This window comes from Vipera ursinii (assembly GCF_947247035.1).
Source record: "Vipera ursinii genome assembly, chromosome: 1".
NCBI lineage: Eukaryota > Metazoa > Chordata > Lepidosauria > Squamata > Viperidae > Vipera > Vipera ursinii.
The window spans coordinates 246229865-246374043 of NC_139512.1; the positions used below are offsets into that span (position 1 = coordinate 246229865).

Below are 144179 nucleotides of genomic sequence, written 5' to 3' on the forward strand. Positions count from 1 at the left end.
TTTAATAATGGGGCTTGCAGAAATAAAGATATGCATGGGGACATGTTATTAAAATGTTACTAAACATGGAGCATAAAACAGATAAAAATCTGTCAGATTATAAATCTAACCTCTTCCCAGAACTCACCTGAAGTTATTGCTGAGAATCAAGGTATTATGTAGTTAAGTTAGAAAGGAAATGATTATTTCTTATCAGACTTTTTATGATGGGACTTGTTGAATTTATTTTCTACTTGCTTCAGTATGTGAAATGGTTAATATATATAATCCAAAATTTATTTGGACACCACTAATATTTCATTCTTATTTCTTAAATATCTAATGATGATCATATGTACTTTGAAAAAGTTAAGATTAAAAAGTTAATTGTTAAAAAGAACAATAAGCAAACTTTGGTAAGGTAAGGTAAGGTAAGGAAAGGTAAGATAAGATAAACTTTATTGTCATTTTTTACTGTGGGCATAATGGCACACATCAAAAATGAAACTTAGTTGCCCACTCTCAATGTGGAGTACATATATGATACACACCTAACCATACTATATGCACATATGTATAGACCCACACCCCTACATATATATAACAAATAAATATTAAATATTGTCCATCTTGAATATATAACGGAAGGAGGAAGCTTGAGAATTCACAAGCTTAATGCTGTATGGAATGAAACTGTGGCTGAATCTGGATGCTCTGTTATGAATACCACGAAGCCTTCTCCCAGAAGCTAACAAGGAAAACAGGTTGTGAAGAGGATGTGTGGTGTCCCAGATAATCTTATGGACCCTGCTCAAGCAACGCTTCTGTGCTATGTCCTGGATGGAGAAGAGGGAACTGCCAATGATCTTTTCGGCCATTCTCACCACTCTCTGCACCGCCTTCCTGTCTGAAGCAGTGATGCTTCCAAACCAGACTGTGATGCTGTATGACAGAATGCTCTCGATCATCCCTCTGTAGAAAGTGGTCAGGACAGGGGAAGGAAGATGTGCTTTTCTCATGTGACACAGAAAATGCAGGCGCTGCTGTGCTCACTTCACCAGTTTCTCACTGTTGAGCGACCAAGCCAGCCTACTCGTTAGCTGCACACCCAGGAATTTGATGCTGATGACCATCTCCACAGGTGAATCATTTATGCACAGAGAAGTGTGGCTGTGCCTGCCTTTTCTGAAATCGACAATGATCTCTTTGGTTTTTTCTGGTATTTAAAACTAGGCTGTTTTCCTTACACCAGTTCACCAACCCCTCAACCTCCTTGCGGTAAGCTTCCACCTTGTCATCATGAATTAGGCCCACTACTGTTGTATCATCTGTGAACTTTACAATATGGTTGGTGGCAAACCTAACACAACAGTCATGGGTCAACAAGGTAAACAGCAGCAGACTTAGGATGCAGCCATGAGGAGAACCTTTGCTCAAGAAAATGGTATTACAGGCATTTGTTCCAGCTCGCACATATTGGGGCCTGTTGGTGAGAAAATTAAGAATCCAGTTGCATAAAGGAGTGTTTAAGCCCAGTTTGTCTACTAGATGCTGGGGAATGATTGTGTTAAATGACGAACTGAAGTTGACAAACAACAAACGCACATGTGTATTTCTTTCCTCTAAGTGCTTCAAGCTCAGATGGAGAACGGAAGAAATAGCATCCTCTGTAGAGTGATTTGGTCGGTAGGCAAACTGAAGCGGGTCAAATGTTGGTGGGAGGCTGGATACGGTAATGTCTTTTATCAGCTTCTCAAAGTATTCTGAATCCAAGCCATTGTACATTAATTAATCTCTTGATAAGACCTCTATGGTCTAGATAAGCAGATTTCCTTAACATTAACAACTCTCTTCAGATAGTTGGAAGGAGCGAAGGTCAGGAGCCATCCGGAGCTCAACCGGTAAATGGTTCCAATGGTCTGGCGTGCCCACAGAGAACGCCCTCCCCCTGGGGGCCACCAGTCGACACTCTTTGACCGACGGCACCCTGAGGAGGCCCTCTCTGTGGGAGCGCACTGGACGAAGGGAAGTTGATGCCGGCAGCAGGTGCTTTCGTAGGTAGTCCGGACCCATGCCATTTAGGGCTTTATAGGTCATTACCAGCACCAGGAAATGTGGCAGGGTAGCTTTCAAATCCACTTGGTTAAAGTCTCCCACTGGAATAAATGCTACCTCTGGGTGAGTAGTTTGTAAGTCACTGATGGTATGACAGAGAGCCTTCAGGGCCTCTTCCCTGTTTGCATCAGGGGGGATATACACAGCTGTGATAATGGTAACAGAGAATTATCTAGGCAGATAGAAGGGTCTGCATTTGATGGTCAGAAGCTCCACATCTGGGGAGCACAGACTTGAATCTACCTTGGCATTATTACACCATCTGTCATTTATATAAAGACAGATGCCCCCTCCCCAGGATTTGCCACTAAGAGTAAAACTCCGGTCCAGCCAAAATGTTGAAAATCCCATCAACAGCACTATCTGGGACAGAGGGCTTTAGTTTCTGTTGCAATGATGACACAGCAATTTCTCACCTCCCAGTTTGTTGTTAAATCCAGCCTCAAGTTATCCATTTTTGGTTCCAAGGAGCGAGCATTTGCAAAAAAAAAAAAAATAGATGGAAGAGACAGTTTGTAAGATCTAGCTTTTAGTCTATATGTTAGGCCTCCACGTTTGCCATGCTTCCTCTTATGGTCACACCTCCTCCTTTTTTATTTCCGAAGCAATGGAAATGGAGGGAAACTTCCCAGCTGCAATGGCTGCTCTTCCACTCTGCCCCTGCAGCCCGAAACACTGCCCTCGCTGCTCAAAACACTGAGCACAATGCTGTTTCCGCCTCCAGCAATTTCCTTTCTTCCTCCTGCTCCTCCAGGCATTGCAGCTAATCTCTCAACCTCCGTGTCAGCCTCCATCGTTGATTTACTCCTCCGAAGCAATCCAAGGCCATGCAGACTCTCCTGAACAGTTTTCTCCCCCTTTCCTTTCACGCTGAATTTCTTCATCTCCAATATGGACTGACGTTCGTATGAAAGTTTAGCAGCCCAACTCTGCTTAGTTGTCCCTATTACCGAAAAGTGGTTCAGTCTGGATCGTTCATTTCCCTCCCTAACCCCCACACCTTTGAGAGCTGAAGCAGCCGCAGCCAAGCAAGGCACCTCCATATTTATGCCAGTTTCTAAGTTCTAAGTTCTAAGCCTTATAGCCATACTTAAGCTTTAACATTTAAATCCAATCTAATCTAGACAAAAATATGCATAGCTTACTAAGGGCTCAGCTTCATAAAAAAGATTGAGATGGATTTTATATTCTCAAAGTTAGGCTTGTGTGTGTGTGTGTCCACATTCTCTTTTACTTATGTTTATATACAGTGCTTTTTTGTTAAAAAAAAAGTGCCGTAACTCACATACGTCATACAAGTGCCTTTCCTAGCCTACAAGGTTTACCTTTGTAGTTGGGAAAAAACCCCTTCAATTTTTAGTGTATTTAAAAGACTAGGATTTTGTTCAAGGTAAGTTAATACTATTAATGCTACCATGCAGTGTGTGGCTTTAAATTACAAGAAGGCATTTTATTAATCTTTTGGGACATTTGCCACTGCCATACCCAGTTAGTTTAATGAGTGGAAATGTCAGCTTTCTATGTGGAATGAAATTGGCCCAATAAAACAAAATTTGGTTGCTTGTAAAAGATTGAATTATTTTTAAGACGTTGTCAAACAAGGTGGAAAAATTTACATTTGGAGTTTAATATGGATATTGACTTGAAACAAATTAAAGTTGAAACTTTGTCAATGAACAGATTACTTTTAATTTACCTTTAAGTTAAACCCAATTTAATAAATAGATCTGATTAAACTTCACACCATAGGTTTACCTTTACATCTGACCAATACATAATTAATATATATTATTAATAATAATAAAAAAGGGACACAGTGGCTCAGTGGGTTAGGACGCTGAGCTTGTCGATCAGAAGGTCGGCAGTTTGGCGGGTCGAATCCCGAGTGCCGCGTAACAGAGTGAGCGCCTGTTACTTGTCCCAGCTTCTGCCAACCTAGCAGTTCGAAAGCACGTAAAAATGCAAGTAGAAAAATAGGGACCACTACGGTGGGAAGGTAACAGCGTTCCGTGCGCCTTTGGCATCTAGTCATGCCGGCCACATGACCACGGAGACGTCCTCAGACAAGCACTGGCTCTTCGTCTTTGAAACGGACATGAGCACCGGCCCCTAGAGTTGGAAACGACTAGCACACATGTGCGGGGGAACCTTTACCTTTACCTAATAGTAATAAAACCTCCAAATCACAAGACGTTGGCTTTATTCTTATTCTTCCCCTCTGCAGTTTAAATATGAAGTATAAAAGACTAAAAAGAGATTTTCGTAGACATCCCAGCCTTTGAAGTACCCAAGGAACTGAAAGGCCAAAGTGTCACTGTTGGGCAAGCTTCCACGCCAGCTGCCTTTCTTTCTTCTCACTTTGCCTCTTTTTAACCTCACACCCCACCTTCTGTAAGGGAAGCAAAAGGCTTGCTCACCCTCTCGTGAAAGATGGCCTCCATGTTTATGTGTCTCCCACCACCACCATCAGCTTCCACACATGGCCCGACTCAGCCAATCAAGCCATGCTCTGGCTGTGGTGCTCCGGTGCCTCATGGCTCCTCCTAGAGGCAGTCAGTGCCGGAGGAGACCCCGCTCACACCTTACCACCAGCAGGGCATTTTCAAAAGCAAACAAGGATAGGAAGGGCAACATTAGGAAAAGAATACAACTCTGGAAAATCCGTCAAAAAAAGGTGCTGGAACTCTGTTCTGTTGCATTCTGTGACAAAAAAAGCACTGTTTATATATCTTTCAACAAGGTGTTAACTATAAAACTCTTTTTTTCAAGTGTGCTTATAAAGGTAAACACAGTAATAAAAAAACTCTTTGTGACTAATTCTCACATTTATGATTTTCACAAGTTTGTAAAGCAAAGGAAAGCTGAAGTAAGATCATAAGCACATGGTTTCACACAACAACTGTTTCACTTAACAGCCAAGTTTCTGGTCACAATTTTAGTCACTAAACAAGGAATACCTCTAATAATAGCTGGTATAATTATCTTTCACAATCATTGTGTGATATGTCTTTAAAGCAATTTATTGGCCTAATACTGAATGTTGCTAAATTCTCTTATGCAAGAGAATGGAATAAAATTCAAGCGTGAAATAGATAGGCAATAGTTTAAAAGTGAGAATTTTGTAAAAATTTATTGTCTTTTGCAGTGACATCTATATGAACTTCTTGGTGCTGCAAGATGTACAGTCTTTGAAGATACAGTTCATGTCTTTGTTGAGCTGCAAAACACTCAGATGTATAGCTGAGTCAGCCTTCACCTCTTTTTCTTCATTACCATTAAAAGGGATTCAAGGACAAAAGAGTTTATTAGCTGATAAGCAGTGGTTATATCCAAGTCCACGTTGGCAGGATAGTCAAACAATCTTGAATTGAATTACACTGTCCTAGTGGATGGGAAAAGTGAAAATCTCAATTTTAGCTCTAAGCAGCAATTGTGTTGAGCAATCTCACTACCATAGTTAACTCTTTTTAAGTAGCTTCCAGGAAATGACACATTTTACAAATAATGAAATCACTGCAAAAATAATGTAGACTAGGTACTTCTGCATCAACTTCTTTTAACACTTTCCAGCATGAAGCAAAAAAATTCTGGATGGCAAGTAAGACCATATAATATTAAGAGCCACACCAATGCTTGCAGATTTCACACATTTTAATGCTGAACTATACAGGTGTGGAGAGTTGGATGAAATACAAGTTCAAAAAATGTTAGCTATATATAGTTGTATTGCTATAACACAATAACAAACTGCACCAGAATGTTTGCAAATCAATCCATTTTTTCTGATTTTGCCTAATAGCAGCTGGCATTTTTTTCTTTTTTGGGGAATATGTTTGTAAAAACTCTACTTTCTAATAGCATTAGCATGTTGTCTTGGTAATACTAATTAGACTAGCTTGCTATCCTTATAAAAATAACAAGGATCCTATAAAATTAATGAAAAACTCACTGTTTCAAGTTGATTCAATGTGTGAAAGTGAATGCACTTGTTGTTGTTGTTGTTGTTAGCTGCGAAGTCGTGTCCGACCCATCGCGACCCTATGGACAATGTTCCTCCAGGCCTTCCTGTCCTCTACCATCTTCTGGAGTCCATTTAAGCTCACGCCTACTGCTTCAGTGACTCCATCCAGCCACCTCATTCTCTGTCGTCCCCTTCTTCTATTGCCCTCGATCTTTCCCAGCATTAGGCTTTTCTCCAGTGAGTCTTTCCTTCTCATTAGGTGGCCAAAGTATTTGAGTTTTAGCTTCAGGATCTGGCCTTCTAAAGAGCAGTCGGGATTGATCTCCTCTAGGACTGACCGGTTTGATCGCTTTGCAGTCCAAGGGACTCGCAGGAGTCTTCTCCAGCACCATAGTTCAAAGGCCTCAATTCTTTTGCGCTCAGCCTTTCTTATGGTCCAACTTTCACTGCCATACATTGCAACTGGGAAGACCATAGCCTTGACTATACGCACTTTTGTTGACAGGGTGATGTCTCTGCTTTTTAGTGTGCTGTCTAGATTTGCCATGGCTTTCCTCCCCAGGAGCAAGCGTCTTTTAATTTCTTGGCTACAGTCCCCATCTGCAGTGATCTTGGAGCCCAGGAAAATAAAATCTGTCACTACCTCCATTTCTTCCCCATCTATTTACCAGGAATTGAGAGGGCCGGATGCCATGATCTTGGTTTTCTTAATGTTAAGTTTCAACCCAAGTTTTGCACTCTCCTTCTTCACCCGCAACAAGAGGCTCTTTAGTTCTTCTTCACTTTCTGCCATTAGAGTGGTATCATCTGCGTATCTTAGGTTGTTGATATTTCTTCCGGCAATCTTAATTCCAACTTTTGATTCATCTAGCCCTGCCTTTCTCATGATGTGCTCTGCATATAAGTTAAATAGGCAGGGCGACAGTATACAGCCTTGCCGGACACCTTTCCCAATTTTGAACCAATCAGTGGTTCCATGTCCAGTTCTCACTGTTGCTTCTTGACCCGCATATAAGTTTCTCAAGAGACAAATAAGATGGTCTGGTACTCCCATCTCTTTAAGAACTTGCCACAGTTTGTTATGATCCACACAATCAAAGGCTTTAGCATAGTCAATGAAGCAGAAGTAGATGTTTTTCTGGAATTCCCTAGCTTTCTCCATGATCCAGCGTATGTTGGCAATTTGATCTCTAGTTCCTCTGCCTCTTCGAAATCCTGCCTGTACGTCTGGTAGTTCTCGATCCACATACTGCTGAAGTCTAGCTTGTAGGATTTTAAGCATGACTTTACTAGCATGAGAAATGAGTGCAATGGTGCGATAGTTTGAACATTCTTTGGCACTGCCTTTCTTTGGAATTGGAATGTAAACTGATCTTTTCCAATCCTGTGGCCACTGTTGAGTTTTCCAAATTTGCTGGCAAATTGAGTGTAGCACTTTTACTGCATTGTCTTTTAAGATTTTGAATAGCTCAGCTGGAATACTGTCACCTCCACTAGCTTTGTTGTTGCTCAGCTTTTCTAAGGCCCACTTCACTTCACATTCTAGGATGTCTGGCTCGAGGTCAGTGACCACCTCATTGTGATTATCTGGGACGTTAAGCTCATTCTTGTATAGTTCTTCTGTGTAATTTTGCCACCTCTTCTTAATCTCTTCTGCCTCTGTTAGGTCCCTGCCATTTTGGTCCCTTATCATGCCCATTTTTGCATTAAACGTTCCCTTCATCTCTCCAATTTTCTTGAAAAGATCTCTGGTCCTCCCTATTCTATTGTTTTCTTCTATTTCTTTGCACTGTTCATTTAAGAAGGCATTCTTATCTCTTCTAGCTATTCTCTGGAATTCTGCATTCAATTGGGCATATCTATGTTTTTCTCCCTTGCCTTTCGCTTCCCTCCTTTCCTCAGCTATTTGCAAAGCTTCCTCAGACAGCCATTTTGCTTTCTTGCATTTCTTTTTCTTTGGGATGGTTTTGGTTGCTACCTGTTGTACAATGTCGCGAACCTCTGTCCATAGTTCTTCAGGCACTCTGTCTATCAGATCTAATTCCTTAAATCTATTTGTCACCTCTACTGTATATTCAACAGGGATATGATTCAATTCATACCTGAGTGGCCTAGTGCTTTTCCCTACTGTCTTCAGTTTAAGCCTAAACTTTGCAAGGAGAAGCTCATGGTCTGAGCCACAGTCAGCTCCTGGTCTTGTTTTTACTGACTGTATAGAGCTTCTCCATCTTTGGCTGCAGAGCATATAGTCAATCTGATTTCTGTGTTGACCATCTGGTGATGTCCATGTGTAGAGCCGTCTCTTGGGTTGTTGGAAAAGAGTGTTTGCTATGACCATCGTATTCTCTTGACAGAATTCTATCAGCCTGTGCCCTGCTTCATTTTGCACTTGTTAGCGAAGTAATTAAAAGCATTCTTATTCATTTACTGTTTTCTTAAGAACATGAAAAGAAGAACAGCAGTCACAATTCCCAAAATTATGCCAAATGAAGAAATCAGTCTAGTTAGCCAGTGGAGGACTAAGCATTTCCTAACCATTTAATTGGAGAAACTCAGGAACTGGTTCTTGATTCAGTCCATAATTTTATCAAGTTTGATTCTTTCTTACACATTTTTTTTCAGCACAAGTGGGTGAGGTAATTTCAATCTTCATATTGATCCACCTTGAAGAAGCACCTGGATGGATTTCTGAAGATCAGAATATTCCATGGATAAGTCATTAAAACGAACAATTACTTCTTATCCAATGTTGCACTATGGGACCATGTTCCATAGTGCAACATGGAACACTGCATGTTCCAGTAAATGGAGAGAAATAATAACATTAATTTCTTTTTCATAAAAAAAATTAACAAGGGTTAGAAGTAATCCAAGAAAATAGAGTACTTAAAATAGCAGTAAAGTAGTTTTGGTGTCCCATATCAATGTCTAAATTCTAAGCATTTTCTCTAATACACACACACACATACACCTATATTCTATTTTACGAATGCTTTTATATATATAACACTGTATTTTATCCTTAGAAAAGATGCATGAATAAGTTAGGACATTGCCTTAGTTGATATTTATAAAAAAAACATTCATGGTGCTTTTGGTATCACACAAAAATACTTTTTTCTTACTGTTTGCATTACCATCCTTTCTCCCCCCCCCCGATATATATTTTTACAATCTCTCCCGACTCTCCCTTTCTTTCTTTGAATATTAAAATGCAGTATAATTAATGCAACCAAAAGACAAAGAAAAGAGAAAAAAATCTTCACCCAATCTATACTTAGCTTCATAGCCATGAAATATTAGGCACCACTCCTTCAAAAAAGTACTTTATAATATGTAGGAAACTATGAAACACTGCTATTCAAATTGTTAAAGCACCCACAACTTTTTCACTGCTCAAGGAAGTATTTTGTACATTCCCAAAGGTGCTTTTTCATGAGGCAACTGGACTTTCTTTTTTCTCCTTGAAGACATTTCACTTCTCATCCAAGAAGCTTCTTCAGCTCTGACTGGATGGTGGGGAATGGAAGGATTTATACTCCTTGCAGACAGCTGGCCATTTGCATTCCTTTAGACAGTCGTTGATGCCACCTGGAGGCTTATCTGTGTCATCAGAGTCACCTAAGTAGTGCAAATGGGTGTGGAGCCTTCTTGGAACTGTTGAAAGGACTGGGTTGTAGACTGGAGATAGATGATGGCACAACATAGAAGAACAAACCCATCAGGACAAGATTCGGCAGTCCATCTGCATTTAAAAGACAAAAGCCATTCTTTTGAAGACAGCAAAGTCCACATTTTGGACAGAGAGGACTGCTGGTTTGAAAAAGGGGTCAAAGAGGCCATCTATGTCAAAATTGAACAGCCTTCTCTCAACAGAGGGGGAGGGATACAACATCATCTATCTTCAGTCTACAACGCAGTTCTTTCAGCAGTTCAAGAAGGCTCCACACCATTTGCACTCCCTCAGGTGTCCGTGACAACACAGATAAGCCTCCAGGTGGCATCAACGACTCGGTAAAAGAATGCAAATGACCAGCTGTCTGCAAGGAGTACAAATCCTTCCATTCCCCACCATCCAGTCAGAGCTGAAGAAGCTTCTTGGATGAGAAGGGAAATGTCTTCAAAAAGAAAAAAAAGTCTATGTGCCTCATGAAAAAGTACCTTTGGGACAACCATGACCTGGATGACTGAGAATCTCCACAGGTATTTCGTAGATTGGCTGTCTCAACATATACAATCTATCTCTCTCTCTCTCTCTCTCTCTCTCTCTCTCTCTGTATATATATATATATATATATATATATATATATATATATATATATATATATATATATATATCATACACATATATGTATATCATACACACACATATATACACATATATACATACACACACACACATACACACGTCTATATGCCACTTTTTCACAATGTATTTTTCCCAATAATGCAAAGTGGCTGTGTGCAGAGACCACAGTTGTTAAATGAATTCTGCAGCTGTTACTTCAGGCCACTTTCAGCTGGCTTTCTACAACCAAAGTCAATCAGCAGGAAATTTCAAGTCTCAGCCCCTCAAGCAAGTAAATGGCTGCAGCTGGGTTGGGGAGGAAACAAAGGGGTGGACGGGGGATGTGGAAGTGCACAGGAGTGTGTATCATGCAGGACAGGAAGGTATTATGGATATGTGCAGGGTGTGTAAGAAGTGCAGTGCAGGTTGCCAGGTGTGTGAATGGTACCATGCACATTAGGGAAGGTGTGTGTGAGATGCTATGCAGATCAGGAGGATGTGCAAAAGGTACTGCACAAGTCAGGGAGGGGTCATGGGGACGCATGAGTAGCCAGCATGACACGAGTGCATAGATGGGAGAGACTTACACCCAGTGACTTGCAATCTTCCTTGCTGACTTCCCCCTTGGTTTTCTGGGGAAGCCAGCACAGAAGGTTGCAAATGGCAATCATGTGATTACAGGATGCTGCTATAACCCCAAACTATAAGCTGCTATAAGCCCGGTTTGGAGAAGGAGGAGTTGGAACTGGGAATGTCCGAAAGGGATGACATGTCTCCCTTGGCAGGTTTGGAGAAGCCAGGGGCTGAGGACAATGCTGTTCTGGGCCCCTCAGGCATTGGGGGAGGTGGTCAACCAGACGAAGAGCTGCCTGCCTGCACAGACACAGGGAAGGTTCGGTTGCTGACAGGCAGTGGTGCAGAGCTCCTCTGATGAGGAACTGCTGCCTCCTCCACTCGATCCAAGGTCACGGGGAATGGAGCGTAGGCAACTGGAAATACAAAAACCACCCAGCTCTAAGCAGCATGGTCACGTTACATCAGACTTTATGATTGCATTGATAATGATGGGAATTCCAATCCCAATTGCCATCATTAAGTGAGAACCTGATAGAACTGTATTCCATGTGGCATGAAACCTTCTGAATCACTTAGTAGTTCCCAAACTTAGGAAATGATAACATCCACTGCACAGTGGAAAACAAATGATTGCTTTTTTAAAAAATGATAATAGTAGCAGAGATTATTGTTGAGTGCACTGGAGACTGTTGTGGAGGAGAGCAAAAATAAATTGTTTTTCCCAGTCCAGATTTCTATTACTGTTACTAGTATCTCAATCAGGATTTTTGGGCAGATATATTATTCTGTCTCAATTATCACACCTCAATTTCTACCACACTCCTCCAGCCCACCCGGCCTTTTTCTCCTGGGGTTCTCCATTCTTCAACCTTTCAGAAAGTGCTTTTGGAAGCCAGGATCATATTAGCTAATGTACATATGATGTACACCTATAGTTCTACTTATCTACGAACATACCTGGTCAGTGCTCAATTTACTGAATTTTGCATGCAGACTTTAAAACAAATTTGAAATTTGAAATTCTAATGTCATCTCACTTTCATATAACTTAGGTTTTCAGACCACGTTGTCTACCATGTGTTTTTTAAAAAAACCACCTGAGGGCATATAAAATGCACCTCAAGTGGTTAAGTAGTAGATTTAACCAGCTTAAATACAAACACCAAGAGAAAATAATGAAGGGATAAAACCAGAAATAATTACCAAATGTCATTTAAGACCATTGTTACAGTCTAACAGTTTTGAATAATACAAACGTGCAAATGCGTTAGTAGAACAAGTTGCCTGATTAGCTGGCAAAATGACCATCCTCTGAGCTTTCTAAGAAATAATTATTTAGGATTTAGGCACTTGTCAGTCATGTTTCAGTTGTAGTATCTTCTGACTTAGAACAACATTTAATCCAAGGATCCCTTCAGCCAGAATCGATGCCTAGAATCCTGATGATTGCAAAGGAAGTTGTGCTCTTACAAAAACATGCTTCATTTTGTTGAATCAGTCAAATATGAAATTTACAATCAGGAATAGTGTCATAATGATACTGGAATATGTAGTCCCAAGGCTCGAAGGTGTCCAATTTGCTACAGAAGCAGAGAACAAGAAGTAATGCAAGTGCTTATGACAATGTCTGGATTAAAGCAAACAGGGTGTCCAGCAGATGATGGGGCAGGAGGCAAACAAAAATGTGTACCGGGAGAAAACAACTAAAAATTTCCTAGTCTACATTTATCTGTGCACTTTTGTCCATTTTTTACATTTTTTTCTAATTTCCATTTTGTATGTTATTTTCATTAATACATTTATTTTAAAATTATTTTTAGTTCAGTCTACCTCCAATTTATTTTTGCCACAATAATTTGTCAGGAATTGCTTTTTAAGACTTCTTAAACTCACATGTATGTTGATGTTTCCGTTCTAAACATCAGGTTTGCCTTGTTTCAGGAATCTAACAGAGAGCCCTGTTATCTTGGCAGCATCAAAATTTCCTTCTCTCACATCAGCAGCTAGTCATCCTGTTTGCTTTAACTCAACCATGCCATAAGCACTAGCGTTACTTGTCCTTGTTCTGTTTTCCCCCCAGTAGTTTGCTGGACCCCCTTCCAGCCTTGGGAGTTCATCTCCCATTATAATTTTGACACAATCCTGGTTGTAAATGGTGATTTAGTTTTATTGGTCATTGAGCGGACCACCATTTCCTTTTCCAACTGATCTACTTAAAGAGTGTTCCCTTGGTTATTAATCCACCTGTGATAAATTTACACTCCAGGTGATATAGGTGATACCACCAAATGGGATGTTAAAGTCCTAACACCATTAAAAGTAGTGATTGATGAAGTTATATATTTAACATGCACTCTCCTCTAGTATATCCATGTTATTCCCTTTTTAAAGAATCACAAACTCAAAGGTGTAAATCTGAGATTAGAAATAACTGAAGCTCCAGTAAGTATTTTCCTTCTTCCAAATTATCCAGCCGTCTTCCCAATGATGAGTTTGAGTCCTTATTGCATCATATAGTGTCACATTTAGTTTGGTACAGTATATAATTGATTTTTTTAAAAATTGTTGTTGTTAGTTGCGAAGTCGTGTCCGACCCATCGCGACCCCATGGACAACGTTCCTCCAGGCCTTCCTGTCCTCTACCATCTTCTGGAGTCCATTTAAGCTCACGCCTACTGCTTCAGTGACTCCATCCAGTCACCTCATTCTCTGTCGTCCCCTTCTTCTATTGCCCTCAATCTTTCCCAGCATTAGGCTCTTCTCCAGTGAGTGCTTCCTTCTCATTAGTTGGCCAAAGTATTTGAGTTTTAGCTTCAGGATCTGGCCTTCTAAAGAGCAGTCAGGGTTGATCTCCTCTAGGACTGACCGGTTTGATCGCCTTGCAGTCCAAGGGACTCGCAGGAGTCTTCTCCAGCACCATAGTTCAAAGGCCTCAATTCTTTGGCGCTCAGCCTTTCTTATGGTCCAGCTTTCACTGCCATACATTGCAACTGGGAAGACCATAGCCTTGACTATACGCACTTTTGTTGACAGGGTGATATCTCTGCTTTTTAGCGTGCTGTCTAGATTTGCCATGGCTTTCCTCCCTTCTATTTAAAAAATAGAAGGAGGAAAAAAGAAATCTTATGATGTCTAAGATTCAAATAGTCCAGTTTTATTTTAGTAATTGGCCAGGGAAATGCTCCTGGAAACCTTTCAACTGGAACATGAATAGAATAGAATAGAATAGAATAGAATAGAATAGAATAGAATAGAATAGAATAGAATAGAATAGAATAGAATAGAATAGAAATCTGGAAGGGACCTTGGAGGTCTTCTAGTCCAGCCCTCCCCCCCACCCACCCCGGCTCAAGCAAGAGAACCTATACCATCTCAGACAAGTAACTGTCCAGTCTCTTCTTAAAAACCTCCAGTGATGGAGTGCCCACAATTTCTGGAGTTAAGCTGTTCCACTGGTTAATTGTCCTCACTGTCAGGAAGTTTCTTCTTAATTCCAGGTTGCTTCTCTCTTTCATCAGTTTCCAACCACAGTTTCTTGTCCTTCCCGCTGGTGTTTTGGAGAATAGTTTGACCACCTCTTCTCTTGGCATGCCCTCAAATACTGGAATACTGCTATCATGTACTGGTAACTTTTTCCATTTTTAGATCAAAGCAGTCTTCTGTTAGTAATAGGCTTTTTCTTATTCAGAAGCACCACCTGTTTATTTTGCCCACTTCACATTTAGCGATTTCTAGCAGGAGTGAGAGGCTGTGATCATCTGTATTGCAGCTAAAATTACAAGCAGCATTGCAACTTCTTAAATACTCCCAAATTATATTTTAACATAAATTTTTCTAACTTCCACTCTATCAGAGGTATAATCCTCACTTGTATGTACTTAAACACACATTTGAACAGTAAAAAGTTAGATTAGCTACAAATGAAATATGAAATGGTGGCAATTCAATTGCAGTTTAATATAGTCCAAATAAGACCTAAACCATTGACCTTATGAAGACAAGGAACCCGTGACTCAAAATATAAGTTCCTTTCAAGGAATGTTCTGGGGAACATAAGCCAGTATTCGCTGATATTCCTAGTTGTTTCTCCTCCTCGTCTAATTTGCATTACAAGTAAAAGCTTGTAGGCAGGACAAGAAGCCTTGGGAAGATTGTATTAATTATGTTTATTAATGATAATAAATCTCATCATATGCCATCTGCAGGCTTATCAAACTCTGCAATCCTGCAGTGATGCAAGCAAAAACTTCTACCCAGTTGTAGAAGTTTTGCAAGAGACTATGGGAATTGGAAAGAAGGAAGGTGTCATAAGTTGGCTAACTCCTCACAAATCCTGAAACCTTTCCCAATTCTTCCTCGGATCCTTCCCTCTTACCACGGATCTGCCTCATCGCACGACTTCCTAGCTCAGCCCGCGCATCCGTTTACGGCATCTACCCATCTTCGCAAAGGTTTATTTCCAAAAGCGATGAGGCAGGCGCCGAATCGCAATTGTACATTTCTAAAAATGTGCCTTTTCTCACCCTTCCCAGGCCTGCTCGCAAAGGCATTTCATTTGTTGGGAACAAAGGTAAATGCGGCTTTCTGGGAGGGAGAGCGAGCAAGCAAGCAAACAAAAAGGGGACCATCCGTTGCAGCAATGGAAAAAAAAACCCAAAACACAACACCCCATCTTGCAACGGAATCGTGAGGGCAGCCTTGGCTTTCGCTTGATTGTGCACAAACCCGGCTTCTCTGCGCTTAGGCGAGCAAGGAAGCGTACCAGGCTAGCTATTCCTTTCAACGCCGGGCAGCACTGCGGGCGCGAAGGAATGGGAAAAGATAAGAAGCCGGGGATTTCAGCTCGGCCCTTCTTCTGAGGAAAAACCTGCCAACTGAATGATTTGCCGCGGAGCCTCAAAGGAGAAAAGCGGGAGCGAAGTCACGGGGGATAGAAATGCTCCAAGGGGGCCTCCGCCTCCGTTACCAACAGGGTCCGGGCGGGAGAGAGAGAGAGGGAGAGAGAGAGAGAGAGAGAGAGAGAGAGAGAGGGAGAGGGAGGGGGAGGGAGAGGGAGGGAGAGAGAGAGAGGGGGAGAGGGAGAGAGAGAGAGAGAGAGAGAGAGAGGGAGGGAGGGGGAGGGGGAGGGAGAGGGAGGGAGAGAGAGAGAGAGAGGGGGAGAGGGAGAGGGAGGGGGAGAGAGAGAGAGGGGGGGAGGGGGAGGGAGAGGGAGAGAGGGAGGGAGGGAGAGAGAGAGAGAGAGAGAGAGAGAGAGAGAGAGAGAGAGAGACTGCTGAGGCTCCTCAAGCTCCTCTGGGCAAGAGCCACAAGGCGAGGATGCGAGCCTTGCTGCAGCAGGAGAGGAGAAAGACGGTGAGCAGCGCCAGGACTCCCCCCCTCCTTCGCCGCGCGACCCCGCGCGCCTCCGCTCCGTCACCACCGCCGGCAGCTCAGCCGGCCACGCTTTTCTCTCTCTCTCTCTCTCTCTCTCTCTCTCTCTCTCCCCCAACCCACCCCCAACCCACACTCTCCTCGGTGCCGCTCGTCGGCCGCGCGCCTGCGCGAGCGGCGCCCCCCCTCCCCAACAGCTTAGTCTTTTCTCTCGACCTGCTGTCTGTCTGTCTGTCTGTCTTGTCTGTTTTCCTTCGGTTTCGCAGAGCCTCCCGCATCAGCGCCGGGCATGGGCAGCGAGAGCGCGCGCAGGAGCAGTCCGGGCTCCGCCGCTCCCCCGTGCACCCGCTCTTGCTCCTGCTGTACATCTTGCCCTGTCGCCCCCAGGGCGGCGCCTCGGCTGCGCTCCCGCCTTTTCCCACCAAGGACGGGTGAGTGAATGAATGGCTCCTCCTTTGGAGCACCTGCTCGCTCTCTCTCTCTCTTCTCCCGGCGGTGGGCTGGATCGGCGGACCGTTCGCGCGCTCCTCTTGGTATTCGAAGGAATTGGTGCCTGTGGCGGCTGTGGTGGGAAACGGGGCTTTTGTGTGTGTGTGGGAGGGGGAGAGAAGAGAACAGCGTCCGCCGTCCCTCCTACCGCAGCGAGAGGCGCCTTGCTTTTTGCTTCGCGCCTGGGTGGCTTCCTCGTCCTTTCCCTGAGAGGACTGGCGAGGACTTCTCGAAGGAAGGAGTAGGGGGGAAGGGGTGGGGGGTGGAGAGAGAAGGAAAGGAGTAAGGTTTTTTTTTTCCCTCCCAGAAATGGAGATTAAAAGCAGCAGCTCGAACCTGGAAGACCCAGCTCTCCGGAAATCTCCAGAGCGCTGCCCTTCTTCGAACCGTCTTTTCTTTTGCACGTGTCCCGTCTGACCTCCTCTCCACGCGAGTTCCCTCGCGTGTTGGTCACCGGGGAAGGGGAGGGGGGGGGAAGGCGATCCCCGGACCCTGTAACCCTCCTCCTTCAGAGCTTCTATCAGTCCCCATCCGGGGGAGTCCTTTCTGAAGCGTCCCCACAAACGGGTATTCCGTTCCGTGGTTTTTAGGACATTAAAAAAAAAAAAGTTCTGAAAGGCTGTTTTTATTTTATAAGGAGCCGTGGAACAGAGGCTGGAGGCTCTCCCCCACCCCCCACCCCAACACACACACACACACACACACACACACCCCGTTACTCCTGCCTGAGCAGCCTTCTCCTCTTTCCCTCCTGCTTCTCGCCGTACAAAGAAGTCTTTAAAAAGAGATCCCTGCTTGCCCGCTAGCTGGCTGGGGTTGTGCCAGTCCTCCTCCGGCGAGCGCTGGACCTTTTTTCTCTGGACCGAGCAAAGAATTTGAGCTACACAGAAGGAGAGGGCAGACGGCCCGCCTGGTTCCCCAGGGTTTTTGTAATGAGGCGTTGGCATAGGTAAGTGTCCCCCCCCCCCTCAGCTCTCCGGAGACAACCCGCAGCAAGGTAACCCAAATGAACTTTGTTGGGAAAAATCGCCTTTCTCGCTTGACGCCTTCTACTCTTTCTTTGTGTTCTTCACTGGGTTACCAAGCATGCTTTCCGATTCCCTTTATTCCTCCGTGAGCTGTGTAGTAGTCTCAGAGTATTTTTGCTATTTCAGTAGTTCTCCTGGAAGGTTGTTATGACAGCGGTCCTCCCCCTCCCCACACACACACACACACACACACACACACTACTTCTTATCCTCGCTGCCTAGATTAGGGATAAAAGACGTGGAGCGCCGATTGCCAAAGTGCTTATGCTCTTGCGATTTTTAAAATTATATGTGCCGTGTATAAGGGATATACACATCTGGATCCTATTTTTTCTTCTACCGCTCTTTGCAGCTTTTGCAATGTATCGTTTAAGGTTCTTCCGTGGAGTTTTTGTACTGAATGTCATATTGAATTTGGAAGTATGTGAAGAAGATCTTTAATTCTGTCAATGATATTGCTCTTTTGAAGATTTTGGATGTGTGTGTGTGTGTGTATGCATGCATGAGTGTGTGTATAGATCGATAGATATAGATATATATGACAGTTTAAAAGATTTTTACTGTGGAGAGTTTCACAAGATTAAGTGATGTGTTCTTTTGGATGCTAGGAGCTGCCTCTAGGATTGTAGATATTAATTTTAGAGTAGGTGCAGCAGGTTTGGGACATCTACTGGATTGTAGGAATCCAGGTAACATAATTCAGGGTTAGTAGTAGTTTTAGATGCTTAGATTCACATGTTCTATAGAGATAAATGAACCATGAATGACATTACTATTGATACTTGTGTATCGTGATACTCCCTGTTGCAACAAGATACATTCAGAACTGTTGCTCTGGTTTCTTATATTTCTCCTACCCCTGCTTTATTTTAAGGGACAAAATGTGAAATATGTATAAATACATGTTTTCTTGTGGGTTAGAAAACACAAGAATCTTTGTTTTAAAAAAGGCATTTTTCTTTTATGCAGCAACATACTTCAATAGCAGATTTTAAATAAGTGTACAAACACTGGATTTTACTTCCTTTTCAGATCTGTTGCACCTTTTGAGTTCTTAACACTTGCATTTTAATAAGTTTACTTAATTTTAGGCAAGATTTGTTCCATACAGGTTAATAAATATCTACAATGAGAAAAATGGAGCCAAAAATCAACTCATGGCAATAGAGAGAGTGAAAAAATGTATCCAATGATCTTTAACTTAGGTGAATTAACACGATATGTGAACTGGAATGTTGATAAGATAATAAATGAAGTTAATTCAAATATTTGTAACTGGCTTTGCCATAATTGGGAAGTAATTACAGATTTTGTTCCCTTTGGTGAACAATTATCAGAAAAAGACACTATGAAACAGAAGCTAATCTTGTATTATCAAAAACAGGATATTGCTTAGGGGGGGGAAACACATCATGTTGATGTCACTTGTACATCATCAGCCTTTCAGTCAATGTAGAAGTCTTCAGTGTGAGGCAGTCAGCTACCTGATGTCTTATAACCACATTTCTCTGCACATATACTCAAAAAAGAATTTTTTAGATCCATTGGATTAAAACTAGGATGAAAATAGAGAAAGTATTTGAATATTATCTCCCCACTTGAGAAGGTGAGTCATGTTGTCAAAGTAATCCCTCTTAAAGGATGGACGAGCCAACCTGTTAAGATGTACCTAAATAAGCCTAGGGACACTACCATAATGAAACAACATTGGATGTAGAATATAAGCAGTACCCCATTTTATGTATATATTAAATTTGCATAGCAACAAAATATGAAGTCAGACTGATGTGGCTAGAGCAGGTAAGTATCCTGCTTTGAGAATGGGGTGACATACAAGTTTAATAAATTATATATAGATACTGGTATTTTAATATTGAATGTGTCCTCACTAATAAAAGGGGAAAGATAAATTTTAGCATGGATGGAAATCAGTCCTAGAATGTATATATAACAGATTCTTCAGTCTTAAAATTATTTGATGAGCATGGGGATATTCCATGTATACTTTAAGGATGCATTTTCCTTTAGATTGTTTAATTTACATAAAAACTTGGCAATATATATATATAACTGACTTAGAAGCAATCATGTGAAGTAAGATAACGTGGGAAATCATGCGTGCCCAAGGTCAATTAGGAAGATTCATGACTGAGTGGATATCTGAATTGAAGTATTACAGATGTCTCATATGGTTTATGTATTAAAATTGCAAATATGATGAAAAAGCATATATAATGATGAATCAAGCATATAACCATTAATCTTAATGCTAGGTAATGCTATCCATCAATCATGAAAATATAATCTGAAAGGAGAAACATTTTATATGATACTACAAGATGGGAATGGAAGTCATTTAAAAACATTAGAATGTGTCCATTTCCAAATGTTGATTTTTTAAAAATGTCTGGAGTTTAATAAAACCCTAAACTGCACAATAGGCACTTCTGTGGTTAGATAAAAATGTAGTAGAGTAGAGTTGAGCAATCTACAGGTCATACCTAGCCCCAAGCACCTGAGTTGTGTCCATTAACATCATGGGATAGTTCTGCCAAAATATCTTCAGGAGAGCTCTATGTGTTATTTTTTTTTCCTTTCTTTCTCAAGATAAAAGTAGAAATAGGAGCAGAATGTTTTATCTTTTTCAGTGACTTGCTAGCTGGTCAGCCTTTGATTCAAAGAAAGTTTCAAAAGTAGATACTTTATAGGATATGACAAAAATTAAAATATAATGGGGAAAAATGAGAAAAATCAGATTACATATAAAATAGACCAAGGCAACAATTTGAAAACTATGGTGGATAAGAGAATCACGCCAATCCTTTTCTACCCATATTATCCAAATGTATGGACTATAGATCCTGGTGTTCACGTCCCATCTGTTTTTCTGAGAAGTAACTTTAAAGCATTTCAAGGGTTATTTGCAAACTTTATTCCATTCATAAAATTAGAATGATAGCAGTTTGAACTATGTATTTTAAAAAAGCTATGTGATCTTCCACATTTGATTCACTTCTTTTGTTTCTGGCTTTTGCTTGGTCTGTACTCAAGAAGATTTCTTTAAAAAAATTTTTTTTAAATGGAGCTCTTTAAATATATTGCATTAAATATATCCTTTAAAATATATTCATCTATTTATTTAAAATCTTTTAAACTCTAAATGTATTTACATCACAGTTTTAATAAAAAAACAAAGGTTAAACTCCTAATCTCAGAAGTGAATCAAATTCTTTATCAAAACTGTTGGACTTGGATTGGATATTATAAATCTGCATGATGTATGCTCAGTAGACTGTTAAACTTTCTGGGGGGGAACTTCAGGACGTTTATATTGAAATCAAGGGTGAAAACAAGCAGTCTTCTGCTATGAGTATTTGGACCAGCTTATTTCTAGGCATATCTCAAATATCAAAATTTCCCTATTTTAAATAGTTTGCTACACACTTTAGTGTAAAGATACATTTATGGATATTAATAAAGAGCCAAAATATCTGGCAGCCTTATGGAATGAGCGTTAAATTTAATTTGTAGCCTTAAAACGTAAGCGTTTTAAAACCAGCTTTTCTTGATGGGAGCATGGCTGATTCTACAGTACTGCTCAGCTATCCTATGTCACATTATATTGTTATCCTGTACCTTCCCAATAGCAGAATAACAGATTAGTGACAACACTCCCAAATACACAATGCCTAAGAACAGGATTGTTCTGATCTGCTCATAATGAATGAATGCTTGGGGAAGCACATGGAAATTGCCAGTTATGGCTAAGGGTCTGCTACATAATGGCAATCTTCTTCAGTAAATCTGTACTGCAGGTATAAGCAGTCTATACTGTTTGTTTACCTTCAGCCAATATAGATGGTGTAAAGGATTGGGAAATCAGTCCAAAATCTTCATGAAATTCCATCACATATATCCAATTCAGGCTTCATCCAGGAAGAACTGTCTACACATAGCAGTAGTAATCCTCAACTTACAGTCACAATTGGGACCAAAATAATCATTGTTAAGTGGTACAGTCATAAAGTGAGGCATCACATGACCTCACTCAATTTTACAACCTTTTTGTCATGGTTGTTAAGTGAATCACCCAAAGTTGTCAAACAAGACATCCAGTGACTGCTGCTTGCAACCTTCTGCTGGTTTCCCATTGACTTTGCTTCTTAGAAGCTGGCTGGGAAGTCACAATTGTGGGCACTTCATCGCTGGAGGCTTTTAAGAAGAGACTAGACAGTCACTTGTCTGAGATGGTATAGGTTCTCCTGCTCAAGCAGGGGGCTGGATTAGAAGACCTCCAAGGTCCCTTCCAGCTCCTATTCCATTCTATTCTATTCTATTCTATTCTATTCTATTCTATTCTATTCTATTCTATTCTATTCTATTCTATTCTATTCTATTCTATTCTATTCTATTCTATTCTATTCTATTCCATTCCATTCCATTCCATTCCATTCCATTCCATTCCATTCCATTCCATTCTATTAACAAATTACAATCACATGATTGCTGAATTTTACAACTGTTGTAAGTGTGAGCCCGTTGCCAAGTGCCTGATCACAATCACAAGGCTGCAGGGTTGCTGCAAGCATCGTAAGTGCAAGTACCAGTTGTCAGTCACTTTTTTGAATACTGTCATAACTTCAATTGGTCACTAAACACATGGTTCTAACTTGAGGACTACTTGTATTGAAAAAAGGCTTATATGATAGTTGTGACTGATAAACAGAAGGTACAAAGGGTTTTGCAGTCAAGACTAAAAATTTCCCCAGAGCCCAAATACTGAGAGCAGCAGGCTGCATACCAAAACAAAACAACCAGGCCTTCATAAAATTAGCACACCAGCTAAAGTTTCACAGTCCCTGTGATTAGGATACATCGACAGCCTAGATAGAATCCATTGACAAATGGGATTGAGTGGTGGAATTCAAGAGGTGAGGACACAGCCAACAAAGAAGTGAAAAATTAGAAGACAATATTTAAGTGAGATAATTTTATAGAGACAATATTCCCCTCCCTCTGTGCTGGAAAGTGTATTAAATTCCGTAATTACTGTTTTGTATCATGTGCTTTTTTTAATATTTGCTATGAGTTTTATAACATAGCAGTGAACCTAATAGGGCTGTGAATGCCTTACTTTTTTCATGTTAGAAACATACCAGAAGCTTGGATGTTATGGCCTCCTTTTACTAAATGCTATGTATATTTCCCATATGAAAGAAGAACACATTGTTTTAGTCAGTTGAGTTGACTTGGAGAGGAGGTTTTATTTGTTACAGTGGAAATTGTTGAATATAATTTTTCTTTGGATGCTTAAAGCACATTGATGGCAAAAGTGTAAGAATAATAGCGTAATAATGGTTAAGTATTTTGAAAAGACAAGCAGAATATTAATAAGACATTTATTGCTTTACTGTCTGTTGTTTAAGCAAAACATCTGTTATTTGGACAAAGTATTTCCTGTTTCCAATGTGCCCTGTTATCAGAAAGGCTATCTGTAAAACTCACTTTCCAAGTTTCTTGTCATGATGTATACATGTTTGTATAATACTTACTGGGTTAATGTGTGTTTGTTGTAATTTTCTTGGATTCTACAATATTGATGGGTTGCTGCAATTATTAGCTGGGTTATTCTGAATCTTTTTCTTAAATTTAGCTAGAAAGCAGTTTCATTCTAGTGATGGCAAGAAATTCTAAATAATAGCAATGGGGATTATTTAATTTAGAATAAGGTATCGTTGATATAAGACGATCATTGAGAACAGGATCAAAGTATTGAACTTCCACTTCTTTGTCATAAACCCCGGCCCATCTAAATTTGTTTTTGATTTAATTTTGGTTACATGTTATTACTGAATTACATCATTATTTTATATAGGTGCCCATCTTGCTCTGGGTGGCAAATACAATTAAAATCATCAGTTTAAAAATAAAATGAAAATAAATTAGAAAACTTGTTGGTAAAGTTTTCAGAATTTAATTCATAATGTCAGCTATAATGTTATACCATATTCTATAAATCTATGATTCTAAATATAATTTTTATCTATTGGCATAATCACTTCCTATTCTTTCTATTAAATGTAATTCATAGATTAGTTTATCTTCCTAGTGTTTTCCCACAAGGGCTGGGTCTGCTTTTTCAGATCAATCAAATGTTGATCCACTGATTGCAACAAGAACTGACGCAAAGTCTGACGTTGTAGGCTGAGAGAATATGACTGGCCCAAGGTTATCCAGCTGGCTTTCATGCCTAAGGTGGCATTAAAAACTCACAGTCTCCTAGTTTCTAATTTTGTTATTAAACTTTTAATTCTTAAATATTATTTAAAACATTTAATTAAGAAACTCATCATAAACCAGTTTTGTAAATTGATAACTTTAAAATCAGTGATGATGCTCTTTAGCGTTAAAACATTTACAGTTAGTTGTATTTTAGTGAGTCAATGAGAATAGTATTTTTGCTCTTGCAACAATCTTTGCACCATTTTTTTTAAAAAAAATTCAGTCTTACTGTTGCATACTCTTACTAAGTTCAAGGTATTTTTAGTTGTTTGTTTTGCTTCTAGATTTCTTTGTGTTTTTCAAATTGATTTTGTACTTTCGCAGAACATAAGGCCATAAAGATTCACTTTCTCAATGAATAGTCAGAAGGTGAATATGGTAGCTCAAAATCTTCTCTCCACTTACATTAACAAACCTGTTTCATTAAGATTCTGTATGCGTTATAAAACATAAGATGATGTGAGATCAACTATAAGGACTGTATCCAATAATAATAGCTTTGCTCTTCCCTTTACTGATCTGTCCAGGCCTTTCTACTTACTTTTTTTTAATTTCCATTAAATCATGACTGATTCTCGGAGACTGCCTGGACAAGTCCCTGCAGTTTCTTGGCAAAGTTTTTCAGCCATTGCCTCCTAATTAGGGCTGAGAGAAAGGGAGGGAGAGAGAGAGAGAGACTGGCTCAAGGGCACCCAACTGGCTTTATGTCTGTGAGTCTAGAACCTAGGGCTCTCCCAGTTTCTAGCCTGACATCTTAACCACTACATTACAGCAAACTGACTCTCTACTTGCTTACTTGGTACCATAGACCATAACCGACTTATCAACAGGCAACTTTTCAGGGAGAAGATATGGTATTGGTGTTCTCTCCGTTGCATGGCTTCTGATAGAATAAGCAACTATAAGATTCATGAATCTTTCCATATATGTTTATTAACCCCATGTTTCAGTTTCTTTATTTTATTTCTTCTGGTATTAATGAAAACCAGACATTTATCTTGGTGCCAGACCAACCAACCTCACATCCAAATGGAGGAATATCCCAGATTATCATTCACTGCTATATGAGGACAAGTAGCCCTTTACTGTCACTTGTTAGCAAGGATTTATAGCAGCTGGAAAATGGAACTGCTGGTAGCATTTAACTTCTGATGAAAGAATGTCTTGCCTTGTTGAGTGGCTTGGGAATTCATAGCCCACAACAACTAGGAAGATGTCTCAAACATCCAACATGCATAGCAGAATTCACACTAGATTTTCTCTTGTGTTTAACAGCAAGGGATCATACTTGAATGAGGAATCTATTAATTTATTTGTTTGAATTCTATCTCACTTTTTTTTCTTGTCTTTTCTTCCAGGTCTTGTAAATAGTCCTTCCTACCCTGTGAGATAGTTTGGGCTGAGAGGGCATGCCTGGTCCAAAGTTACTGAGAAAGCTTCCATTGCTGAGGGGGAATTTAGCAGGTCATTTCTAGTCCAAAACCTTCTTCATATCCTGGTTTTCATTTGACCTGTTTTAGAATAGATTCAGATTAGTGTGGTCTTGCCTAGGAGTCCTTATTTTAGTTAGTGTTCTTTCCAAGGCCCTGAAAATCATGTGGAGTAAGGACATGAGTCACCCCAGCTACCAATAGAGTGTAATCAGTTCCAAATGCTGATACATTTCCCAATGTGATACAATGTTCTGGCAATGCCATTCTCTTTAATGTTTTGGAAAATTGAAGGCAGTGCTGTTTCCAATATGTTTTTCCATATTTGTGTGTATTTTATTGCAGAATTTATAGAGTCCACAAAGATACTTGGCGGTTTTCATATATCCATGAAACATAAATATACCAAAAATATCTCCAATTAATGCAATAATGGTATTCTTTCTTAGGGACCACTTCTAGCAACATTATAGGACAAATGATGTGTGGAATGATTCTCTTTTGAATATTCTCCCAAGTTTTAGCAGAGAGTTTGACATCTGGGTCTCTGGGGGGCAGAGGCTATTTCAGAGGGAAGAAAGACTCAAAGAAAAGTATTATTTGCTAGTTCTCCTCTTCATGTCTCACACGAGGAGATCCTGTGTATCCTTATTCCAGAGGGATGCATTAATTTTATCGAAGCAGTTCCAGAAGTGCCCAACCTTGGTGCCCAATCATGTAGGGCTGTACAACTCTACATGTAACCAGGAACTGAATTGTATCAAAGGGCAACCAATATAGTGCCTGCAATACTGGTACCACAGTGATTCTGACAATTCTCACCTGCCAATAAAGAGGTGGCTGCATTTTGTGATAATTACAGCTTCTACATAGTCTCCAGAATGACCCCTATTTAGAGCACCTTTTTATTAGTGCCATTTATACATGATATGGACGGGGCAACTGTCTCCAAGGCATCTTGTTTCAGAGAGAGCTGCATCATAAAAAAGCAAATGGTTCTGTACAAACAACACCTCTTTGTTGCTAGGACTCAACTTCATCCTCGTTTGTTTGTTTTTTCCCATGCAGTCCCTCATTTCTGGAGATACCACATCAAGCTCTTGAGATAAATATATATTAGTAAGTAAAACATAAAGGTTTCCCTGGCCAGTCATATCTGACTCTAGGGCGCAGTGCTTATCTTTGTTTCTTAGCCAAGGGAGCCAGCATTGTCTCAAGACATTTTCCATGGTCATGTAGCTAGCATGGCTATACGCCAAAGGTGCATGGAATGCTGTTAACTTCCCACTGAGATAAATCTACTCAGATTTGCATGCTTCATACTGCTAGATGGGCAGGAGCTGGGGCAGGAATGGGAGCTCACCCCGTTGCATAGCACTCAGGTCTCAAACCCCGGCTGTCAGCTTTCCAGCTGACAAATTCAGTACATTTAACTTCTGAGCCATCGCGCCTCATATATAAGTATTATCAGCATATTGAATATCATGTAACGTGCTGTTTCTTGCAGTAGTTTCAGGAAAATGTTGAAAATCAGGGATAAGGTAAACCCAATGGTAGGGGCTTTCTTCGCTTTTCACCCCACAGATCATCAACTCTCCCATGGCTTGCACCGTGACCGGGCAGCTCAAGTCTCTCCTGCTGCCTCTTTCCACCAACCAACTTCACGATAAGTTGGAAGGTCTGACTGAACTTTTTTTAGTCCTACAAACTCTGTTTCCCTGCAGCAGGAGGGAAACATGTCAGAGCTGGAAAGCAGGTTAATGAAGAAATGCTTTTGGGAAGAGAGAGGAGCTGGGCAGTGGTGCGCCAAACTCTACAGCAGTGCTGTGAGAAGTGGCAGGGAACAGGGCTGCCATTTCCAGAATGGACAAGGAAGATGCTGGGAGATGCAGGACAGCAAGCAAGTGCTCTTCTCTGCTCTGCATTGCTGCACAGAGCCGCTCCCCTACCTGTTTTCCGTTTTCCCCAGTGGCGGCAATGGAGGGCTGGCGGAGGGAGGTTGCAGGGAAGGCTTGGTGAAGTAGGAGGTGGCGGCTACTGCCTGGCAGATGTTCTGTTGGGTGAAGCATGAAGAAAGCCCCTCCAGTAGCACACAGCATCAGGCCTATACTGCCCATCCTTTGTAATATGTTACTCTGGCTCATGGCAGCGTCTGTTAGCGGGCATCCACTCACCTGCTGCCCGCCACATCCCTCACCTTGTTGTGTCACTGCCGCATCACCAGCTGTCCCATTAAAGTGAGTGGGACTGTTGGTGAGTCAACAGAGGGTCAGAGGAGGAGGCACTGCAGAACGGAGATGACAGTTGCTTTTTAAAAATTGTGATTTAAATCGAGTTGATTTAAATCAAGTCTTTTTACTAGACTTTTAAATCAAGTCTTTTTACTAGTGATTTAAATCAACTCGATTTAAATCAAATCCACCCTGCCACAAATCATAAAACAGAGTGACTAGTTAGCATGGAACGTAGAGCAGACATGTCAAACTCGTGACATCACGTGACGTCACGCAACGTATCAGGACTTTTTTACCATTGCTAGCAATGCGGTGGGCATGGCTTCCGTGTGATGCATCCGGCCTGCGAGCCGGCAGTTTGACACCCCTGTTGTAGAGAGAGTGGCTCCTATCTCTACTCAGTGAGAGAACACCACCTGCAGAGTGAAAAATGATTGAAGCTGAGGCACTGTTGTTTAAGCTTAGTTCGAATATACTTCCCAGCTTCCAGTTTATGAGTAAATGAGAACTCTTGTGAAGCAAGGCAGAATGGATGGAGAGTGACAGTCTGACCTAAGCTTCCCATTAATAAAAGCTGAAGCTAGGCACTAGTACTTTCAAGACAGAGGCACCAACTTGAAATAAGTAGGAATTTCCTAGTTGAAAAAGTGGTTAAGGAGTGGAACAGCCTGTCTCCTGGAGCTCTTATCATTGGAACTTTCCAAGAAAAGTTTGGCTAGCCATTTCTCTGCATTTGTCTGAGGATTCCTTCCCTAGACAGGAAGGCTGGACTAGAAGATTTGAAAGATTCCTTCTGACTGTATGATTCTACCTTAGGCCAGGGCTTTTCGACCAGTGGTACGGGTACCAAATGTGGTACATTGGCACATGGCAGGTGGTACGCGACCATCCTACAAAAGTGATAGCAGGGGAAGGGAATGAGCTGAACCTGTGGCAGCACCACACAAGCCTGAGCGAGAGATGGCTAGAGCTGCAGGGCTGCCAAGGCTCAGCGGAAGTGCCAGGATCAGTGCCAGGCTCCAGCTGGAGCTCGGCGCTGATCCTGGCACTTCTGAGCCCAGAAGAAGCACCGATCAGCTGGAATGTTGCAGCATCTCCAGGGCCTTGTGATTTACATTCAGATGGTTGGCAACTGATTCATATTTATGATGGTCACAGTGTCCCAGGGTCATGTGAAGTGACCAAAACCTGCTGCAAACCACCCAGCAGATGGGGGGAATAAAAACCAAACACCCCCCACACCCCTGCTGCCAATCCTCAAGAGAAATGCTCACAACAATGAAAACCTTGGACAGGAGGAAGAGCACTGCCGGGCAGGCAGGCAGGTGTCTTGCTCGGCTGTGGCTTGATGGGGCACTTTTTTCAGTGCCATTGTAACTTTGAACAGTCACTAAGCAAACTGTTGTAAGTCGAGGACTACCTGTACTTCATCACTTTTTTCCTTTTTTTTTTTTGGTCATCAAGTTTTTGACACCTTGCTAGGCGACTGATGGTACTCAGATGTTGCCATATCCTAAAAGTGGTACAATGGGTGAAAAGGTTGAAAAGCCCTGCTTTAGGCAACCACAACATCTAATTATAGGTAGCATTTACTCTGCTGCAACATTTTTCTTTTAACTGTTAAGAAGAAAGACATGGGAAGATCCGCTTTCCAGGACACCTGCGCCATTGTGGTGATGGAGAAATTGAAACCACCAGGCATGTCCTTTTCAACTGCTCATTTACAGAGGCATTCATAGTATAACTTATATGTTACTTTCCAGGCTTACAGACCACCCAACTAATGGTATATCTCTTGGATTTTTTTTCTTTCATAACATACAGTGTTGCTAAATTCTGTATGACATTATGCAAAATCTGATAGAAATCGAGTGATAACAAGTGTTAATCAGGCTTACACATACTGCATTTGTAATCTGCTCTTATATTCTTTAGTTTCAGAGTTTTCACTGTTACAGCTGTACCTTTTAGCTTTCAGAATGGCCTTGAATACTATTTTATAATACCTTTATTACTGTAATTTTACTGTAGTACTTAATTATAAATTTAATTAAGTGCTATTTTAAATTAATCTTATAATATTAAATAACTTTTGAGTTTTATAATAATTTCATAGTTTTTATGTTCTCTGCATAATTTTCTTAATTTCATTTAGTCATAATTCTGTTTCATAATTTCATAGCTAAGAACAGATACATGTGCTGCTCTTAAATTATAGCTAGTAATTTTACATATAATTTGCACAGTAATCTCTATATTTTTACCATATGCTGGGCAAAGTCCAAAATAAAGTTCATTATATTGAATATATGTCAACTTGAATAACAGAGAAAGTGGATAAGGTCTTTGAAGTTTAATACCTAACACTGATTTGGATTCTATAAATCTTATAGCTCTGGAGAGTCTTACAAATTCTCTCAAATATTGATTACTTCATTGAAAGTTTCTCTGCTGCCTTTAAAATCGGAGGTGGGGAAGTGTAGGAAAAAGAGGGGCAGAACCTGGATTGGAGTCAAAAGAGGAATCAGCCTAGACTCTTTAAGTAGTCAAAAAGCCTTGGTGGAGCAGTGGGCTAATGCCTCCTTAAGTAACACCTGCTGCCTGCAATTAGTGCAGGTTCGCATCCCACCAGGCTCAAGGTTGACTCAGCCTTCCATCCTTCCGAGGTAGGTAAAATGAGGACCCAGATTGTTGGGGGCAATTAAGCTGACTTTGTAATAATGCCGCTTGGGGGTGTGTGTGAGAGCCCTAATAAGCAGGCATATACATAGAATGAAGGCTACTGCTAAGCTTGTAAGCCGCCCTGAGTCTTCGGAGAAGGGCGGGATATAAATGGAATTAAAATAAAAAAAATGGAATCAGTCTGATTCCGCCCACCCTAATCTAATGCCAGAATACTGATAACCATTAGTTGAATATCCTGTGCACGGGCATGAGCAATAAGTTTCATTGGAGGATTCTTATTGTTTTGACCAGTTAATGCTCTAGGATGTCAGTGTTCTGAAAAGCTTAGCAGTATCTCAAATCCATTTGGTCCTACATGACAGTATTTGAATCTATTTTGATCTAGCTGTTTGCCTAGATCAGACCATATAGAAACTTATAAAACAAAACCGCTGTGATAGAGTGATTTTGCAAGCTTTTGAATAAGTGCTGCAGAACAATACCAATAGTTATTTCCCTTCCATTCATGGTTTTCTGGATGCAGACCTATCTCTTGAATTACAAGCAAGGTCTGTAGGGTGTTAACAAATTTACCAGTGTATCTGCTAAACAATTCTTTTGCTTGGCAGAAAAAGTTCAACATTTAGTCATTGCAAAATTTTGCCTTTTCAGGTCCTATAAGCAGAGAACAAAAGATGGCAAATGTGTGTATTTTTATAACATAAGAAAGTGTTGACTAAAATAGTAATACAGTGCTTTGTTTTAAATTAACAATAAAAGTGATTTAAATATTAATTTAAGTTTTCCATCCTTTCCATTCAATACTTTACATATAGCCTATATTTTGTTATTAAATGATGCTTATTTTGATTTATAATTAAGTAGAACGTTAGTAATATTTATTCTTAAAACTGGGTTTTTCATCTCTGTTATCCTGTACAGATTAGTATATTTTTTAAAGTAAGAATTACTTTTAAATATTCCCAGCCAGATTCTTTTTCCTCCAATATCGGTCACTTCTCAGGTATTTATGTATGGGTGGGAAAGGAGAAAGAAATTGAAGAAAGAAGAGGAAATACATGTATGGATATGAAATAGAACAAATTTTGTCTGGCTTTTCTTTCTATTATCAGCTTTATTTTCCATTCATATTTTTTTGTTGTTAGTGGGCATCAGTTAGGGATCCTAATTTCATGATGTATTTTTCCTATTTAAAAAAATAAAAATGAATCCAATTCACAACTCCCACTTTTGTTGGTAAATCTAAAAGTTAAGCATCTACCTTTCATGATCATAAACCACCCAAAATATCCTATATAGAGCACCTGGCCAGATTTCAATTCTAACAAGATTCCAGGCACCACTTGCTCTACACACAGAAGTATCTTGTCTACACATAGTATTTAAGCTTTTTACCCAAGCATTTTCATCTGATATAGCATATACCATAAAAGACATGAATAGTTAATATTTAAACAACAGCATGACACATACAAAAAAAGGGAAAGAGCGGCTATCTTGAGTACCTTGACATCTACCCTGTGGATAACAAATTCATTGCATATTACATAACAATGTAATAGAAATGAAGTTTATTTACTGCTGTCACGGTTATCAATCAGCATTGTATAAAGTTTTGAAAAAGGGTTACAGAGATTAGATTAATGTGCATAAACATTTTCTAGATAACTGAGGTAAGTAGAATAGATCAAAGTAATGTACTATGAGCAGAATGCTATTTTACTAAAAAAAAAATTAAGTCCAGAAACTTACACTTGATAAATTGTAAAACTAATTTGCGAGTAAAAAATCAAATATTAGAAAAAAATTAAATCTTTAATAAAGTTAAAATACAAAACTAGCAGGTTTAATGAACTATTAAGTGTGTATACACATGCTTAATTGGTATCAGTGACCAATGTGACAAAACAACATAAAACAGAATAAAACAATTATATGTTATAAAATCCTAAAAATTCAAACAATACTTTCTGAAAGGACTGCTTATTTTGGTCCTTATTTGAAATTTTAAAAACTGCTGGGGCACTTAGGGTAAACTGTCTTAATTTTTGCTGGAACAAACTTGCATATCTCTAGCAAAACTTCCACTTTACTAAATATATAATTAAATTTTTATCCCATCTTTATTACTTTATAAGTAAATCAAGGTGATGAACATACTTAATACTCCTTTCCCCTCCTATTTTCCCCATACAGCAACCCTATGAGGTGACTTGGGCTGAGAGAGAATCCAAGGTCACTGAACTGGCTTTTATGCCTAAGGCATGAATATCAAAGGTTGTTTCAAAGATGATGGAATATTTAGATCAGATTGTGGTTTAGGGTAGAGGTGATTACTATGAATGTGTCATATAGTTTTATTTTTTTAAAATAGATATTTTCTTAGTTTTTAACGATAACAATCTCCAGTGCCTGGTGTTCAGCTTGTTGTCTTGGTATTATATTTTTACAAGAAAAAAAGGACAGTAATAATAATTAACAGTCAATAATGATTAAATTTCATAATTCCATAATTAATATATTAATTGATAATATATTTCTTTGATCTTCCCTTCTCCCATTTGTATTTTCCTTCTTCAACCCTAGCCAAAATATAATTCTTAATATTTTCAATATATAAATGATTAGGTAAAGGCATTTTTTATATTTATACAAATATATATATATATATATATATATATATATATATATATATATATATATATGACATTTTTTTCAGCTTATATTATTCTCATAACCACCATCTCAATAGTTCAGCATACATCCTATTTTTATAATTTTTGTTCGCTTACATTCCCTTATATTCAATCCAATTCTTATCAATCGTAATTTCTTCATATTACGGTAGTCATCTCACTGTCTAAATTTTCCCATTTAGATACATCATCCCAATATTTTATGTCATGCATTATAAAAATGTTGTTGTTAGCTGCAAAGTCGTGTCTGACCCATCACGACCCCATGAACAATGTTCCTCCAGGCCTTCCTTCCTCTACCATCAGGGATTTTCAACCAGTGGTACAGGTACCACCTGTGGTAATTGGCACCTGGCAGGTGATACGTGACCATCCTAGAAAAGTGGTAGCGGGGGAGGGTAATGAGCTGAACCTGTGGCAGCACCGCACAAGCCTGAGCGAGAGATGGCTAGAGCTGCAGGGCTGTCAGGGCTCAGCGGAAGCGCCAGGATCAGTGCTTCTTCGGGGCTGCCAAGGCTCAGCGGAAGTGCCAGAATCAGTGCCAGGCTCCAGCTGGAGCTCGGCACTGATCCTGGCGCTTCTGAGCCCAGAAGAAGCACCGATCAGCTGGAATGTTGCAGCATCTCCAGGGCCTTGTGATTTACATTCAGATGGTTGGCAACTGATTCATATTTATGATGGTCACAGTGTCCCAAGCTCATGTGAAGTGACCAAACCCTGCTGCAAACCACCCAGCAGATAGGGGGAATAAAAACCAAACACACACCCCCACCTCCGCTCCCAATCCTCAAGAGAAATGTTCACAACAGTGAAAACCTTGGACAGGAGGAAGACCACTGCCGAGCGGGCAGGCAGGCAGGTTTCTTGCTCGGGTGTGGCTTGGGGGGGCACTTTTTTCAGTACCATTGTAACTTCGAACGGTCACTAAGCGAACTATTGTAAGTCGAGGACTACCTGTACTTTATCACTTTTTTCCCTCAATCTTTCCCAACATTAGGCTCTTCTCCAGTGAGTCCTTCCTTCTCATTAGGTGGCCAAAGTATTTGAGTTTTAGCTTCAGGATCTGGCCTTCTAAAGAGCAGTCAGGGTTGATCTCCTCTAGGACTGACCGGTTTGAACGCTTTGCAGTCCAAGGGACTCGCAGGACTCTTCTCCAGCACCAGAGTTCAAAGGCCTCAATTCTTTGGCGCTCAGCCTTTCTTATGGTCCAACTTTCACAGCCATACATTGCAACTGGGAAGACCATAGCCTTGACTATACGCACTTTTGTTGACAGGGTGATGTCTCTGCTTTTTAGTGTGCTGTCTAGATTTGCCATGGCTTTCGTCCCCAGGAGAAAACATCTTTTAATTTCTTGGCTACAGTCCCCATCTGCAGTGATCTTGGAGTCCAGGAAAATAAAATCTGTCACTACCTCCATTTCTTGCCCATCTGTTTGCCAGGAATTGAGAGGGCCAGATGCCATGATCTTAGTTTTCTTAACATTAAGTTTCAACCCAACTTTTGCACTCTCCTTCTTTACCTGCAACAAGAGGCTCTTTAGTTCTTCTTCACTTTCTGCCATTAGAGTAGTATCATCTGCATATCTTAGGTTGTTAATATTTCTCCTGGCAATCTTAATTCCAACTTTTGATTCATCTAGCCCTGCCTTTCTCATGATGTGCTCTGCATATAAGTTAAATAGGCAGGGCGACAGTATACAGCCTTGCGAAACTCCTTTCCCAATTTTGAACCAATCAGTGGTTCCGTGTCCAGTTCTCACTGCTGCTTCTTGACCCACCTATAGGTTTCTCAAGAGACAAATAAGATGGTCTGGTACTCCCATCTCAGTTCACAATCAAAGGCTTCAGCATAGTCAATGAAGCAGAAGTAGATGTTTTTCTGGAACTCCCTAGCTGTCTCCATGATCCAGCATATGTTGGCAATTTGATCTCTAGTTTGATCTCTAGTTCCTCTGCCTCTTTGAAATCCTGCCTGTACCTCTGGTAGTTCTTGATCCACATACTGCTGGAATCTAGCTTGTAGGATTTTAAGCATAACTTTACTAACATGTGAAATTAATGCAATGGTGCAATAGGTTGAACATTCTTTGGCACTGCCTTTCATGGTCTTGTTTTTACTGACTGTATAGAGCTTCTCCATCTTTGGCTGCAGAGCACATAGTCAATCTGATTTCTGTGTTGACCGTCTGGTGATGTCCATGTGTAGAGCCGTCTCTTGGGTTATTGGAAAAGAGTGTTTGCTATCACCATCGTATTCTCTTGACAAAATTCTATCAGCCTGTATCCTGCTTCATTTTGTACTCCAAGGCCAAACTAGCCTGTTATTCTGGTTATCTTTTGGCTTCCTACTTTAGCATTCCAATCCCCCATGATGATAAGGACATCATTTTTTGGTGTTAGCTCTATAAGGTGCTGTAGGGCTTCATAGAACCGGTCAATTTCATCCTCTTCAGCACTGGTGGTTGGGGCATAGACTTGGACTACTGTGATATTGAATGGTTTGCCTTGGATTCGAACTGAGATCATTCTGTCATTTGGGGGATTTTATCCCAGAATTGCTTTTCCCTCTCTTATTGACTGTGAAGGCTACTCCATTTCTTCTGAGGGATTCTTGCCCACAGTAGTATACCTGATGGTCATCTGAATTAAATTCACCCATTCCTGTCTATTTTAGTTCACTGATTCCTAAGATCTCGTTGTTCAGTATTGTCATCTCTTGTTTGACCATGTCCAACTTGCCTTGATTCATGAATCTTACATTCCAGGTTCCTATGGAGAAAAAGTCTTTACAGCATCGGACTTTCCTTTCACCACCAGATACATCCACAGCTGAGCGTCCTTTCGGCTTTGGCCCAGTCGCTTCATTCTTTCTGGTGCTACTAGTACTGGCCCTCTGCTCTTCCCCAGTAGCATATTGGACACCTTCTGACCTGAGGGGCTCTTCTTCCAGCGTCATATCGTTTTGCCTTTTGGTACTTTCCATAGGGATTTCATGGCAAAGATACTGGAGTGGGCTGCCATTTCCTTCTCCAGTAGATCATATTTTGTCAGAACTCTCCGCTATGACCTGTCCATCTTGGGTGGCCCTGCTCAGCATAGCTCATAGCTTCATTGAATTATGCAAGCCCGTTCACCACGACAAGGCAGTAATCCATGAAGGGGATTATAAAAATACTATACTTTTTATCTGTCTTATAATATCTAAATATAACATCCTTTTTAATCAGTTTATATTTTACTTATATATTAATAAAAGTTATATCAGCCTACTATTTTCGTAAGATAAACTCTTTCTTTCCCGCAAACTTTAATAGTTCTCCTAATAATTCCATTTCTTGTTGTATCAGAGCCTTGTAGATTTTTTCCTGTTTGTGTCAAATTGGAATTCTTTTCCTTTGTTATTTCATCAATTTGATCATACTCTTCTAGTTTGTAATCTACTGTCTAATTTGGTTGTTCCTTTGTTGTTATTTCCTGAGTATTTTTAATTGTAGATTTAGATTGGAAATATGCTTATTTAAATCCTCAAAGTTGTTTCAAATTTTGTTGTGATTTAAGTCTATTGTCATTTGTATTTGTCCTAACATTGCATATATTTCCTCCGGGAAAGTATTTATCTTGCCTTGAAGTATTGCTTCTGGAGGCTCTTGATTCTTCAGGAGAAAATATTGAATGTGGCATCCTGTCATTTTTTGATATGTTTGTGATATTCATGTTGTCTCCCCCCTTCAAATAATCTTTCATCAATGTTTTAAGTCAAAAGTCAATTTATCAGTCAGTCAAAATTACAGATTCAGTATATTAAGCCACTTTAAATCCTTCCTGCAAATTCTCCTCTAAAAGATTAGCCAAAAAGCCAAAGTTTTTCTTTTCCATAAACAGTTCTTAGGTTTAAACAACAGTTCAGATGTTTGTTTTTTCTTTCAAACACGTTTTAATCTTATAGCTGGCTCTTCCTTTGTTCCCAGCTGTCCTCAAGGTAGGAATAACTTTTTCTTTGTTTCTGGGCATTCTGCCAATTTCTGGGTCCTTATTCTGGGTTCTATTCTCTGATTCTCCACTAGATGTCAACAGTTACTTTTTTTCAGTTTTTCTTTCAATCAAAAAGTTATTTTTGTTATATATTTTTATAATTCCATCAGAAATTTTTAGGGTATAATCTTGACAATTTTTTTAATTCCTAGACTTGTCCAGACTGAAATGTTTTAAATCAAATTTTAGTATATGTCTTTTCACCTTTTATGTTAATTCACCGCTTCCTTCTGTAAGGGAATAGGGATACAGTCCCCTCCCTTTTGGAGGTTTTCTTGCTTTGGGGATCTTTTCAAGGATTTAAACAGTAGATAGAAGAAAGAAGATCAGTATTATCACCAATTCCAAACACACTGTTCACTGATGTTTAAGTTCGTGCTCTGGGACTTCGGCTGCAAGCAGTTTGGGCTAGATGCTGATCTCATGCTAGTTTTTCTCCTGTCAGGTTTGGAAGGCTTTCCCCGGATCAAACGAAGTGATTGCTGTCGCTTCATGATCGACAGGGCACCCCTCCTTCACAGTCACCTCTCTGGGCCAACTTCGGACCCATCTAGGGTCCCACAGGCAAGAAGAAACTAGCTCTGGGGAGCGGAAGTCCGCTCTCACACTGCCATGCGCTGCGGGTGCAAAAACCGGATATAGTTTTCTTTATATCTAGTTGTATTTTTGTATTAGTTTTATATTTTGATATAGTCAAATAACTAAAGTTTCTATTCTAATAATATGTTCCTGCAAAAAGCAATGCCAACTGTATGAAATGTTGCAAATCTTCTAGAGATCTTAATGTCTAGTTTCTCAATATAAAGTAAGATCATTCTCAGAATAGGTGAAACATCTATTACAAATAGGGTGCAGGCTTTTATAGAAATGATATCAAAGAATACTTTCTAGAATCACAGATTTCTGCAAATCACAAAAGGAAGTTCAAGCTGCAAAAAGGTATCATTATATCTTTTCTCCTGCATTGTGGAAGGGAAGATTTTAAAGTGGGCCAAAGTGAAAGATCTACAATGTGTAATATTAAATAGGTAATTTACTGGCATGGTGGGTTTTTGTACATAGTGGCTGCCCAGTTTCTTTGATCTATCAGAAGAATTATAACAACAGCGCCTGCCTAATTGAAGCTTTAGTACTTGATTGTCCCACAATCAGAAGAAGTTGACATCTGCAAATTTAAACTTTTTTTTTAAAGTAGCATACATTAAACTGAATCTTCAGGTACAAAAAAAGGCTTTTCTTGCTAGAAGATGAGCTTCCTAAGCTCTAAGTTTTTAAACTTGTGTACATGCTTAGTTCAAACAGCATGAACTTTGGGTGTTTAGCACAATGAGGAAAGCAATACAAATAAGGGAGGGCATTTTTAAATTCAGTTTTAGGCCTGTTGCATTTCTTTCCAAATCTCTTTAAAGAAAGTTTAAAGTTGCAAGAGATTCTTTGACATTTTATAGCATTCCTTGCCTGGAGTTTAGTAGTAGTTGGAAGCATAACCTCTTACCATTATCATATTAAGTGGTAATAAATTACCTTGGTTTAGGTTAAAATAGCATTCTGTGAATTGATTGGACTGAAAGATTTTGTCTCATGGAGGTGTTAGAAAATAAGTCATAAGTTACAGATAGGGGTTTTTAATACTCAGTGTGATTGATAATCAAAGAAACAGCTTCCAATATGCATTTTATTACCATCCATGTTTTCTTGTTTATAGAACAGTTACCGAACCCTCTTCAGCATTTCTGTATGTGCTGCCTTTCCTGCACCTATTGTTTCTCCTGATAAGTTCATACCTTCTCTTTCTGATATGATTAATTAATTTTGAATTTCTACTTATAACAGGAAATAACAGGCAACAGGGAGAAAGCAGAACTGCTTAACCCATACTTTGCATCAATCTTCACACAAAAAGAAACTATAGCCCAACATACCAAAAAACCACTGCAAAAGACAAACTAGAAACAAAAATTAAAATAAGCAAGAAAATGGTAAGAGAATATCTATCCAACCTTGACAAGTATAAATCACCAGGACCCGACAGAATTTGAAGGAGCTGGCAGATGTTATCTCAGAACCATTACACCAACATCTTTCATAAATCCTGGAGCACCGGGGAAGTACCTGAGGATTGGAAAAGGGCTGATGTGGTTCCCATCTTCAAGAAAGGGGGGGAAAACTGACCCAGGAAACTACAGACCAATCAGTTTAACATCAATACTTGGGAAGATCCTAGAAAAGATAAAAAACAAATCTGCAAACAATTAGAATCAAACAAATTTATAGCTAGTAGCCAGCATGCCACACCAATCTTATTTCATTCTTCGATAAAGTGACTAAACTAGTAGACCAGCGAAATGCTGTGGATGTAGTATACTTAGGTTTCAGTAAGGCATTTGGTAAAGTAACCATAACCTACTCCTTGGTAAGCTAAAAAAAGGTGGAATAAACAACATCAACACCAGATGGATTTGTAGTTGGCTGGCAAACCATACTCAGTGAGTAGTTCTCAATGGCACCACATCCACCTGAAGACCTGGCTCTTTGAGCTTTCCGGCCAGGACTGAGAATTTTTAATTTTTAACTTATTGTAATTGGGTTTTTTAATCAGAGTTATAGGGGTTTTAGATTTTTAATCAAGGATAATTTAATCTATTTTAATTGTTATTAACTTTTTGTATTGTAATGTTGTTTTAATTGCCTTGTGAACCGCCCTGGGTCCTACGGGAGAAGGGCGGTATATAAGTTCAATAAATAATAATAATAATAATAATAATAATAATAATAATAATAATAATAATAATAATAATAATAATAATCCACATGGGGAGAATTAAGCAGCAGGGTACCACAAGGTTCCTTCTAAGGCCCAGTATTCTTCACTATCTTCATAAATAACTTAGATGAGGGAATTGAAGGGGACCTTATCAAATTTGCAGATGACACCAAACTGACAGGAGTACCCAACATCCCAGAAGACAAACTCAGGATCCAAAAAGATCTTGACAAACCTAGACAATGAGCCCTATCCAACAAAATGAGTTTGTGTGGAGAAAAGCAAAGTTTTATATTTAGGCAGAAAAAATCAAAGGTACAAGTACAGATTGGGCGAGACATGGCTCAAAAACAGTAACTGTGATAGGGACCTTTGAGTCCTAGTGGACGATCACTTGATTATGAGCCAGCAGTGTGCAGCAGCAACCAAAAAAGCTAACACAATCCTGGGTTGTATAAACAGAGGAATAGAATCAAGATCACACAAAGTATTAGTACTGCTTTATAAAACCCTAGTAAGACCACACCTGGAATACTGAAACCAATTTTGGTCACCACAAAAAAGATGTTGAGAGTTTGGAAAAAATTCAGAGAAGTGCAACTAAGATGATCCAAGGCCTGGAGACTAAAACATACAAAGAATGGCTACAGGACTTTGGTTTGGCTAGTCCAGGGGTCGGCAACCTAAAAAAGAAAAAGAGCCACTGGGAACCGGTTCCATCACAAATTAAAAAAAGAGGGAGCCGCGTGCGTGTGTCCATGCACGCGCATGCGCAAAAAGGTTTTTTGCGCATGCGCGGACGCACGCGGCTGCCATTTTTTAAAAAATGAGATGGAACCGGTTCCCGGTTGCCTGATGGCGACGGCCCGTCTGCAAAGCTGCCGCTTTCGGCAGCTTTGCAGACGGGCCGTGGCAGCTTCCGCAAAGAGCGGCGCCCCTGCCCATTCCGAGAGGTGCGCGCGCACCTCTCCGAACGACCGGAGGTGCGCGCGTACCTCCGCGCGAATGGGCAGCGGTGCCGCTCTTTCAGGAAGCCCGCCGCGGCCCGTCTGTGAAGCTGCCGAAAGCGGCAGCTTAGCAGACGGGCCGCGGCAGCTTCCGCAAAGAGCGGCGCCCCTGCCCATTCCGAGAGGTGCGTGCGCACCTCCGGTCGTTCGGAGAGGTGCGCGCGCACCTCTCGGAATGGGCAGGGGCGCCGCTCTTTGCGGAAGCTGCCGCGGCCCGTCTGCTAAGCTGCCGCTTTCGGCAGCTTCACAGACGGGCCGCGGCGGGCTTCCTGAAAGAGCGGCACCGCTGCCCATTCCGAGAGGTGCGTGCGCACCTCCGGTCGTTCGGAGAGGTGCGCGCGCACCTCTCGGAATGGGCAGGGGCGCCGCTCTTTGCGGAAGCTGCCACGGCCCGTCTGCTAAGCTGCCGCTTTCGGCAGCTTCACAGACGGGCCGCGGCGGGCTTCCTGAAAGAGCGGCACCGCTGCCCATTCGCGCGGAGGTACGTGCGCACCTCCGGTCGTTCGGAGAGGTGCGCGCGCACCTCTCGGAATGGGCAGGGGCGCCGCTCTTTGCGGAAGCTGCCGTGGCCCGTCTGCTAAGCTGCCGCTTTCGGCAGCTTCACAGACGGGCCGCGGCGGGCTTCCTGAAAGAGTGGCACCGCTGCCCATTCGCGCGGAGGTACGCGCGCACCTCCGGTCGTTCGGAGAGGTGCGCGCGCACCTCTCGGAATGGGCAGGGGCGCCGCTCTTTGCGGAAGCTGCCACGGCCCTTCTGCTAAGCTGCCGCTTTCGGCAGCTTCACAGACGGGCCGCGGCGGGCTTCCTGAAAGAGCGGCACCGCTGCCCATTCGCGCAGAGGTACGCGCGCACCTCTCCAAAGGTTTGGGGAGGTGCGCGCGCACCTCCGCCCATTCGGGGAGGTGCGCGTGCACCTCTCCAAACGGGCGGTGCCACTCTCCATTTGGAGAGGTGCGCGCGCACCACTGCCCGTTGGAAGAGGTGCGCGCGCACCGGGCGGCTGGGAGCCGCAAGAGACGGCTCAAAGAGCCGCATGCGGCTCCGGAGCCGCAGGTTGCCGACCTGTGGGCTAGTCTAAAGAAAAGAAGAAATAGGGGAGATATGTTAGTAGTATTCCAGTATTTGAGGGGCTGTTACAAAGAAGAGGGGGTCACATTATTCACCAAAGTACCAGAGGGCAGGACAAGAAACAATGGTTGGAAACTGATCAAAGAGAGAAGCAACCTGGAATTAAGGTAAAACTTCCTGACAGTGAGGACGGTTAACCAGTTGAACAGCTTGCCTCCAGAAATCGTGGGTGCTCCATCATTGGAGATTTTTAAGAAGAGACTAGACAGTCACTTGTCTGAGATGGCTTGAGCAGGGGGCTGGACTAAAAGACTTCCAAGATCCCTTCCAGCTCTATTCTATTCTATTCTTATATTGTTACATTGGAATTTCCAGTGAATGTTCTAGTATATTTTTATTTTCTCCATATCTGTAGTGGTGAGTGATACTATAATTTGTTATTGTTTGTACCATCAAAAGCAGTGAGTCGTAACTCTAGTACATCAGTCAAGTAAGAAAATTGCCAGAAATAAATGTAGGATTATTTTAAAATATTTTACCTTATGGCTTCTATTATTTTGGTTTTTTTCTTTACTGAGATAAATTTAGTAAATAAGGACTGAAGAAAACAGGAATTGAAGAATTAGAGTGATAAATATAATTTGCAGCACTTTCACTTGTCTTTTGCTAATCCTCTGCTAACACAGTTTAATGCTAATTACATTGAAAACAAGACACTTAAATAAATTTGGACTTGAAAGTCTTTGAAAGAATTAGTTAACACTCAGTCTGAGATTATACACGATATAATTCATGTAATCAGTGAGATAGGCAAGGTCATCTAGTTGCAAGTAACCAGCTGCATTTATGAGGCCATGTAGTTCAGATTTGTTGTAAAGCTTTCTTTAATTTTAGTCTTCAGATGGGTATAGAACAGATATTCAAATTAGAGATGTGAACTGCTTGGAAAATACACTGGCAAAGGGTGAAATTGGAATTAAAACCATACCTTTGAAAAGAGTAGCAAAAATACTCCAATAAAATATTTTCATTAATAGAATAATTAATACATGTCATATGTCAAGGTACTCGTGTATATTTTTACCTTTTACCTCCTCCACCATATTTTCTTTTAATTTCTAATAAGAAGACCGTTAGCCTAGAGAATCAGACCATTAGAAATAGCTTTAAAACATGTTAACATATAATTATTGCTTACTGTATACTGTTACGTTAAATAAATATACACACACTAAATCAAGCCATACAGTGCATTTCTTCAAAATAGCACAGTGAACTTAGCTCAGTAAATGGCACTATAAAAACAAACATTCAATATATACAGTATTAACATATTCTTCAATTAATTATGCATCAAAATATCATCTGGCATAGTTTTATGTAAAGCACTAAAATGTATTTTTTAAAAGGATATATAATTAGTGAAAAGTAGGGGCAATGAAAAACCAGCATGTCTGCTTGTTTCCTTTACTAACAAGTCCACCAAATATACTAAATTAGCTACCCTGTTTTCCCAAAAATAAGACCCAACCGGAAAATAAGCCTAACATGATTTTTCAGGATGCTCATAATATAAACCCCACCTCAAAAATAAGCCCCGGTTAAGATTGTCAGCCAGATGGACGCATTTAGTACTGTATTTCTCTGAATATAAGCCCTAACCAGAAAATAAAGTCTAATGTATCTTTTGGAGCAAAAATTAATATAAGACCCAGCCTTATGTGGGGGAAACACAGTAGGGTTTAATGAAATTATGCATAATTGGGCTGCAAAACTGCAGGTAACCATGAAACAGCAGCTCCTCCCACCAAAAAAAAGGTTTTCTGTTGTTTCTTTGATGCCAACTAGTGCTCATGCACATTTTCCCAGCATAGATATAATAGCCCTTTCAGTGATACATGTCTTAAAATAATTTTCAACTATTATAGAAAAATGAGGCAATCTATAAAAATACAAGTTGGTAGGAGTTACTGGCTGGGAAAGACTTTCGTGAGGTGTCTTGTCAGAGAACATGTAAAAAATGTTAACCATTTAATTAAATTAAGCTTTGTAGTGAAATCATTCCACAGAATGATCCAAACCTACAGAAAAGATTCTCTCCATTGCAATGATCTGGACTTACCTTAAAATTAGTAAACGTCCTAGTTGCTAAACATTGGGATGTTTTTGAACTAATTTGTCACAGTTTTAGCATAATAATAATATATTGAACCTGCTCTCTCTCTCTCTCTCTCTCTCTCTCTCTCTCTCTCTCTCTCTCTCTCTCTCTCTCTCTCTCTCTCCCTCCCTCCCTCCCTCTCTCTCTCTCTCAACGTGGTGGCTCAGTGGGTTAGGACACTGACCTTGTCAATCAGATGGTCGGCAGTTTGGCAGGTCGAATCCCGAGTGCCGCATAACAGAGTGAGCACCTGTTACTTGTCCCAGCTTCTGCCAACCTAGCAGTTCGAAAGCATGTAAAAATGCAAGTAGAAAAATAGGGACCACTACGTTGGGAAGGTAACAGTGTTTCTTGCGCCTTTGGCGTCTAGTCATGCCGGCCACATGACCACGGAGACATCCTCGGACAAGCGCTGGCTCTTCGGCTTTGAAACAGACATGAGCACCAGCCCCTAGAGTTGGAAATGACTAGCACACATGTGTGGGGGAACCTATATAGGCTTTCCTAAGCCTATTGCAGGGCTAGGCAATCTTGGCTCTTTTTTATCACTCATGGACTTCAACTCCCAGAAATCCTGAGCCAGCCATGCTGAGGGGAAAGGGAGAGGTTTCCAAGCTGAGCCAGGCTGGCTCAGGAATTCTGGGAGTTGAAGTCCATGAGTCACAAAAGAGCCTGCACTAGAGGAGGACATTAAAATTATTTACAGGATTACTTCTTTAGGAACTAAACTTTTAGAATCTAAAACAGCTAATTTAGAAAAGCCAACAGGAAAGAACCTCACATTTTTCATCTGCTTCTGTCTTTTGGAAGGTAAAATTAGATAACAAAATAATCTATTTCTTATCTTAACATCTCTGCAATGAAATCAAAGGTAACAGGAAAGAAATGTGAAACATATTTCTCAATGTAATATGTCTAATTTAGCTGATTCTAGAAAAAAATAGTATCTTTTGTACACTCTTGAAAACTATTTTGAATCTAAACAATTCTTAAGAATGAAATATTCTTAATTTGGACTTTACTTTTACTGTTTGGACTGTTGCGTGTTTTGAAAAATAGATTATTTAGAATCTAGTTATGTTGCACTTCAGTCTTTAAATAATTAACCTAGTATATACATAACAATATATGATGTTTTCCCTGGTGAGCTTAACATCAATAACAACATTTATTTAAAAGGCTAAAATAATTTCTGGGGGTATTATCTGTATAGTAAAATTTTGGACAAGCAGTGATCATGTTACATATGTGCATAAGCGTAGTGAGTAGCATATGCCTTTTTAAAAATATCAAACATGCAAAGAAACAAAAATAAGTCCAAAATATCTGTATTACATCCAGAAATGCCAACTTTGCAACCAATATTTCTCATCCATAACTATGGCATCCTAAGGATACCTGCATACATGCAAATGTTTCTCTGGGATCAGTAACGCAACAGGGATTGCTTTTTCGTTCCAGTAACATATACCTAAAACCAGTTTATTTCATTTGGCAATTGTACTAAAAAAATCTCATTCATTTAATTTGAAATCAAGGGAGAAATTGATTTAAATTATTTTATTAAAACAAATTAATGGCAATTCTTTTATAAAAAGTTGCCTCAAACAAAATGAGTTTGACATGCCTGCTCTAGTTGAATGCTCCAAAATAAATTCTAGACCAGGCCTGTACATGCAGCCTACCAAGCAGCCTTGGACAGAGCACAGACTTTTTTTTAAAGTAATAAAATCACCACCACTGCCCTGAAAGTCATGTTGCCTAGTGCCTCCATGGCTTACCATGACCACAAGCTCCAACACTGTAGATGCTCCTCTAGTCACCAAATCATTGATTTGCCCACCAGCATTCCTTTGCAGACCACAAAGATTTTTAATTTATCAGTGTGGGCCTTTCCTTTCTACAAGATAAGAAGAAGAAGAAGAAGAAGAAGAAGAAGAAGAAGAAGAAGAAGAAGAAGAAGAAGAAGAAGAAGAAGAAGAAGAAGAAGAAGAAGAAGAAGAAGAAGAAGAAGAAGAAGAAGAAGAAGAAGAAGTTGGAAGGGACCTTGGAGGTCATCTAGTCCAACCCCCTGCTCAGGCAGGAAACCCTATACCATTTCAGGCAAATGGCTGGCCAGTCTCTTCTTAAAAACTTCCAGTGTTGGAGCATTCACCGCTTCTGGAGGCAGGTTGTTCCACTGGTTAGTTGTTCTAACTGTCAGGAAATTTCTCCTTAGTTCTAGGTTGCTTCTCTCCTTGACTAGTTTCCATCCGTTGCTTCTTGTCCTGCTTTCAGGTGCTTTGGAGAATAGGTTGACTCACTCTTCTTTGTGGCAGCCCCTGAGGTATTGGAACACTGCTATCATGTCACTCCTCACCCTTCTCTTCATTAAACTACACATACCCAATTCCAGCAACCGTTCCCTATATGTTTTAGCCTCCAGTCCCCCAATCATCTTTGTTCCTCTTCTCTGTACTCTTTCTAGAGTCTCAACATCTTTTTTACATCGTGGTGACCAAAACTGGATGCAATATTCCAGGTGTGGCCTTACCAAGGCATTGTAAAGTGGTATTAGTACTTCATTTGATCTTGATTCAATCCCTCTGTTTATGCAGCCTAGCACTGTGTTGGCTTTTTTGGCAGCTGCAGCACACTGCTGGCTCATATTTTATTTTATTTATTTTATTTTTATTTTAATTCCATTTATATCCTGCCCTTCTCTGAAGACTCAGGGCGGCTTACAAGCTTAGCAGTTTAAGTGATTGTCCACTAGGACTCCAAGATCCCTCTCACAGTTACTACTATTGAGCAAGGTACCACCTATACTATACCTGTGCATTTGATTTTTCTTGCCTAAATGTAGAACCTTACTTTTTTCACAATTGAATTTCATTTTGTTAGATAGTGCCTAATGTTCAAGTCTGTCCAGATCCTCCTGTATCTTAAGCCTATCTTCTGGAGTATTGGCTATTCCTGCCAGCTTGGTGTTGTCTGCAAATTTGATGAATTCCCCATCTATCCCCTCATCCAAATCGTTGATGAAGATGTTGAAGAGCTGCACAGACCTCTTCTAGATTTTCCTCTTGCCTTTCCGAGTTAACTCCTTGGTGTGTCATTGAGCAAGAATTGACTTTGTAGGGAAGCATATTATCATTTGTTGTATATTTAACATATGTTCTACCTTTATTTACCAATTATATAATATTTGTATGCAATCCACATGGCGAGGTTTGGGGAAACTTACAATAGAAAAAATATATTTTTAAAATCAGAAGATTAAAACATCGCCTGGCCTGCACCGCCTCCACTGCCCGCATTGCGCAGCCCCGCCATATAGCGTGGGCTCTGCTGCTCCCACAGCACCAGCCGCGCCGGCCCTGGCCCCAGGGAGGGGAGCCCGTCGCCAACACCCTTCGCACCTGTGACTGCAGCAGCACCCCACCCCCACCCCCCCAACTCCTGCGCCCGCCAAGATGAGACTTCCAGCACCTTTTTTAAGAAAAAAAGGACTGTATACACACATACATACACACACATACACGTGTGTGTCCCGAGTTAACACTCATTCAAAATCACGTGATGAGCACCGCCTAGTGCTTATGAACAAGTCCTGAAATTACAAATATTGCAGCACCACAGCAGTTGTTCACCCTTACGAGCAAGCACAGTGGTTCTGCAACATTCACCCTGGTGCCCAAAAGGTTGGGACCATTAGCATTCTGCACTAACTGCAGTTTCACAGGTAGGTTCAGCAACCAATATCAGACCATATTTTAGTAATCCAATTCTGAAACTACTAATGTATGATCACTGAGGGCAAGCTTTTCTTTCTAGGAATATGTAGCGCTTTTTAAGATGCTAACTGTCATTGAAGTAATCTGGGGCTTTCATAGACCCAAAAGTACCGTGAAGTGCAATCTGTTCTTTCAAGGGTAAATGCTTTCCAATCCAGGAAGGGTCATTCTCCTTCATTCCAAAGACCAATAAAAACTCGTGCCAAGTTAATTGCCTTTATATAGTCCATCACAGTGTTTAAGAATTGATTCAGAATGTGCTTTGACTCTGCTATCAGATTTCACAGAGAAATAGTACCAAGTGGATTTAATTTAATGTTTTGCTATCAAGTGACATTTCTGTATGGACAGTGGCTAATGTAACAAAAGTTATACACAAAGGCATGGCTTATAATGTGCTATAATATGAATAAGCAATTGGAATTGGGTTGAACATTAAAATTGTTATAATGTTGGAGGTCTTTTTGTTTTCTGTTTGTTTTGCTTTGAATTATACAATTGGTTGCTGCCTAAACTAAGCTCTGCTTACTTATTGCAAGATATGGTAGTATATGTAAATTCTAAAATAAACTTACAAGGCTTTAAAGAAGAAATGGTTGGACATGACAGATTGACTGAAATTAGTTTTATCCAAACCTCAATGGATTGTGTCATTATTTCTTTTTTTCCTTAGAAAGAGCTTGAAATTAAAATCCAAAAACCAGATAAAAATGTATCTGATATATCTTGTGGTCGTGAGTAGGACTGTCTCTCTTTTGACATTATACGCTAATTTGATATTAATTTGAGCTTTTGATATTATACCACTTCGGTATGAATTCCTGCCCTTCTCTGATATGAGGAGATATGGTGTGAACATATTCATGGATAGAACCATGAATTCTGTGAATGCATAAGAATAAGAAGCAAAGCAAAAAAATCTTGGATTAGTTTATTTTCCATATTCTTTTCCTACAAACAGTCACAGTCTGATGGAGAGCTTTTCAGATTTTGAAAATAATGCAAATGGAAAAACAAAAGACAATTTGATATTAGAGCATTACCTATTCCCTTTTTGTATCAACAAGAAGCAGTGTTGTAAAATACATAATTACATGTAAACTCCAATGCTGGAGTAATCATTCCTCTCTGATTTAGCACCAATCCCCTTATGGCCCTTCATAGCCAGCAAAAAAGCATCTCCAGATTGGGACGTTGCAGCCAAAATAGGGCAGGTTTGATATTGTTGTGCAGATTCTCACAGCTTGCATTTTACCAGCTGAAGTAATGTGAAATTTAGACTCTGTAGTCGATTGCTTTTTTCTTTTTTCTTATGTTTTTTTATAAATTTAATACATTGTGTTGTTCTATACATTGATGTTGGTATAATATGCTTTAAATTATTAAGTTTCTATTATTTAAATAGAATATTGACAATAGAATTTTGCCTATTTGATAGTCAATTCTTTCATAACGAACTTTTCAATATATTTATTCATTGCAGCTTCATCAAAATTAGTCTTGGAAAATAATGTTGTTTTTTAAAAAAGCTGCCAATCCTATTTCCAGTTTTAAATGTAACAATTTCTTTAATACTGTTTTTGTGTTTCTTCTGAATTGTTTGCATGTTCAAATGTACTAAGATGTTTCTGTTCAATAAATTTTATTTCCTTCAGTAGTTCTACTATTTCTAATAAATGTCTTTACTGTTTAGTTTTTTGCAATTCTTTCATTAGTTGTTGTTTGAATTGGTTTTATTTTTCCAGTTCTCTTATTTTAGCATCTAATTATTATTTTTGTTATATTCTCTTTTTTGTTTTGAGGCTAATTTGTTTAAAAGGTCTCTTGTTTCCCTTTTTGGTTGAAAATAATTGTAGTCCCTTTTACTTTTTTTGTAAGACTGTCATAATAACCCATCTGAAAGGTAGTTTTCCACCCAGACTTCATATGATTAAATGTGGATAATGATCTACAGTATGTATATTGTTGGGATAATTTGTATGTCTTTGAAATATGGTGTTATGGTCTTAGATGCTCATTATATATCTATTCTAGAGTATGACTGATGTCTTGATAAAAAAAGTGAAGCCTCTCTTTGTTGGATTTTGTAATCTTCAGGTATATTGTTAACAGTCCTTACCACCCCCTGGCTCCAACCGGAAACATGTAGTACAGTTCACAGGTGGCTGGCTTTAATAAAGGAACGTTCTGGCATGCGTTCAATCACAAGAACAGCAAACAAAGTGAGCGCTGGGAGCAATGCCTCCCAGCCCTTTACATATGCTTTTCCCAACTGGCCCCACCCCCAACCACCTAACCAGTATCTGAGGCATGCGCTGATAAGAGCAATTAGGTAGCACGTGCTGCAGGCTTTCAGCTTCTGGCTCCCTGTTGCTTCCTTGTGCCAATCAGCTGCTCTGCGGGACGCGGTGCAGGCTTTCAGCTTCCTGGTGCTCCCCTGCACTGAACAGCTGTTAGGCAGAATGGCCATTGTTGATGGGCCAGGTAAAAGGAGAGGGAACAGCTATTGACGCTGGTTTTGTCAGTGGCCGCCTCGTTCCCACTTCCTTGTTCCCCACTCCCCTCCCATTAGTGTCAAGCCCACAGGGGCTTCACAGGTGGCCCCCTCTACCAGGGCTCCACCTAGAAGACAAAGAGAAACTTGTGATTAATCATGGGTTGTGGTGGAATATGCAGCTGACCCCCTCCTGGTTTACGGGGGCAATGTTTGTGAAAAAGCCGCAGCAACCTGGGGACTGGGGTGTCTGCTTCCCCCACCCAGGAAGCCCCCATAACAGGGTACCCCTTCCACCATACCAGGTACTGCAACTGACCCCATCAGATACGGGAGCCTGACACCCCTGGATCTCATAATGGTCCCCTGTGACAGGGCCTGGTATCCATTTCATGGACCCAGAAGAGGGGCTGCAATGGAAAACCAGGTGTACCATTCCCTAAAGCTGGGGTAGTTGTAGCCACAGAGCGACTGGGTTAATAACCTGCATAATCCGAAATGGGCCTATGAATTTTGGCCCTAGCTTTTTGCAGGGTATTTTCAGGTGCAGATACTTAGTTGACAAGTACACATGTCCCCCACCTGAAAAGGCTTTGGGGGCACTTTTCTTATGTCCCTGTGCTTTTGAGGCCTCCTCTGCCTTTAGTAAAGCTTTCTTCATGGTCTCCCAACCCCCCCCCCCAATTTGGGTTATCCAATCCTGAGGTAGATGGGGAAGGGTCCCCCTGTGGACACTTGGGAATCAGGACAAACCTCCTCCCAAGTACCACCTGGAATGGGACGAATCTGGTGCTACAGTTTACAGGTGGCTGGCTTTAATAAAGGAACATTCTGGCATGCGTTCAATCACAAGAACAGCAAACAAAGTGAGCGCTGGGAGCAATTGCCTCCCAGTGCTTTGCATATGCTTTTCCCAACTGGCCCCACCCTCCACCCACCTAACCAGCATCCAGGGCACGTGCTGATAAGATCAATTAGGACGTGCTACAAGCTTTCAGCTTCCAGCTCCCTGTTGCTTCCCTGCACCGATCAGCTGCTCTGTGGGATGAACTGCAGGCTTTCAGCTTCCTGGTGCTCCCCTGCACTGAACAGCTGTTAGGCAGAACGTCCATGGAGGTTCCTTGTTGATGCACCAGGTAACAGGAAAGGGAAGGGCTGTTGCCTCCTCGTTCCCATCACCTTTCTGTTAGTGTCGAGCCCACAGGGGCTTGACATATATGTTAAGTCCCATTCCTTCATGTATAAAAACAACACCTATTTCCTTCTAATACTGATGATGTTACCTAGTTTGATAATGAAATGTCCACAAGAAAACCGCACCAAGGAACCTCATCTTCAAATATTAAAATACATTTTGCAGTCCATCTTTTTTTGATTTATCTAATTTCAAATCTTTAACTCCAATACCTCCCCAAACAAGTATTTCCCCTTCTTCAAATTTTATTAGTTTTTGGGTAAAAATCTGGTACAGAATTGTTCTTGATTTTTATTTGAAGCATAGGTAGAAGCCAAAGATATTGTTTTATCTTCTTCTATTTTCAAAATTTATATGCTACCCAAATACTTGTGATGCATTGCTTTTTTATCCCTATTTTATTGTGTTTGGAAAGCAAACAGAATGAAGAGTTTGGAGAATGGGGGGCAACAAGAAAAGGAACTTAGTCCAAACACAGCATTTGAGAGAGAAATCAGTGGGGCACTGAACAAGAGAAGAAGGCAAACCAAGAAATCAACTCTACATGAAGGCTAAAATTATTTTTATTAATATTGGCTATAGTACTAGAATCTTGCAAGTCTGTGTTTTGCTCCTCCTTCCCCCTCCTTACACTCAAGTGAATTAGGGAGGGTCTGCTGGAGTTTTTTTGCACATGACTCCTTGTTTTCTCTCTTGTTGCTTTAGTAACAGATCTGGTATATTTATGACAAGATTAGCTTCCTTACTCTATACATTTTCTTATGTACCCAAGACATGCTTCTGGTAACAGCTGGAATGGATCATTTGATCTCTTGGAAAAATGTTATGGTGAAACAATATGGATTTTATATGTTGTTGTTAGTTGCGACCGACCCATCGCGACCTCACAGACAATGTTCCTCCAGGCCTTCCTGTCTTCTACCATCTTCTGGAGTCCATTTAAGCTCATGCCTACTGTTTTAGTGACTCCATCCAGCCACCTCATTCTCTGTCGTCCCTTTCTTCTATTGCCCTCAATCTTGCCCAGCATTAGGCTCTTCTCCAGTGAGTCCTTCCTTCTCATTAGGTGGCCAAAGTATTTGAGTTTCAACTTCAGGGTCTGGTCTTATAAAGAGCAGTCAGGGTTGATCTCCTCTAGGACTGACTGGTTTGATTGCCTTGCAGTCCAAGGGACTCGCAGGAGTCTTCTCCAGCACCATAGTTCAAAGGCTTCGATTCTTTGGCGCTCAGCCTTTCTTATGTTCCAATTTTCACAGCCATACATTGCAACTACGAAAACCATGGCCTTGACTATAAGCACTTTTCTTGGCAGGGTAATGTCTCTACATTTTAGTGTGCTATCTAGATTTGCCATGGCTTTCCTCCCCAGGAGCAAGCATCTTTTAATTTCTTGGCTGCAGTCCCCATCTGCGGTGATCTTGGAGCCCAGGAAAATAAAATCTGTCACTACTTCCATTTCTTCTCCATCTATTTGCCAGGAATTGAGAGGGTCAGATGCCATGATCTTGGTTTTCTTAACGTTGAGTTTCAAGCCCACTTTTGCACTCTACTTCTTCACTTCCATCAAGAGGCTCTTTAGTTCCTCTTCACTTTCTGCCATTAGAGTGGTATCATCTGCATATCTTAGGTTGTTGATATTTCTCCCGGCAATCTTAATTCCAACTTTTGATTCATCAAGCCCTGCCTTTCTCATGATGTGCTCTGCATATAAGTTAAATAGGCAGGGTGACAGTACATAGCCTTGCCGGACTCGTTTTCCAATTTTGAACCAATCAGTGGTTCCGTGTGCAGTTCTCACTGTTGTTTCTTGACCCACGTATAGATTTCTCAAGAGACAAATAAGATGGTCTGGTACTCGCATCTCTTTAAGAACTTGCCACAATTTGTTGTGATCCACACAATCAAAGGCACAGTCAGTGAAGCAGAAGTAGATGTTTTTCTGGAACTCCTTAGCTTTCTCCATGATCCTGCGTATGTTGGCAATTTGATCTCTAGTTCCTCTGCCTCTTTGAAATTCTGCCTGTACTTCTGGTAGTTCTCGATCCACATACTGCTGGAATCTAGCTTGTAAGATTTTAAGCATAACTTTACTAGCATGTGGAATGAATGCATTGGTGCAATAGTTTGAACATTCTTTAGCATTGCCTTTCTTTGGAATTGGAATGTAAACTGACCTTTTTCAATCCTGTGGCCCCTGTTGAGTTTTCCAAATTTGCTGGCAAATTGAGTGTAGCACTTTTACTGCATCATCTTTTAAGATTTTGAATAGCTCAGGTGGAATAGCTCAGCTGTTACCTCCATTAACTTTGTTGTTGCTCAGATTTCCTAAGGCCCATTTCACTTCACATTCTAGGATGTCTGTCTCGAGGTCAGTGACCACCAAATCGTGGTTATCTGGGACATTAAGCTCGTTCTTGTATAGTTGTGTGTAGTTTTGCCACCTCTTTTTAATCTCTTCTGCCTTTGTTAGGTCCCTGCCATTTTGGTCCTTTATCATGCCCATTTTTGCATGAAACATTCCCTTCATCTCTCCAATTTTCTTGAAGAGATCTCTGGTCCTCCCTATTCTATTGTTTTCTTCTATTTCTTTGCACTGTTCATTTAAGAAGGCATTCTTATCTCTTCTAGCTAATCTCTGGAATTCTGCATTCAATTGGGCGTATCTTTCTTTTTCTCCCTTGCCTTTCGCTTCTCTCCTTTCCTCAGCTATTTGCAAAGCTTCCTCAGACAGCCATTTTGCTTTCTTGCATTTCTTTTTCTTTAGGATGGTTTTCGTTGCTACCTCTTGTACAAAGTTGTGAACCTCCATCCATAATTCTTCAGGCACTCAGTCTATCAGATCTAATTCCTTAAATCTATTTGTCACTTCTACTGTGTATTCATCAGGGATATGATTTAGTTCATATTTGAGTGGCCTAGTGCTTTTCCCTATTTTGTTCAATTTAAGCCTAAATTTTGCAGTGAGAAGCTCATGGTCTGAGCCACAATCAGCTCCTGGTCTTGTTTTTAGTGATTGTATAGAGCTTCTCCATCTTTGGCTGCAGAGCACATAGTCAATCTGATTTCTGTGTTGACTGTCTGGTGATGTCCATGTGTAGCGCCATCTCTTGGGTTGCTGAAAAAGAGTGTTTGCTATGACCATCATATTCTCTTGAAATAATTCTATCAGCCTGTACCCTGCTTCATTTTGTACTCCAAGGCCAAACTTGCCTGTTATTTGGGTTCTCTTTTGGCTTTCTACTTTAGTATTCCAATCCCCCATGATGATAAGGACATCATTTTTTGGTGTTAGTTCTATAAGGTGCTGTAGAACAGGTCAATTTCATCCTCTTTTGCACCAGTGGTTGGGGCATAGACTTAGACTACTGTGATATTGAATGGTTTGCCTTGGATTCGAACTGAGATCATTCTGTCATTTGGGGGATTTTATCCCAGTATTGCTTTTCCTTCTCTTATTGACTATGAAGACTACTCCATTTCTTCTGAGGGATTCTTGCCCGCAATAGTATACCTGATGGTCATCTGAATTAAATTCACCCATTCCTGTCCATTTTAGTTTGCTGATTCCTAAGATGTCGATGTTCAGTCTTGTCATCTCTTGTTTGACCAAGACCAGTTTGCCTTGATTCATGTATCTTACATTCCAGGTTCCCATGGAGAAAAAATCTTTATAGCATCAGACTTTCCTTTCACCACCAGATGCGTCCACAGCTGAGTGTCCTTTTGGCTTTGGCCCAGTCATTTCATTCTTTCTAGCGCTGCTAGTACTAGCCCTCTGCTCTTCCCCAGTAGCATATTGGATGCCTTCCGACCTGAGGGGCTCATCTTCCAGCGTCATACCTTTTTGCCTTTTGGCAAAAAAGGGGTTTTGGGGTTTTCATGGCAAAGATACTGGAGTGGGTTGCCATTTCTTTCTCCAGTGGATCACATTTTGTCAGAACTCTCTGCCATGACCTGTCCATCTTGGGTAGCCCTGCACAGCACAGCTCATAGCTTCACTGAGTTATGCAAGCCCCTTCACCGCAACAAAGCAGTAAACCATAAAGGCGTGGATTTTATATTAAGTAGGAAGATTCTAGAATGTGAGTTGATATTGGGGAAGACTGGAAAAAAAGACCAGTATCATGAATCCAAGAGGAATATCAGGGTTGTTAGGACATTCTGACATGTTACCTCCTGTGGCTGTCAGCTGCCAGGACTTATACTGTATGTATAACGTAGCGTTCCTGGCCTTCTATGTCATACACTAAATAAATAAATAACTTCATCTGAAGTAGCAACCTTGCCATAGATCCTTTATTTTATATCTAGTTTGTCTATGTCTGTTTTGAAGAAGGAAGCATTTGATAAGACAGAAAAATGTGGGTTAGACAGCATCACCACCAGATGGATTCATATCTGGCTGACCAGCTGTACTCAGTGTGTGGTCCTCAATGGAACTGCATTGACATGGAGGGAAGTGTGTAGTGGTGTGCCCCAGGGCTCTGTTCTAGGCCGAGTGCTCTTCAACATCTTCAACGATTTGGACGAGGGGATAGATGGGGAACTCATCAAATTTGCAGACAACATCAAGCTGGCAGGTATAGCCAACACTCCAGAAGACAGGCTTAAGATAAAGGAGGATCTGGACAGATATGAACACTGGGCACTATCTAACAAAATGAAATTCAATACTGAAAAAACTAAGGTTCTACACTTAGGCAAGAAAAACCAAATGCACAGGTATAGTATAGGTGTTACCTAGCTCAATAGTAGTAACTGTGAGAGGGATCCTGGAGTCCTAGTGGACAATCACTTAAATATAAACCAGCAATGTGCTGCAGCTGCCAAAAAAGCCAACACAGTGCTAGGCTGCATTAACAGGGATAGAAGCAAGATCATGTGATGTATTAATACCACTTTACAATGGGACGTGGTGGCTCAGTGGATTAGGACACTGAGCTTGTCGATCAGAAGGTCGGCAGTTTGTCGGGTCAAATCCCGAGTGCCACGTAACAGAGTGAGCGCCTGTTACTCGTCCCAGCTTCTGCCAACCTAGCAGTTCGAAAGCACGTAAAAAATGCAAGTAGAAAAACAGGGACCACTACGGTGGGAAGGTAACAGCGTTCCGTGCGCCTTTGGCGTCTAGTCATGCCGGCCACATGACCACGGAGACGTCCTCGGACAAGCGCTGGCTCTTCGGCTTTGAAACGGAGATGAGCACCGGCCCCTAGAGTTGGAAACGACTAGCACGCATGTGCGGGGGAACCTTTACCTTTACCACTTTACAATGCCTTGGTATGGCCACACCTGGAATACTGCATCCAGTTTTGGTCACCACGATGTAAAAAAGATATTGAGACTCTAGAAAGAGTACAGAGAAGAGCAAAAAAGGGGACTGGAGGCTAAAACATGTAAGGAACGGTTGCTGGAATTGGGTATGTGTAGTTTAATGAAGACAATGGTGAGGGGTGACATGATAGCAGTCTTCCAATATCTCAGGGGCTGCCACAAAGATGAGGGAGTCAAGCTATTCTCCAAAGCGCCTGAAGGCAGGACAAGAAGCAACAGATGGAAACTAGTCAAGGAGAGAAGCAACCTGGAACTAAGGAGAAACTTCCTGACTGTTAGAACAATTAACCAGTGGAACAACTTGCCTCCAGAAGCGGTGAATGTTCCAACACTGGAAGTTTTTAAGAAGAGACTGGACAGCCATTTGTCTGAAATGGTATAGGGTTTACTGCCTGAGCAGGGGGTTGGACTAGATGACCTCCAATGTCCCTTCCAACTTTGTTATTGTTGTTGTTATTTTTTTTAAACTTTATTAAATTTATTATTTAAAACATTGGACACGGTACAAACGGACTGACATACCTTCTTGTCTACAATATTCATATATATATGTACACATAAAATACACATAAGATACAAATCAATTAAATATAATACAATACTTAGAATAATCAACCAATCTATAAGTTCTAATAGAGACCTTCCTTTTGTTCCCGCCAAAGATAAAATTTATTCCAAATTTTGTAGTAGCCTGATTGGTCTTTATTTTTAATTTCCAAAGTTAATTTACCCATTTCTGCGCATTCCCAAATTTTCCTTATTAACTCGTTTTCCACTGGGATTTCACGCCTTTTCCAATTTTGGGCAAATGACATTCTTGCTGCTGTAATAATGTGAATCATCAGATACAATTCATCTTTAGGGTATTTCTCTTTTGTTATGCCCAATAGGAAAAATTCTGGACTGAACTCAACTTCTTGTCTTAATATTTCTTTTAGCCATGCCCAAATCATTTGCCAAAATCTTTGTGACTTGCTACAGGACCACCACGTATGAAAGTATGTACCTAGTTCTCCGGAGCACTTCCAACATTTGGGAGATACTGTCTTATACATTTTGGCTAAACGTGCTGGAGGAAGATGCCATCGATAGAACATTTTGAATAGGGTTTTCTTTGTAAGATGAAGCCAATGTTATTTTTTTATTTCTGTCCCAGAGCGTTTGCCATGTATCAAGGTCAATGCCATGTCCCAAATTTTTAGCCCAAGTCAACATAGGGTTGTTATTACTATATAAAAATATCAGTGATTAATAAGCCTCAAGTATTCCAATTTTAAAAATAATAATGACCAAATATCTTTATATAAAGTTTTCACAGAAAAGCAGTAATACTAGTTGCTTTGCATTTCACACAGAAATTGAAAGAGCAAGTCAGAATTATTTTCCATGTAATGTATTATATATCTGTATATGAACTACAAATTCAGTAATATGTTCCAGAATTTACAGATAAATGAAACACTACAGAGCAGAACTGTGATTAGAGCAAATTATAAACCCAACCCACAGGACTTACATACAGTTTTATTAAACCATGCAAGCCTTGTGAATATGGTACTATAGCAAAAGAAGTAATATTAAAGTGAATTATTTCATAACTAAGTTTTGCTCTAAATATACAGCAATTTTTGGGGGCAATAAACAAATCTTTAATTCAAATTATAAGGTGAAGTAAGAAATTTATGCAATTGAAAGCTTGATTTTTATTACCGGTATTTAAAAAAATGGGCTTGATTCTTAGCATATGAAAGCAGTGACAGTTATTATTGTTGAGATGGATTAATTTGACCATATTTAATGTATGCCTCAACTGTAGTGATTTAGAGTGGGTTTTTTTCTTGATACACTTTTGAAGTGTATTGCAATTGTAAACTTCTTATAAGCCCCAATTATCTGAACTGAAAAAGATTTTGGTATATGACTGGTTGCTAATATTAGGAATCTTAGGGGAAAATAAAGCTTGTAAATAAATTACAGATTCAGAACTAGTAATTTATTGAATAGAATGCCCAAGCTTGTACTTCTGCTTCTTTTAATTTGACTGACCAGCAACTTAATAGCTGATCTGGTAGAGTTGGGTCATTGGTGAAACATACTAAAATGTTATGCATTGAAATCTTACAAATTAAATTTTCATGATAATCTTGATAGTGGTATCTGATTTACAACAGCAAAAGATTTACATCAAATCCCCCAACAATCCAAGCAATGTTATTTAAAAATAGAACTGCGACCTTGATTAGATTTTTAATATGGACAATTGGAAGCATTTAAACTAAAGGTTGAATAATTTTCATGAAATATTTTGATTTATCTTCCACATTAAGATTCTAATTATTCTCTGAACAAAAGTGTTTACCATTGTAGTTTAAATGTTCTGATGCAGTTTTTTAAAAGGGTTTTCTCATGTAGTTTACATAATTTTGACTCAACATTAATCTCCAATTTAGGAAAGAGAAGATATTTCATGAAAGTAATGCAGAACTGATTATTTCTCTGTAAAAAGACAGTGAATAAAATCATTTATTTTATGACTGTACAGAACATACCAGATGTTACTTGATGTGAACTAGGAATTAAATATTAATATGCTTGTCTGATACAAAACACATAAATATAGACCAAATTAAGACTTGCTCAAAACATTTATGTCCATTCAGAACCAAAATACACCTTTCTTTATTTTATATACACAGGATCTGATTTTGTTCAGAAATATTAGCCATCTGGAATTAGCCATCTGGACATTTTTATTGTTTTTCAATGCCTTAAAAGAGTCAGTAACAATGAAAAGAGTAATCATTTGTGATTTCACTCTTTAAAATTAGAAGGCTGTTTATTTGTATTCAGGTAATTTCATTAGCTTGTTCTACTAGTCAATAGATAAAAGTCTTCAAGTTTCCAGGAACAACAGTATTTGCTTGTGAATAGATACCATAGACAAGATCTCTTTTGTCTGGAGATTCACTCAGTTAAAAAAAAGGGCAGAACACAACAGCTTAACTTTTAGTAAAGATGACTGATTTCCTTTTGTTAAAAATAAAGGATCAGTCATGGGAACTATGAAACAAGACAACCAGCAGTGAGGTGGACAGACTCAGTTACAGTGCTGATGAGTGCACCGTTAGGAGACCTGAAAGAACAAGTTAGGAATTAATCAGAGTAGAGTAAATCTACCTATGTGATCGCTAGGAGTTGAAAACCACTTGATGGCACATAATCAGAACAGGTGGAGCTATTAGTGTGCTATTGGTGTTCTATGGTTTGCAGGAGTTAAAGGAAAAAATTACAAATATAGTCCTCAACTTAAGACCAGTTGCTTAGCAAAAATGTTCAAAGTTATGATGGACTCCCCAAAAGGTGCTTATGGCCCAGATTTGAAGTTAACACCACCAGCATTTCCGCAGTCACGTGATTACATTTTGGACTCTTGGCAACTGACCTGCATTTATAGACATTTGCAGCATCTGTCCATGTGACTACGATTTATGATATATATATTTTTCCTGAAAACTAGCATTTACTTCTGGTTTCCAGCTATAAAAATGTCCATTGTGGACAACAGGTTCATGTAATGATCATAGCATTTGGTTAACAACTGGATTCACTTCACAAGCATGGTGATTTACTTCACCACCACCACAAAAATGGTGGTCAGTCATGTGATGACTTGATTAATCATTGGCATGACATGACCATAATTCCAGGCTCAATTATGGTTGTAGGTTGAGAACTATGTATATTTTGGATGATGTCCCTCTTTGGAGTTCTTGGTGCTCTCTAAGCTTGGTTGTTTGCTTGCAAATGTTCATTACCCAACTAATTAATATCATCGGTATGGATGAGTGTGGGGTTCCCTACTTATATACAGTAACTTGCCCTGCCAGTGTTAATGGGACTGTGGTTTTCTCCTTAGTAGATTTGGTTGAAAGCAAGCAGCAAACAATATATTAATCAATCTACTAAGGAGAAAACTATATCCTCACCAATATATAAACGCACCAGTATATAAACTTACTCCCACTGATAACAAGGAGCAAACAGTACTGTAATCAACCTACTAAGGATAAAATCATGCCCCCCTCCAACCCGGTCAAGACAAGCTATTGTATATAAAGTTACTTCAAGTGATGATGTTACCTAATGGAGTAATGAAAAGTCTGTAAGCAAACAGCCAAGCTCAGACAACACCCAAGGACTTCACTATTCAAGTTACAGCACTGAAAAAAGAATGGCATCACAACTACTGATCTTTCAGGTAAAGTGTGCTTATCTAAATTAGGATAAAGTGGAGTCATTCTTGGATCCAGCATAGAGATGGAAAGCTACATTACATTGGTGATAAAGGGGAAGTCTTTTATTTGTTCAAGTTGATTGATTGGATATATTCATTTCAAGAGGAGAAAGATCTGGTGTCAGTGATATATGCACATGGAAACTCAAAATTAGATTACCGCAAAACATTATTTGTGATATAGCCCTTAAAGACAATCTAAAAAATAAAATGGGCCCAGAACATATCAAAAGAGGTAGTGAGTGCAATTTCTAGGATGTAAATTTGACTTTACTATCCTGCTTCTGCTCAGGATATTGAGATTTATCTAAATGCAAATTCCTGTAAAATAATATATTGAGGAAAAATATAATGTGTAGTAGTATTAATTTCTAATATTCCTATGTTTGTGGGAGTTGGGTACATTAGCTTTCTGATAATACTGCTATAGCCCAACAATTGGTGTCACAGTGAAAATGTTAAAGACAAATGTTTTATAATGCAGATCTGAGAGAAAATAATTTTGTAGAGGCAAGAGCAAATTCAAAATTGTGCCATTTTACAAATGCAGCCCCAACTTGCCCAATGTTGATCATCTGATGTGGAATTGCATGTCTTATATTAATTCTTCACAGATATAACCCAACTAAGCTGGTATTTTCTTGGCATCATTGTTTGATCTATAGATATATTGAGGATAGACAAGATAATTGAATTACAATAGTAGTGAATATCTGTAGCTGGGTGTAGGATGAGGTTGAAGGTTCCTTTTCTGAACTTGTGGGTTGGTTTCTGAACATTTCATTACCAGGCTAGGTAACATCTTCAGCAGAGTTTAGGGGATGTCAGTGTCAAGAGTTTTTCTGTTTATAAGGGCTTCAGGTATGATGTATCAAGTGATGGTCTGTGATGGGTCTTATGATGGGCCAGGTGTGAGTCATCAATGAGGCTTGTGATGGATCTTGTGATGGGAAGGCTGCCTTGGGTCAGGGCCATTGGGAGGTGAACTGCTGGTAGGGGGAGGGGCTTGGGTTGGTTGGTTGAGGGTCGGTGCTGTCTCTGATTGGCTGTGCGGTTGATTTGGATCCTAAGGGGTTCATAGGCTGGTTGTAGGTCAATGTGTCTGTTGATGGAATTGCATGCGGAGTGCCAGGCTTCGATGAACTCACGAGCATGGCAAGTGGTGGCGTGGCCAGTGATTTTTTTAATAATATTTTATTGATTTTCCCATTTTACAATTGGATATTTTAAAAAGCAACATGATGACTGGGTTAATCAATAGTTCAATAGTGTACATAAATCTTTAGTATGAATTTCATGTTACAACATCAAATATTTCTTCTCTTTTTCCATTAATATCTGTTATCTCATATTGGGCTAAATAAAAACATCTTTGTTACAGTTATTAATAATTTTAGCTTATAGATATCTTAACTGCGTTTGCACTTAATCCTTGTATACAATCAATGTCCTGTCATTGCTTTTTTTCAGGCTTTAATTTTCCATCAATATTCAAAGTAACACTATTATTTATGATTTCCAAGTATTTTACGTTTAGGTGACCAAATGTTTCCCTTATCTCAACTTTCCCTTTTTTCCTTTACATACCAAAGTCTAATATTCTGGTTACACATCTTATTATTTATTTATTTATTATTTAAACTTATATACCGCCCTTCTCCCATAGGACCCAGGGCGGTTCACAAGGCAATTAAAACAATATGACAATACAAAAGTTAATAAATTAAAATAAATTAAATTATCCTTAATTAAAATCTAAAACCCTTAACTCTAATTAAAAACCCAATTGCAATAGGTTAAAAATTAAAAGTTCTCAGTCCTGGCCGGAAAGCTCAAAGAGCCAGGTCTTCAGGTCCCGGCAGAACGAACAAAAATCTTATCTATTTGATTATAATATTGCTCTGTTTTCTGAAAGTTATCTATTTTCCACCACATTCAACCATCTAATTGATAATACAGTGTCCACACTGATAAATCAAAACCATTATAGGTGTTGTCTGGGTAAACCAATAATTCAGTAATATACATAAATTTTTAGTTTAAGTCTAATATTAGAACATCAAATACTTCCTCTCTCTATCCAGTAATATCTGTTATCTCATATAGGGCAAACACAGTTCTTATTTTCAGCTAAATAGAAACATCTTTGTTAATTTATCAATAATTTTTAGCCTACACGTATCTTAATTGCATTTGTACTTAATATCCTTGTGTGAACAATGTCCTGTTGTTGCTTTTTTTCCCCTCCAAACTTTAATTTCACATCAGTATTCAAGAAAACACTATTATTTATGATTTTCAAGTACCGGTATCTTATGTTTAGGTGACCAAAAGCTTCCCTTATTTCAACTTCTCCCTTTTTCGCTTTTCATACTAAAGTCTAATATTCTAGTTACACATCTTATCTATTTAATTATAATGTTACTCTATTTTCTAAAATTTATCTATTTTCCACCCTATCCAACCATCTAATTGGTAACATAATATCCCCTCTAATAAGTCAAAGCCATTATTTTCTTCAGCCTTTGGCTTTCTTCCTTTGCCAGCTAACCTTCCATGTCAGTGCCTTTGAATCATCAAATAGTTCTCTCTCTCTCTCTCTCTCTCTCTCTCTCTCTCTCTCTCTCTCTCTCTCTCTCTCTCTCTCTCTCTCTCTCTATATATATATATATATATATATATATATATATATATATATATATATATATATATATATATATATATATATATATATATATATATATTATTTGGAATAAGAAAGACGATTTGGTTGAAGTTTTTTTGGAAGAACAAGCCCATTGGTATTCATTAAACTGCCTCCCTGTTACTCCAATTTCCCACAATTTTCCAAATAGCTTTATCTTCCATTCAATCTATTCTTCCTTTTCCTCCAATATATTATGATTTCTTGATTTGTGGAAAGTCTCTTCCATTTTCAGTGTTGTCACTCCATGTTCTGATTTTTCAGTTGGCTGGTTCTGTTGGTCAATTGGGTCCTCTGTCTTAGCATCTAGTTGTTCCAATTTTCCTTTTGTTTTCTGCGTTGTTAAATCTTTGTTTGTAATCAAGATCTGGGTTTGTATATTTAAGCTAGAACATTGTTCCTTTGTGTTGCTTCTTATTTTATCACAAGCTGAAAGAATAGTTTTGTGTACACATTTCAACATGGAAAGGATTTTTCCTGATCTTCATCCATATTTTCTTGATAATATGTTAAGTTGAAGACTTTAGAATCAAACATTAAAAATATTTTTTGTCTTTTGTAGTTAGGTATGGGACATCTATTTCACTTTTTATAGGTGGTCTTTATAATAGAAATTGTTTATCAAGTAAGAGTTTATAATCCAAGGTGTTCCATCATCTCGTGTGATAATATATGCTTCTTATGCAGGAAAATAGGAAAGTAGTTCCCCAAGCATAGCTCTGAGAGTCAGTAAAAGTTTACATTCATAGTTCAAGCAGGCCAGCTTCCTAAACAATACATCATCATAAGCCACCCAGAAATCCCTTCTTTGCAGCTGGGTTTTTCAAAGGTGATAGCTGTCAAGGTCAAACAAATTTTATCTGAGGTCTGGGTTTCAAGCCAGATTTCTTTTAGTCAATAACAAATTGTAAAACCATAATTTGCCACAAGATGTCACCAACGACATTTTATAGCTTTTTAAGTCCAAAAGTTATATGGTGGTAAAACAAGTCTCCAACAAGAAAAAGAACACTTTTAGTTCCCAAGTTTCAAAAGAATATATATTCAATTAGATTAAAATTAATCTTATGGTTGCTCTGTTTCCCCTGGCTAGTTAGTTGCTGCTTTTCTTAGAGGGTGGGGTAAAAATTCCCTTCCCTCTCTCCTCACGGGGGGAAATGCTTTGGGCAGCTTTTTCAGGAAACAAAACTTAGAATCTCAAAGATAGGATCAGGTCTTACCCAGTTTCATCGGTGTTGGTTGAAAGTTGTTTGGTGGTGCTTTTTGCTTCAGCTGTCAGCAGCTTAGGACCAGCCATATTAATATGGCCAATCATTCCCCCGCTATTTTGGAGGGCTTCCCCAGATCAAATGGAAGGGTCACTGCCCTCCTGCGATCAAATGGTGATCCCCTCCTTGCTCATTGTCTCTACGAGGTGATTTTTGACACTTTCCAGGGTCCCCCAGCAGAGCGAATTCAGACACGAGAGACGGAGCCCCATCTTCCTGCGTCCACAGTGCCGTGACATCAAGCCGGAAGTCCTTAACCAATGATTTTTGTGTCACTCCAATCAAACTGGTGTTGTTTGGTGTCAGTGTGGGTAGAGATTAAGGTTTTGGGATTTTGGCATTTGATTGCCAGCAAGTGTTCGTGGATCCTGATTTTTAGTTGACATGATGTTTGTCCCACATAGAATGGGTTGCAGTGGTTAGTTGATTTTGTAGAATACATTGTTTCTTTCATCCTTCTGTATCTTGTCTTTGATTCTGGCAGAATGTGTCTGTGGTTTTGTGGGCTTTTGCTGTTCCTAGGGGTTGGAGACCTAGTTGTCATTTCCAACACCCCTTTTGTGTATGGTAGGATTAGTTTTTGTGTGGTGATTGGTTGTGTGGTGTGGTGTGGTTTGGGTGCTATGTGTCAGAATATGAAGTTTTTTTGATAGCTGTTAAGAAGAAAGACATCAAGTAGCCATTTCTCTTCCATTTTTCTTAGTGTTGCGGTGCTGCAGTGTGTCTTGGCCCTTCTGAAAAGGGTCTGGGACACAGCTTATTTTGTGTGCAGTGGAATGGTTGCTTGGGAAACTGATGATTTTGTCTGTGTATGTGGGTTTGCGGTAGACGTGGGTTTCCAGTTCTCCATAAACTTTTGGATTGCTAACAAAGAATTAAAGGGAGACTGATATAGCCATTTCAAACTTATTTGTTCTCATCAGTCAGTTATTATGCAAAATAATGATTGTCGCAGTTGCGACTACAGCCTGTGCATGGCCTGAGTTTGGACTGATACAGGCAAGAAAAGATTTGGCCCGTATTTTGGCTGGCAAGGTGTTCAAAACACTCAAGACATATCTCCCCTGCCTCTTCCCTCCCCGATGCAGCTGACAAAGTGAGAAAGTGCCTGTAGCCTAGAGCTTAAAACAACTGCCTAATGTGCAATCAGCCCAGGTTCGAATCTCAGAAGGGTGTGGCTGACTGATGAGAACAAATAAGTTTGAAATGGTTATATCAGTCTCCCTTTAATTCTTTGTTAGCAATCCACAAAATTATGCAAAATAATGATTGTCGCAGTCGTGACTACCACCCGTGGACAGCCTGAGTTTGGGCTGATACAGGATATATATATTTATTTATTTTTTTATTTTAATTCCATTTATATCCCGCTCTTCTCCGAAGACTCAGGGCGGCTTACAAGCTTAGCAGTAGCCTTCATTCTATGTATATGCCTGCTTATTAGGGCTTTCACACACTCTCCAAGCGGCATTATTACAAAGTCAGCTTAATTGCCCCCAACAATCTGGGTCCTCATTTTACCTACCTCGGAAGGATGGAAGGCTGAGTCAACCTTGAGCCTGGTGGGATGCGAACCTGCACTAATTGCAGGCAGCTGGTGTTACTTAAGGAGGCATTAGCCCACTGCTCCACCAAGGCTCTAATCCTAATTATGCTAAAATGCGAATCCTGGGTATACTCATATTTGAAAAGAAAAGAAAACAAATCGAACACCAGGATAAAATATAAACAAAACTGTTTAATACACTAATCTACTTAGCTTTCTCACTGGAGAAGAGCCTAATGCTGGCAAAGATCGAGGGCAATAGAAGAAGGGGATGACAGAGAATGAGGTGGCTGGATGGAGTCACTGAAGTAGTAGGCGTGAGCTTAAATGGACTCCAGAAGATGGTAGAGGACAGGAAGGCCTGGAGGAATGTTGTCCATAGGGTCGCGATGGGTCGGACACGACTTCGCAGCTAACAACAACTTAGCTTTCATTGGCTAACTGCTGACGTCATCAAAGTAAAAGCCAGAGTTCAGGGAGGTTGCTTATAAAGCTGGTTGTTTTTGTGCCCTGTTCATTGACCGGGTCACTGGTCTACCCGCCCCAATTGACTGTATAGTTTCTAGCTGTCCCACATCAATCCGCGTGTTTGTAAGCTCGGGAGTCATTTCCTCACTCATAGTCACTCTCCTTGTCTGCCTGGTTCGTGTCCACATACCCATAGGTTGGCCCCCTAGCGATTCTTGTTTTGTGACCTCTCCCCCTCTTTTTTGCTAGATCCGGGTGCCCGTCCTTAGGTTTGGTAAAGGATGTGCTGGGGATTCCTCCCTTATGGGGGCTGCAGTTCTTTCTCGTATAGCCACACCGTTCCGATCCTGCAAGGATGGGACTTGTTGCGCCCATTGTAAGTTATAAAAACTGTAACGGCATGGATGCTAGCTCCATTTAACATCCACGTTGCCCACAAACCAGACCAAATCCTGTGTGCCAAGATAATGAATCCCAAAGAGCCACTCCCTAATGAGGAAAGATCTTCAGTGGTGTATAAAATCAAGTGCAAGAACTGTAACTGTAACTACGTTTGGGAAACAACCAAAAGGCTCAAAACCAGGATCCATGACCGTGACCTGGCGATTAGATGGCAAGAACAATGCTCACAAGTATGGGCACATATGGCCAGCCATGATCATACGTTTTATCTTGCAGGGGCACAGACCTTCACCTGAGATGCCACCAAGGTCGGCTGGCTACTTAAGGAGGCTTGGTTGTCAGACAGATATTCGATTAACCATCACATAGACTTATTGCCTGCTTATCAGGTACTAAGTGTAGTGTATGCAGGTTTTGCATACACTTGAGGGTCAGTGAATTAAGGAGGTGGGGACAGCGTTCAGCGGGAGATCAGGATTTAAAGGGATTGGCTGACCAGCCAGCAGGATGCTTGGATTATAACCATTGGCCAGGCAGTTACCTGACCAGGTATAAGTGAGGGCTCAAATCCTTTGTTTCCCAGTTCGGCCATGTTCCTCAATAAACAACTTAGCTCCTGAACCTGTGTCGTCTCTGATTCTGGGTCCAACACAACAACTGGCAACGAGGATGGGATTTTGTTCTGAAGGGTGGTAGGAATCCCTGCTTACTGGAAAATCACCACCTGCATCGGAACAGAATGGAAGGAACGCTCGAGATGTCCCAGGACGGTCAGGCTCAAATGGCTCAGGTGGATCCAGCTCCCATGGTCCAGGTCAGTCAAGCCCCCATGGCACCGCTCAGTGTATCCCCCACTTTTAATAGCGCTCACCCCAAAGAGTGGGAGGCATTCGTGGGGCAGCTAGAATTTTACTTCATCGCCAATAATATTACAGGCGGCCACCCTGCTCAGTACATGTGGGAAGGACATTTATCAATCAGCCGTGGGCCTGTGCGCGCCCACAGCCATCAGGGTGGTGAAGTATGATGACCTTATGGACAAATTAAACCAGTATTTTAACCCACACATGTCGGAAGTGGCATGGACGTTTGAATTCGAAAAAAGGAACCAGCGGCCGGGGGAGTCATGATCTGCATTCATGGCGGCAGGCAGGCAGGCAGCTCGCCTTTGCAACTTCAACGATTTAGAGAGGAGATGGCGGGACCGAATCGTTTGCAGGCTCAGAGATTGAAAATTGAGACAAAAGCTGCTGGCCAGACCAGGTCTAACCCTCAAGACAGTACAAGAAGAGATATTGGCCTGGGAGCTAGCTGAGAAGCCAGAGACATCGGACGCCAGCCGCAGCAGCCAGGGAAGCACCATTCATCAGACGCAGGGGGCAGGAGGAACAAGTGAGGATCTAGCGGCCGAAGTAGACGCGGTTCATCTAAGACCCCCCCATCCATCCGGATGGCGCAGAAGACCAAAAAGACACAGTAAACAGGGAAATAGTTCCCAACTCAGAGGGGTTGGACCTGCTCCGACCTCATCAGCAGATGGATCGGAGTGAGGGAATGTCAACACCTGGGCCAGTCAAAGGAGGCCACTTAACCCAGGGGAGACCTCACCCGAAAAACCATTGTCCATTTCACCAGCACCGGGGGAGCATAACCAAAAAAAATCATAAACTCTAAGGACAACGTCAAGCCTGTGGGGGGGATTTCCCTAGGCGGTCTGGCCGAGCCCACAGGCCTCCTGCCTACCTCTCAGATTATGTATGTATTTGAGGGGGGGTAGGGGGTTGTGGGTAAACTGTGTCAGTGTGGAGTCGGGAAAGAAGCAAATGGGAACAAGGGTGTTCCCTGCCATGGGGGAAGGGGTGTAGTGTATGCGGGTTTTGCATACACGTGAGGGTCAGTGAATTAAGGAGGTGGGGAGCTGGACAGCTCCAAGCAGGAACAGCGTTCGGCGGGAAACCAGAACAAGGGGACAGCGTTCAGCGGGAGAGCAGGATTTAAAGGGATTGGCTGACCAGCCAGCAGGATGCTTGGATTATACCCATTGGCCAGGCAGTTACCTGACCAGGTATAAGTGAGGGCTCAAATCCTTTGTTTCCCAGTTCAGCCATGTTCCTCAATAAACAACTTAGCTCCTGAACCTGTGTCGTCTCTGATTCTGGGTCCAACACAACACTAAGGGGGTGGGAAGAACAGCGTTATAACTTATTATGGGTGCAACGAGTCCCATCCTTGCAGGATCTGAACGGTGTGGCTATACGAGAAAGAACTGCAGCCCTCACAAGGGAGGAATCCCCAGCACGTCCTTTACCAAACCTAAGAACGGGCGCCCAGACCCAGCAAAAAGGGGAGGGGGGTGTCACAAAACAAGAGCTTCAATAATATGCTTGAAGGATATGCGTGTACCAAAGTAAAAGTAGCAGTCTCCAAAATCTCTTAGTTTTTTTCAAGCTATATCAAAGATTTCAGGCAAAGTGATGTTTCCATATTAAAATTAATATTATTCAGGGTGAATGGCTTCTATAACCAGTAGCTACCTTGTTACATGTTCCATTAATGTTCTTTATTCCTCATTGTAGCTGAGCTTGATGCAGAATTGAAAGCTCAGGCATTGTTTTTAAAGGAAAAAAATGGTCAAGCTATTGAAAAATTACCAATGACACACTTTCCTTTGAATAACATGTTACCTCCCCATACACACCAAAGAAAGGATCACATGTTGGAATATTTAATTACCATGCAGAAACCACAGTGGGATCTGAAATTTTCTTTGAATCTACAACATTCATGTTTTTAATATCTCTTTTGCACATATCCAATATGAAACGGGGAAAGAAGTGGAGAAAAAATTGAATTAAGTAGTTATATTTCCCATTTAAGTCAAAATCCAGTAGCAGCTAAGGATAAAACTATATCTTTGGAAATTTATTTGAAGTTTCTTGGAGGTTGAACTGACCCGTGTCTCCTGCTCTTCTTTAGATTGGTAACCATTACAATAATTAATTGATGCTCATTATTCCTTTCTGTGCCAGGAAACATTTTAAATGTTGAATCTAATAATGAAAACAACAGTTAGCATGAAGTTTCAGCATGAAATTTTAAAAGCTCATGAATATGGACAACTTCTAGGAAATGTTAACTTCAGTGATAAATCATTATTTAATGTGATGGAAATCTATAGGTGATATTGTAATTTCCTGTTCTAAATTGTCAAATTTCAAATTATAAAGTGATTAATTTTTCTTTAGCGCGTGTGTATATTTTACTTTGAAAATTTACTGGTAGAATTTTGTAGCATTATTTTACTGATCTGCAAACTGTTAATAATAAAATTGAATCTTCCATTATTTTGCAGAAATACAGTACAGCTAATTTTTAAAAGGTCTTCATATTATCAGTAATTCCTTTCAGATGTCATTTGTTAAAAGGCAAAGTTATGGCAGCAATTAGAAAACTGCACAGCTCCTTGGAGCTTGACCATAAGAAATTATATATTTATCTCATAAAGTATGTACCATAATTAATTTCAGTTGAAAAAATGCAGTTTATGTTTATTTTATAATAGACGAGACTGCTACAGAGAGGAACTACCTGTTAAATATCATGTTATGTAATTTCCCCGCATGAGTGTGGCTAACCAGTTGACTGGAATTCTGAAATCTTGGAATTTGTTTTTACCTCCTGCCCCCTGACCCACAATTGCCCCTGAAGAGATCTCCTTGTCACTATCTGTTATCACTCTCATCCATCTTCTTCCTAACAATTCCAAGAAAATGACTTTTCTAAGAGTGCTAGACACATTTACGATTTGCGAAACACCAAAGAACTAGATTGAGAATAGGGTTTCATGGAAGTCTACATCTGAAATGAAGTTGATTTTGAGTGGTCTTGGTTTACTACAGAAACCTGCAATGTATGGCAGATGTGGTCCACCATATTCACTGAAGACAGTATCACACAATGGCTAGCTTTTTTACATGTGGGGTCCATTATTCCTTGACAGCTAGTACCAGAAAGAATAACTTGATTTGGAACATGGGCTGTTTCACCAGGCAGAAATGGCTTTTGCATTGCTTGATGGGTAGAAGATTTGGTTCAGAGATAAAATAATAGGTCTGTAGAAAATTTCATCTATTGTGAGAACTGAGGAAAAATCTTGGTTCAGAGAAGAGCAACAAAGATGATTAGAGGTCTGGAGGCTAAAACATATGAGGAACAGTTGCTGGAATTGGGTATGTGTAGTTTAATGAAGAGAAGGAGGAGGGGGGACATGATAGCAGTGTTCCAATATCTCAGGGCCTGCCACAAAGAAGAGGGAGTCAAGCTATTCTCCAAAGCACCTGAAGTCAGGACAAGAAGCAATGGATGGAAACTAATCAAGGAGAGAAGCAACCTAGAATTAAGGAGAAACTTCCTGACAGTTAGGACAATTAATCAGTGGAACATCCTGCCTCCAGAAGTGATGAATGCTCCAACAGTGGAAGTTTTTAAGAAGAGACTGGAGAGCCATTTGTCTGAAATGGTATAGGTTTTCCTACCTGAGCAGGGGTTGGACTAGATGACCTCCAAGGTCCCTTCCAACTTCTTCTTCTTCTTCTTCTTCTTCTTCTTCTTCTTCTTCTTCTTCTTCTTCTTCTTCTTCTTCTTCTTCTTCTTCTTCTTCTTCTTCTTCAATGTCATTATTATTATTATTATTATTATTATTATTATTATTATTATTATTATTATTATTATTATTATTATTATTATCTGTTGGCAAGGCCATAGATTAACATTGTGGACCCCTTTGCTTTCATAACCTCTCCTTGTTTACTGACCACAATTTGTTCCCTAAATTATTAGCCAAACGGTTGCTAAGTCCAATGGTAGAGAAGTGAACCACATGACAGAGAGGGTAAAAAGCCCTATGTAAAGGTTTTTGCCATCTCACTGCTGCTGTGGCATGTCTTTTCTGACCCTCTTGCTCCTCTCACTTCTCCAGCCTACGTAGTATTTTTCTGAATCCTAAAAAGATTAAAATAGATGGCAAACCTGCAGTAAACATGGTATTTTGAATTATACATGTGCACCCTGACTTTATTTAAACAACATCTCAAGATTGGCTGTTCCTCTAGACCAGGAGTGTCGACTGGCGGCGCGTGGACTGGATGTGTCATACACAGGCCACACCCACCCCGGCTTCACAAAGGCAAAAAAAGTTTCAATACATTACATGACAAGATCGAGTTTGACACCTGTGCTCTAGACCTTGGGTTAGAGCAGTGTTTTTCAACCTTTTTTGGGCAAAGGCACACTTGTTTCATGAAAAAAATCACGAGGCACTCCACCGTTTTCCACACCGTTGGACCTCCCCACGGTCGCTACACGAATGGTCGTAAGTCGAGGATGGCCTGTGTTCTCAAGGGGTTGGACTAGATGACCTCCAAGGTCCCTTCCAACTTCTTCTTCTTCTTCTTCTTCTTCTTCTTCTTCTTCTTCTTCTTCTTCTTCTTCTTCTTCTTCTTCTTCTTATTATTATTATTATTATTATTAGCCTCTTTATTTTATTTTATTTTATTTTGGGGCTTTTGTTTGTTTGTTTTTGCTGTGAAGGAAAAGGAAAGCTTGCATTTCTTTTTAATTTATCTTTCTGTATTTTCTTTTTTCCCTTCTTTTCTTTCTTCCTTCCTTCCCTCTCTTCCCTCCCTCTCTTTTCTTTCTTTATCTTCCTTCCTTCCTTTCTCTCTCCCACTTTCTTTCCCTCCCTCTCTCAATTTCTTGCTTTCTACTTGTTGTGGAAATTGGAAGCTACTTGCATTTCTTTTTAATTTTTCTTTCTGCATTTTTCTCCTTCATTTATTTTTTCTTTCTTTCTTTCTTTCTTTCTTTCTTTCTTTCTTTCTTTCTTTCTTTCTTTCTTTCTTTTTCTTTCTTTCTTTCTTTTTCTTTCTTTCTTTCTTTCTTTTTCTTTCTTTCTTTCTTTCTTTCTTTCTTTTTCTCTCTTTCTTTTCTCTTTCTTTCTTTCTATCTTCCTTCCTTTCTTTCCTGCCTTTCTCTCTCCCACTTTCTTTCCCTCCCTCTCTCAATTTCTTGCTTTCTACTTGTTGTGGAAACTGGAAGCTACTTGCATTTCTTTTTAATTTTTCTTCCTGATTTTTTCCTTCCTTCCTTCCTCCCTTCCTCTCTCTCTCTCTTTCTTTTCTATTCTCCTTTTTTTCTTTCTCCCTCCCTTTTCCCCTTCCCCCTTTCTCCTTTTTTCCCTTCCTTTTTTCTTTCTTTCTCACCTTTACCATCAAAAGCACTTCACTCCAGAGGGGGGGGGGGAAACCCCAAAGGTTTTTAATTGCTTTGGTCCAAAGGACATTTTATTATGCAACATATCAAAAGGACAGGTTAAAAAAAAATCAGCCATGTAATTTTTCAGACGCAAGCGAAGCCTCCAAGAGCGAAGTGGTCAGATCCCTCTATTTTGGGCTGGGGCGAGGGGTCGCGGCGAGCAACCAAGCAGCCGACCAGGCGGGAGTCTCGCATCCTCAGCCGCGCGGGGAGTAAGGAGTAAGCAGCGCGTGCTGGGGAAGAAGAGCTTTTTCGAACATTGCAGGCAACCAACCACGCGACAGCTCAGGCGAGCCGGGCTGGCCGCCCGTCCGTCCTCTTCTGATAAGCGAGCCGGTCGCCTCTCCCCAGCTTCTCTCTCTTCAGCAAGAGACCCTCCGAAGCCAGAGAAGGGGGCGGAGCTATGCTGCCGTGGAGCCCTGGTGCCTAGAGAGGTCGAGCCCACTTCTTTTCCCGGGCTTTTGCTTCCAGCGAAGTAGGGCCGTCAGCTTAGCCAAGGCTCCCCGCCAGAGAGTCTTGCAGCGCCGCTCCGCCCGTGGCTGTTCCTCCTCCTCCTCCTCCTCCTCCTCCTCCTCCTCTCACCGCTGTCTCCTAGGTCACTGTTTTTTCAATTCTTCCCACGGCACACCAGGCAACATCTCGCGGCACACTAGTGTGCCGCGGAACAGTGGTTGAAAAACACTGGGTTAGAGTAACAGACCCCTGTGTGGAATATTACTAGTCGGGGTTATTTCAGAAGTGGTTTGCCATTGCCTTCTTCCTAGGATTGAGAAAAGGTAATTGGCTTAAAATCTCTCCGTTGGCTTCTAGTTGGCGTAAGGCAGAACTAGATCACAGCTTTGCCCAATTCTAGTCCTGTGTCTTTAACCGACAGAACAAGGACAAATTACTTTTTGACTCAGTTACAGATTTGAACTGCATATTATTGAGCACTGCTGTATTTGAAGTGAGCATTTGATTTGATTTGATGCTGCCCAATTCCAAATGACTCGGGGTGGCTCGAAATATACCAAACAATATAAGGACAAAGAAAAAGAAAAAAAATCAAGATGGCAAGTTTTGGTGTGTGTTTTTGTGTGTGTGTGTGTTTGTAATAGCTTGGAGTAACTCACTTTTCTCATTATAGTATCTCAACTGAAAGGTTTCTGAATACATTTCTTGTATCACTCTTAAGTTCTGAACTGGATATTAATAGTTTATTTGAGTGATTAGACCAATGAGTTCTAAAAGATATTATTTAACCATATTGTAGTCACCTAATGGCATGTTACTTACTGCCTCCAGCCATGTGTGCTGCAATTTCATACCGGCAATTCATTCCTGGCATGGGAAAAATGTGAGAGAGTATACAATTTCTCTCCTCTTTCTTTTCTTTTCTTCTCCTTTTCTTTTCTTTTCCTTCTCTTTTCTTTTCTTTCTTTCTTCATATTCTTTAATAAGATATTGTACAATCCATATTCATACCATATTATATTATGAATCAGAAGTGCAGTCATGTAATTATCGGATGGGTTTTAAAATACTGGCATGTAATATACAGATAGTCCTCAATTTACAACCATAATTGAGCCCAGAATTATGGTCATAGGTTATGGCAGCTGTTAAATGCCATGTCATGACCTTTCTGCAGCAGTCATTAAACACAGTTGTAAAGAGAACACTGCAGTCATTAAGCAAATCCATTGTTTGCAATAGGTGTTTTTTTGCCAGAAACCAAAGGTAAATGCTAGTTTCTGGCAAAAACTTTCATAAATCATGGTCTCATGATGCTGTAAATGCAGGCTGGTTGTCAAGTACTTAAAATGCAATCATATGACCATGGAGTGGGAGACCACAGGAACTTCAAATTCGATTCATAAGTAGCCCTGGGTAGGTTCATCATAACTTTGAGCAGTTGCTAAGCCATAAGTCAATTAATTTATCCAGTTCCCCTTACATAATTTCCAAAATAACTCATCTTAATATATTCTATGATGCAGAAACTAGTAGTGGCATATCAATTGTTTTTTCAGTGTGTGATCTTGCATGAGAAAACAATAATGCCTACCAGGCTTTACTAGGATACAATATGAATTGAGAATGCATTATAAAAGATAAAAGCTTTTTAAGCCATGCTGGAATTCCATGGTAGACTGACCTGAAAAGATGTTTCTGAAGCATGTTCTGCTTTAGAAAACTGCACAACACACAAAATAAATTCAGTAGTATTGCATCAGTTGCTGGGTTTCCAAATTTTTTATGTAAATTGTGTCATTCACAGTAATCTAACGCTATTAATAGTAGCAAAAGCTATTTTAGCATAGAAATGCGTATGTAATTTCTGGAACAGAATTACTAATTGACTTGGCCAGCATGGCCAATGCTGGAGAGTATCAGGTGCAAGATCACACCAAGTGATTTTGAAATGTGTAATTTACAGTACTTTTATCAAGAAGCAGTATAGCTAATTAACTACTGCTTGGTCACAAAGCATTTTCACAATGGTTTATTAGCTATGGAGCTGATTCTGGACTGAATTCATTTTCTCATTTTAAAATTTAGCCATAAGTATTACATACTGAAAAAAAAAATCACCCTATCCCTGACCAATCTACCAAAATATACTATTGATGGTGCTGCTATATTAACTTCACTGTATCTCTGCCTGCACAAATGCATTTAAGAAAGAGAACTAAAGAACGACAATACATTTTTATATATTGTCCCCGGTCAACACCAAGATAAGCAGAGTTTATCCCCAGGCAAACAGTAAACGATTCCTTACTCAAGGAACTATCAACGCAGACAGAATAACTCAAGATGAACAATCAAAGAATAAACATCAGCCTAATCAAGGAACTAGAAAGGAAAAAAAAACAACACCCTCTCCAACATTGGCAGGGCAAGTTAATGTATATCGAGAACAAACCCCACTCCCTTATAGTAATAGTGCTTACACTTATATACCACTCCACAGTGCTTTACAGCCCTCTCTAGGCCGTTTACAGAGCCAGCATATTGCCCCCAACAATCTGGGTCCTCATTTTAACAACCTCAGAAGAATGGAAGGCTGAGTCAATCTTGAGCCGGTGAGATTTGAACTGCCGAACTGCCGGCAGTCAGCAGAAGTAGCCTGCAGTATTGCATTCTAACCACTGTGCCACCACTGCGGTAACAAAATGTTTGTAAGCAACCAACCTACTTCAGAGAGCACCAAGGACTCCACTGAATGCATTTTTTCCCATAGGACACTGATTTGGACAAGCTGCTACTAAAGTCGGCATCGGTTTAGTCCAGAAATATTGGCATGCGTCAGAACATTTTAAGAGATCACCCTATATGCATCCCCTGAACATTCATTAGGATAACTTCTATTTGACATTATCTGAATTCTTCCATAGGGATGGGCTATCTGACATTGTTGTGTATTTACTTATTATATATTCACACGTTGTGTTATAACAGAAGTTAACAGGGCTGAGGTAAAAGCCGCGGCAGCTTTTGACAGCTGTCAAAAGCTGCCGGGCGGAACTGCGCAGGCGCCAAACGACTGACAGCTCAACACGCGCTACCGATGACAGCTCCGAGCTGTCAAACCCTGACGGCCCCGATTGGCGGAAACAAACGGCGCGGGAACGAACTCACCCCTGATTGGTTAAACTGCCGACAGCTGCCAGTATAAATAGATGTCATGTTCTTGTGTTGTTTGCCTGGTTCTGAATAAAGAGGTAAACTGTTAACTCGCTGTCTCACCTGCTTACTAGCTAAAGCACTGGCGACGAAGGTGGGATGCCTGCTTGCCTAAGCTGAAGTCACTACCTAATTGGAGAAGAGATTTTTTCCCTTAGCCGAGCTGGTCACTCGCTGAAGTCACTCGGAAGCCGAACTTCCCTTCAACGCAAGCAGCGGCACCCACAGTTACAGACAGCATGATGAACCATGGCCACATTAGAGAATTCAATACCCGCCACCCAGAAGGCTGGGAGTCTCATCTGGGCCAGGTAGAAGGATACCTGGTGGTTAAGAAGATTACGGACGACCGGGCCAAGGCAGCCACCCTCCTCTGGCTCAGCGGGCCAGCCGTATATGATGCCGCTGTGGGAATCTTCACCCCGGAGCCGATCGCCACTATCTCCTACGCCGACCTTACCGAGGGGCTGAGCAAATACTTCATGCCCATCAAGTCAGAACTCTTCTGGAGAGTAAATTTCACCCGGAAACTACAGCTTCCTGACGAGCCAGCAAATGACTTCATAACCCGGGTCAGACACGCCGCACGACGGTGTCGGTTCCCGGACTTAGAAGACCGAATCCGGGACCAGATCGTCATAGGGCTCAAAGACGAACGGCTGAGGAAGAAGCTGATCGCCAAGCCAGAAATGACAATGACCGATGTGGCGAGGGAAGTCATCGCATACGAGGACTGCCACGGTGACAACCGACGTTCACCTGACAGCGGGCCCAGTGGGTCTGTGCACCAGGAGGACGGCGGGTTCAGCGGTCCCGAAGATGACGACGTCTCCATGGACATCGACGCGGTACAGCGGCGGTTCGAAAAGCTCAGGCTGCAACGCAACTACCGAGGGGGGCCTGCCAACAATCAGAGGGGCGCTAACTTCCAGCCAAACAGGGCTAAGTGTGCCAGCTGCGGCGGAAGCCACCCGAGAGCAACGTGCCGGTTCCGCAGTGCCAAATGCCATGGGTGCGGAAAGACTGGTCACCTCAAAGCCGTGTGCCGCAGCCGGAGCCGAGAAAATCTGCATGAACTGGAAGTGACAACTGCAGGTATGAGCCAACACACACCTAGAGCCAGGCACAGTCCTAAACCCCTAGGGCTTAATGTGAGGGGGAGGGCGGGGGAATACACAGTCCACAGCACTCTTAAGCCCAAAGTCAAGGTGGACGTTCTAATTCAAGGAATCCCCTGTGAGATGGAAGTGGACTCTGGGTCCTCCGTCTCACTCATATCGTGGCAAACCTACAGGGACATTTGTAACCAAAGTAGAAAACGGCCCGCCCTTCGACCCACCAAACTCCGCCTAGCTGACTTCCAGAAAACGCCCATTAAACTCTGGGGAAAGGCTTCCGTCCCCGTGGAGTTCAAACAATTTAAAGGATCCCTCCCTATTCTTGTAACCCAAGAAAACAGAATCAGCCTGCTAGGACTAGACTGGTTTGAGGCACTAGGGATAGTGTTGACAGGTGTCAACGCCATTCAGCTGTCAAACTTAGAATCCGTCTGCCTTCAATTCGCGGACGTCTTTGACAGCTCGCTAGGGAAGTACACGGGACCGCCCGTATCACTTAAACTAAACCCGAATGTAATGCCTGTCAGAATCAAGGCAAGAAGAGTTCCCTTCACCTTGAGGGAAAAAATAGAAGCTGAGCTAGACCGATTAACTACCTTAGGAGTCCTAGAACCGGTAGAAGGGGCTGAGTGGGAGACACCCATAGTGACCCCAGTTAAGCCAAATGGCCAAATAAGATTATGTGCCGATTATAAAGCGACCCTCAACCTCGCATTAAATGCACATGCCTACTCGGTCCCGGCTGTCAAAGACATCCTCGCGGCCATTAAGTCAGGCGCCATATTTGCCAAGTTAGACTTGGCGCAGGCGTATTTACAGCTGCCTGTCACCCCTGACACCGCTTTAGCTCAGACAATCGTCACCCACAAGGGAGCATTTAAAATCAACCGCCTTCAATTCGGCATCTCTGCAGCCCCGGGGATCTTCCAGGAAATCATGGAAAAAACACTTAAAGGGATCCCCGGGGTCTGTCCATATTTTGACGACGTCCTAATTGCAGGGGAATCAGAAAAAGACCTAGCTGACAAATTAACAAAGGTGCTCCTTAGGTTCAGGGAGGCTGGTCTCAAATTAAAACGAGACAAATGCTCCATCGGGGTGCCCTCAACAGAGTTCTTAGGTTTTAAAATAGACGCTAAAGGAATTCACCCCACTGAAACAAAAATTAAAGCTATTAAAACAGCACCGACCCCTAAAAATAAACAAGAACTTCAAGCCTTTCTAGGGTTAGTTAACTTTTATCATACCTTCCTGCCTCATAAAGCCTCCATTGCTGAACCCTTACATAGGCTATTAGACAAAGGCAAACCCCGGACTTGGTCATCTGAGCATGATAAAAGTTTTAACCTATTAAAAAACTTACTCTCCAGCAATACAACAGTAGCCCTGTATAACGAACAGCTGCCCTTATGTCTGGCTTGCGATGCCTCCCCCTACGGCATTGGAGCAGTCCTAAGCCACTTAACTAAAGAGGGGACACAGACACCTGTAGCGTTCTATTCCAGAACGCTGTCAAAACCTGAGCGTAATTACGCTCAGATTGACAAGGAGGCTTTAGCTATAGTAGCTAGCGTAAAAAAATTTCATGACTACCTATACGGCCGACCCTTTACCATTTTTACTGACCATAAGCCCCTGTTAGGACTTTTTACAGTAAACAAACTAACACCACAAATATTATCTCCCCGCATCCTGAGATGGTCTACCTTTCTGTCAGCCTATTCATACAACTTGGAATACAAGCCAGGGAAATCCATGGGCCATGCTGATGGCCTTAGCAGACTGCCCCAACCAATAGTCGACCCAGACCCAGCACCAGCTGGAAGAATACTGGCTATCTCAGACCTACCAGAATGCCCATTATCTGTTAAAGACATCTCTGCAGCTACTGCTGCAGACAAAATTTTAGGCAGAGTCTTAGGCTATGTCACGTCTGGCTGGCAATACACACCCCCAGACCCAGAATTCCAACCTTATATTTTAAAGCAAAAGGAATTATCCACCCATCAAGGGTGTCTACTATGGGGCAGCAGGGTAATCATACCCGACAAACACAGACTCAAGGTGTTAGAGAGCCTCCACGAAGGTCACCCTGGAACCGTCAAAATGAAGGCTCTGGCCAGAAGCTATGTCTGGTGGCCAGGATTAGATAAGCAGATTGAAACGCACGTAGCCGGCTGCTATTCCTGCCAACTTGTTAGAGCCGCCCAGCCACATGCTCCCATACACAGATGGGAAACTACAAAGACACCCTGGTCTCGTATCCACATAGATTATGCAGGTCCATTCCAGGGACAATCATTCTTAATAGTCGTGGATAGCTATTCGAAATGGCTAGAGGTGGCACCAGTAACTAGCACAACTTCAACTGCCACAATACAAGTTTTAAGAGGGTTATTCGCAACATATGGGCTTCCAGATGTTATAGTTTCTGATAACGGCCCCCAATTTACCTCCTACGAATTCCAGAGTTTCACAACGGCGAACTCTATTAGGCACACCACCACGGCTCCTTTTCACCCATCGACGAACGGCTTGGCAGAGGTGATGGTGAAATCAACCAAAGAGGCACTGCGGAAAATCATCTCCGGCAATTGGCACCGTAGACTGGCTCAATTCCTTTTATCACAGCACACCACCCCATGCACAACTACTGGGAAGTCTCCAGCAGAGCTCCGCTGGGGCAAAAGATTAACTACCAGACTAGACCGTCTACATCCTGACAGATCCCCTCCAGACCCAGAACCACCCCTCCAACATAGAACTCTCAACACAGGGCAAGCTGTCTGGGCGAGGAATTACGGGGGGGGCAACAAATGGACACAGGGGGTGGTCATTGAACAAACGGGCCCCCTATCATACATCATAGACATTGGACATAATATACATATCCGCAGACACATCGACCAACTTCGGCGTCGCAGTCCTCAAAACATAGGGGAAAGGGGTAACGACGAAATGCTGACAGAAGCACCGCCGCAAAGTCTTGCACGCCAAAATCCCCCCGATCGAAATATACCACTTCAACACCCCGCCCCAAGCGACGCGGAACCTTCGGAGCCATGCCCCCTGCCCCCTGAGCCAGACCTAGAAGCCCCGGGGGAAAAGGAACAACCAACCGAGACAACCCCCCGGCGCTCCGAAAGAATAAAAAGACCTCCCACCTACCTAAAAGACTTCGAATGGAGAAACCCGAAAAAGAAACAGTTGGGGAAACATCAACTCAATCAGAGGGAGGGGTAAGGGGTGTTGTGTATTTACTTATTATATATTCACACATTGTGTTATAACAGAAGTTAACAGGGCTGAGGTAAAAGCCACGGCAGCTTTTGACAGCTTTCAAAAGCTGCCGGGCGGAACTGCGCAGGCGCCAACTGACTGACAGCTCAACACGCGCTACCGATGACAGCTCCGAGCTATCAAACCCTGACGGCCCCGATTGGCGGAAACAAACGGCGCGAGAACGAACTCACCCCTGATTGGTTAAACTGCCGACAGCTGCCAGTATAAATAGATGTCATGTTCTTGTGTTGTTTGCCTGGTTCTGAATAAAGAGTTAAACTGTTAACTCGCTGTCTCGCCTGCTTACTAGCTAAAGCAGACATATTCCCACACCATTGGCAGTGGTGAATGATAAACTTCGTTGCATTCAGAGTATGATTTTGCCACACTATTAAGATTCATCTTAGTTGAGCCAGAAATCTCAATTTATTTATTTGTTGTCTAAAGTAACTGCCATAGAAGTCTTGTTATTGTCCTTAGATTTGTAAGAAGTGACATTGCAAAATATAGTTTATGGTAGATTTCCTTTGGTAACACTGTTTCTAAGAAATACCCTCTAATTTTAGCTAAGCAAGTGGCATTGAAAATTCCTAGGGGGCAGGAAATATAGAAGTAAAATTATTAGAACCTCAGCTGTTTCCAAATTAGGCTTTCCAGTCTGAAACAAAATGTTACTTAGAAATATCTTTTCCAATGGTCTCCTGGGAGGTTGACATATTTAATCTGATTTAAAAATCTCATAAGAAATTTGTTGCAGAGGTCCTTTCAGTTCAGTTCACTAGAAAGTTAAGGTGAAATGGATTTCATTTTAATTTATCAGTGCTAATGTATTTCAAAATGTATTTGGATGATAAAACATTTCATTACACGTGTTATCTAAAACACTATGTAAATTCAGTCAGTGATATTTCAAAGATTGAAATTACTTAGAAGTCTGTGAAGCCTTTTTTTTTAAAATGACCTTTAAGAAAAATGGTTTTGAAAGAGAGATAGGGTTACTTTCTGCATTTTGGACCTGCTTTCGCTTGCCAAAAGAATTGCCTCTGTAACAAAACTTTACACTTTCAAGGGAATCTGGGTTGTGTCCTAACAGACTTCCCAAACTGCTACTCTCTGTAATTGAAGCTATACTTTCCAGCCTAGCTAGGTTGGCGGGGAATATCAGGAATTGCAATGAAAATAAATCTAGAAGATACATTCCTACTTTGCCCAACTAGCAAGCAAGAATGGACAAACTAAAAGGAGATACCCATCACTGAAGCTTATCTACACATTTCAAGCTCTCGACACTGAAACAAAGATTCGATCCCTGAGGATAACGGAAGGTATTATCAACTCTGCAGAAATCAACAAAGCTGAAGGTGGAAAAGAAAAGCGGTGATGGGAGATTCATTACGGCGGAGGACAGAAGCAATTCTGTTGGAAAGAGATGCTATTATGAGATGCTATTATGCTACCTTTCTGATTTCATGTATCAAGGATATTTATCAACATGGGAGGATTACAAGTGATTAAAAATTTCTGAATGGGAAGGTGAAGGAGCTGGGGCACAACTACCATTTTCACATGAAATGAATGGAAAATAACTGATTAAGGAAAAAAGAGAGAGAGAAAAGATTGTATTCTTAATAACAAGGCTTGCATCAAAAGTATAAGTAACTCTTAAGCAGAGAGCACAAGGGAAGGGAAAATGTATTTGGCAAGTCTAGTGGCACTTTATCAAGAAAGAAGTAAACTGACAGCAGGAAGGTAATAGAAGCAAGGACTCCATGTAGAGAATGGCTGGGAAACAGATACAGGACTGAACATGGTTAAGGGAGGAGTTATGAGACAGCAAAGTATATTCCAAAGCACTTGGCATATAACTCCGGATGGCTCCCGACCTGCGCTCCTTCCGACGTGACCTAAAAACCTATTTATTTGAACAAGCCCGCCTGGTCTGATGGGTTTGGGGTTTTAATTACTGTTTTTAAGTAATTTATTTATTGTATTTGGCCACTATGGTTTAATCTGTTTTTAATTTTTGTATTCTGTATTTGGTATTTATTGCCCTGTACACCGCCCTGAGTCCTTCGGGAGAAGGGCGGTATACAAATTAAATTAAATAAATAAATAAATAAATAAATGAACAGTAGGAAGGCTGCTACTAGTAACATCCTCGGCTTCCTACGTCTGTATGCTTTGCATAGAATATGGGTAAAAAAATCAGAAAAGCTAGAAATCCTAACGTAGAAAGGAAATATGATCTGAATAATATATCAGAGAAACCTGGCAGGAAACCAGGGTGCAGTTTGGAAGGAAGTGACGAATGGAAGCTAGAATTCAAAAGATATTTGTTCAAAAGAAATAGACCCAAGAAGAAGAGGGATGAAACGAATAAGTATACTCATGAGGTTTAGAATGGCATGAGTCTGGCAAAGAATGCGAAATATTGTAATAAAGTTTGTGAATAGGTGTATCCAAAATTAAGAAACAATAAATCCATATGTGTATTCTCTAATGAAATTTCCCCAATTTGGAAAAAAAAAAAGGTTTTTGCTTTGTTGGAATATAATGCATAATCATTTGGACATGCTATACCTCTAAGACAGATTTCTATATATTCAGAATCAACAGTCATGGGAGTGGAGATACCCTCAGGGGAATATTGAACAAAGATTGCAGTAACAACTTTTTCCTTACCTCCGATACCTATAGGTTAGGAGGGGGAAAACCCAGAGAGCTTATTTCCTCCCCTCTCAGGTTCTCTGCCCCCGGCAGACGTAATACTCATAGAAATAATAATACATCCTATAACAATTGCATTGGATTTCAATCAGAGTTTAACTACAGCTGTACCTTTAATCTATTTCTCAGTTCCATTACAATTAATTAGAGGTACATATTGCTGATCAATACAATTTCCCCAACTATTGCTAAGCAGGGAAGTTATCTAAATCAGATAGTTACCAAATGTCTTGTATTTTCTTGATTTCAGAAGGATTTTCCAGCATAGCTTTCTCCCTTTGTTCCCCCAATAAAATTTTGGCCCCCACCTTGTTGCTTTTCTGCAAGGCCTTGAAGACATAGTTTTGTCAGCGGGCTTAAGGATCTCATTCAGAGCCAATCAAGTAGCTTGTCTGATTCTGTTGTTGCTGCTATGGCAGAATAGGAGTTGGGAGTGTGTTAAATGGTGAATTTTAATTGTGGATTTTTAATGTACTACGTCACCCCGAGTCACTATGTGTGACTTGGGTAGCTGTGTTAATTTGTTTAATAAAGAGTAATTGAAGTAAGGGGGGGGGAGCAGCAAAGAAATTAACAATCTGTAGAAAGGAGTTCTTACACACTTCACACATTTTTCCCAGTTTATACACAGTGCTCCTCTTTGTCTTCCATTTTGTAGAGTCATTCAAGTGTTTTTTAAAAAGGGGGAAGTATACAAAAAGCTACTCACAGATATTAGAATAACTGAATGTGCTGTATCAGAGTAAAAACATGTGATGCATAAAATTAGACATGGATAAGACGGGTTGTTGTTTTTTTATTTAAAATCTAAACACTTTGAATAACCCCTGAGGTCCCCTGAATGTATGACAATTCAGTCAGTTTTTGCCATATTTGGAATAGAAGCTGAAATGGGGAATGAATGGACATGTAAGTATTATATGTGACAAGCGTAGACTACGTGAATGGGATGTGAAAACGAGTATTAATGTGAATGAGATAAGTAAATGCCTTACATACTAGGTGAATGAGGAACATTTATGAATATTTTAGAGGAAAATAAATATAAAAATAAAATAAATATTTTAATTTAGAGGGTGGGTAGTGTATGGCAAAAGGAATCTCTGTATATTTGCAAGTAGAGTCTACTAGTCATCAAATGTCATCTTGTCATCAAATGTCCACACTTGTTTATAATCCATAAAAGAGAAAGGCAAAACAAATTTTCCCCAGCATAAACTGGCATGGCAAAGTAAGTTAAGTAAAACTCCAACTTCATGATTGGAGTATGGATTGTGGTTTGTGTAGGCCTATCTTTAAGGCTGATCTGGAAGATTCAGGGAATGGAGAATTCTGAGAATTTAGAGGAAGTGTATATTATATAGGAGAAGATGCACTGATTGAGAGCATGTATGAGTGAAGGTGAAGGTACTCAACCTACATGGTTTTAGAGCTGAGTACCTGATGGATTGTTTTGCCTTTAATTTCTGGTCATTAAGATTATGGGGGATATCTTTTTCTGGCCCACATTTGTCAGGAATTCTCTGTCCATGAGACATGGCGCTCATGATAGATTTTATCTAATTATAGAATTGCTTCTGAGTTTAACCAGGGTTAATAAACAGTTTTCCATATCTGATGCAGAATTATTCATTTATGTTGCCTATTTTTTGTAGAATTTCTTCTGCCTTGTCTTTTGTTTATTGTTGCTGCTGATCTTTTTTGCTGTTTTATAAAATTGTTGTTTTTTTTAAAATTTCTATAGTCACCCATCTCAAGAAGTGATTTTCATGGATGCTAATACAGGCAAGAATTGGGACCCTTAACACACTCAGAACCCCAGATCCAGGTGCACAACCTAGTCCTCATGGTTTACAAAAGGCTAACAGGGTCAGAATAAATAAGTTGAAAGATATCTAGGAGCTCTGCTAGCCCTCCCCCCCCTTGTTCAAGCAGGAGACCTTATACTATTTCAGACAAGTGGTTCCTGCCAGATGACATTCCTTGGTTGATGGGACCCATAACATACCCAATCTATGGGACCAAATTGAATTAGGTAATCTAGCCTCAAGCCATGAAGGACTTTAGAGATGATAACCAGCACCTACATTTGTACCTGCAAGCACACTGGCAATTAATGTGCAGTCCACATAGCAGTGGTGTTGCATGTGTCAGATGTCTGACACTCTTTACTCCTTGTGCAGCTGCATTTTGTATCAGATGAAGCTTCCAGATGTCCTTCAAGAGCAGCCCCACATTATTTTAATTTTAAGATTAAAATCAATTAAGCTGGGTTTTTTTTTTAAAAAAGTCATAAATTGGAATTCGGTTTTGTTGTGGTAAAAATAGATCAATGTTTTAAATATGTAAGCATTTCCATTCACAAAGGAAGACAAAAAAGCACACAAAGGAAGCTCTGTACTAATGAGATGTATTAGTAGTGATTGCATATATTTAGCCTGATTGAGCTTTCTCTGCTCTCAAGAACTCAGAAATGTTTATGGTAATTAGGGTTATTTCTGCTAAGTGAGGATTTCATTCCTAATGTTCCTTGAGCTCCTTTATCTACCAGGCCACACGGACAATTTCTCCAAATGTTTGCCATTTTGCATCTAGCAGCATGGCAATGCCATGTTACATTTTGCATAGGATTTTTTTTTTACAAGAGCTATTGTTTTTACACCTTTTTGTAGTGTGTAATTTTAGCCAATTGCTAAAATTGTTAGTAATAAATCCAGTTTATATCCTTTTGGGAGAGGTTTCATATGTTATTTTGTTTATTAAACAAAGTTGTGTTTTCAAAAATATGTATAATATCAAATGAACAAAGAAATTATTGAAATTAGACAATTAATGCTCAATATAATATTAATAACAGTGGCAAAATTTATAAACATAAAAAAGAAGAAAAGGGAAAAGGAAAATTCCTCTAAAAATAATGTAAATATTTAATTTTTGACTTCTCCTGAAACCAGAAACAATAAAATACTATCTTGAATACCAATGCAACTAAGTGATATTATTTTAAAACTGAAATACAAATACATACTGTAAATACATATAGTATAGAACAGTGTATTCCATTCAACTCCATTGCATTACATATTTTCAATTAATTTAATTTTCATTCAGGTTTGTGAAAAATATTATGGTTCTTTCCCATTATTTTAATTTTTGGGTTTATCAATAGCATGTAACAAACATCATATGTAATTTTGTGTCTATAAAACATGCTTTCAAAATCATTCTTTATGCATGCAAATTTTAATAAACATCACCTTAATCTAAAAACACCGACTTTAAACTTTGCCTTCTTTTCTTTGCAGATCAAATTATGACATCGTCATCCAAAGGAATTTTCCGGCCATTTCTAGTTCTCTTCATTGTGCTTGGCTGTTTCATGGCCTGTCTGCTGATCTATATCAAACCCACAAGTGGCTGGATCTCTAGCCCTATTGAATCAGCCAGCTCGGTTCTAAAGATGAAGAATTTCTTCTCAACCAAAAGTGATTACATTAATGAAACAACAATTCTGATATGGGTGTGGCCATTTGGACAGACATTTGATCTGAAATTCTGTCCCACATTTAATATCCATGGATGCCATCTGACAACAGACCGCACACTATATAATCGGTCTCAGGCAGTTCTCATTCACCACAGAGACATTAGCTGGGATCTGACTAATTTACCTCAGCAGCCTAGACCTGCATTTCAGAAATGGATCTGGATGAACCTGGAATCTCCAACCCATACTCCACAAAAGAGTGGGATTGAACATCTGTTCAATTTGACCCTTACCTATCGCCGGGATTCAGATATTCAGGTGCCTTATGGCTTCATGATAGTTAGCACAAATTCCTTTGAGTACGAAATGCCGAATAAAGAAAAACTCGTATGTTGGGTAGTGAGTAACTGGAATCCTGAGCATGCTAGAGTTAAGTATTATAATGAATTAAGTAAATATATTGAAATCCATACTTACGGACAAGCATTTGGAGATTATGTCAGTGATAAAAATTTGATCCCCACTATTTCCACTTGCAAGTTTTACCTTTCTTTTGAAAATTCTATCCATAAAGACTACATTACGGAGAAACTCTACAATGCCCTTTTTGCTGGATCAGTGCCAGTCGTTCTGGGTCCTCCCAGAGAAAACTATGAAAATTACATCCCAGCTAATTCTTTCATACATGTGGAGGATTTCCTGTCTCCAAAGGACCTTTCAGAGTACCTTTTGATGCTTGACAAAAACACTAAACTGTATATTAGCTACTTCAACTGGAGGAAGGATTTTTCAGTGCATCTTTCTCGATTCTGGGAATCACACGCATGTCTCGCTTGTGACCATGTAAAGAGACACCAAGAATACAAGTCTGTTGGTAATTTAGAGAAATGGTTTTGGAACTAAACCTTGATCCATTTTTCCTGCACTTTATATTGGGGGGGAAGCTGTCAAAATCGCCATCCCAGGATGAGGAGAGGGGGGGGGGAGAAAGTGCTGAGTAAAGCATTTCTGTTTGTCATTTGGCCCTTCTCAGCGTGGATCAATAATTCACTTAAAGCCTTGAAACTGTTCTCCTTCCTTTCCAGATAAAGATATCTTTCAAAAAATAATAGTGATGGTATTGGTCACTTTCTCTTTCTGTTTATTTGTTGAAGAAGTGACCACCTTTCAGACTCTTCTTGTGTTTTCCTGAGCTGAGATTTTGAAAAGGAATTAAGAGTAATAATCCAATGTTGGATTTCCTTCTTTAAACAATCCAAACTGTGGTGACTTACTGTTATATTTTAATCATACATTTACTGTCCCATGTGGGAAATCAAAAAGTAGCAACTTTTGCAGTATGCACTTATGGGAGATATGAGAAATAACTTGGGTGCTTTTAAAGACCATGACATGGCTACACAAATTATTCCATCCTGCACCTCTGCCACGACATTATTTTATAATTTGTTGGAATCCTGCTGTGTTTGTCAGTGTTCACTGAGGACTAAGCTCTTATATACTATTTCATGTTTCATCATTTTTGCAATGCATCACTGTCAGTTACATAAGGCAATCATGTTTATATTTATTAAAGCAGTTTTGTTCCTGCAGGGCAGCAAAAGAAATTGGGCAGAGGGGTATTAAAATAATCAATGTGAAACAATGGGACCAAACTATTTATTATGGTTTAACAAATACAATTAATGAAATAGAAAGGTACATCTGGATAACCAGAACAATGTTTGATTCTGTTTTATAAACTACTCTTTAAATTATTTATAAATGGTTGTGTCTTATAAATTGTCTTTGGTTGCAGAACATCTTTGCTTACGCCATGGGAAGCAGGCTCATTCACAGTGATGGACCTTGGCTTCCAAATGCCAGGCAAAACTTGGTGATCAAAACTTAAGTCATTTTTAATGTAAGTGCACTGCCATGCTATGGATATTAAAAAAAAGGAGTGAGGCTTTGATCATTTAGTCACATCTTCCATTTTGAAGCCAATGACTTTCATGGTGGATGCTCCAATGGGAAGATTTGCATTTAGTTTCACAGGTTAATCTATTTCAATGATTAGGGGGGGGGGAATAAGAAAAACTTTTTGTTTGTGAAAAAATTTCACTCAAAAATGGGGAAATTAAACTTGCACTGGATAAAAATATCAGTCTGAATCAGTGGAACCAAGCTAACCACTTATTAGTCTAATCTATAAATGCCTAAATTCTTTCAAGATGAGAAGCTCCTTTGGCTTTTGTACTGGTTTCCAAAAAAAAGTTAAAAAGTCAACCTAAGACAAACATTCAAATTTCATTGAGTTTACTTTTGTATTAATCGAGGTAATTGAATACAGTCCTGATAACGATTTTCTATACATTTCCTGATTTCCCATTTTGTCACATTAAAATATTACAATATGGCAACTCTGAGTTTTTACCCAAGAGGTCCAATATGTCTTAGGTCTTAAGAGGTCTTAAGTGTTTTATGATTTAGAGTTTAATCCAGAGGTCCTCAATCTTTTGGGCACCAGGGACCGGTTCTGTGGAGAGGGGTTTTTCCGCAGACCAGAGGGTGCGTGGTTTTGTGTGTTGCCTGCATCCCGAGGATGGGGCTCTGCTTGTTTGTGCGGCCCGGTTGCTGGCATGCTGCAGCCCGGTACTGGTCCACAGACCAGGGCTTGAGGACCCCTGGTTTAAGCAATGTTAGTGTCCACAGTTTACATTTCTTTCTCAAATGAAAACACAAATTGCATATGTTTTGTAGATGATCACATTTTTCTATTGACATTTTTTTTGTTCCTGAGCAGCAACAGGCTGCATTACCTTTGTAAAATGGAACACTGATGAACAATTACTGATGAAGCTCTTGAAAATTAGAGGAGAAGGCAAGTTAAGAGATTATAGGCTTTATCAGTATTGCCAATATTCAGCAGCAGTTTGTTTTTGTATGTTTGGTTTGGAAGCTGATGTCAGATGAACAACTTGCTGCCATCTCTCCTTACAACAGGGATGATCAGGAAGGGTTGTTTTTTTTCTTTCCTAATTTGGTAGCTTTCACTAGCCTATAGCAGAGGTCCCCAACCTTTTGGGCACCAGGGACCAATTCCATGGAGAAAGGTTTTTCCATGGACTGGAGAGTGTGTGGTTTTGTGTGCTGCCTGTATCCTGCAAATGGGGCTTCGCTTGTTTGTGCAGACCAGTTGCTGGCATGCCGTGGCCTGGTACCGGTCCACGGACTGGGGGTTGGGGACCCCTGCCCTATAGAACATATTAATTTTAATTACTTTTATTAGTGAACAAAATCTGCAGAATGGTAGGTAGTTTTCAAATTGCAGAATACTGCTACATTCAGCATTTTACAGCAAAGAGTTTAAGTTGAAAAAAAATATTTTAAGCGTGTATTTGGGAAGATGCATTCAACCTTGGATTTCCAAATGTTATTAATTGACTTAGCAGTGTTTGGCTTGATTTCATGTTCTTTTCTGAAGGTATTAATTCGGCCTGTGTTTAACATGAAATGAATATATATGAAACTTCTTCAGGCAATGCAAGCTGATAGTATGGAGGCGTCTTTATTTAAAGACTTTTCCTCCACATGGTTTTATTGGTATCAAAAAAGAAGGACTTAATAGTTAATTCAAAGATATTTCATAATTAATATTTTTCACTATTAGACTAAAATAGTCCCTTTTAAAGATACCATATTTTCCGGCGTATAAGACGACTGCGTGTATAAGACGACCCCCCAACTTTTGAGATGATTTTCAAGATTTTTTGTCTTATACGCCGGAAAATCAGCGAGCCCGGGAAGGCACGCCCTCCCCTCTCACTGTGGAGGAAGCAGGGCAGGCTGGCGTCTGGTGGGAGCCGGCAGGGCAGTCCTGCACACGCGCGCGCTACCCGGTTCCTAAGGAGTCCTCGGGGAGCCATGGCAGGCGCCTCACGCTCTTCCCTCTTGAAGCAGCATCGGCGGAGCCATCTGGCGTCGGGCGGGAGCCGGCAGGGCAGTCCTGCGCACGTGCGCACTCCCCGGCTGCTAAGGAGTGCTCCTTAACAGCCAGGGAGTGCGCGCGTGCGCAGGACTGCCCTGCTGGCTCCCGCCAGACGCCAGCCTGCCCTGATTCCTCCACAGTGAGAGGGGAGGGCGTGCCTTCCCGGGCTTGCTGACTTGCAGCCAAGCCGGAGCCGAAAGAGGCTTTTCCTTCCACCCACCCTTTGGAATAGACGCAAGAGCTCCCGGGGTCTGGCGTTTGCAAGGGGGAGGGGAAGGGGCTGAGAGGCTCTTGGGGGTGGGAAGGGAGAGTCACGTTGGAGGGGGGACTGGACTAAGGAGGCTTGAAGTTGCTTTGCAAGAACGGGGGCGCTCTTGATTTATGTACTATTTTCCGGCATATAAGACGACTGGGCATATAAGACGACCCCCCAACTTTTGAAATGATTTTCATGGGTTAAAAAGTCGTCTTATACGCCGGAAAATACGGTAGTATTTAACATGATAAAAAAACAAAACACTGGACAGTTAAGTTTACTTGTAGGTTTTCTTGGAAATGATTTGTTATGATATCACAGTGAATAAAGAGAACCAGTTTGGTGTAGTGGTTTAGAAATCAGGAGACTGTGAGTTCTAATCCCACCATAGGCATGACAGCTAGCTGAGTGTCTTTGAGCCAGTCATTCTTTCTCAGGCTAACCTACATAACAGGTTTGTTGCATGGTGAAAAAAGGAAGAAGTATAAGGTATGTTTGCTACATTGAATTACTTATAAAGTAATAAAAATGGGATAAAATTCAAATAAACAAATAATTGTTCACATTTTAAATTTGCCATAAATCCCAGAATCTGAGGAAATAGAATGACAACAGTTAGCTTCAAATTTTAGAAAATGTATTTTGTGTGGTGATGTCTCTGTGTGTGTACACGCATGTGAATTTTTCACATGAGATTTTCTGGACTCCCAAGGTTCAGTTTGTGAAATCAGCATTTTAAATTCAAAAATAACATTTAATTCAGGGGTTTCCTGAAAAAAATAGTTGAGATAAAATGTTTATCCTCATGAGAGGGGGGTTATGTCTGATGGTCTCCATCCTATTTACTTACTTGTCCATATCGTACACACACAAGAAACATATTTCTCCTGTAGGCTGCAGCTTTAATGATAGAGAAAACTGTCATGGAGGAGACAAAATCAGAAAAATCTGGTTTTCTTCTGTGAACAAGTATCCCACCCAATAAAAAATAGAGATAACAAAATGGAAGGCATTGATATAAGTGTACTCTGTTCATTCAAATGTGTTTTATTAGAAGATCTGCAATAGTCAATACATTTCCCCATAAATTTGCTTCAATTTCTGTAACATGTAAACGTGTGCAATGCTTTATAATCATCCAGTCCATGGTTGCAGAATTAAAACATCCTGGTTTCTTCAATGCTAAAAAATGTCCAAATGAACTTTTGCTATCTGAAATTAATTATCCAAGATTCATAGTACATATGTAATCAAACTTGGTGCTAATAATGTACCCTATGTTAACTGTTCTGTTATTTCTGAACTTTGGACTTTCAAACTGTTTGTTCAACAAAATATTTAGATAAATGACTTTGAAAGGTTAATCTTTTCCGTTTTTTAAAGAATACATTCAGCAAGTTATAAATGTAAGAAGTGTTACATTCCTTTTGTACCAGTTGTAAATGGACATCATAGAATCCATGGAAACTCATTCAGGCCAGTGGCCTCATGAGATACATGAAATACATTTAAGAACAAAAGGCCATACAATTAGAATGAAAACTAAAAGTGATACTTCTTTAAGAATATGCTTATTTTTTCGTATATTGTGTCACTTTAAAAGAATGTTCTCTTATAGGAAACTGACTTCTCTAGGTTCACCAGCAGTTGCATTAAGAAACTAAAAGAAAAACTTTGAATATGTGTATATGTGACAGAATGAAATTTGAACTTTTGGAAAATATTTGTATTTGAGAGTGAAAGTTGTGGCTTTAGTCCAAATAGAAAGATGCTGCTTTCTGGTGTCGTGGGAGAAAAAGGGATTCCTTAAATTGCTAAGAATTTCATTTCCAATTCTCTGTGCCATATTCTTCAGCATCTTCAATATTTCCCAGAATTCAGATCTGCATTTGATAAGTAGGGTGATGCTGGAGACTGCAAGATCCAGTCCTCCGTGACTGTTTATGTGTGTATGTTTGTGCTTGTATAGCTGTTGGAACTATTTGAATGCCATTTGTACATTTGGGGAGGAGGGTGCGCAAAGCAATATGCAAAGCAAACTATTATTCTGTGTTGGGCATATTACTTTCAAAAGAACATAGAATATTGAAGTGGTTTATAGCAAGTTTCTTTTTCTGATGATTAAAGTATTATCATTTATACAGTATCATCTGCAATATAGTGAAGAGCATAGAGTTGTCTCTTTTTCACTGATTTGCTCCATTTGTTTCCTCAAAATTTCAAAGTAGACTTTAAATTGTATTCATATATGAACTTTTCATACAACAGACATTTAACAGTTATGGAGCAGCAAATACTCATAATAAATCTGGCCTAGGAAAAATGCCATCAGCTTTTACAAATAAAATCTTCAGTGTTACTCTTAGTAATTGCTGCCCCTGATTATGTGAAAATGCTTCTATTACAGTACAAACATAGTACAAACAGAGGTATAAGAGATATCTCTCTTTTAGTATTTTGCTTTAACTCTGTAATAGTTAAATTTTAGTTCTCCAAGTTGTGTTCAGCAGCACGTGAAACTATAGAATAAATACTGAATTACAATGTTAATTGCTAAATATGAGCAACTTAAGAAAGAGTAACACTGGAAAAGGATAAAACTAGGATATTATTTAATCTCTTTCACTCATACATTAAAGTATCATTCCTGAAAATTATCTTAAATAATAAATGGGCAGAACAAATAAACTTCACATGGTCAAAATGACTGTTTATGTATGTAATATGTGCAAGAAGAAGACAACCTTCTATGTCATATATATTTTTTTTAAAATGATGTATGCTGTATCTTACTAAAACATTGCTACTTACTGGATTGGAAAATATTTATAATACCAGCTCTTAATATGGCCCATAATTGCTTTGTGTGGAACTGAATTTCAGTGTACACTAATTATATTTAGGAGTTGCTGTCATGGACCCCAAATATTAGTAAATGTATACTTATTGATGGAGTTTGTTACTTTTGTAAAAGTTCATGACTATATAATCCTAAAACTACGTGAAGTAGAATTAGGGATACCTGAACAAAAATTGTCACTTGAAACTCCTGTATAGAGAAAATGTTACTGAATTTCTAATGAATTTCTAATTTCTACAAAATCATCTTTTTTTGGAATTTCAAATTTATGTCTTCTGCCACAATATGAAAACTCAAATTGTTTGCCTATAGTGCTAAATTGTTTTTAAGGGATGTCACCTGAACTAATTTCCAATTAAAAAGAAAGACAAGATTTTATCCAATGGTTTATACATGTGTTTTTTATAAAATGTGTTTCACATGAAAATAGTTTATTGGGAAAAAAAGTTCTTTAATTACATGATTTCACATTTTATTGTGTTTAATCCCTTTAAATGTTTTACAACTAATTCATTTACAAAGATTCATAAAGAAGTAGTAGCATTGTGATCTGAAGAACATACGTAAAAGTTTGTAGACAATATAATTGAAGGCAAACTGATTCCAACAATTATGTAGCCCATATAATTTTTGTTCTTGATATTCAGAGTTATAGATAAAAATATCTTCATACATACAAAGACTTCATACAAAGTCTTCATTCAAAGACATTTGCAAATCTGTACCGGCTGATCTTATTTTTAAAACAGAAAAGTTTAGATTGTGAAAGTACTATGTATGTATGTATTATGTGTGCTAATCATGTGCTGTTCTTTTCTTTTAATAATTTATTATTAATAATATGAAATCCCCTCTAATAAATCAAAGCCCCAGTTTTCTTCAGCCTTATTTTGGCTTTCTTCCTTTGCCAACTAGCCTTCCATATCAGTGCTTTTAGATTGTCAAATAGATCTCCCTCTATTATTATATATGTTATTTGAAATAAAGGAGACCATTTAATTGCCATTTTTTTGGAAGGGCTATCCCATTTGTATTCATTAAGTTGTCTCCCTATTATTCCAATTCCCCATGATTGCTCTATTGTTTATCTTCCATTCAATCTGTTCTTCTTTCTCAGATTTCTTCTGATTTATATAGAAAGTCTTTTCCATTTTCAGTGTTGTCACTCCCTTTTCTGGATTTTCCATTAACTATTTGTTGGTCAATTGAGTTCTCCATCATAATATTTGATTGTTCCACTTCTTCTGTTGTCTTCTGCATTGTTAGTTCTTTGGTTGTAGTCAAAAGTCTGGGTTTAGGTTTCTAAGCTGGGATCTTGGTTTTTTTATGTTAGGTCTTATTTTATCACAAGCTGAAATAATGGTTTCATGTATTGCTTTCAACATGGAAAGGAACTTTTCCTGGTCTTTATCCATATTCTTTTAATAATGTGTTAAGTTGAGAACTTTAAAATCAGATATTAAAAATAATTTTATAACTAGGTATGGGGCTTCTCTTTCATGTGCTTATAGATAGTCTTTATAGTAGAAGTCATTTGCCAAGCAATATTTTTTAGTCCAAGGTCTTTCATCATCTCATATAGTAACCAATGTTCCTCGAATAAAGAGATAGGAAGGCAATTCCCCACATATAACTCTGAAAGTCAGTAAAGGTTTACATTTGTAGTTCAAGTAGGCCAGTTATGCCACCCAGCTGTTCTGTTTACAGCTGAGTTTCTCACAGGTGGTGCCGAGGTCAAAAGAGTCTTATCCAGTGCTTTTTTTGTAAAAGAAAAAGGTGCCGGAACTCACACATGTCATACAACCCGCCTTGCCTACCCTACAAGGTTCCATCCAAAAAAGGTGCCGGAACTCCATTCTGAGCGTTCTATGAGAAAAAAAGCCCTGGTCTTATCTAAAGTCTGGGCTTTGAGCCAAGTCTCTTAGGAAATAAGAAGCTGTAATACCAAACTTTGTCACAAGATGTCATGGATGCCGTTTAAAGTTTTTTAAGTCCAAAATTTTTATAATCCTTTTTCCAATTTTATTTCTTTTTTGTAGATAAAAGCAAAAGTCTCCAATAAAAATAAGAAAATTTTTGGTTCCCATGTTTCAGGAACATATAAATCCAATTAGATTAAAATTGTTCTTTTAATGCTTTAGTTCCCCTGGGTAGTCAGTCGCCGCTATTCTTAGAGGGTGGGATAGAAATTCCCTTCCCTGTCTCCTCACAGGGGGAAAGATACTTTGGGTGGCTTTTACAGGAAAAGAAAATACTTAGGATAAAGAGAAAATTGGTTCTCACCCAGTTTCATCTGCGTTGCTTTCAAAGTGCTAGGTGGTAAGTTTGACTTCGGCTGTCTGCAGCTTAGTAACAAGCCATATTACTATGGCTGGTCTTTCCTCTGCCGGTTTGGAGGGCTGCCCCGAATCAACCGGAAGGGCTGCTGCCCTCCCGTGATCAAATGGGCCCCCCTCCTTGTTCATCGCCCCTACAGGGTGACTTTCGACCCTTTCCAGGGTCCCCCAGTGGAGTGAAACTGAATGAGGAAGACAGAGCTTACCTTCCAGTGCCTACAATAGCAAACTAGAAGTCTGGTTCTGTTCTTTTCTAAATGCATAGTGTCTTGTCCCTGGGCAAGCAAGATCTTCAATATATTCTGCATATTGAAATGTATCAGTTTACTCCCACACTCTATCCCGGAATGATTCCTTTAAATGCATGTATATTAAGAATGTAAAATAATCCTATGATTCCCTCAAAGGAAACTATCGTAGCTTTTTCCCTAAAAAGAAGAGAGGAAGGAAATCCAAGGGAAGATTGGAAGTTGCACTTTTTCATTTCAAATATACAAGGCAGCAAAGGACTTTTTCCAATTTTGCTTAAACATACAAATTTTAGACTTTATAGAACTTTGCTTTGTTTTCACAACATTTTTCCTCTTTAGATCATCCTGGAATGACTATGTCATAACACATATAAAAATCATTTGAAAATAACGCTAGAACAGAAAAATGATTTTTAAAAATCTGCACGTTCATAATGTACATGAATTTGTTTACCTCACAACCACCTCTAAACCATTATTTTAATAATCCAGTCCTACAACAATGTAGAATATAGTGAAAAATGCCACAATCATTATTGACAATCTAATCAATGTGTCATTTAAAGTGTTTCTAATCATTTACTTTATACCCAGTTGGTGTAATGAATTCTCTTTATTCCTGAGAGAAAGGATCTTGTCAGTGATCCAGTCAAAGTTAATTAATATTAATCTCTCTCATTGATAACATCTTAGTCAAACAGGTGCTTTTGCTTCAATCATATTGTTTAAAGTCTCATAACCCATTTTCTAGTGACAGATAAATTATGGGAACATTAATAAACATAGACTAACATTTCTCTGAAGAGAAACTTTTGGATAAAACCACTGGGTGGTATGCTTTATCAGAGCTTCACTTTTGTATGTAAAATGAACTGGATATTTTATTCTTCATTGACATCCGTTGTATAAAGAATTACAGTGCCATTCCTGTATTACTGAATTTTGTCAATATGTACAGAAAGCCGGTTTGAAATGTTACTTTATTCAGTGCAATTTAAATATGACAATGAAAAAACATCACATACAGTATGCGTAAAGGATGCTCTTTGTGCTATTCTGAGCAAAAATAAACTGGATATGAGCCCCACTGAATGTATTAGAGCTTATATTTATATCAGTAAAAATAAACAGGATTGTGCTGTTATTCAGTGTGCCAACTTGTATCCAGTAAACAAGCACAAGGTGAAAAAAGTGGGAAAATGATTACTAAATAGGAGTGATTTTGTATCAATGCATTGTCATTTTACACTACTTAGTAAAAAAAGTAAACCTTAAAAATTTAAAGCCAAATGTACAGCATATAAAACATATTTTCCTGACTGTATCTTATCATCCTGTCTCATGGGTATACTAAAATGAATGTTATATACTATTTTAACACTAGACAATAATGCCCAAGCACACTGATGAGTCAGTTTGATTTTTATTTTCAGAAACCACATTTTCTACTAATCATATTTTTTGTATTTGATAAATAACTGATCTTATCAAACACTGAATTAAAATAACAGGCTGCTGGAGAATATCTGAAGTTACCAGGTAGTAAACCGATCGCTAATTGAAACCACTTAGCCAAGAAGCTTTTAAATTACAGACTCTCTAATTAGATAGGATACTTGAAGTGGAAATGGGTGCTATTAGTCAATCTCACTGTACTTTCTTTTGGTTATAAAGTTGAAATGTAATAAATGTTTGCTGATTAAATTATCAATATTTAATATATTGCAAAAGAAAAAAAATAAATTGAAAATCCAGATGCATAATATAAGCAGTAAGAACTGTATGGTCTAGTCATGAATAAAAAGGTGGTCCTGTTTGGGGGAACTACTGTGACACATGCAAGTTAAAGCACTAAAATGGCATGACAGCATAATTTTTGATTTTGATAAATGAGCATGTTGCTGAAATCATGCCACGGGGAAGAAGCTCTTACATCACTTGGCATATATTTATGAGACAGTTTATTTAAAGTACTTATTATCCATATTTATGACAAATTCCAGAAAAGAACAAGATGAATAATTCAGCAAAAGTTAGTTCTTTGTTTTTGCCAAAAGAGGTTAAGTCTTTTTAGTATCTTTATTTAAGAATCAAGTTTCCACATGCACAGTAATATTCATGTTTGTTACAATTCTAGAGACAAGGATCATTCTTATTTATTGCATCAGATTGTATATAAATATAACCATCCAGTGATGATATAACTTCCTGAAGATATAAATTGTATCTTCTAAAGTACACATTTGAAGAAGCCATGGAAAAACAAGGCCTTGTCAAAAATGTGTATGATTTTTTTTATTTAGAAGTTGAAATTGCTCTGTGCTTTCTACATGTGACCTCAAAGAAAGATATTTTCCTGTTGTTTGAATTACCATTTTGCCTCTTTAATACGTGCAAGTAAAATTATATAATTGTGTTTCCCTCTCCCCTTTTGTTGTGAAATTTTCTGTGTTTAAATTTCTGTGTGATTATGAATATCTCCTACACTGATTGCAACCTGCAAAGATGCATTTTATGGAATGTCGGGGAATTCAAACTGTGACAAAGCCTTCAAGATGGTGAATGGAAGTTTGTTTCTATTGCGTTATGAGAATTTCATCGATTTTTTTGAAAACTTGCATTAACAGAGTCATTCCTCCCAAATGATAAAACACTGGATATGTAAATTTGTGTCAATCTGTGAACAAAGTTGTTGTAATAGGAATATTTAAAATAAAAAGACTCAATTTAAAAGTATTTCCCCATGGGGTTTAATTTTATATGTAGCAACGGATGGAAACTAGTCAAGGAGAGAAGCAACCTAGAACTAAGGAGAAACTTCCCGACAGTTAGAACAATTAACCAGTGGAACAACCTGCCTCCAGAAGTGGTGAATGCTCCAACACTGGAAGTTTTTAAGAAGAGACTGGACATCCATTTGCCTGAAATGGTGTAGGGTTTCCTGCCTGAGCAGGGGGTTGGACTAGATGACCTCCAAGGTCCCTTCCAACATCATCATCATCATCGTTATTATTATTATTATTATTATTATTATTATTATTATTATTATTATTATTATTATTATTATTATTATTATTCCTGGCCAGTATACATGTCCTTTCGGCCCTATAATAAGTTCAACTTCAGTGAAGTATAAATAAATAAGAATTGACAGGGAAGAATTTTTCAAAATACTTTCAGATACAGTCCTGGCAACTAAAACAGAACAAAAATTATTTCCTTACTCTTAATTATTTAATGTATATAGCTGCCAGTTTCATACAAGTGACTGAGTGACTTACAGAGATAAAAATACTGGAAAACCTGTAATATAAAGCTCCTGTACGCAAAAGGCACATTGATAACTGCAGAGGTTTTCTGAATCAAACTTGCCCTTATCTTTATGTATACCCAAGAGATCTGCCCAGTTAAGATGTGAGTCTTTTTTAAGAAATACACATGCACAAAGAAAAACTAAATTTCTGGAAGTAAGATAATCATCAATTCTAGTATATATCACAGATGGACTCATGACGTCTGCTCAACAGATGAGAGAACATTATCACCACTATTTTTGGCACCACTATTATTACTATTTGCTAGCAAAAGGAGGGAAAATATCCCATGGCTTTACATTTATTCAGCTTTAAAAAAAAATTTCAATAACACATTCCACTAATGACAATATTGGTCAAGAGCAGCTTCCTTTGCCAGACTGTTTTTTTTGTGCTCATGTATGGTAATATCTTATTTCTATCTATTTGATATGATGAGCAAATTCTTCTTGTACTGTAAAAGCAGTATCATTTAACATTATTACTTCAAAAGACTGCAAAACAATCTTAATCTTGAGGAGATTTTTTTTCTATTACCATTATAATCTCTCTTCAGTGCGGTTACGTTTTTGATAAAAAAAATCAATAAAATTTTCACAAGATTCTATGTAGACACCAATTCCCCCATCCTTCATACCTGGACAAGGTTCAGATAACATTTGAAAAATAAGGGAGTACAAGAAAACAGCTTCCTTACTGATTTTCTGGGCATATTTTGAAAGCACACCATGTTTTGAAAACAATAGAAATCAAAAATTGTTCATTTATGGCCACATTCCATTCCAATTGTGAAAGAATCACATAGCACATGATACATAGACACACTGAGTATGAAGATTAGTGGTTGCTGCCCTCACTTCAATAAAATTCTCCTATGCAGTGCCCTGTTACCGCCTCATGGAGCTATCTAAACAAGCTATTATTAATAATAAAGTAAACAAGCTTTCTTTCATTGCTTTTCATTATGAACTGCTTTTCTCTGTAGTGCAACACTTCCCTAATAACTGCTAACCACAAATTAACAAGCTCTGCTCTGTAATCTTAATTAATTGATCAGACTTCTCTGAATGGTTGGTATTTCTACCTGAAACTGACCAGACCTTAAATCAGTTTGTGTTGTCACGCATGTGAAACTTGATCACTAACGCACCCAAGGGTCAGAAAATTATTATCACAGTTTACTGTTGTAGTTTCTAATGCTCCCTAACTAAGGTAGCTGCTAAATGAAGAATGGCTGTAAACTGGTATCACAGCTAAATGAGTGTCTATTAGCTACCTCTGTCTACCAGTGTAGAAGCTTCTCAATACTCTGCTGAGGGATTTAAGATCCATATTGTTATAAATTAAAAGCCATTTTTCCCAAGGATACAATGTTCACAAGCATACTGTTATACATGTTATACATGTCACAATATCTTACTCTACATTTCAATTCATGTGTATATTGCCAATTGAGAACCGCTCCATCGATGCATCTGCAAACCACCACCCTTTTCTATTATGTGTGTGTGTGTGTGTGTGTGTGTGTGTGTGTGTGTGTGTAAAGGTAAAGGTTCCCCCACACATGTGTGCTAGTCGTTTCCAACTCTAGGGGCTGGTGCTCATCTCCGTTTCAAAGCCGAAGAACCAGCGTTTGTTCAAGGACGTCTCTGTGGTCAAGTGGCTGGCATGACTAGACGCCAAAGGTGCACGGAACACTGTTACCTTCCCACTGTAGTGGTCCCTATTTTTCTACTTGCATTTTTATGTGCTTTCGAACTGCTAGGTTGGTAGAAGCTGGGTCGAGTAACAGGCACTCACTCTGTTACGTGGCACTCGGGAATCGACCCGCCAAACTGCCGACCTTCTGATCGACAAGCTCAGTGTCCTAACCCACTGAGCCACCGCGTCCCTTATATACATATACATATGCATATGCATATACATATACATACATACATGCATACATACATACATACATATAATATTTGAATGACATAAATTATACCCAACAAAGATGTGCCAATTCTTCTATCCAATGAAAGTACTAGGTCTTCTGCTGGCATGCTGGAACTGCATTCCCAAAGATTCCTGGGATAGAAGAAGAAGTTGTGCATAAAAACTACATTTGAATGGAGTTGGACATAAAGTATAAATTAATTAGATAATGTCATTTAATTTTCCCAGCCTTTGGGTTTAGATGAGAAGACTCCCAGTTGTTAGTTACAATACACTTTTATCTGGATGCCATTTTATTATTTTACTTGTTTTTAAAGTATTGTGTGTTTCTTCTTTTACTTTTTAGGTGGAGAGAGAGGGGATTTGTGTTTCTAATGGATGTTTGTATGCCATTCCAAGTATTCTTTTTTTTAGTTGGTAGGCTCTATATATCAATTAATTAATTTGTAAAAAAAAATTGTTTCCTTCCATCCTGTTGGACAGCAACTGTTAGAAAGTTGTGGAGCACACAGGCTGTGCAATCTGATACATGTGATAAGGAATGGTTCTGAAAAATATGAAATAAGCTAGAGATTTTAATATTAAATCTGCTTCTCACTCTGCTAGAGAAAAGTTCCGCAAGTATGAGTCTGAAAGCTCAGAAGAGTAAACCTCTCTTCCATGTGACCAACCCAGATTGGATCCTGCAGTATTAAATTTGTTTCTAAAATAGCTTTATTGATTATACTCCTTATTTCCTTGCATTTTATTACCCACATCACAATGGCTTAGGATTGACTGGTAGACCATTTCTTTAGTATTGGATATTAATGATACCTGAAGGAGAGATGACTTTTCAAATGCACAAAAGGCACCACTTTAATTTTGTCATTTCTAACAGTGGCATGGTAGTAACAAAATCGTAGGCAATGGTCTTCCCATTATGTAAGACCAAACTAGAAGATTTGTGTGGATTTATCATACCTCCTGTGTGTACAAGCAATGCAGAGAGAGGGGAATGAATATTGGAAGACAAATAGTCCAAAGAATTATGGTTTTTATCTGCTAGCAAAAGAGCAACTCGAGACCACTAAAATTCTTTGGTAAGTTTCTTAAAACAAATTACCAAAGTAATAAAAATTCTTCTAAGAGGTCTGACAGAGTCAATACTATAAAATATTGTTGATTGGGATGTTCTGAATGAATGAATGAATGAACCTTTATTGTTAAAGTACAACCATGTATACATTGAGATTAGCTGAGCCTCCCTTCATGCTCCCACCCCCCAACTCACAGTGACAACAAACCTCCATCTTATTACACCATGTGAACTAATTGTACCACACACCGGCCTCGCAAGTCAATTCTGCATAAAGTTTATAAAAATTATTTCCCATTCAAAAGCCTAACAGCCCACGGATAAAAGCTGTTTTTCAGCCTGTTGGTGCGGCTGGCTATACTCCTATATCTCCTACCCGATGGTAGGAGAGTAAAGAGATACCGTCCAAGGTGTGAGTCATCCCTGAGAATTTTCCTCAGTCTTCCAAGGCAACGAGCCCTGGCGATGTCATCCAGTGGTGTCAGGGGACAGCCCACAATGTCTTGTGCTGTACTCACCACCCTCTGTAATACTTTCCTATCCGTGGCTGTTCTGATACCACAGCGCAACTAAAATGTGATATATTACAGCATTTCCCAACAGCATTTAAAAATAGTATTTTTAAAAGTTTTGTGAAATTAATTGCATTTGATGTATTACTTGAGGGAACTTCCATAATACAATTAATTTTATAAATACATATAGGGACATATTCACACAGATACACACAAATAAACATAGTCTACAGTGTTATTGTAACAAATATATCATTTATACCTACCCATTGTACCTGAACAAACAATTGTTTGATTACTTCTTTTTTTAAAAGACTTTCCCTCAAAAGTACACATGTCTCATTGTAATTTTTTTAATGCAAAGCCTCTTTCACCGGTAACTAAGGTGGTGAGCAGATCCCTCAAATTGGTAGCAAAATATATCAGAGGGAGTAAATCCGGCCCTAGAAATTTATGGATGTAATACCAAAGAAAATTACAGCTAGAATATACATAAAGAAGCCAAAGCAAAATAGCACAAGAGAAAGCAACACTTTGAAAGGAAAAAAAATCAGACTAAGTAAAGGAGATTGTCTTATTCAAAGGAAATGAAATAGTCCTTGAAACTTCAAAAGTCCTCAATTAAACTTGCATCTAACCCTTGTAATGAGTTTCATTGTGTTTCTTCAAAGTAACATTGTGAAATCTATATTTAAAAGCCTATCCTATCTCTTGAGAGGGTAGATCACTTGCCACTCAGATAGCTACCACTGTTTAGATTCAAGATAAGAATGAATTGAATCTTTTGCAGGCATGAGAAAACGGGGGGGGGGGGGAGAGAGACCTTGAAAAGAATGCATACTGTATGATGAATTTCTTCCCTTATTTTCCAAAGTCAACCTTAGTTAAGACAGTTAAGACCAAAAAGTCAGATCACATTACTAACTGCAGGCTATATACTGTACAAAGGAAGCTGATACTCTCTTATGGTAATTAATGAAATAAAATGAAGCAAAAAATGATTTGGGAACAAGCTTCTTTATTTTACAGCCCTGGCAATACTGTGAATAAAATAGAAACAATAGCTTGAGAAAGTACTTGCCTTACCAGTATATAAAATCAAGCTTTTACTCTTTCATTATTTGTACAGAAGAAAGCAGATGTCTCTTAAAACCTGAAATAGAGGGTTTTCCCCCAAAAAAATTGATTTCTGAAAAGTTTCTTTTAAGTTAAAAAAACCCAACCTCTTTTCTTAATGGCATTTATCTATCAATGCTTCAGTGATACTTAAGATGTTTGACTTCAGGTTTAATGCTGATATTTTTGTTTATTTTGTTCCTTTGAATCAAATCTTTTTTACTCCTGATAACTGCTTGGAGTAGTCCCTGTAGATTTCTTGGTAAGGCTTTTCAAAGGTAGTTTGCCCTTGCCTTCTTCCTAGGGCTGAGAGAAAATGACTAGCCAAGGTCACCAGGTGGCTTTTGACCAAAAGCAGGAGTAAAACTCACTATTTCCCAGTTTCTAGTCTAGTGCCTTAAATGAATAGAGCAGAACAGAACAGAACAGAACAGAACAGAACAGAATAGAAGTTGGAAGGGACCTTAGAGGTCTTCTATTCCAACCCCTTGCTCAGGCAGGAAAGCCTATACCATTTCAGACAAATGGTTGTCCAATCTCTTCTTAAAATAGACCAAACTGGCTCTCAATACTGAATTTACAAATAGTGATATTCAACTGTGTCCTCTTGTCAGTGGAGTGGCATCCATTTGTACTGAATGCAGACCTACAACAGTGCCATGTAATGAACTCTGTCTTTAAACTCATTGACCGTTAGCAACTCTGACCATTATTAAAGTCCTCCCCATCAACAGAAATGAGATCCTTCCCCCCACCCTGGCCAAAAAAAATATACCTTCATCCCATTGCTGCACATATCATCTGTGCTCTAACTACTCTGCCACTTGTATCAGAGTTTGTAAGGCTAATTATAATCATTGGGTTAGGGCAGGGTCTGCAACCTTGACAACTTTAAGACTTTTGGACTTGTGGACTTCAGCTCCCAGAATTCCTCAGCCAGCTATGCTGGGAGCTGAAGTCCACAAGTCTTAAAGTTGTCAGATCCCCTGGGTTAGGGGATCATATAGTACCTTAATTTTTTTTGGTTTTGTAAATTGCTTACTCTCAACCATAACTGCAATGGTAAGGTAGTTAATTCTTCGTTAGCATCAGCAATCAAGTTTCTATTCATCCTCAGATCCACTTCATCAGATCTTATTTAATATATTTTTTTAGTCTTCAAAATAATTCTCACTTAGTTTGCAAAAGATTCCACTGAAGTAAGAGGAAATTCAGGGTGGCTAAATTCTTCCTTTTTTCCCCTCCCCTCCCCTCCAATAATCTGAAAACTATTCCTATTCCTGTTCCTGAGATTGCATAGATATCGGTGCTGAAATCAATTGATTCTTTATGTAGCTAAAGAAAACAGACAGACCTCTTTGTTCATTTCTTCAACAAGCCTTTCCATTATAAAGTTTAATGAAGAGAAGGGTGAGGGGTGACATGATAGCAGTGTTCCAATATCTCAGGGGCTGCCACAAAGAAGAGGGAGTCAAGCTATTCTCCAAAGCACCTGAAGGCAGGACAAGAAGCAACAGATGGAAACTAGTCAAGGGGAGAAGCAACCTAGAACTAAGGAGAAACTTCCTGACAGTTAGAACAATTAACCAGTTGAACAACCTGCCTCCAGAAGTGGTGAATGCTCCAACACTGGAAGAGACTGGACAGCCATTTGCCTGAAATGGTATAGGGTTTCCTGCCTGAGCAGGGGGTTGGACTAGATGACCTCCAAGGTCTCTTCCAACTTCTTCTTCTTCTTCTTCTTCTTCTTCTTCTTCTTCTTCTTCTTCTTCTTCTTCTTCTTCTTCTTCTTCTTCTTCTTCTTCGTTATTATTATTATTAATAACAACAACAACAACAATAACAATAACAATGTTGGAAGGGACCTTGGAGGTCATCTAGTCCAACCCCCTGCTCAGGCAGGAAACCCTATACCAGTGATGGCGAACCTTTTAGAGACCGAGTGCCCAAACTGCAACCCAAAACCCACTTATGTATCGTCGGATGCCGGGTGGGCGTGGCCCATTGGGTGGGCATGGCTACGGTGGTAATGACAGACTGGGTGGAACTAAAATGTTCAATCAATTCCAACTTTGCTAGAACTTTTTTTTCCTGTGAGAAGTTGAAATTGATTGATTGATTGAAACTTTTTTTTTGCACACGGTGGAGTCCTAAAACGAAAAGGTTTTATAAAACCCAGCTGAAGGCCTAGGACTGGGGCGACAGCACACGTGCCCACAGAGAGGACTCTGTGTGCCACCTGTGGCACCCGTGCCATAGGTTCACCACCACGGCCCGATGCCATTTTGGACAAATGGCTGTCCAGTCTCTTCTTAAAACCTTCCAGTGTTGGAGCATTCACTGCTTCTGGAGGCAAGTTGTTCCTGCCTATACATATACATATTTATACACATACACACACACACACACACACACACACACACATATACTGCTCAAAAAAATAAAGGGAACACTTAACCAACACAATGTACTGTATTTAATAGTAGGATGTCTTATCTTGTGTTCCCTTTATTTTTTGAGCAATCAACAAGTAAAATAATAATTTAATGAGATATATGTTTACAACAGTGAGAATAAACTTTGTTTAACACTGGAAGAAAGACAATTCAGACCATATCCAGCTGGGAACTTAAATTTGGATAATATGCTGCAGTGGCAAAACTAATACTATATTTACATAGTCAAGGTTTAACTAAAATTAAGCAAGAATGGTTTCCCTATATGTAACATGTCATGCAGCATAATAAATATAATCATTTGCAGCTTTAAAGAGGGTCTGGATGCTTACAAATATTGCACATCAGCCAATGTACAAAAACAGAGTCAGAAATATCAATAGCCTCTTTTTATTATTTATATAATTTATTATATAATTATTTACATTATTTATTGTTTTTCTTTTTTTCTACTTTTTATTTTTATTTTATTTGCTTTACCCATCTCTTATTTTCTTTTATCAATACGTAGCACCCAACTACCTACACACACAGGTAGGTACACATGCATGTACTAAGTAATAATGCAATGGAGATCTTAGTACTAAACAATTTTGTGAAGACCAAAACTTTATTATAATAACTTTGAGATGAATTGCAGTTGTTTTTTTAATAGGTTATATTTAGCTCTGGATGAAAAATCAAATAATCTTTTAAAATATGGAAGCCCTAAGCTGCAATTACTGCTGATATAATTTTTCTTTCCTCTTTTGATCCTCAAAACTTTAACCCTCCTAAGCAGAAGGTTCATAATTTTGATCTTTAACCCTTCCAAATAGCACTTTCATGATTTTAATTTCATTACATTAATATTACTGGATTGAAATTTGCACTGAAATAATATTTTATCATGTATCTTGATATATAATACAAAGTATCAAGATTTTCAACATTACAATAAAAAGAAAAAAGTTGGTGGCCTGCATTATATTCAGGTCTAAGTCTTCTTTACATCAGAATCTGAAGATGATGTGTTATGTTCTGAGCTTATGTTTAGATGAAATGAGAGGGTTAGGGTTAGAATTATAGCTCTATTGAAAGACGTGCACTGGCGTTTAACTAATACTAAGCCATGCTTATGATATATGAAGTCTAAACAACTTGCAAGTAAGGCACCTGTCAGATCACCTTTACAGATGTAGAATGATAACACTAAGAGGATCGGGGGAAACTGTGCTGTAGATGCCTTAGAGCAGAGGTCCCCAACCTTTTGGGCACCAGGGACCAGTTCCATGGAGAGAGGTTTTTCTGTGGACCATAGGGTGTGTGTTTTTGTGTGTTGCCTGCATCCCGCAGATGGGGCTTTGCTTGTTTGTGTGGACCAGTTGCTGGCATGCCGCGGCCTGGTACTGGTCCACAGACTGGGGTTGAGGACCCCTGCCTTAGAGCCCAAGAGTGCCTTTTCTATGGTGGTAATAATATGATGGAATATTTTCTCTCTGCAATTTGCGAACAACAACCTGCAATTAGGTTTTAGGCATCAATTCAAGAACAAACACTTTATTCAGGCCTTCTCATACCAATATTGGATAAATGGCCTTATTTCTGTTTTCCTCTGGTCTTTCTATAAAAATGGTTTTATACCAATTTAAGCTATTGCTCTAATTGTTGCATTTTATCCTTATAAAAATCATGTCAAATTGTTTTCAAAGGAGGTAATATAAAATATATGAAACAAATACTCAAATAAAGCCTAGCTATAGCACTTAAACTTATATACCACTTCACAATGCTTTACAGCCCTCTCTAAGCGGTTTACAGAGTCAGCATATTTTTCCCCAACAATCTGGGTCCTCGTTTTACTGACCTCGGAAGGTTGGAAGGCTGAGTCAACCTTCGAACAGTCAGGATTGAACCCCTGGCAGTCAGCAGAATTAGCATGCAATACTACATGCTAACCACTGTGCCACCACGGTTCTTATTTTGATGATTAACAGCAATTGCTACAAGTATGAAGTTGTCCTGTTTTGCAACATGAGTCCTTGAGCCATATCAAATTATTCTTCTTCAGTGTAAATTCAATATAATAAATGCTAGCGATTGAATTTATTAATTCAGCAGGGATGCCTGTAATCTACTAGATGAAAGTACTATTAATTTTGCTTTTCCCAATGTGCACGTTTCAGAATTAATTATCTAGACCTGGCATATTATCCAGACGAAAATCTGCCTTTTTAGTTTAAATCCCAGACTTCAAAGTAGTGAAGATAAAGCGGTAAGGTTAGCTAATTCAGTCCCGCTGATTTCACTGAATTTTGGTTGTGCCTAGAACAAATTGCATATTGCCATACACCTACATTCTGTCAACATACAATGTTACTAAAAACAGCATCCAATGATTCAACAGCTACCTCTTTCTGTATGGTATCATTTTCAGTACAGCTGCTCGGGAACTAAAGGTAAATTGTTTTGAGGTGAACTATTCCATTAAATAAATATTGCATAAAAGGCAAATGAACACACTGTACTGCAAAGTTCTTCCTTGTGAAATGTTGATGTAAAAAAAATTGCTGAGGCATTTATTTTGCAAAATAAAAAAATGGTAAAGTCGAATGTGTTGCGTAACTTTGATTACATGCTTTGCCATAAATCTAGATGTAAATATTCTAGATAAGTGGCACCTGGCTTGTCAGAAACAAATGTGAGAAGATCTGGCTAGAAGACCGATTAAGAATGAACCAAAAATTTATTGCAGCTGCCAGAAAGAGCTCATCAGAAATAGACTACTGAGATCACAGGTGTGATAGTTCTGCTCTATCCTCTGCTGGCCATGCCAAATAATGTGTCCAGATCTGATCACCAAGTCATAAGAATGATACTGAATAAATGGAAAAAGAAGGCTGGCCACATGATCACAGAAGCCTCTTCAGACACACTGGCTCCCTCAACTAGGAAACAGAGATGATTACCGCCCCTTAGAATTGGACAAGACTGGAGAGGAGATACCTTCATCCTTTTTTCTTTTCCTTTTTAGTCTTGTTCTACTTTTGATTAGCAGTTTCCTATAGGAAATTTGTCCTAATGCTTACTCAAAGCATGCTCACTGAAGTGTCCATTCATTGATTCAACAGAGAATACTTCTGTTCAGTCTTCTGAACGACACTTTTTCAGATGATACAATAGGATTCCTTATCTTAATCTCCTAATCAAAATATTTATATGTTTCAAGTTCATAGAACTTGGCTGAGAGCCAGTTTGGTGTTGAGAGTCAGTTTGGTGGAGTGATTAAAGCAGCATGTTAGAAACCAGGAGACTGTAAGTTCTAGTCTCAAGTTAGGTATGAAACTAACTGGGTGACTAACTGGGCTAGTGACACTTTCTCAGCCCTAGGAAGGAAGCAATGGCAAACCAATCCAAAAACGTTGCTAAGTAAACTGCAGAGACTTGTCTAAGCAATTGTCAGGAGTCAAAACTGACTCAAAGGCATAAATTTGCCCACTCATCTAGCTGTTTTTCTCCTGAAAGTTTAGCTATCTTACACACACACACACACACACACACACACACACACACACACACACCCCACCAAATTGTTAGGACACTACTTATTGCAGACTAAAATCCAAATATTGTTTACTTGTGACCTGGAAGCTATGCTTCAGTTAACATGAACTAAGTGCTTATCTGTTTGAGCTGTGGTGGCACAGTGGTTAGAATGCAGTACTGTATCATAGGCTAAATCTGCCCACTTCCAGGAGTTTGATCGTGATGGGGCTCAGAATTGACTCAGTCTTCCATCCTTCTGAGGTTGGTAAAGTGAAGACCCAGATTGTTGGGGGCAATAGGATGACTCTGTAAACCACTTAGAGAAGGCTGTAAAGCCCTATGAAGCAGTATATAAGTCTAAATGCTATTGCTATTTTTACAAGCTAGGTCAGAGGTCCCCAACCTTTTGGACACCAGGGACCAGTTCCGTGGAGAAAGGTTTTTCCATGGACCGCAGGTTGCATGGTTTTGTGTGCTGCCTGCATCTCGCGGATGGGGCTTTGCTTGTTTGTGCAGCCCGGTTGCTGGCCTTCTATGGCCTGGTACTGGTCCACGGACCAGGGGTTGGGGACCCCTGAGCTAGGTCATGCTTCTAGCTCACACTGAGCGTATTGTCCACAAAGGTATCAAGATCCTTTTCATATTTATTGCTTTCACATATCCCAGTCATATTTTTGCTTTTTTTGTGATTAGTTTATTTATGTGAGCTAGTCAAGTGCAAGAAATTCTTTGTTAAACTTCATCTCTTTAGTTTTGGACCAATGTTCTAGCCTGTCAAGATCTTTATAAATCTTGATCTTTTAAATGTTTCAAAACTCCATTATATTTTTTTTATCAGATTTTTTATAAAAAGCAGTTTAGATATTTGTATTCCCTCTAAGGGCCCCCCGACTCTGTCAGGCTGATAAAAGGCCATTAATGAGCATGCAGTTCATAGTCAAATTATCCAAGTAGCATTAAAACAACCTCAATCTCATTTAAAACTAATACTAGCCCAGTCTTTTGGTACATGCACCATTTTCAGACTGAGGATAATGATGATGATGATGATGATGATGATGATGATGATGATGATGATTGCAATATATTCAAAGACATAATGACAGCTGTCATAGGCCGCTTTTACGTGGCCGCACTGACAGCTGTCAAAAGACTACGCATGCGCAGCCGCTCACGCGGCCTACAAGTACACGCGGCCGTTTGACAGCTGTCAAACGGCGCGCATGCGCACTACGACCCGAACTGTCAAACTCGCGGCAAGCCCTCGGCGGCCGCCGCGAGCTGTCAAAGTTGGCGCATGCGCAGTAGCGGCGGAGAGCTGTCATAACGCTGCCCGCCCGCCAAAACCAGCTGACGGGATCCCCTGCCTGGCTAACCCGCTAGCGTTGTCGCTGGGGAGATTCTGCCCTAACAGCTGACCGATTGGCCCCCTGTTCTTGGCGGGAAAACGCGCCCAGCTGATTTGCTGTCCCGTTTGACAGCTGCCTATATAAGGCATGTTTTTCCCTGTTCTGTTGTCCGGGCTGACTAAATAAACTAGTTGAACGAAGACGCGTCTCCCTCGTCCTTCCTGCCGCTAATCTAATGATGATGATGATAATAATAATAATAATAATAATAATAATAATAATAATAATAATAATAATTGGAAGGGACCTTAGAGGTTATCTAATCCAACCACCTGCTCAGGCAGGAAACCCTATACCATTTCAGACAAATGGCTGTCCAGTCTCTTCTTAAAAACTTCCAGTGTTGGAGCATTCACAGCTTCTGAAGGCAGGTTCAGTTGAAGATAAAGAACAAAGAACTTCATACCACCACTTCAAGGCAAGACAGTGACATGTTTTGCTTCCTGGAGACTTTTCACTTGCAATAGCCAGAAGAGGCTTCTGTACATGCATTGTGCATGCTTAGCAGACTTTTTGGACACTTGAGGGTACTGACTGGAAGTGTTGGAAGAGGCTTCTAATTAATTGCCAGATTGATGGACCTCAATGGGGCAAAGTGTGAGCACTGCAGTGACAGTTGTGTACACTGCCAAAGGAGGAGGTTTCAAAAGAGAGATGAAGTGAAGCAGCATAGCCACTTTTGTTCTGTTCTTAGAATCAATGGGCCACATTACATCATGAAGTTGCTTTAAGTGAGTGCTTTGTCTGAGCCTTTGTCAAAATAAAGTACCTTATCAAAGATCTGCATAACTTGCTTTATTATGCTTTAGAGATTCCTACTATGCAAAAATCCAGTTTGACAAAAACATGTATACCTGGAGCAATTTGAGCAAAGTTGCTACTTTTATAGTGATGGCCATTAATTTAGTAGTTTTGCTTTATACAAAGATGCCCTGGTTCAATATTAGGCATATGATTCTAGCATATAGTCCAATAATCCAGATCTAGTTGGGATTAAAATGAATGGGATTGGAAACTCTGTGGCCTTCAACTGCAATCAGTCCCAGCCAGAATGCTTTAATTATCTGATTCAGTATAAAACAACTCTTTATGTACACGTAAATCTACAATATTTCCTTCATAAAAAGAAATCAGGTGTTCATATCTCTTCACACATACTCGTTTCGTCTTCACTGGTCCACACTTGATGCATCACCCACTGTGTAAGACGTCTTGAAATTGGTTTGCTACAGCAATGAAGGAGGACTGGATAAAAAGCTATGAGGATCTTTTGTCCAAATGAGTCAGAAAAATAGCTCTGTGGGAAGATAATATTCAAGTGTCGCTTGATAGTGAGATGGATGGCATATAAATTTAATAAATAAATATTTCAAAATAGTTTTCTAAGAGCTTGGCTCCTCCAGATATTTGGAACCAAAATTCACACTGCCATTAGCTTGGCCAATGCTGCTTTGGTAGGCTAGTAGGTTGACAATTTAGTATTTATGCATCTTAAAACTGAAAGTATTTCACCAAGTTTCAATGGTATCTAACATTATGCTAATGTTGCAGTGCCATAGAATAATGAAATTTTTCATCTGTTTTATAAATGCGTGTTAGATGCAGGCAATACGAGGAAGAATTCCTTATGTTATTAGCAAATGTCTAAGGAAATTGAAAGGAAATTAATTCAAAAATAAGCAAGTTTATGATACTAGTGTATTCTATTCTCTAGAATATTCATTCTTTGACAGGTAAAGCCATTGTGCAAGATAATATCAGGTTTCTGAAGAACAAAACTTGATATTGAGAGATAAAATTTGTGTTGAAGGTAAAAGATTTGAGGGAGGTTATTATATGCAAATACATGACATTTTAGTTATTATGTTACCTATGACAGTATCTGTAAAATGCTTGAAACTGGATCCCCACATTGATTAGAAAATCATTAGCTACCGTGCAAGTAACGCCCATGTGTAAATGAAGCTCAGTCTCAGAAGTGGGAGATTTCTTCACTCCACTGAAAGTAGAGGAAAAAGAATTACTTATATACAAGTTTCATATTTGAAATTAGAAGTATTTGTTGGAATTCTTGTGTAATCACCCTACCTCTAATGAATAAGAGCTCAGGCAGAGCTCCTTAATCCTTAAGAGCTCCTTAATCCTGTCCAGATTGCTACTACAGAGTTCCCATTTTAGGCCAATCTTGTTTATGCTCCAAAACTTGCAGATAAAATGATTGACATGTTCAGTCTAGGATCTTTTTATTCATAATCCATCCAGAAGCCAAGGAGTTTTGTTTCTCCCTTACACGGCTTTGTCTTCTTTCCCCTTCTAAATCTCTTAATCTTATTTTACCAGCAGGCCTTGCCAATTTCGGAATGATTCCTTTCACTAACTTCTCCTATCTTTGTCTTTGACCTTCATTATAACTCTATGGTAGCATTCCTATGAGTAGTATCTTGGCCCACTTCTAATTTATTTCTTTTGGCTATGTAGTTACTTGCATGCCCCCTCTCTCCCTCTCTCTCTCTCTCTCTCTTTCTTTCTTTCTCTTTCTCTCTCTCTCCCTCATGTGAAAAATATTTTGTATTACAATAAAAATAAACTATAACTTATTTTACTTTAATAGTTCTCTCTCTCTTTCTCATCCTTGTGTGAAAAAACGTCTGTACTACTTTTGTAAAATCAACTGCAGCTTATTTTACTTTTAATAGTTCTTTCAGCATTGTTTTGCATTTTAGAAAGATAGATATGTCATAGTTAAAGGAGGAGTACTACCCTGTCTCCTTGTTGCCTTTTGACTGAATTAATACAGTAGAAAAACAGTCTTCACAGCCATCCTTTGGCAAGCTTATATCTTCTAGATTTTCCCAAACTTAGTAAGAGAGGAAGAGACATAAATTTATTCTATTCTGTTTGGAACATTGAAATGTCTTTTTGCAATAGTCCAAAATATATCACAGCAGCATGTTCATTGCTAGCCCAAATGAAATTGGCAGAGAAAACAACATTTAAGGTTCAACTTCAGCAATCCTCAGCATTGCAAGATTTCCCCAAATATATATGAGTATGGAAAGATGGAAAGATAAAGGAAGCAGACTTCTGCTGTTTTAAAAAGTTGTAGCAAGTTGCATCTTTTTTATCTTTTGAACAAGAAGACAAATTGTGACAAAACATATTAAGTCCCGTGGAAAACAATAAAGCATTTCTCCGCTGGCCAAGCTTAAAATTTTATAAATGAGCAAAGAAGGAAAAGCTTGCCCTGGGGTCTCATTTGGAATTCATGGCAGGCTTGCACTTAAAATCCCTGATTTCCTGTGGCAGGGCTGTCACCTTCCAGTGCCTTCTCTTCCTTTCAAGGAGGGACAGTCTCCATGGCTTGGCAGGAAAAGTGAAATGTTTTCCTTCACTCTAGAGTACCAATATATTTACAAATGACTTCTTAAAGCTCTCTTCACTTCAAATAGGGAACACTCTTGAGTTTCTTTCTCAAACTTTTCCTTGGGACTAATTAATCTTTTCTCCTCCCTTAACAATTGTCCTCTTTCCTCCTTCCCAAGGCCGTGTCGTCCCTCACTATTTCCTTTTGTATTTTCATATTTTAGGTTATAAATAAATAATTTTTTGGAAAAAAAAGAAAGAAAAAGAGATACTGCAAAAGGAGGGCACAACTTTGAAGGGCAGAGAAACTGAAAAGAGCTTTCTCCTGCAGGTGTGGCAGGAGGGTCTCCTGGTCTACCCAATTCTGGATCAGAACTGATGTGAAGCCAGTGAGGAAAGCAAAATATAACGAGAAGAAGTTGGGAGTATCTTCAAGATGAGAGAAGAATCAAAGAAACCAGGAGCCCTAGTGGCACAGTGGTTGAAGTGCAGTATTGCAGTCAAATTCTGCCCACAGCCTCAAGTTCAATCCTGATGAGGTTCAAGATTGACTCATCCTTCCATCCTTCCGAGGTTAGTAAAACGAGGACCCAGATACGCAAATAGTGCTTCGACATTGTAAACTTTCTAGAGAGTGCTGTAAAGCACTATGGGGTGATATATAAATCTAAATGCTATTGCTACTGCTATTGATAAGTTATCGGTTAGGAAAAGTGGACAAGCAGTAATGTGAATTATTGCAGAACAATTTGCACAAGACAGTTAACAATTCTTTCCAACATGATTGAAGAAAGACAGCAGTGTAGATTAGAATTAGATTAGATTAGAACTGAAACAAGAATAGTAAGAATCCACCTTGCTAACGTAAAAAAAAAATTAGGTTTCCAGGGCTGGATATACTTCATCTAATAATATACTGGTTGTTAGTACATGTGATTTCAGAGCCATTGATTATAAATTTTTAAAACTTCTGGAGAACTGTTGAAGAGAAGAAGAGGTAATATAACCACATTATTCAACAGAAGAAAGAGGAAGCATTAAAGACCAGTTAGTTTTAATGTCAAGTTATATTAAAGGCATTAGAACAAATTATCAAGCAGGATGCCAGTGAGCATTTAGAAAAGAGCAATGCCATTACCAGAAGTCAGCATGGATGGGTCAAAAACCAGATTTATCAGATTAAATTTATTTTTTAATAATAATAATAATAATAATAATAATAATAATATATATAAAGTTGGAAGGGACCTTGGAGGTCATCTAGTCCAACCCCCTGCTCAGGCCCTTTTCTGACAGAATGACTAGTTTGGTACATTAAGGAAATGCTATAGATACTTTTTAAAAGCATTTAACAAGACATTTCCTGATATCCTTGGAACAATACACGTCGTCCTGGATTTACAAGAACAATTGAGCCCAAAGTTTCTGTTGCTAAGTGAGTTTTTAAATGAGTTTTGTCCCGTTTTACAACTCTCTCGCCACAGCTGTTAAGCGAATCGCTGCAGTTGTAACACAGTTGTTAAGTGAATCCGGCTTCCCCATTGACTTTGCTTGTCAGAAGGTTGCCTAAGGTGACCCCATGACCCTGGGACACTGCAACCGTCATAAGTATGAGTCACTTGCCAAGTGTTTGAATTTTGATCACGTGACTGCGGATGCAGCAGTGGTTGTAAGTGGGGAAAACAGTCATAAGTCACTTTTTTTTCAGTGCCAGTGTAACTTCAAATGGTCACTAAATGAACTGTTGTAAGTCGAGGATCTGTACATGGGCTGGGGGGTACTAAAGTCCACTAGAGTTGCTAATGTGCAGACATCCCCAAAGAATATTCACAAACGGTTCTACAACATCTTAGAAAATCAAGTAGAGTGCTCTATGGCTCCAATCTCACTATTCACTGCTTTCATAAATGGAAGGGATTCTTATCAAATGCATTAAATTAATAATGATTTATTAAATGTACTGATCAATTTACCCAAGGGAATTGACTAATAAAGAACAAAGATCACAACTCAAAATGACAGGCTTGAACCCCGGCTTTGGAATGATGTTCAGCTTTAAAGCATCTATAAAAACTCAAATGCCATAGGTACAGCATTGGGGAAATCTGGCTTGGCAGCAGGATGTATAAGAAGGTCCTACGACATTACCAGCTAGACACAAGCAGTAAGTATGAGGCAGCAGCTAAGACAATCAGTACAATCATGGACTGAATATAAATAAGCAAAGGTGTGAGTTCAGAAGAAGATTGCCAGGGTGATAAGTAGTCTAATAACCAAGACTGAGGAAGAATGGTTAAAAATCTAGCACATGTAATATGCAAATTTGCAAAAGGAAAGGCTAAAACAAGAAATAATAGCAGTTTATGAATAAAAGTCTGTGCTATTCCAGGGAGGGCAAGCCTATTCTGTGTTGAAATAGTGAGCAGAAGTAGACAAATAAGTTAAAACAAAAGAAAACATGTATCAGGCTAAATATATAAAAATATTTTCTGAGAATAGAATAGAATAGAATAGAATAGAATAGAATAGAATAGAATAGAATAGAATAGAATAGAATAGAATAGAATAGAATAGAATAGAATAGAATAGAATAGAATAGAATAGAATAGAATAGAATAATAACTTTATTGTCACTTTGAATGTACACTAATCGGCATACATTAAAATGAAATTTCGTTGCATTCAGATCTCAAAGGGTCACCACCTCCGATATACACTACATAAATATGACATAAATACATACATACATACATACATACATACATACAGAATTATGCATATACCCACATGTATTATATGACACAAAGAAACAACAGACTAATTTGGGTTATGTATACATGTGCATGGTGAGAAAAACAAATCTTGTGAGTTTACCAGACGGATAGCATAGGGAACAAAGCTATTACAGAATCGCATAGTATTGCTAGTAGTCTAGTAATCAGGTAGTCCTGATCGGAAGAATGGTGAAGCAAGAAACAAGGACAATTGGGGATGTAGAAACTCAGTGTTATGAAAGAACTGGGAATGTCCAGAGTGTCGTAAACAAATCTCAAACCTGTTCTCCATCATTCCGTAAAACCTGGGATGCTTTCATTTGAACTTTTACAGTGAGTAGAAGGGGAGTTGGTGGCTTCATTGCTGTAATTCTCTGACATCTGTGAAATTAGCTATAACCATAAATGGCAGCTAAGCAATTCTCTCTTCATATCTGTAACTTAAATTGAAAGGTCAAAGAGAAGGCTTGAATGCATATTCTTTGCATTCTGCTTAAAGGAACCATTTACCCCCAGGCCCACTGGTCTTGCAGAGAACTGTGCTTTTACCTCCTTATTTGGTGTGGTTATCCCTAGAGAATGGGCCCCAGGGACAAATCCAGGCAGTTCATACACACCAATCTTCAAAAGAAGCATATGCCTTGCTACAAACTGGAACAGTTGCTGTGATGTTCTTTCCTCTTGTAAAACTTCTGCTGAAAATATTATTTATCAACTGCAAATTCAAATTTATCTTATCAACTGAAAATTCAAGTAAACATAGTTTTGATGATCTTTTCTCACATCTGGCTTTTCCCATATTAATTTATCCTTAAGATCTGGGGCATACAATGGGAGAATATGTGGATAAAAGACTTAAAATTCACATTAAATTATAACCTAAAAGAATTTTTTACAAAATGATGTATCACTGGTATTTAACACCAGATAAGTTATCTAGAATGTATAAAGGTATTTCAAATGAATGTTGAAAATGTAAATGCAAAGAAGGGATTTTTTTATCATTTATGGTGAACATGTGATAAGGCAAAGAAATATTGGAGTAGGATTCGTATATTAATGCAGAAAATTCTTAAAGTGAACATAAAGATTAAACCAGAAACTTTCCTTCTGGGACTAATGGAAAGAGAACTGGGAGAAAAATTTGGAACTCTGATTTTATATATGTTGACGGCAGCAAAATTACTCTATGCACAAAAGTGGAAGGATGCCTCGATTCCTACCATGGAGAAATGCTTACAAAAGCTGATGGAATTAGCAGAGATGGCCAAGTTGGCTGTGCTGATAAAAGAACATAAGTACTTTGCTTCTACTTGGAAACCACTTCTGGACTTTGTGCTTGAGGTGGAAAAAAATGGTATTATAATTTTGGGTTTTACCGATTAGACTGATTTGCCGATACAGAAATGGCTAGCGCATACTACTATAGAAATGTAAAAAGTTGAGATTTGATTTTAATGTCTGATTTTACTGCAACAGACAGAGTGGAAGTCAATGCCTTTTGTTTTTTTCTCCTCCCTTTCTTCATGCTTTTTTTTTGTTTTCCCTTTTTCTACTGTTGTCCCCTACTATTTATTCTTGTATTTTCACATTTTATGTTATACATACAGCTAATTTAAAAAAAAGATCTGGGCCATGGTCTCTAGTACCAGCAGTATACCCCTAGAAATAGCAATAGCAGTTAGACTTATATACTGCTTCACAGTGCTTTACAGCCCTCTCTAAGTGGTCTATAGAGTCAGCATTATTTATTGCCCCCAACAATCTGGGTCCTATTTTACCAACCTCGGAAGGATGGAAGGCTGAACCAACCTTGAACTGGTGATAATCAAATTGCCAAACTGCATTCTAACCACTGCACCAACAAGGTTCATCCATTCACTTCCGTGTCCTCCCGCCCCCCCCCCCATGCCTTTATTTTTTGACACCTTTCAGAAATTCTTTTTCATGTAGAAAACCAGGGAGAGAAGCAGGCAAGCAAAGTTCCAGCCTTCAGGAGCATTTTTATTTTCAAGGATGCCTCTGGATACTACAGCCTTAGAAACCTCGTAAGCAGTTAGAGCTCAGGGTTTGGTTGAAAACTGTCCACTTGGTTGATGTCTGAACTTGGTTGTTTTCTTGCAGACGTTTCATTACCCAAATTAGGTAACATCATCAGTGCACTGGGGGAAAAAAAAGTCTGCAAGAAAACAACTAAGCTCAACGAGCACTAAGACTCCACATTTCAACCCTGAGCTAAACATATTCTTCTTTATTGGAATGTGTCCATTTGTTTGTAAGAGTTGCATGTCACCTCATCACAGAGTGAGCCATCCACCCACAACACAACCTAGCTGAGAAACAATACTAAACAAGAACTAGGAAGAAAAGTACTTTCTTCAAGGACCATTTATTAGCATATTGTGTTTCCTTGTTTGCCATATTGTGAAATAGGAGCACCCTTCCAACAACACCTATTTTGGCGGAATGCCCACAACATCCATTAATCACTGCTCTCGTTCTTCCTGATTGTCTTGCCAACTTTCCACTTTCCCTTGAATTTAATAGGAGAAGGGACAGACTTATTTTTCATCAACACCCTTGGGAGAAAAATGCACACTTAAATGAAAAATTAAAGTGACTGAACATAAATGCACCAAAGAACATTTGTATTGGAATGCACTTATTACAGTGATTCCCCAGACTCCAAGGAAGTTGCAGGAAGGCTACAGGTTAAATAGATTTGGTTCATTACAATGCAGGAAGATAAAGAAAAGTGTGTAAATTACAGTGCTATCTGGAATGTCTGTTGAGATTCTCAGTCATCCAGGTCATGGTGACTCTGAGGACACAGGTAAACCTCCAGGTAGCCTCAACAACTCTCTAAAAGAATGCAAATGACCAGCTGTCTGCAAGGGATATAAATCCTTCCATTCCCCACCATCCAGTTAGAGCTGAAGAAGCTTCTTGGATGAGAAACGAAACGTCTTCAAAGAAAAAACAGAAAGTCCAGTTGCCTCTTGAAAAAGCACCTTGGGGACTTATACTGGAATGCTTTAAATTGATCCTCTTGTGGCTTTTCACATCATTAAGATTCTGTCCAATTAGAATATTGTCAACATATTAAATAAACAGTGGGATTTATTGTATTTGTGTCCATTCTATTCACACTGTGAAGAAAGGACAAAGGTCTGTTTTCTGTTTTCAGTCCCCAAACCAGGTACACAAAATTGAGTGGCATCCTTTCAAACACTTAAGCTAACAAAATATATGCTCTTATAACAGCGGTCCCCAACCTTTATTCCTTGGTGGATTGGTGGGCCAGCGTGCATGCCCACTCATTCAACTTGCACAAGTGGCAGGCCATTCGTGCAAGCCGAGCTACAAGCACACCAACCAACCATTTGCACGGCCCAGTTCCAAATGGGCCACAACCCAGTAGTTGGGGACCCCTGTTCTATATCTTAAGTATAAAATAAATATATGAATTAAACCTCCAGAATACCTAATGATTTCTATCAATTTAAAACTATTACGTTACCTGTTGTTTCATGTTATCCACAGGGCTCTCTCTCTTTAATGATCTTCCATTCGTTACTTCTTGCCTGCCTTCACATGCTTTGAAGAATAAATTGACTCCCTTTTCTCTGTGACAAACCCTCAAGTACTGGAAGACCACCGACATATTACCCTTTGTCCTTCTCTTTGTAAGACTCAACATACCTAGTTCCTTCAGTTGTTTATCATAAGGTTTAGCAGTCACGTATCACTGGCTCAAAAAAACCCCAAACCAACAACTAAGGAAAGGTTTATGGCCAAGCACTGAAAAACCAGCTGCCAGATTGAGAGAGCATAGTGCTGTCTGAAGGTTGAAATCAAATCTTTGATGCAGAACACCCATTTCTTCTAAAACATCATTTGAACATTTTACATCTTATCAAGTAATGTCAATATAAGACAATTCCATGGCTGAACTGCTAAAATAATTGTGAAGTTGACAACCCCCAGTCAATGCAGCTGATGTGCATAATTACCTTTTCAAATACATCTAACATGTTAGAATTCTATCTGCAGTCTGTTGTTTTCTTTGCTTGTGTCTTTCATGGCTATGTTGAAAAAAGGGACAGAAAGGATTGCCTAGCATTTACATTATCAATGCCAAAGAATGATTCCACATTTGTTAATTCAGTCTGAGAATTCTATTTTCCTTAAGCAAACTGACACATATTCCCCCACCCCACTAGCATTGTAAAACTTTTCATCTTTCAGCATTTGGGGAGGAGGAAAACAGATTTATTTCCAAAACCATTTAACACCTTTAACATTTAAGTTTTTTAAATCTATATTTCATCATGGGCTTGTTTCTGAAAACACATGTTAATGATGTTTTACTATACATTGTAAACGAGCTAAAAGGTAAAGGTAAAGGTTCCCCCACACGTGCATGCTAGTCGTTTCTGACTCTAGGGGATGGTGCTCATCTCCGTTTCAAAGCCAAAGAGCCAGCGCTTGTCTGAGGATGTCTCCGTGGTCATGTGGCCGGCATGATTGGACGCCAAAGGCGCACGGAACGCTGTTACCTTCCCACCATAGTGGTCTCTATTTTTCTACTTGCATTTTTACGTGCTTTCGAACAGCTAGGTTGGCAGAAGCTGGGACAAGTAATAGGCGCTCACTCTGTTATGAGGCACTCGGGATTCGACCCACCAAACTGCCGACCTTCTGATCGACAAGCTCAGTGTCCTAACCCACTGAGCCACCACTGAGCTAGACGTATTAAAAGAATAAGAACTAGCACATATATTTTGAATGAATGAACAAATAAATAAATAAATAATGACCTTTCATGAGGACTTAAAGAGAGATTTTTCTGGTCAAAAGTACAAAGAAGAAAACCCACATGATTTGCATTAGAACCACCCAGCACCAAGCAGAACAGTTCAAAGGAGCATCTCAAGCACAGAAAAATTGCACCGTTCAAAGCTGGAGGTGTCAGAAAAATGGATTATAATAATCTTACTAGTTTAGAATGAACCACATGGACCCTGCATCTATACAGTACCCTTCACCTATTTGGAGCCTTTCAACATGTTTAACTAGAATGATCCACATCAGCCAGGCTGGATAATAATGGCAAGTGTAGTCATTTAGCTCATTCTTGCAAAGAAAAAAAAGTGAGCCTTTGTAATGGACTTTGAGAATAACCTTGAGAGACAGTGGGACGAATTGCAGCCTAGATATTGACCTTGAGAAATCTGAGTCTAAAGCTGGAATGGGGTGGAAAAAGTATCTCAAAAGGGACTCTCCCTAGTTCTCTGAAAAGTATAGGTAGGGGAGTGTTAAGTTGTGGGCTCTGGTGATCAGGAATGGTGACACAAGTCTGAGTACAGAGAAACCCATTCTTTTATTCTTGCTGGAACTGTACTTGAGCTTGGGCCACACCCAGCCACAATATATAGCCTAGCCCTAAGGTGGCAGCCAATAGGGTTGAACCTGCGCTTGCCGCCTGGGGCTGACCAATTGCAGGGCCGGAGACGGCCTGTCTGGGTTGCTGGAGAGCTAGCTGTTAGCTCTCCAGTAACGCACGTGGTGTAATACCACAAGCCCAATACATAACAGGGAGGAAAAATGTGAGCCTTTGTAATGGACTTTGAGAATAACCTTGAGAGACAGGGGGATGAATTGCAGCCTAGATATTGACCTTGAGAAATCTGAGTCTAAAGCTGGAATGGGGTGGAAAAAGTATCTCAAAAGGGACTCTCCCTAGTTCCCTGAAAAGTATAGGTAGGGGAGGAAAAGCACTTTCAGATTGGCAAGATTCTGTTACTGCAACCTTACACTAAAGTGATGTTAAGTATTCTTGATTTTGACTTCCTGGTCTGGAAAGGCCTGAAGACCTGACAGCCTCTTTGTAGCCATTTCCTATCCTTCTTTTCCCAAAAGACAAATATATCTCCAATATAATGAGGGCAGAGATTAGCACTATTGTCAGCATGAGCAGATGCCACTTCTGTGGCCCGTATCCTTTTGTCTCTCTCTCCCCTCCCCACCACCTGATCGGTTTTATGAGGTAGAAGGAAAGAGTCCCACTGGAAAACAACAACAATAAGGACAAGAGCAATGTGGAGAAATGCAGGTTGAAATACCTCACCATGGAAGCTCAGTGTGTAGTTTGAAGCCACTCACTCTCTCAGTCCAACCTATCTCAGCCCAACCTAGTTTCTTGGAGGGAGGAGAGGGGAATTGAAAGAATTTTCCATATTTGCCATTCTTAAAAATATAGCATAAATAATAATAAATCATTGACAATTGGGGTGGATCATTGGATGAATAGTGAATTGTTATTTCACATTATGATCTTTGGTCTTCAAATTTCTTTCCCATGCAACAATTATAATGTGAAGATTCCATAGTTCTGGTGCAAAACTTGCTGAAATGAATATGACTTGCATAGAAGTGTTTAGAAACAAAAATTTAGAAACAAAAATTATTATTTTTTATTTATTTACAAATTTTATAGGCTGACTCCCAAAATGTCTGGGTGGCTTACAATTAAAAAAAAAGAAATTAAAAATTAAAAAGAAGTGGTACTTGCACTGATGAACTTACCTAGTTTGGATAATGAAATGTCTGCAAGAAAACAACCAAGCTCAGAGAGCACCAAGGAACCCACATTTTAATTCTGAACTACAAATATTCTCCTTTATTGGCAAAACAAAAGAGATCATGAATGGACTGGTGACAAACATATAAACCAGAAAAACCTGTCCTTCAGGGGCTCACTCTGTCTGTCACCCTGCAGCAAAGCCTGGGAGAATAGCTACAACTTCAAGCACTTTCCAAATGTCATCAGGGCAGGAGCTATGTAGGAGAGGGCAGGTATTGTGAAAGAGAAGGCACAATTCCTGTGTCCTGCTAGAATACACTGCTTTCTCTATAGGACACAAAGGATGCCTACTATGCCCAGTCTTGCCAGATGGACCAGAACAATTGGAGAAAGGAATACTTGAATACCACTGACTACTGTATGCCATGGAGAACTCTTTTGAATTGCAACTGCAAGCCATAATAACCTATAAAGCTCATGGAACAGTGAAATTACAGTATATGGGCACAATGTGGCACGCATGTCACTGCTCACACTGCCACATTTTGGACTAATTTCAATTTCCAAGTGATTTTCAAGAATTCCCCCATGTTCAACATATTATAGTGATTTATTTGGGAGATAAATAAAGCAACTGTCTAAAGGCCCACTCATTGCTCTATGATCAGAGATGATCTGGTATCAAGATTAATGGTATACGGTTTACTTCTGCCTGAATACTCTGATCCACCCTTCTATCCTGGTACACAAGACAGTCCACAAATTACCTTCTTTGGAAGAGAGATGGGGGAAATGCCAATATATGAATTCAGTGTGTGGGATGAATGTAGGGAAGCAGTCAATAAATTCAAGAAAGTTAGGGCTGCCATTTTTTACCTGTGAAAATTTAGATGAATTTAGATAAATTTAGATGGCAGCAAAGGGTTAGCATTTTCCACATTTCTTTATTGCCTTCCAAGTTTCTGCAGTCTAAGAAAGCTTTTTCTGACCCTCTGCTGTTTCCCAATACTCAGAACTGTTTCTAGTTGTATTTTGGAGAAATAACAACCACCCTGACCAGTTTTGTGTTTTGTTCCACTGAATCCATAGCACATTTGGGCTACCTCAACAGAACCTTCAGGATGAAATGTTTTTATTGTCCCAATGTTCCTTTGCAAGACAAGAAAAGCATGAACTTGACACAGTATTGTCAGAAAATGCCATGTGTTCTTACATCACAGATTTCTGTTTTGAAAATTGTTTATTTATCAGCCGAGATTCTAAGTCAGAGGTGTTAAACTGCTGGCCCACGCGCCAGATGCATCATGCTGAAACCGTGCTCACCCCATTGCCGGCAACGAAAAAAAAAGTCATGATACGTTGCAACACATCATGTTGCGAGTTTGACACCCCTGTTCTAGGCAATATACAACAGGCCTAATTAAAGACAAAATGTTAACAGTACAATTTTAAACTAAGATGGCCTAAAACAACATAACAACTTCAGGTGCCTGTACTAATAAGAAAATCCATTGTAATAGCACTATCAACTATATCTTTTTAGGAGAGCTTTCCAGTGGTAGGATTCAGCCAGTTCACACCACTTCAGCAGAACCGGTAGCTAATTTTTTGTTGCCCAGGCCCAAAATGGCCTTCTGGAAGCAGCATCCCCACAGAGAACCGATTGTTCACATATTTGAATCCAACCAACTGGAGTTTTCTACAGATGAGGCACCGCTTGACAAGCGGTCAGGGTTTAAAGCAAATGAAAATTAATGATAGGTGCACTTCTAGCCTATTTCATTTGTTATTTTGAGAACTTGCTCCAAGTAATACTGTGTCAAAAGGCTCAGCCTCCATATTACATGCACCAAACAATCTTTTCCAAAATATAGTGCTAAAAGACTGAAAGAGAAGGTTTGGGGGTAAGCATACAAAAGCCTTCATATAGCTGGATTCCTTTGCTATCAAGTTTTATGTGGAACCTGTCGATCTACAAAGCTCGTTTATCATGCTGCACTCATTTATGTTCAACAAATGGAATCAACAGAAGGAGTAACCAAAGTTTGATGGCAGAGCTTTTCAATTGTCCCTGTTCTCCATTGTCCACATAAGTTTAAATGCTTAAAGAAACCCTGATGAGTTTTTTTTTTCCCCTAGCTGAGCAAAACACAAAAGTCTTAAACTTCAGTCAGCTTCTGAACTCGGCTGCTACGGTTTATTTTCCAATACAATTTCAGCATCCCCATTAGTGAAAGGAATCTCATCCACAGAAACTAAATTGCATCCTCTCCTTCATCTTGGCAGGCATAACAAATCCCTGTGGGATATTTGAGCAGTGTTTAGTATATTTTAGATCTGTTTAAACAGCATCTGTTTGTTCAAAAGTCTGAACCAATCGCATTTTGAAGAGTTTTAAGCTTTCCATTTATTTTATATAACTACTGTAGAGGTACATTAATTGCCAATCAGAAGGACAAGTATTTCAGTTGACTAGGAGTCTTTAGAGCATTATTTCAATGAAACGCCTGTTATCCTTCATGAATTTTTCTTATGCAAATACTCTGCAACACCAAATGTTGTAACTTTTAATTATCAGTATTCGTATTATTTTACAGTGACTAATAATGCACAGGAAAAAGTATGCCCTGTTTGTAACAGAGTAAAAATGCTTCAACTTTAATCCAGAAACATTTTTTTTAAAAAAAAAAAACCACAAGGTCATATAAAGTTATATATAAAAATTCTGTAAGGAAAAACTAATCCATTCTGGCATCTCTTTTGATGAAACTTTAAGCCCAGGGATAGAGTTTAGGCAAGATGTAAAGAGAAAATGATTTTCACCAGTGTCTGAATCATGAATCACTTTCATGGCAAATCATCATAACTTGTCTGTGACCATGATTGCAGCATTGTGAGTCATACATCATCGCAAAAAAAGTGACACTAGTGGAACAGATTTAAACTTTAATCAGCAAATGTTCAAGTCCTGAATATGTTCATGTCCTACAGTTTTGCTTCACAAATGTCTTTGTGGTCTTTTAACTAATAAAACTGACCCCACCACCACCACCCTTTTTATTTTTGCAGAGATGTTACTTATCTTGGAATATAATTTTCTAAACTGTCATTTTTGGGGTAAACAGCTACATTTCAAACATACGTATATATAAATAATGTTTTGTGGATGCTGTTCCAGATCTGTTTATTTACAACAACTTTTGTCCTATCTTTTTTTTAAAGCCAGTCAGAACAAGGTTCAGTTTCTTTCCACTACTTAATAGTCTAACCTAATAGTAATTATGGTTAAAGGTTAAAAATGTACATCCCTGCTATTTCTCATCACTCTGTTAAGCTTATCAACGTATATAGTCTGAAGTACTGCTGGAAATCTTAGAATCATGATGTGAATTTATCTATTGCTTTACAACATACATCTTAATAATTATATAATGAAACTGGTGTCTTTTTAATTTTATTTTATAGATGTTTGTGAGGCAGAAAAACATTATTTTGCCCAAGGACTTCCAATGATCCTGTGGCTGAGCCTTGATTTATAGATCTAAAATCATGTACTCAAATGCCTAGGGGTATGTAAAGCTTTCAAAAAGACAGCCATACATACAAAATGCAGTGTTCAGGTTTTTAAAGCTGACAGTCTTTTCCACAGGCATGCAGAGAAGTCATAGCAGCCTCTGTACCAGCTGCTTCAGCCTGGAAAATGATGTGACCAGTGCTGCCTCAAGGGTACATGGTACCCCCAGGCCACATTGATTGACAGTGCCACCTCCGGCTGACAAAAAGGTTTGCATTTTTGGAATCAGTAGTCTAACAGTTGCTCTGTGTGATGTGACCTTGATAACCACAGCCTGGCCTGCTGCTGTGCCGGAGCAGAGTTGCCAACTATAGTCTACTGCAAATTGTTAAGCCTCAATATAAAAACACCTAAAATCATGTATTAACAATAAAAAGGTTAATTATTTAAAGGCAGATAAAATGTGGACAAAAGGGACACAGTGGCTCAGTGAGCTTGTCAATCAGAAGGTCAGCAGTTTGGTGGGTCGAATCCCAAGTGCCGCGTAACAGTGTGAGCGCCTGTTATTCGTCCCAGCTTCTGCCAACCTAGCAGTTCAAAAGCACGTAAAAGTGCAAGTATATAAATAGGGACCACTATGGTGGGAAGGTAACAGCGTTCTGTGCACCTTTGGTGTCTAGTCATTCTGGTCACATGACCACGGAGACATCCTTGGACAAGTGCTGGCTCTTTGGCTTTGAAACGGAGATGAGCACCGGCCCCCAGAGTTGGAAACGACTAGCACGCATGTGCGGGGGAACCTTTACCTTTACCTAAAATGTGGACAATTTTTCTTGTAGCCTTTGTTTCGACATCTTGGGTAACTCTTAAGGTTTGGTGCTGCAGGCTAGTGCCTACTGAACTTTAGAATAAAGCCAGCCCTGGAGGTCACAATTTTAATAATTCAAAGAGAAATATTTGTACAACCCTACTAGTGACTAGATCATTAGAAAGCAGCAAGGGGAAACAATAGGCAGAAGAAAAAGAAAACTCTGTGTTCAGTGTGGGATACAGCCAGTTCGCATCACTTCAGCAGAACTGGTAGTTAATTTTTTGTTGCCAAGGCCCAGAATGGACTTCCGGAAATGGCATCCACACAGAGAACTGGTTGTTCACATATTTGAATTCCACCACTGGCTGTGTTTCTTTACAATATGGAAAGTTTACATCATGTCAGATACCAACCTTATTTCCTGATTTGCAGTCATACTATGTTTTAATAAAGTATTATTCTCAATGTTTTCCTCTTTGATTCTGAATTTCAGCCATTTGGTACTGGATGAGGTGTCACTGGCTGAAATAGACCTGGTGTGCAATCAGAGGCCATCCTAGACTTGCGTCTCCTGCTCAAGGAGGAAGTAGCAGTCTTGACTAGGAGGGCTTTTCCATAGGTTCATGTTGCACACCTGTTGCACCTGTTCCCAGACTGGCAGGCTTAGCTAATGTTCACCTTCATGCAGTAGCTCAGGCATTTATGTGTGCCCCTAGTTTGCCAGTTTGCTTCCAGGTCCAATTCAAAGAGCTGTTTTTGACTTTAAAGCTCTTAATGGCATGGAGTCAGGTTACTTGAGAGAATGTGTCCACTAGATTACATCAGCCTGTTATCAGATCCAGCAGAAGATATATATTACAAAAGAGTTTTATCTGGTGGGACGCAGAAGATGGCCCTTTTTCTGCCATGGCACTAGCCCTTTGGAGCATCACCTCCCCCACCCAAGATGAGATTGGCTCCATCCTTGATAGCCTTCCAGAAACCCTTCAAAACATAGCTGTGTCAGCAGGCTTGGGGATGACAAGGAAATGGTGGTCTTCTGAGATGGCTGCACTCTCTTCAACATTCTCCAGTGTCTTGCTATTCCTTGATGCCTTTTAACCATACTTGTTTTAATATTTTGATTTTACAATTGTTTTTATTGTGCTCCACCTGGAGTCACTTTTATGTGAGATGGGTGGCTATATAAATATGATAAAGAAAATAAAAAAAAATAATAAAGGAATTTTCAAATGGATTCTTAGCTTAATATTATTACAAATAATTAGTTTAATAAATGCCAACATGATATTCTTCAACACATCTAAGGTTTACTTCTCCCATATAGAACATAAGACTATGTTTCTGTCTTTATTAATCATAATTTTTCTGCCATATCCTAGATACATAGGGTGATAGAATGGATTTCTGGCCCAAAAGCACACATAGATTGCCCTCCCCTCACTCTCACCCACCCACCCACCCATCTACTCATACATGTGCGCACGTGCACGTGAACCTTTACCTTTACCTTTACCTGAAATGGAAATGATACTTGGAAATCAGAGAGATAGAGAGATAGAGATAGAGACTATAAGAAGAGAAGAACATAGAGAATAAACTAATTCATATACAAATCAAAGTATTAAGCAAAACCATTCTGCAACCCAGTAAACAAATTTCTCTTAGTCTGTTGTAGATTCTATCCTATTCTTTTTTCCCATTGGAATAGACCCATAAATTTCAGCAGAATCAGTATGAACCAAGAAAGCAATGAATATGATTAATGCTACTAGCTTTCTAAAAGAAAATAAAATCTAAGCTAAATAGAGCAGACTTAACATGGACCATCTAAAATCAGATAAACATTTCATATAGTGCTTTTGAGTAAAAAAACCCGATTAAACATATGAATAGGTTTCTGCAGGGAAGAGAAGTGATGTTTGAAAAAAAATACTTTTTCTCTCTGATACACATGAAGAAAGAAAGATTTCCATTAATATGTTTCAGATTTTTGTTTAATAATTGGCTGCATTTCAGCTTTAGGATGAAAGCATGCATTACAAAATACAACAATTTCCTTTATATGTGTTTACTGTATGTGCCTTCTTCAGTAGAACTTTAAGGTCTGCATTTATTTAATGAGCTAATATCATAAGTAATATAGAAGCCCAGGCTAAGTGACCAAATGCATGCACGTTTTTGTCTTTGTCATTTCTCCATTAAAGACAGGGATCTCTTCATAGTCCTCATTTGCCACTGGATGGCAAATGTTTCATGCCCCAGGAAGCAAAGGAATCAATGGGGTGGTGGTGGTGGTGGTGGTGATGGTAAGGATGATTTAAATTTATATGCTGCCCTACTCTCAATGATGCTGGATGGCTCACAACCATCCAAAAAAAAAGGGTCAACAAAGAAATGGGGTAAAAGGGAGGCTTCTGGTTTTGCACAGTAGCACAAGTAGCCAAGGGATCATGGGACTCCACACCCTATGGCCAATTCTTTTCTGTTTGGGAAGCCTAAATGGGCCTAAAATCACCCTGGAGAGGCAACAAAGAAGGAGGGAAGCCCCGCCAACCGTGGAGAGATGGCAGTTGATCCAGTTGTTCAGGGAAAGCCCTTCAGAAACCAGCAGAAGTAAGGCTAGCTTCACTCCAGAATCTAGCCCAAGCTATAAGCAGCCAAAGCCAAAAAGCACTAATTTAAGCTTGATCGTAAACAACGTGTTTGGAACTGGGTAAGAATATTGATTTTCTCTCTTCTACTTGATATTTGATTTCCTAGGGGAAAAAACCAAGAAGCAAAAATCCCCTGAAAGTGAGAAGGAGGGAGATTCTTGCCCCACTCACCCACCCACAGAATGAGGCCACAAATTAAACTTTTATGGGGGACAGAAATATATTGAAATGAAATGAATATAAGACTTAAATCTGGATAAATTTGAAATTGGTAGAATTTGTGAAGATTTTCTTTTCAAAAGATTATTGAGGAAAACAGAAGAAAGTAATTGTTTGTTTTGAAAATTGAAAAAATGAGCTGGTGCTGACATCTAGTGGTGGATGAAAATATATAACTGTAGTTGCTCTAATACCGGAACTGATGGAAAGCCCAGTAAAAGATAACTTGTTTTTGTGGCCTTCAATGTCTTAACTAAACAGAGAACAGCTGCAACAAAAAGAAAATATTTTGGGCTATTTACAAGGCAAGAACTATAAACTTTAGGGGAAAAATTGACTTTTCTGGATTATAAATAGTTATAGAATTGTGACTCTAAAGCTGCTTGCAGAGAAAGGAAAACTTTGATTTTTGGCTATCATGGGACATCAGAGACCTGCAGAAAGAACATATCAAGAAAAACAAATACTTTCTGGGAGGAAATATATGCTATGTTGCAACTGATTCAGACAACTATGATTTCAAACCATAAAAGGTAAAGGTAAAGGTTCCCCCGCACGTGCGTGCTAGTCGTTTCTGACTCTAGGGGCCGGTGCTCATCTCCGTTTCAAAGCCGAAGAGCCAGCGCTTGTCCGAGGACGTCTCCGTGGTCATGTGGCCGGCATGACTAGACGCCAAAGGCGCACGGAATGCTGTTACCTTCCCACCGTAGTGGTCCCTATTTTTCTACTTGCATTTTTTACGTGCTTTCGAACTGCTAGGTTGGCAGAAGCTGGGACGAGTAACAGGAGCTCACTCTGCTACGCGGCACTCGGGATTCGACCCGCCAAACTGCCGACCTTCAGATCGACAAGCTCAGCGTCCTAACCCACTGAGCCACCGCGTCCCTTTCAAACCATGTGGAAATTAAAAACAACTTTGAAAATTTAAATGAACACATCTTTAATTTAACCCTTACAACAAAAAAACTCTCAGAAAATAAAAACAGAGAGCAATCAGGTAAAGAAGACAACTGAACATAAACCAGAGGAAAGAGATTTAAAGATGGAACCCAACAAAGGAAGGATTTAACCCAGGTGGAGAAAATTTTATAGGAAATATTGGATATGGAAAAGAAAATCTACACTTTAAGATTGCAAAATAAGACTGAGGACAAGAATTTTTTTTTTAACAAAATTGATTATAGAGCTGCCAGGAGAACTACGAGAACCTGAGAGACAAAAAATGATAAGAGAAATTAAGAGAGAGAGAAAGAAAAATATTTTCAATGAATACAAAGGGCAAAACCCTCCCACAAAAACATTTTACTGGATTTGTCTCCTGTACCTACGACAGCATCTACAAGACTATGGGAAGACTTTTTGGTCCAGTGGAGCATACTGATTAGGAAAGATGTTTGGCAAAAAAGGGGCTAAAGTTAGAATTAAGGAATTGGATAATGGGACCTATCAGATGGAATATTTAAAGACTAAACATTTATTTGAAAATGGTTAAAAAAATTAGAAAAATTCTGGATATAAATGTATTTTAGTTTAAGAGGGATAGGCCCCTCAAGTAACATAGTATTCTTTTTTTACAATATGAGAAATATAAAAATGTTGGGATGGTTTATATGAGGGAAAGGTTTTATATATTTAAGTGTAATTGAAAAAATCTCAGTTGACAAGAATGTTCTGAATAGACTCAAAAGATTAGATGATTGTGTGTATTATATGGAATATTTAAAGATTAAACAACTGTTTGAATATGGCTAAAAAGAATAAAAAATAGGATATAAATGTATTTTAGCAAGAGGGATATGTATTTTAAGTAGTATATTATTTACTTTTTTCTTTTCTTTTTCTTTTTCTTTTTTTTAAAGATATGAGATACGTAAAACTGTTGGGATGGCTTGTATGAGAAAAAAGATGTAATACTTAAGTGTAATTAACTCTGAGAAAATCTTAACTGGTAAGAATGTTTTGAACATTGCAGGGAAAACAAATCTAAATAAGAGCTTTGAAAACAGGGCTTATGGCAAGGTAATAAGATGATTACTTAGAAAAGAAGCTTTGTATTGATGTGGTTGTTCAATAGTAGAAAAATGTTTATATTCAATTATTTATCAAAATATTACAAAATGGACTACTTTAAGGTTGGTAAAAGAGAGTATTACTAGAAGAAGAGAAAATCAAAGAAAGCTACTATGTGGATTATGGAATTATAGAAATTAATTGTTATGTATTGTTTTTAAATGTTTATTTACCAAATATTAAGGTGATTGTGTTAAAAAATCAATAAAATATATTTTAAAAAAGAAAGAAAAGGGGTAAAAGGATGAAGAAAAATTGTCAATCTATCCCTATGCTGTTAGTCCTGTTAGTCCTCCCTAAGCCTCATCTTCTTTAACCTACCATCAATCAACACACAATATAGAAATAACTCTTTCATGATCTCTGGTGTGCCTTGCCATACTAATTCATCCTTCAATTCATCAGAGAGATTTCCCCAAAATTGATTAATCAAGGCAAAATTATTCCAGAGCATATCTGTGACATAAAACTGAAAAACCCTACACATGTATGTGGCACCCTCCTTGTCACTATTTATGAATTTTCTGATTAGTAGTTTGCTGTCTTGGTGGGTTCATCAAATTAGCTATGAACTTTGGCATTAAAATCTCAGCTACTATCTGTATAGCACTATTGCTTTCAATGAGTGGTATTGCCTGCCTGATTTCTCCTTTTTTCCACAAGCTTGAAAATAAATACCATTTTGGTCTACTCTAATCTGCTGGCCTGCTATCTTGAACAATTCACCCAGAGTAGTAAAGAACTGATCTTGCCCCACCCTCCATTTTTTTTCTCTATCAGGTTTCCAGGGAAATAGAATATAATTGGCTGCACAGTGGTCACTGGGGCCACCCCAGTTGAGGTTAACTCTGGCCCAAATATTAACTTACCTGCTCTATGGCATTGTGCAAATTCTATGTCTCAATCTCCTACCTATACTTGAATAACATCTCTGCCCCTTGCTCTGCAGACAACAGAGTACCTGAAGGATCAGGTGCCATGTCAAGGTCCATAATGCAGATTCCAGTGCTCCCTGATGAGGAGTTCTTCAGAATGAACAGAATAATAGAACGTAGAATAATAGAGTTGGAAGGGACCCCCTGCTTGAGCAGAAGTCCCTATATCATTTCAGACAAATGGTTGTCCAATCTCTTTTTGAAAGTCTTCAGCAATGGAGCACCCACACATTCTGGAAATAAGTCATTTCACTGACTAATTGTTCCAGCTGTCAGGAAATTTCTCCTTAGTTCTAGGTTGCTTCTCTCCTTGGTTAGTTTCCAACCATTGTTTCTTGTCTGACTTTATAGTGCTTTGAGAAATAGTTTGACCCACACCATCATCTTTGTAGGAGTTCCTCAAATATTGGAAGAGTGTTATCATATTCCCTTAGTCATTCTTTTCATACCAAATTCCTGTAACCGTTCTCCATACGTTTTAACTTCCAGCCCCATAATTACTTTTGTTGCTCTTCTCTGCACTCTTTCCAGAGTCTCAACATCTTTTTTGTATTGTGATGACCAGAACTGAATGTAGTATTCCAAGTGTCATCTATTCTATCCCTCTATTAATGCAGCCTAGGATTGCATTGTCAAGCCCCACCAAGCTAACAAATTCAGGAAGCAAGAACCACCTGGATATTTGAAAAGGTCTTTATTACTTGTAGGGTAATGTAACCTATCCAAGTAATTTTCCACACAACTTATCTCTAGTGTAATTAAAACAGAGTTACTCTGAGTCTCTTTTTCACTCTGCCCTCTACCCCTGGGCCCAAGAACCTTTTTGTGTAACAGCCCATAACGGCTTTGTTGCCTCATTGCATTCTTGTAATCTGTTAGACATTTCATTTTAACTGCCCTTTGCTGTCACTAAAATAAAAGGCCATTCTCATTTGTCTGGAAATGAACTGGCAGATTCTTGTGCTAAACATGTAGCACTGCAGTTCCAAATGTTACTGCAGAGTGCTCTTTCCTTTTGCTTTGTCTTCTTTTGGAAAAAGTGGATTTAGGTACATTGCCTCCTCAGCCTGCTGGGACCTCTACAGTTTCTAGAATGGGGGAGGGGGGAAGCTGAAGAAATCTGGGAGTTGACGTCTACAAGTCTTAAATTTATCAAGGTTGGACACCCAGCTCTAGTAGGTCATTTAGTTACTCCTTCTTCTTTCCTGTTCCCAATTAATCCATTCAAATTAGCAAAGAATGGGAGGAAGAATACAACATTAAATGAACAGATATGGGTGGGAACCTAAGATCAAGAAGTGGTCCAGACTTGCATGTCTTCTGCACAATGTTGAGAAGCCTTTGAAACCTTTTACCCTTGGTTCTTCTGTCACAAAGATCTTTTATTAAAGCCCAGTTCAAATGGTCTTTAGTGAATTGCCCCTTGATCAAAGATAGTTCAGAAATTTCCTGTCACTGTTACCAGGTTCAGCAGATACCCTGAGGTTTACCCTGCAGGAAAGCTGATGCTGTCACAATGGCCCAAAAGCTGGTGAAGTGAAATGATCCTTACTTTGATATGTGTCTGCCTGTATACATTTTGATAGAGAAGCACAATTTGTTAACCCCATAATTACTATGCTATCTAAGCCATTTTTAAGTGATATGTGGTTTTAGTGTGTTTTTCACCCATAGAGCTCAATTAGTGGAATGACTTAAAGGAACATTGAAAAAGATTTCCAGGATCTGTAGTCAATCTAACTTAAGATGGCCAGATTCTCTTCCTCTCACCCTAATGTCCAGCCATTAATGCTCATTCTAAGAAAATCACTAGATTAACTTCATGTGAAGTGCTTATAGGCTGTCCCATGAGAACACTCACAGATGGTAAATGTTTCTCTAAATGACTGCAGTTAAGTAAAGTGTTGATGTCTGTGAATACCATCATCTAACCCTCACATTCCAGTAATTTTCCAACCAGGCCAGTGGGTGTTTATGAAGATTCAAGTAAAAATAACTTAAAAGGCTCTTCTGTTCTCCTAATGACTCTTTCAACAGTAAAGGTTTTCAGCCTGGATTCCTACATTCATCGGATGTGCTGCAAGATAACCTAAGCTTCCTCAGAGGAATGTTAAACTGCTTTCTCTTGTGGCTAAATCTAATAGCTCTTTTGCATAAATTAATTGAAAGCATTAATTTTCAACTCTGTGCCTTGCTACATGAGCTACAATGAGCCAAACTTTGCTAGAGCTAGAACTAAGATGATCATCATGACTAGTTCAGACATGCTTTCCTTGTTGAATGGATGTGGAATGAATGAACAATATAGTAATGACATCTTAGTACATCTTTTTTTAAAAGTACTTTGGTTAGCAAACATAACTAAGAGCTGGTAGGCATACCATCATATTCTCTTAGCTGCCATGGGAGCATTCACCTAGCTCCACACCCTTCAAGGGCACCTGTTTTCGTTCAAGCTTCCAACTCTTAGTTTTGCAATCATATTAATCATATTAATAACAAAAAATTCTGTACACATTGATCAGACAATTTATTTAGTTGTGCTCTACAGGAAAATGATATATTGTATTTCCAACAATGGTACAATACAGAAGTTGCAGATGAACATAAAGGCAGGATGATTGGTTCAGTAAAAATAGGATCAGGCAAGTTATACTGTGTGGGAAGCCAATTTGGCTGTCCTGGGTAATCTCCAATTCTTAGAGAATGGAAAAGCAGACACAGTCATCTCTGCATCTCTAGACACTGGATTGTGTAATCTTTTTCCTTTTATGGATAGTGTGCCTCAAAGAATGACCCATCTCAAGGTGTTTTTGCTCCAACTACATCTTTACCAGGATTCTTGTTATTTTGATGTCATTCAGGCCAAGGGTATGCAGAGCATAAATACACCTACACACTAAGAAGAAGAATGAAACCCCACAAACTATAGCGTTTTAGCTTGGCTTGAAGTAGAGAATCCCAAGTTGTATAAATTAGATCTACACTTTACTGGAAAGGTTAGATTGTTTCATGGACCATAATGGGAAGAAAAATAAAGAGCAATTCAAAAGCACAACAGGAGAAGGATTTGCTGTTGGCTCTGGGCATATAGATTGTCCTATATTAACAAGTATTTTGTCTTTGTTTTAAAGTACAATCATTACTCTTTTCCACTTTGCTGAGGTAGTTTTCTTGTAGGCCAAGGCAATGAATAGCAGAATTTATAAGGGATATGTGATAAACACAGAAATATAGAAAACTGATAGCAGAAAAAGATCTAGTGGTCCTTTTAGTATTCCCTTTGAGTTTATTTGGGGGGGGTTGTTTTCTTTTCATTTTATTTATTTATTAGTTTTAATTATTTTATATATTATTAATTTAGTCATACCTATATGTGATCTTATTATCCACTATAAAACATGTCTGTAATTCCTCTCTTTCTTCTCCTCTCTCCAACAGCTTCTTCATCATCATCTGTATTATTTGTCCATCTCTAAACTACTCCAAAAGAACACTTAAGTGGGAAAAAAGGCTGGCATACATCTATGGATATTCTCAGTCATCCAGCTCATAGTTATCCCAAAATGCTTTTTCATGAGGCAACTGGACTTTCTTGTTTTTCTTTGAAGATGTTTCACTTCTTTGAAGATCCTTCATTTCGCTGAAGAAGCTTCTTGGATGAGAAGTGAAACATCTTCAAAGAAAAACAAGAAAGTCCAGTTGCCTCATAAAAAAGCATTTTGGGATAAGGCTGGCATACGTTTGCTTTCTGTTGATGCAACTGGCTCTAGAAATAAAACCCTTCAACTTTCTGTGGTCCAGTGCAGGCCCTGAAGGAGAATGATAGTTGCTTAGCAACCCTGATCCTTCCAAAGAACTGAAGAGAAATAAATTGGCTGGAGCCAAAAAGTCTTTTTACCCTACTTCTTTAAAGTCAAATTAAAGTAGAAGAGTTACATCAAAAGGAGTTAATGCATTAAATCTGATCACTATCATAAAAAAAGGAAAAAACTTGACCTTGATAAATTTTGTCGTTTGAGGAGGTATATAAAAAGCATAAACAGTAACATGAAAACCTGGGAAGAAGTAGGGTTTTATATTTTAAAAAGATGATTCTCTGAGATTCATAAATAAGTGTCAGATGCCAGGGAAATCAGGAAATTCAGGCAGTTCAAATGAGTAGAAATATTTATTGCAAGCTCAAGCTCTCTACAAGAATGTGACCAAATGGGAGATAAGATAGGCATTTAAGATGGGCTGGACTAAGATCTCTTGCAGCCAGAGACTCATGACTTATGACACGTTTCATCCCTCTCTCGGGCTAAGCCTGGTCATTTCCTACAGTAAGTACCTTAATTTCAAAAACATTTTATGAAGTTGTAGAATATGAGGCTTTGACTGGATCTTGGAGATAATTCCCTCTTCTGTGCAGGAATCTGCACTGCAGCATCCCTGACAAATGGCTCTTCAAACTCTTCTGCTAAAAAAAGAGTCCACCACTTTCTGAAGTTGCCTATTTCATTGCTAAATAGCACTAAGCATTAGGATTTATTTTTTTCCTGATGGCCAACCAAAATCTACTTAATGAAGCTTAAACCAATTATATATTGCCCATTTTTCTGAAACTTCATGGAACAATTTCATTTATCTAACCTTCTATACAGTACTCTGCTTATTAATCCCAAAGAGGTATATTATAACAGCGTTTGATGATAACCCATAATAAGAGTCATCCAGCCTTCTAAAGTAGACATGTCCAACCCACAGCCCATGGGGTCACATGTGCCCTGGACAGCTAGTAATGCAGCCCAAAAAGCTAATAAAAATATAAAAAATAAAAGAAGTTTATTATTTATATTCATTATCTACACCACTTGAACGCCATCAGCATTCACCATCAATCAATTGCAAAAGGCAACTTTACTAGGAACAGCTTACATCTGTGGGTAGATAAAAATGCCATATCCAATCTGAATATCTGGATGACTGTGTGATGAACCTTAATTATATATTTTTATGCAACTGAATACAATTATTCTTCACTCAATGCAGCCCAGGCAAGCCAAAAGATTGGAAAGCAATGTTCTAAACTGTAGTTTGTTTAAGACACAATAGGCTGGATTCCTTCCTTTTCTAAATTGTGAACAATAATTTACAACTCACAATAGCTGAATCTGCATTGTATTCCATCTATACTGTGTGTATGTATTTCTGTGTGGAAAACATCTGGCTAAAATTCATAGATTATTAGGTAAACCTTTATATAAAGGTAAAGGTAAAGGATCCCCCGCACATGCGTGCTAGTCGTTTCCGACTCTAGGGGCCGGTGCTCATCTCCGTTTCAAAGCCGAAGAGCCAGCGCTTGTCTGAGGACGTCTCCGTGGTCATGTGGCCGGCATGACGATGCCAAAGGCGCACGGAACGCTGTTACCTTCCCACCGTAGTGGTCCCTATTTTTCTACTTGCATTTTTACGTGCTTTCGAACTGCTAGGTTGGCAGAAACTGGGACGAGTAACAGGCGCTCACTCTGCTACGCGGCACTTCGGGATTCGACCCGCCAAACTGCTGACCTTCTGATCGACAAGCTCAGCGTCTTAACCCACTGAGCCACCGCGTCCCTTAAACCTTTATATAGTCATAGGATAATTAAAAAAGTAAAGGTAAAGGTTCCCCCGCACATGCGTGCTAGTCGTTTCTGACTCTAGGGGCCGGTGCTCATCTCCGTTTCAAAGCCGAAGAGCCAGAGCTTGTCCGAGGATGTCTCCGTGGTCATGTGGACGGCACGACTAGACTCCAGAGGCGCACGGAACGCTGTTACCTTCCCACCGGAGTGGTCCCTATTTTTCTACTTGCATTTTTTACGTGCTTTCGAACTGCTAGGTTGGCAGGAAGCTGGGACGAGTAACAGGCGCTCACTCTGCTACGCGGCACTCGGGATTCGACCCGCCAAACTGCCGACCTTCTGATCGACAAGCTCAGCGTCCTAACCCGCTGAGCCACCGCGTCCCTATAGGATAATTAGGTATACATTATATCTGTACAATATTAGAAAAGTTTCCATGCCTTAATTTACAAAGGGTTGGGGTTTCAGTTATCATCATCATCATCATAAAGCATTCCCTCCTACTTCTGGTTTTAAACTATAAAAATAACAAATAACAAATTTGATTTCTCCTGCTCCATAACAGGCTTCAAATGGGTTCCTGGTAATTACAAATCTATAGATTTGTAGACAAATCTATAGAATTCCTTTGATGCTACAGGACTATGCTGGTTACCTGGTTCAAGGAATCCTGCCAAGGATTGTAAAAGAAATAAGAGACCACTTGCTGAAAAACGTCAGCAATTTCATCAAATTTCCATTTTTAATATTTTTGTGGAATGCATAAAATAGGTACTAATTTAAAGGCTGTTCCTAGATGTTTGCATTCTTTTCTGAGTGAAAGCTCATGATGCCCTTGCATAAAAGCTATATAGATGTATTGCTAAGTAAAAGGCATTCTTCTCCCTTCACTTCTTGACACAAGGTCTCACTCACTCTTTCAGATAAAAGGATCACTCCATCAATGGAATGAAATGACCCCACTGGCATCCAGGCATGCAGGTGGTCACATCACGTCCCTTCTTCTTCCTTCTTCAGTCACTCAGTTTTGGAGAAAGAAAAGTTTCCTGTTAGTCCAAAACCATTCGACTGAAACAGGAGAAAATTGAGATTTACTATACTCACAGAAAATGCAGTGGCAATCAATTGGGTCATCTCATTCCACTGCTGGATATACGTACAACTCCATTTTTTATTGCCCTCGAGCTTTTTCCCATTTATTTCCAAAGTTTGTTCAGAGTAATATCAAACAGTGCAGCATTTGAAATTTGATATACCTAGCAATATAGTTTGCCAGCTTTTAACATTTAACCTCATCAACATATAAAATACATTGAAGGGTTTGGTATGATTCTTGAGAATGCTGAAAAAAAAAGTATCAAGATAATTCACTGATAAAAGAGGAGAAATTATGTAAGCAAATAAGCTTTGGGATGGGATCCCAGATGGACTTAAATTATACAACACTAATTATTTAAAGTGGGTTAATTTAACATTACAGTTGTGCACAAAAGCTCTCAATCGAAAAAAAACTTAAGAAAAATATATCAACAAAATTAGAAAGCACCGCATGGGGCATAATTAAGTGTTTAAACTGAACAATGAGATACAAGAAGCCATGCAACTAATTTGAAGGACTCAGAGAAATTATATTACTTTTGTTCAGAGTATAATAGCCATAGTGGTGTAGTGGTTATAATGCAGTACTGCAGACTAACTCACTGCTCACTCCAGGAGTTCGATTCTGAACAGCTCAAGGTTGACTTAGCCTTCCATCCTTCCAAGGTTGGTAAAATGAGGACCTAGATTGTTGGGGGCAATAGGCTGTCTCTGTAAACTACTTAGAGAGGGCTGTAAATTTCCTTTGGTGCAGTAAAATAAGATAGTAACATCAAACGTCAACTTTTTACTTTTATATAGTAATATAAACTAGCCATTTCTATATCAAAAATTTATCAAAGTGGTATATAAGTCTAAGTGCTATTGCTATTGCTATTGCTATAGGGATGGATGAGTTACTATATAGCAAATCAGTAAGCAGATTTTAAAATTTTATAAAAATTCTTTTTAAGATTACAACACAATGTGAATTTCAATTCTTTCATCCACATTTTCTCCCATTGTTCCATTTTTATATTATAGTTTTTTAACCCATACTATCATACATTCCTTTATTTGTTCATCTTTTGTTTCAATTTTCAATAAGAGTTTACACATTTTAGCAATAACATTTTCAATTCTTTTTTTTATTGAAAAGTTTTAACATACATTTTATCTTTAACAGTCCCCCCTCCCCCTCCCCTACCCCTCCCTCCCTACCCCTCTCCCCCTCCCCCCCGACTTCCCAGAGCTAAGTACAAGGTATAAAAACAAAAAAAAAAACAATCATAAACATCCATATGCTA

General features: G+C 39.3%; 1 protein-coding gene across 1 annotated transcript; it reads left to right on the top strand.

Annotated features, from left to right (window-relative positions):
* Positions 1–16578: 16578 nt before the first annotated feature.
* On the top strand, positions 16579–89139 carry FUT9 (fucosyltransferase 9; the record flags this gene model as incomplete). The annotated part of the gene is made up of 2 exons (XM_083368807.1): positions 16579–16720; positions 88055–89139. The coding sequence occupies 2 exons, from the start codon at positions 16579–16581 to the stop codon at positions 89137–89139; spliced, it is 1227 nt and encodes a 408-aa protein (XP_083224933.1).
* Positions 89140–144179: the final 55040 nt, after the last annotated feature.